The sequence below is a fragment of the Hyperoodon ampullatus genome, assembly GCF_949752795.1.
Source record: "Hyperoodon ampullatus genome assembly, chromosome: 2".
Lineage (NCBI taxonomy): Eukaryota > Metazoa > Chordata > Mammalia > Artiodactyla > Ziphiidae > Hyperoodon > Hyperoodon ampullatus.
The window spans coordinates 158,816,910-158,961,088 of NC_136915.1; the positions used below are offsets into that span (position 1 = coordinate 158,816,910).

The following is a 144,179-nucleotide window of genomic DNA, read 5'->3' on the forward strand; positions in this document are numbered from 1 at the left end:
TCACCAAAAGCTTAAGCCAACTGAACTAGGTAGTATTTAAGTTTCCTTTTACATATTCTTTATTATTACTCAATTGAGGCCTAAAACAGCTTTTAACAAAACGTGTTGCTTTGTCTACAGAATACTCTGATTTGTTCTGTAGAAAATTCAGGCAACTTTATATCATTATTTTAATACTAAACATTATGCCATGTGTTTTTTGGTAATTTGATATTTTTCAGATTTTGCAGTTGCACAAGATAGATTTACTTTATTTCCTAATAAAATTCTGAAGCCATTGGCAGGTATCATTAGAATACTAGGTTAATTTGGAAATGCTTAGAACAACTACTAATGCTCTATAACTTAGAGTTTGTTTAGGTCAGCAGGTTAACCTAAGCCTCTTATGCTTCCTGTTATTTTAAAAAGAGCTAAAATTTTCAATTAATTAAGTTAAAATTACTATAGTATTAAAAATAACCACCAAGTATATATTTCACATTTTTACAGATTAACATGAAAAGTATTATACAGGTTTACCAGTTGAGAAACATTAAAATACTGGATTTGTAGCCAAATCCTTTGTTGCCTTTACCTTAAATTTATTTCTGTTTGAAAGAAATATGCAATTTCAAAGTCTTGAAATTTCTGAAAGACTCCCCCATTAAGGTTAATCTCAGTTGGAGATACAGATTTGAGAGTCTGTAAACTGGACTTAATCAGCTTATCAACAGTAACTGCTAAAGGTGATCTAAAGAACATATGTATAATGAGAAGAGGATTTTGAAAAGGACATTAACACAAAATATAAGTTGCCCAAGATCATTCACATGTCAGCATCATTAAGACATGAGCTCAGTTCTGTCTCATCCAAAAACTTTGTAACCTCTACTATACTGTGCTATTTCTGAAATTAGAAATGTGAAAATTCATTGGAAACTATATAAAGTGTTATAAGCGTATAAACATCTCCACTAAAATAAACTAGCTTAACAAATATCCCTTGAAATACATGTTAATGTAGAGTTACTTGTCAAATATCTAAACTTTATGCACTGGTGAAGCTTCTTTGCCTAAATATAATCTTTATTCAAGGGTTACATAGATTAACTTTTAATTCTTATTAAAATTTTAAAATAATTTTTACACTGGAAACTAAAAAGAAAAGAGAACGCTGACCTTGGTCTTAGATTTTTCAAAGACAAAGCTTGGGAAAAAGTAAAAATGTTCAGCCTTAGGTCAAAAGTTTTATTCAGATACAGAGGCCCACGTCAATTGTGTACTGGCCAGTATTTACTGCAAGAATAACAACTGCATTTCAAGGTTATTTATTCTAACTACTGTAAGTAATAACATCAATTGGTGTACTTGTGAAACGAAGTACAGTTTTTCCTCTGATGTTTAAAACTAACAGATGTAATTAAGTGCCATTGTAAAATTTTTCTAATGTGTAAGATCAACAATTACTACATGGCCAGTATTCAATGTAATATTTTATTTCTATTGTATTAAACTAAAGTCAAGAAAATATCAAGTTAACTTTAAAGGCAAATCTTTACTCCTTAAAGAAAAAATACAAACTGTAGTACTTTTATAATAGAGGATGATATTTTACATAATATAAACAAAATCACTAATATACCTAAATGTTTAGTTTCCTTAAACTACGACAAACCACAGAATGGGTGGAAAATGGGTTTACTTATTGGCAGCACATAAACAACTTGGGAAAATGGGCAGCATGCATTATTTTACCTGTCTGTACACAGGCACTGACACTCGCAAGCTTTAATAGCCACCGCCTCCTCTTCCTTGTCCAAAGTAGCCGCTCCCATAGCCCCCTCTGCCAGCTCCTCGCTGGGACACCCCAGACCCTCTGTAGCCTCCCCCTGGGCCACCTCCATAGCCACCTCGGGAAGCCCCTCTATAGCCTCCCCGGTAGGAGCTGGAGCCTGCCCCATAGCCACTGCCACCGTAGCCTCCACCACCCCCATAGCCTCCACCGCCATAACTTGAACCTCCCCTTCTATATCCACTTCCATTGTCGTATCGTGCCATCTTGGGAGGACGTGGACCATCTCCATACCTAGCAAGAGCACAAAACCACCACTTTAGCAAAGCATCCTTAGTACTTCTCAACTAGTCACAAAATATAAACATTCAGTCACATTCGAAAATTTAATGCATAAAGGGAATGAAGCCAAAGACACAAATACTGAATACATCATAGATAGGTTAAATATTAAAATGAGTTAATATCAGAAAAGCACTTAACACAGTGTGGCACACCCTAAGTACTATGTTCCATTAGTTTAAAGAAGTAGTTAACTCAGTTACAGGCAAAATGGGAAGCCAGAATCCATAAAGCACACAGCACTTCTATACATTAAGATAACAGTTTATAACCAAATGCAGTAAGCAAATCTTGATGGGGAGATTAAAGAATATTTTTGAGTGACTAAAACAAATTTTAATGGTTGTATATTAGATAGTGTTATTGTAACACATTTTGGGGTGTGAACTAGTATTGTTTATGCTATGTTCTCAAAAGATACATGAAGAATACTGATGTAAAATGCAACTTAATCACCAACGATTAAGCAAAAGAAGTGTGTAATATTTATATGAAAGCAAGTGTCACAAAATGCTGACAATCAGTGAAACCTAAGAGACCATATAGGAGTTCACTGTACTGCTGTTCTGCCCTGCAGGCATCAAGTATTTCCAAAGAAAAAGGTGTGGGCAAAGAAACTTTCTGAAGGTGAAAAAAACTGAAGCAGATAAAACATTTTAAGAATTAAGAGAAACTTCATACTCTTTACTTTTAGATATCCATGTTCTTGTATTTCCCTAAGATAAACCCTGATGCTTTTCATTTGAAGAATGAATTTAACACCTCATCATTTTTTCTTTGGAGATGGCAAAGCAGTACTGTGAGAAGAGGACTGTCTGGGGTCTTTCACTTTCCTGTCATGTGACCTATCCTGGGCTCTATATGTACTTTAAAGATCTCTTTCTATCTCTAGCACGCACTGGTGTAACAGATCATTAACACAAAAGTAACACCCTTTTTTCTGAGTGTGCTAACCAGAACTAGACTTCATATTCGGCATTTGTCTAGAGCTGTAACTCAAATAACAAGGCCTCTATTAACTAACTGTGGGAATTTTAGGCCAGTGTAAGATTACTGTACTCTGCTTAGTTCAAAGAGAAGTTACTGTGGTACTCACCGTGTACTGCCAATCATAAGGTTGATACCAGCAGCTGAGGGCCTAGAGATTTGGCGGATTGTGTTTAGCATACGTTCATTAACGGGGTCCAACTGGCTGATGATATCAGGCTGCTTGGTTACTTCAACAACCAGAGCCTCCATGGCTGCCCGGAGAGCAGTGATACAGGCAGCAGCTTCATGAGATATTTGCAGTCTGATCCTAAAATAGAGAAAAATGATTAAAAATGAGAGAGGTGGTACACATAGAAAAAGACTATTATCTTTCAATTTCACACATGGCAAGTGATGGGATAAATTTAACTTCTTTCCAAGTACCAATACTTTCAACTAATGTAATGGCCCCAGAATTAGGCAAACACAGGTAGGAATAATAATCTAAGGTAACTTCTTGAAATTCGCTGCTAGCTATTGGCAGGAGTTGTGAACCATAAAGTCTATCGAGCAAAATACTCTTAACAATACAGATCACTCAGCCTCCAACAAAAGAATGAAATAAGACACTAAGATTGTTAGTTTTGCAAGTATTCAAGAATATGACTGAGCCTACTAACCATTCGTTATATTCTATCAAGTGCTTACTACCCACTCACCACTAGTCTCTAAGTACTATAAAGTATACAGAAAAAAGAGGTACCCAAGCTCCAATCAGACTCTAATTCCTTAGTGTAGTATTCATGGCAGTGGATGCGGCTCCAATGCCTAATGCATCTGCTTCTGCTGGTATAGTCAATTTAAGATTTTACTACCAACTATGAACCATACTCCTAAGATATACAACTCGCCAAGAAAAGACAGTGTTATAAAGCATCTCATTTGTGCCATCAAATTTTGCCATCTTTCACAAATTAAGTTAGATTAGCAGCTGAATCCCATTACATTTTAATTTAAGAATTCAGTTGAGTTCACATATGAAAATCCATACCAGTCATCTACAAGCACAATCTGTCCATCAGATTGGACTTTCTTGGAGGCAAAGAGAAGCAGCTGCAAGGGGGTGACTAAGGTCATGCCTTTAGCAGAGATGGCCCGGGTTCGAATCTGAAGGCAGAGAAAGAGGCAAGAGGAAACAGTTGACATTCCAACTGTCAATCAACTACCATATAATGATAATGAACTATGCTTTGAAAATTAAAACTCATGTTCCCACTGCACATTAATAAGTAAAGATAATTTGGATTTTAAATGTAAACTTTTCTAAAGTAATCTTTTCTTACCTTTTCACCAAAAACAAAGAAGGGAGATGGGTACTTCATGTCTTGGCTGCTAAAAGGACAATTAACAGATGATTTGTGGATAAGCGCATTACGCCCTTCAGTGGTGAGAATCTTTCTCTTTTCCTTATGATAGCACACATTGGGGTACACGCCAAAGGCCAGGAGAGAGATAACAACATCCAGATTATTGTCTGGTCCAGTGTTAGTAAACACTTGTGTCAATAAACACTCTGTTAAAAGGAGATTAAAAAAAAAAATCAGGTATCTGGCTAATCCTCACATTGCATGTATTTACCAGAATTAGATGACAATTAGAAGAATTAACTCATCCTCCACCCTCCTTTTTCAAATAACCTGTCTAATTTCCTCTCTTCTCAGAACTCTTGCACTCAGATTAAGTGCAAGGAGAAATTCTGCTGAGTAGCCACAATAAGAAAATTAAAATGTCTGTATTCTCTTATAGACTCAATAAAATATAAGCTTGGAGTAAGTATTTTTAAAAAATCCCCCAATAACCATCTACTCTCAGAATAAGAGCTAGACTGATATGACCACAGTGTTCCATATGCTCTTTTTAAAAAGCTGTTCCTTCTACAGAAGATGGAATAACAACTTAAGAGGAACCCACGAGAAGGTGGTGGATGTCTTCACCCAAACTATGCTTTAGGCACATGGAAAGTACGATGATAAGAAAGCGGATACACTTTGTTCTAAAAACCTGAATCCTAGTCTTATAAACTTCCTAATTGAGTCTGGACACGTAACTTAAGCTTCTGTGTCAGTTTCCTCATCTTTAAAATGGGGTAGTAATATATGCATCTCAGGACTGTTGTGAAGAGTCTATCACACAAAAATGTTTTTCTCTTTTCCTTTGATTTTGATTAAAAAGCTACGAATTGGGAAATCCCTGGTGGCACAGTGGTTAAGAATCCGCCTGCCTAGGCTTCCCTGGTGGCGCAGTGGTTGAGAATCTGCCTGCCAATGCAGGGGACACAGGTTCGAGCCCTGGTCTGGGAAGATCCCACATGCCGCGGAGCAACTAGGCCCGTGAGCCACAACTACTAGGCCTGCGTATCTGGAGCTTGTGCTCCGCAACAAGAGAGGCCGCGACAGTGAGAGGCCCACGCACTGCGATGAAGAGTGGCCCCCGCCACTCACCGCAACTAGAGAAAGCCCTCACACAGAAACGAAGACCCAACAGAGCCATACATACATACATACATAAATTAAATTAAAAAAAAAAAAAAAAAAAAAGAATCCGCCTGCCAATGCAGGGGATACGGGTTCGATCCTGATCCGGGAAGATCGCACATGCCACGGAGCACCTAAGCCCGTGCGCCACAACTACTGAGCCTCTGCTCTAGAGCCCGCGAGCCACAACTACTGAAGCCCGCACGCCTAGAGCCCGTGCTCCGCAACAAGAGAAGCCACTGCAATGAGAAGCCCATGCACCACAAAGAAGAGTAGCCCCCACTTGCCACAACTAGAGAAAGCCTGCGGGCAGCAACAAAGACGCAAAACAGCTAAAATAAAAAAATTAAAAAAAAAAACTAAAAATTTAGTCAGTTTACAACAGAAGAGAATTACTTTAGTTATCTAGATACTGCCCAACTACCTTCTGTCTCTCAACTAAACAGCTGTTTCTGGTTATGTGTTCCAATTTTCAATGTTTCAGGAAATAACTCTGTCTCTTAATCTAACTGGAGAAAAGTACAATAGTTCAAATTCACACAAGAAATGAACAGCTGGATTACTATTCCTATATCACGTATCAAAGTCCTCTGTAATTGTCCACTAAAACCTTATTTAAAGCCAATTAAAATTTAACACGGTAGAGTTTACTTCACATCTAAAACTGAACAGATGGGCAAATAAATAAATCACCTCACAAACCACTACTTGAGGTATTTCAACAATCTGTTCATTCAAAAGGTGCTAAAAGCTAGACCTGTGTTCTTCACAAGTGGATGGATTTAAAAATTTAAAAATTTAAAAATCCTCCCATCTAGGGCTTCCCTGGTTGAGAGTCCGCCTGCCGATGCAGGGGACACGAGTTCGTGCTCTGGTCCGGGAAGATCCCACATGCCGCGGAGCGGCTGGGCCCGTGAGCCATGGCCACTGAACCTGCGCATCCGGAGCCTGTGCTCCACAACGGGAGAGGCCACAACAGTGAGAGGCCCGCATACTGCAAAAAAAAATCCTCCCATCTAAAAGAGTGGATATGTGTATAACTGATTCACTCTGCTGTACAGCAGAAACTAACACAACATTGTAAATCAACTATACTCCAATAAAAATTAGTAAAAAACAAAAAGTCCTCCCAAAGTAGCACAATTCTCAAAAGGTCTATTAATCATCTCTACTAAATTACAATTTGAACATTATAACCTTTTGCATCCTGTAAAAGACTGAATTAATGTGAAAAACTGATTATCACCAGAGTTCAAAGAACTAAGAAATAGTCAGGAACACAGAAAAAGCAAAGGGTTTAATGTTTGAAGCTAAAATATACTGCACTGTCAATGTGCATGTATTACATTAAGATTACTTCAGATATGTCTTAAGAATGTGAGAATCTTACCTTCTGGAAATCCAGAATTAATCAGAATCTCTTTGAGCTGAACTTTGGCTTCCCAGGTCATTCTAAGTGTAGCCATATTGAGTCTTTTGTGCTCACAAAAACGTATCTCTGCTTCTTCTCCACCCATTCTAAAACAAATAGGTTGTTAAGAGTCATTCCCAAAGCCTAAAGAACTAGATACAGTTCACCCGAATCTTATAACTCTCCTCTTTCAAGCCCATACCTAGCATCATCCCAAGCTTGGAATACTGATAAAAGGGCCACATGATCAGAAAATCTGTTTCCAGCAAAATTTCGATGGATATAACCCAGTCGCTTTCCTTCACTGATGAAAGGCTCCGGAAAGCAGGTGGCAGCAGAGATGGTACAAACAGCATCTCCCACACTGAAACAGACAGGAAAATTCAGTCTAGATCACATTCTTGTTCCAGCAACTTGGGCAGTATTGTCAACTGTGGGTCAGTCTTTATTGGCTATGATATTGCTTTAATAGCACTGAAACTGGCTGAACAAAAAGAATTTTACAGCTGCTCTCCAGAGGTAAAAAGGGAAAAAAATAATGAGTTCTGATATAATGGAAGCATATTTACCATAAACTGACCAAGTATTATATTTTTCCTTTACCGTTCTCCCTCATCTTACAAAATCTCTTAATCTTCAAAACCTTCTAATAACATATACCTGTTTTCCTAATCTTTCTCTTTCAAGGAAAACTACTTAACCTACTTAATAACTGCACTTTTCTTTTGAGAAGTCTGTGCTCTTTCCCCCCAGAAGTTGGGCCCAGGTGTCCATCCATTGGAACTGTTTGTTCTTCTTGTTTCACACTTTTCTCAGTATCTAAAGTATGCCACTTCTCTACTGAAGAACATTTAGTTTTTTCTTCTATTTGAGCCCATCCTGTTTTTATTGGGAGGGGGATAAAATTCTAAAACTGTTTTACCATTTAACTATCAGCAATAAAACAAAGCACTTACTAGAAAATACACCCCATTATCATCATTTTGCCAAAACGAGGCTCAATGGGGAGTTTAGCCAGGATTCGTCCCAGAGGAGTCAACTCATCATTGGTATCTAATGCATCAAGCTCTGTGGGGAGATATTTCTTTGTGAGCAGAAACAGTAATGAACACCCCTTTAACCTAGGCAAAGATGAAACATTTGTTTATAGATTAAGGTTCAGATACTGCACTTAAGTTTTCCTCAACTGTCAAGCCAACTGCCAGCACCATGCTCATAGCCAACAATTCTCTTCACTCAAAAACAGAACAAAACCAAATTCTAGGGCACCTAACATGAAGAAGGTACTAGAATTAGGCCCTGCAGCCTGTAAAGTTGAGTACAGTCCATGAGAAGTCTATAAATACAGTACTAACTGTAATAGCAGCATAAACAGCTATATGCTCTAACAAGTCTGATAGCATCCGTTGATAATTTCTAGAAAGAAATGAAATCTGGAGAATAAAAGTCTGAAGTTCACATAGCAGGTGAGCGCGACATTCAAAATTCAAATTCAGATCCCCCTGGACTCCAACGCCCTTATTTTTTTCCACCATACTACACTGCCTCTGTAAGTGTGATAAGAAAATATAAACAGATGTTCTATGAAATGTACATAAAACACTGTGGGTATCATGAATAATTCACGTTCTGTTCTGATCCTTAACCACTGGTTAAGAGATAACGTGTGCCTTTTCTCCATTTTTTCCCCCAAATAAGACTCACATCATCCCTTTCTTACCTTATGTTGCTCATTTTATATACTAACCACACTAAGTACATTAAGCGACACCGGAAGCCTTGTTATCACAGCCCTGTGGGCTATATCCTCTTCTGGACTCATTGGTTAAGTGTTACTTGCCAGGACAGGACAGATGGTCTAATTAGCATGTGTTCGGCAGGTCTGTATTTGCAGGTACCTCTAAGTGTGTGTTCTGCTTCAATCACAGCGTCCAAAGGCGGAGGTTCAATTGCCTTGGCCAGGAATTGGCCAATTCCTCCCAGACGCAGAAGTTTTATGCTCAAAGCAATTTCATGCAATGGTGTTCGGAACATCTCCGGGGTCATGTGGGTTTCGAGTCTAAGAGAAAATAAGCATAAAATAACCATCTTCTCTTGTGTACACACACGTTTATTTAACAAAAACTTCGCAGAGAGATAATCAGGAATACATAGAGCTGCCCTTCCCTCATCCTTTTACAATTACAAAAGAACGTTTTGTATTTACTACAAAGACTCTCTGGACAAGACCCTCTTAAGTGGTTGAGTAGTGGCTTACGACTTTACCCTTATAGCTTGAAGGCATTTTCAGCTGAGTGAAGGAGGATGAAAAATTATCCCAAATCTCTAATGTTATTACCCCCACCCATGGCTTCTTCAGGTCTGGTTGCTGACAAACATAGGTTAAAAATGGTAGCAAGACCTTCTGTGGGGGATGCAGGCTAATTCTAGTATCTCCCTGCTACCTCTTCCCCCACTTCCTGGTCTGTATAAATTTAGTGCCACTGGAAAGGATCTTACAGATTATCTAACCCTTTAAATTTTCAGTAATAAAAACTATTAATATAAATCAATATTAACAACAATAATAATAGCTAACATTTACTGAGAGTTTACTACGTGCCAAGTATTGTTCTCAGTATTTTCCATTACTGACTCACTTAATTCCGCAAACAAATCCTACGGGATTAGTATTGTATTACCTTCCTTTTTCAACTGAGGAAAGACACAGAAAGGTTAAGTAACTTAATCTCATTTTGTAGAATGGGGAAACAAAGGCCTAAAAGTGTAAATGTTTAAGATTATGTGATACATTAGGCACAAATAGTATTAAAATCCAGGTCTCTACGTTTCCAATTCAGGCTTATTCTATATAAACTATTTATAATGAAGATTCATAGGAACCATTTAGAGGTGAATTCCAACACTGCTGGTAAGACCTAGATCAGCTTTAATCAGGTTTACATAGATGCATATAGCATATCTATTCCTCATCCTACAGAGAAAAGAACAAAAATCCCTTATAGATCTATTCATGCTGTTAACTAATTAGGAGCTGGTTTTACTCTAATATTAGAGTATAGTACTTGTTTATTCAGGTCAAGGGACAAGCCAACCTTTAAAAAGAACTAAGTGTCTTCCAAATGTTGCAGCCAGTCTCCTGCATTAACTTCTGATGCTCAAATAAACCAACATTTGTAATTACTAGGGAGCCATATGTTACCAGTATAAAAGCAAATCAAAGCTTTGACCTTTCTTCAGTGTGCTATATATATCTGGTCACCTAAATTAGTCTGTCCCACAATTCTTCACTGTGGTACACACACAAACACACCTCCTAACTCTACCTTTATTATCAACTGGTTAAAGCTAATGTACACCACACTGATTTCCGGAAACATACAACTAAATACATAACTTAAGCCTATAATTCAGAGAGAAGTATTTTTTATTTTTTAAATTGGGGAGTGAGGTGGGAGGCAAGGAATAACGACTTTATTTGGAAAGCTAGCAAACTGAGAAGATGGTGAGCTCGCACCCCAGAGAAGTATTTTTTAAACCAATTGGTCTCATCCACAAACATTCTCCAAAAGGATCTGTGGTATAAACAGAAACGGACAAGGTATTAACAGACTTGGATTTCAGTCCTGGAGAAGTCAGCTAAGCTTCTTAAGCTTTGGCTTCCTTACCTAAATAATGCCCTCTGTTTCTCAGGCACATAAGGAGGATCATATGACAGAGGTGATGTGCTAATGCGGGGGTAGGGGAGGGTGTCTATAAATACAAAAGTATTGTTATTTTAAAGTTATTTTTCAGAAAAGTTAACCATTCCATAAATATCAGTAATCCCAAAGTGATAAAGATGTGTGGTGTGGAAAATGTATGTTATGCTTTTAAAAGGTTATTAGTAAATAGTAAATCGGTATCAAACATGCCACCATTGATAATTTCTGATTTCATCCTTATCACAATCTCACTATCTAAGCTAAGTTTCCTCCAATTAACTGGAAGCACTTATGTTCTGAGTTAAGTTTATGTCAGGGCAGAGAGGTGTGGGGAGGGGTGTGTGTGTAAAAGGCTAAAAAAAAAAAAAAATCCCCAAAAAACCAACTTCATTCTTTACTCAAGAATTGGTCTTACCTCTCAAAACGAGCTCGGCTACAGAGGTGAAAGCAGAATCCAGGTCGTACACGGCCAGCTCGTCCTTTCCGCTGCTCGAGGTTTGTTTTGGATGCCCAAACTGTAGCATAATTGGTCATATTGTTGTGAGCAGTGAACAGCTTCACTTTTTGCCTAAATAGGAAAGAGCAGTTAATTCTAAAACTCACGTGTACTATCAATACATAACTATTACATTTCCACTAAGTGGCAGACGCTTTCCAGTCATGCCTACTTGCGATGTCTGTCTGTGAACAGCACCGATAAGAATTTGACTCTGCACTCTTTTAGGCTGCCAACCTGCTAGGAGGCAATATAATATACATGTGCCACTTACCAGCTGGATGATCTTGGCCAAGTTACTAATCTTTCTGTGCCTCATTTTCCTCATCTGAAAACGAGTATAATACTATCACCTACCTTGCAGTGTTTTTTATTTATAAACATTATGTGAATTAATGAACATATAGCACTTAAACAGGACCTGGCACGTGCAGGTAAGTGAGTGATAATTATTCAAAGCCAACTCTATTCCGAAGTTCAGTTTAACTTTTAGGCAATCTATGATCTAAAGGCTATGTGCTAAACTGGAACATGTGGCACTTCTGATGACCTCACCAAGTGGTGTTGGCATGGTCCTCTTGAACCCCTAAGCAACCTCAGAATTTGTCAATGTTACACATAGGCAGCTGGCACTAAATGGGATTGGCACAAAGGAGGGGCATGCTATTCACCACTCTCTAAAGTGGGCATTGGCAAATCTTCAATTGCCAGGAAAGGCTTAGGGACTTCACAGAGAAGACATGAGGCACAAACTGGCTAGACAGAACAAAGTTTCAACGTTTCTGTCCTCTCTGTGTATCAATTAGCATGTAATTACTTTACCTATACACAATGCCTCCCTGTGTATTTCCCAGGGTATCTCATACCAAATATGAAGTCTTAATTCTTAAGTAGTGTCCTACAAATAGGACACTGGCCATGAGCTAAATATTGGACATCTTTATACACCAAAGAGCATGCCATTGTATGGCAGTGGTCAATGGAAACACCCAATGGGAAATGAGCAAAACACCAGCAGACAAGAATAAGTGGGAAGCAGTCAGAAGTTAGTGTTAAGCTTCGTCACTTTCTACCATAACTGATATGATGATCAACACCAAGAATCATTAATTACACTATAACTCAGTATATACAGATGCAGCACAGTAATTCTGACAGTAAGAGAACACAAGAGTTTTAAAAATAAGGTGTTTTTGATTCTGTTAACTGATTCTAGACATTACATGGAGTATTCTAAAGGCAATGGGTTCCTTGGGAACTTACTTGCAGGAGTCAATGACATAAACAACATCATTTATGGTAATGCTTGTCTCAGCAATATTTGTGGACAAAATAACCTGTGAAGAAATGGTATTAAGAAAAATTACACTTCAGAAAATATTCTCCTATTATGTACTTAAAAGGAATTGTCTGCTTATGTAACAAATAACAGAATTACAGAAATCTTCAAATAAATCACTCATTCATTGACTGGATAACTGAAAAACCTACTAAGCTCATGAAGAAAGAACCCCTTTTTTCTTCCTCAATTCAGATGGATTACAATTTTTTTGGATAGCTCTTTGAAGGTCTGTAATAGTTGTCTAATATCTACGTTGCTTCCAACCCCGTAACTGTAACGTCTACTACTTACCTTGGTTACTCCACCTGGTACTGGATCAAATACTTTGCGCTGTTCCTCTCGAGGAATCTGAGAATGCAGAGGTAGAATCTGATACCTATGGCTTCCTATAAAAATATGGAAAAGTTAAGGTCTAAAAATAGGAGCCGAGTTTAAAACTTTTCTACATTATGCATGTTTTTAATCAAAAATTGATACAACACTAAATTTTGTTTTCACATATTGGCTAGGGTGCAAGCAAAATAATTCATTTTTCACTCAAATAGTTGAGAATTCAAAGAAGACTCATACCAAAATGTGGATTCATTTCCAAATGCTTCTGCATAGTATAAATCAAATTCCAGCCAGGCAGAAAAACCAACACAGCTCCAGGAACATTGAGGGTCTCGATGTACTTAAGTAGAGCCTCGATGAGTTCAAAAGGAGTTTCTTTCTCATTCAGTTGAGCCATGCTCATCTTTGTTTCTGGACCATATTCATCACCACAGATCAGGTTGCAATTTGCCTGCAAAAAACAGGGAGACATATTTTGGACTGTCTCCATTAGTACAGCTCATGAGTTAAGTCTCCTACATTTGTTCTTAATGTTCACATGACACCTAATATCCTTATTGATTCTAGCTGATTAGTCGTATCTGGCATATAGAAGAAATTTAATTTTCAAAAACCACTGCATGGTGACATACTGAATTTTTCTACTGACCAATACTTCCCATAGGACATGATTAAAATTGAAGCACAAACGCTTAAATTTGACTCTAAAATTTCTAATGGCTCCTTCTACCAAGCTTATTTCTCTTATGACTATAAACTCTTGGTTTTTCAAAAATATTTTCCTTACTGATCAATAAACTGCTCCTATGATCCTCTCTTTGTATCAATTATCATATAATTATATATACACAATATCTTCCTGTGTAATTCCCAGGCTCACTCATACTGGCAGACAGGGTATTTGATCACCTCATCTACATCTGAAATAATGTGGTCTGTATTTTCCAAAAAGCCTGCCTGAGAACCAATGATAAACCAAACCTTCAGTAATGAGAAATGAAGTTGTTAACAATTGATTTTTCCCCCCAAGAAACTTTCTAATTCATCGGATTTGAGGATATAATTCATAATATAATTCATTTATATCCTCAAATCGGATTAAAAATACCCAATCCTAGGTTATGTTTATCATATTCTGCATTGCTGGCTGCCTTGTAGCATTCATTCTGTTCATGTTTCCAGATTCAAGATGCATTTTTAAATATCATTGGTCCAACTCTGAAGCACTACGAAATAAGTGTCACTTTTCTTTCCTGTTTCTTAGGAAATCCCTCATCATCCCCCACTTTAATACTCTCTCCATCTGCTAATGTCATTACCATACAGTCTCTGTAACTTAGGACTGTAGCTGCTGTTGCTTAAACTTTATTGTACATATGGGTCACCCGGAGGTCTTGTTAAAGTGTGAATTCTGATTTAGGAGATCTGGGGTGGGGCACAAGATTCCACCTCTCTACCAGTTTCCCAGGTGCTGTGGCTCATGGAAAACACTCTGAGCAGCAAAGCCTTACAAAATGGGAGTTATTAAATATCTTACTCCTTCCTCTTTTTTTTTAACCTTTATGCCAGAGATGATTTAACTCATGGTATGAAAAGCGCTTTTCACTGAACATGGAATTCTTTGGAGTGAAATGTATCAATTAATTCAAAGACAGACATTACAGTCAATTTTTAGTTTTTTTTGTAATGCTAACTCATTGCATGTTTTTACTAAAATCATTCCCTGCAATAACAATTTTGCCCACAATGAAAATTCTTCATGAAATTCACTTACATCATCATCTTCACCACTATCATCATCCTTATCCTTCTTCTTCTTGTCCTTTGGTGGAGGAATGAAGTGGGTCATCTGAATACAGTCTTCCAAAAAATATTCTGCCAGGACAATCCAGTCAGGTAAGTACTATCAACTTGCAGAATGGAGCAGTCTTTAAAACTCATTTTCTAATTCATAATTCAAAACTACTTCATACCCTTCAATCTGATTCTTCACAACTGCCAAGAAACTTCAGTGTCAATAACCTCCTTTTCCAATCAAACTCAGTGTTTCTATCTCTTGGACCTTGGAGGAGGGTGAGGTATCTCTTATACATGTTCCCACAAAGCCAGTCAGGATGTCCGCTACATACAATATTCAATCAAACATTCATGGAATGCATATTGTGCTCTATGTTGTATACTCCCACAGTGTGGGTGTTATATATGGAAATTACTATCAGTACAATAATATACCATAGTCCATCCTTCCTCTATCAGGATGTACAGATAAAAATAGGTTCCTTTTAAGTTATTATTCTTAAAAAAGGACTTCAATGTGAAGGTTGGAACATCTACTGATCAATTATGCTCCTGAGGTTCTTTGAAGTGTTCAGAAGTGTTTCAGAAGTATCTCATAATCTAAACACTTCCCCTCTATACCCTTAGAGCCCCAAAGTACCATTCTCATCTCATTATATCAAAGGTACATACTATCAACATGACTCATCACTGATGATATTAAACTTGATCAACCTGAGGTAGTGTTTGCCAAGTTAACTCCATCGTTAAGTGACTCATTTCCCCCTTTCCATACTCTACTCTTTGGAAGCAAGTCATTAAGCACAGCACACACTAAAGGAGTTAAGCATCACTTTTCTGAGGTAAGAGAGAGTATCTACATAATTTTTTTCTAGTTCTTCCATATGACAGCTTTATTACCCACTTATTTATTCAACCACCATATAAATTTATGGGTACCTATTTTATGCTTCAGGTTATAATCCAATACTACGTTTTCTACTTTTTTGTTCCAACTATTCCATTTTTGGCCACTCAGAGTTTTCATGTTGACTCCTACGTCCCTTTATCCCCTTCACTGTTTTTTTAAAGCACTTCCTTACTTTCTGTCACTATAAGATGTTTCAGGCTCATCTTGTATATTCCCTGCCTCAGCTTCAGAATCAGTCATTTCTTCAAGGGCATCTGGTTCCCTTAACTGGAGAATGGTATTGGAAACATGATCTGGGTGTTGGGCATGATCCTTGCTACTGGGATGTCATTACTTCTAGGCCCGCTCAGCAGACAGAGCTAGGAAATATATCTATGTATGCTAATCCATGGATCCATACACATGTATATTTAGTTTTGTATCTATCCATTTCTGTCTAAACACGAGTTCTTACTAATGTCTCCAACTGTAATCCAGTACCACAGGGTTCATTCAAGCCTTCCCTCATACTTACCTGTAACCTCCCACTCCAGCAGTAAACCTGGTTCCCACCATCTGTCATCCATTTAATTATTTTTTCAATGCCAGTATGCATGCAAAGCAGTTGCAGGATTATTAACCTGTACCCTCGTGAGATATGAGTGCACTGACTTTTATCTCAGAGCTACCCTCACCTTCTGAATTTCAAGTTAGCATCCTGACATAGCCATTCATCATTTCATATGTACACTGAAAATTTTTTAGCTTATTTTCATGCCTTCAATTAGACTGTGCTGTAATTAATTTTTAAAACCAAGCTACTAAATGACTATTCTAGAAAATGGTGATGACAAAATCTTCTAAATAAACTCTTAACGATCAGAAATACTTGACCTTGAAACACTCATCCTAATCTCATTTCAAAATCTGCCTGCTCTGGTTCTAGGAAAGATTGATCCTCTAGTTAATCTGACCCTGGCTGCTTAAACTTTTAACAGTTATTTCCCATGAACATCTATAGGCATATTAATTAATTTACACTTGGCTATAAAATCTTACAAGTTAACTTTAGCTGTAAGGACAGGAAATTTACTGGATATGCAAACTCCTCAAGTTGTAAATGAAACTCACTACTGCTTGACTAAAACCCCAAGAACGTTATGATGCATTTGATACCCTCATTCGGATTTTATTTTAAATATCCTTTAAACTATTACTCCAATCTCTAGGATTAAGAAAATCCACACATTACAAAAAATGTTCACCCTCCCATCCCACCCCCACGATATTTACCTTGAACTGGGTAAGTCCTCCCATAAACTTCAATGATTGGGCAACTGAAGAAATATTCACAGAACATGCTCGTATCAATAGTAGCAGACATGAGAACAATGCGAACTTCAGGATATGCCTGAACGACATCACGCAACACTACCAAAAGGAAGTCAGTCTATTAAAACACAAACACAAATGGAAAAATAAATGCATTGAAAAGTCCTTGCTCACAACGTACAGCTAAAAGATTTCTTGTGCTAATAAGCCACAAGGTATCAGTGAAATTCAGTTTCTTGGGCGGCTTGTAGAGGTAAGATGAAGGATTACAGTGGGATACGGTAACAGTATTTTTAAGAACAGTTGTAACCTACTCGTTGTGGGAATTAGAAATGAGCGCTACTAGGGTAGGGGAAGGGAAGGGAAGAGAAAAAAAAAAAACATTAACGAGAGGAAATTTTCAGTGAAATTTATATTTTCAGTTGCACAAACTACTAGAGAAAAGGGGAAAGCCATGATGAGCCAAGTATCAGTTTTCCAATCACCTGTAAAGTGAATCTTACAAATGCTGAAAAGGCTATATTTAGTCCATTCAAACAAAATAATGGTCGAGACATTTATTATTTAATAATGTAAAGTTTCCATCAACCCACCAAACAATAACATGAAAGCTAGAACTCTCATAAAACTTTTCTCCAGCTATGGGGTCTTCAAGTCCATCACTCTGCCTCCCCAAATAGAGAAATCCACCATCCTGAATCTTTTATTAGTCCTTTTCATATACCTTTCCTCTGTTCTATATGCATATCTAACTAGACATATATATATATATATATATATATATATATGCATGCATACATATATTTTAAGGTTTACCTATTCTTAACTTTATGAAATCTTTGGGGATTTCCTGTTTCACATCCTATAGCACTCTTAAGACTCACCCACGTGTGAATCACCAGAGTTATTCTTTCTGATGACTATTTAAATATCCCAATGTGTGTATGTACCCATTAATTCACCAGTAGATTTCTGGTAGTAACTACTGCAGGTATCTGGGTTGTTTCTGGGATTTTACTCTTACAAACATTTGCTACTCTGAACATCCTAGTTCATGTCTCCTACGGTACATACGCAAGTTCCTGTGGGTAAGTGTAGGTATGGAACTGCACTCATAGGATGTATAAATGTTGAACTTTTGCAGATAATGCTCAACTATTTTCCTAAGGTATTCCGCCAGTTCATAAACCACTATGAGCAATGGATAAGAGATCCTGCTGATATTTATATTCTCCAATACTTGGCATCATCACTTAAAATTTTATTAATCAAATGGATATAAAGTAGATGTACTTTATTATGGTCTTGGTGTGCACTTTCCTATTCACCAATGAGACTGAACACCCCATCATATGTACTAGCCAAATAATCATTCCTCTTTTGTAAAATGCCTATTTCCTTGTTTTTCTACTGAGTCATCTGTACTTTGCTTACTGATTTGTAGGTGTTTATATTTTCTGTATTAATCCTTTGTTGGCTATATTGGAATCTTCTAGCTTGTGGTTTTCCTTAAAGTATCTTTTGAATGAATACACGATCTTAATCTTAATATAGATGAATACCTCAGTCTTTTGTTTCATGGTTAATGCATTTCATGTTCTAAGAAATTCTTCCAGAAGGTCTAGAACTATGTTGCCCAAAAAAGTTGTGGCTATTGAGCATATAAAATGTGCCTGGTCTAAACTGAGATGTGTTCTAAGTGTAAAATACACAGACAGATTTTGAAGACTTAATATGAAAAAAACCCGCAAAAAAAAGTCAATATATTTTTTATATTGACTACATGATGAAAATATTTTAGATATACTGAGTTAATTTTACCTGTTTCTTTTCACCTTTTAAAATATGATGCTAGAAAATTAAAAACTGCATGTGTAGGCCACATTATATTTCTACTGGATAGTGCTGTCTAGATGTCTACTTATATATTCTACTCAAGAGTTTTAAAACTGCTTTGGCATTTAAGTCCTTATCTATCTGGAGCTGATTTCTGCATCTGGTTGTAAGGTAAGGATCCAAGTTCAAGTATTTCCTTATGGATGACCTACTGTTTCCAGCTCCATTTACTTAACAGTCCATTCCCTTTCCACTGATCTGACATGCCATCTATCACTTACTCTATTATACCAAAGCTGCATGCAACACACTATCTGTTTCTACACTCTGTATTATTGTTGGTCAAACTGTCATCTCATCTACTATACTGTCTAATTATTATAGGTTCAAATTAAGTCCTGAGATCTGTAAAGCAAGACCCTTCATTCTGCTCTTCTACAGGAGTCCTTGTTATTTTGGGCCATAAATCTTCCCTATAGGTATTTATAATCAGCCTATTAACAAAACCTACTGGGAATGGATTAGAATTGCATTCAGATGTGGATCAACTTCAGGCAAACTGACATCTATATTATATTAGCCGTGAACATAATCTGGTCTTTTCTAGTGTTTTGTAATGAAGTTTTGTTTTTCCTGTATAGGTTCTACGTGTCTTTTTGTTGGACTTAGTCTTAGGTGTTTGACATTCTGACTAGTGCAATGGTATCTTTAGTTGTTTTCTAGCTGTTTGTAATGTACACAATGCAACAGACTTTTGTATATTAACTTTTTTTCCCAGCCATACTGCTAAATGTTTCTCTTTTTTTTGGCCGTGTGGCATATGGGATCCTTATTCCCCGACCAGGGATTGAACCCATGCCCCCTGCAGTGGAAGTGCAGAGTCCCAACCACTGGATGCCAGGGAAGTCCCCTATTCTTTCTAATAATTGGTCTTTTAAGTTCTCTTGGGTTTTCCTCATAAAGTGACATTTAGATAAGGTTCATCTGAAAGAAACATGTGTTTCTGCAAAGGTGTTTTTCCATTTTTACTGTGAATAATACATTAATATAGACCTGACAATCTTTCAAGAAAAGTTGACCAAAGCCACTTATTTTCGGGGAAAATAGTAATGATGATCCATGATGTTTCTAGTGTGACCTGGAATAATTTAAACTCTAAGAACATTGGTATGTTACCATGCTAGTAAAGAAAATACTGAAACATTTATTTTGATTAAGTTAATTGGGGGGGGGACGACATTAGTTTTCAAAAAGACAAAAGCAGCAAAAATTTTATCCTGCGGAATAGATTTGATTTAAAAAGATCACCTGAAAGACCATGCAAACTTTCTTACTTGCTTTAGCTCAACCATAAAGATCAAAATTTTGCTAAAACCAAGTATGATGAACAACAATGGCTATGGAATTATTTTCTAAAGAGGAGGAGCTCCAATGAATGTTTTAAGTAACAGTAGCTTGGAAACAGTTTGAATGACATACTGTCCACCCACTAATACCTTTGTGTGGATATGTAAAACAGTGCCATAAAAACAAGTCACTGATTTATGGTATCAATCTTTGAATTATACAATTGTATAATAAGTTAATTCTATACAAGTTTTGCCAAGGACCAAAAGAGGATAGGGTGTGAAAAAAATTCTAGTTTTTTCTTAATTCTGGCATGATTATCATTAATGTTGGGAAAGACTAAAGCTGCAAACATCCGAAAACACACCATTAACCATATTAAATTTAAAATTGTGGAAATTCCCTGGCTGTCCAGTGGTTAGGACTTGGCGCTTTCACTGCCATGGGCCCGGGTTTGATCCTTGGTCAGGGAACTAAGATCCCGTAAGCCAGGCGGCGGGGGGAAAACAATGTAAAGTTTATCACAGATAAATTTTCAATTCAAAGAAAAACTATTAAAATTCCATCAGCTATTCAGTGATAAATCATTAGTTCAGTTGCTGAATTATGCTAACTTAATGATCACTGCAATAATACTTACTTTACAATAAGGTCTTTACTTTTAGAACTCTGTGCTTTAACAAAGGGAAAAAAAAGGGTTTAATGGCTTTGCTAAAAAGGGTGTCCAATATCTTAGTGACTGAAGTTCATAACTTTGATAGAAGTTGTAAGCTATGGGAAAATGGAAATAAAAGAAAGACATTCTACTTCATTTCTCTTTATTCAGAATTTTAGCACTGGTACCTTACCATCACTCTCAAGTTACTTACATTTATGTCTCTTTCATGTATTTCATCTACAATTACATGACTGATTCCTCGAATGCCTGCTTCTAATTTTCTTAGGAGTACACCTTGGAAAGAAAATCAGAGTGAACACTGGAGATGAGTTTCTATGTTAAAGTAGGGAGGTAAGGAAAAGTGCAAAGAAACCAATTTCTAGACAATCAACTATGCTTCAACTACTATAACCCCAGCGCTTTAGGAAAGATATAATCATTGGTATATTTAAATTATTAAAGAAGTGATCATGTAGTCTGTAAGACATTTGTCTAATGAAAACATATTTAACAGTTCCAGCAACCTAAGCTGATTTCATTTGCTCTGCACTACAATAGCCAGCAGGTACATAACACCCTCCATGAAGAAAAAAACTGCCAAAAGTTCTATTTAAATAAGAATTCTGAAACTGGGTTCTTGATTTATTATTTCCAGTCATTCTGTGCTATTATCAAGTTTTCTTCACAAACACAATGTAAACCCCAAGTGAAAGGCCAAAATAAAACAGATTACTGACCCACAGTACAAAACATTATACTGGCATGAGGGCGGGGAAGTATAGACTCAAATCGAACACTATAGCCACAACTTTTTCCAGGCTCTTCTCCTCTCTCATATGCAACTCGCTCTGCCACAGAAACTGCACTGATTCTCCTGGGCTGAGACAAGACAAAAAAAAAAAGTGATTTAAAAGATACAAAAATTAGTTACACTTGTTTATTAGGGTTATTAAATCAACGTAGTAAATCTGACCCACTGCCAGCTCAGTAATCAACAGAAACAATAATAGTAGTGAGAACATTTAGGAAGCTCCAAAGTTTATTAAAAAAACAAAAAAAATTACCACTTAATTCTATTGTAAACAGTTAAAAATGCTGTTTTTCATTCTGTATATAAAGTGATTCCAAGGTTTTTATAGAAAATAAAATTTCTTCACCATTGGCCCTAACTCTTAAATGGCATCAAGTGATTTTCCAGTAGGGAAGCAGACAGATCACACATGGAGAGCTTGTTCTTATAACTTCCTACCACAGTGCAGGCACATGTTTATAAAGAACTATTTAACTGAGATGTATGGGTTATTAGGAAGGTGAACAACCTCCTTTGCCATATCTACGATTCATTCACTTATTAACTCATAAAGTAAGTAGTCATAGCTTATCTGTATTGATATCAGGTGCCACAAAAGGTGCTAGAGATAAAAAAAACAAAAAACAAAAAAACACCTCAATGAAATCACTCCTGGTTTTGATGAGCTTATGTAGCTGGGAAAACTGAGTGTATATTACCTTCTCCACCAATATACATGCTGTTAGCAATAAATATGCTGAACCCTAAGGACAATTATGGGTTAAAATTTTAAGTGTTGGACCTTAACTTTTATGAAAACTTCCAAAGTGTCCCCTGTCTTCTAAGTACACAAAACAGCATTTACTTGGTGGATACCATGGCTATTATGATATCCTGAATGTATAGCTATGGAGGTACATGCAGATTTAGACTATATGCTTCCAGGTTGCCTTGTATTTGACTTTGTCAAAAAGTTCCTGATGATAGATTGTATTTTAGTTCCTAGACTGAGAAAGTTTTTTCCGAGTTCCACATTTAGTTAAGTACCTATGTGATTATACCCCAGGTTATATGACATGACCATTTAGGAAATCAGAGGCTAATACAATCTTAATTTAAAACAAAAACCAACCAAACCAAAAAAAAACCCCAAACCAAAAAACCAGTAGCTTCACTAGAGCTATCAACATCCTTTGAATTAATATAAAACACAATATATTAATTTCTATATCCCAACACAGGAGTCCCTTACGGTATGGTATATGGCTAGTAACACATACAGGTGAAGTGTACAATCACCTAGTTCATATTTATCCTGTCCAGCAAGGTAAGGGATTAAAAGATGCCATCTTGAACATACTATACATTTTCCTGAGCTTATATTCTTTCTGGTTTATGTGCCTTGTTTCGCTGAACAATGCTAGCTTTTAATGACCATTGCTGACCAGTTCTCTGCACCTCACTAACTCTGAATAAAAGTATTACATGAAGGACTGAGTTATGCATTTGTCCATAAAGAGAAGCATTCTGCTATATACTTATGTCAGGGAATGTGAAGATGATATTCCACTAAAGGTATAAAATACGAAGTTTTTTGGGCATTTTCAAGAAGTTCTTTGCATTCTACAAAGAACAGGTAAATGCTCAACACTATTATGGCTCTTCTCTCCTTTTGTCTTTCCTACAGTTTTCAACATTTCTACTAAATAGCTGGCTTCTAGAAAAACTTCAACTCAATTAGGATATTTGACTCTTCTGAGGTGTATTTCTATGCTACTGGATACTCAAGGATTGCTTTTACCAGCTTGAGGCTACTTTCAGGTCAATCACCTTTGTAGTTTCCAGCCTTTTAAAGTGAATATGGGTACAGCCCTCACCTCCCAAGCCATCCACGACATAGGCTGTTACAAATTAACACAAGAAGTGCTAAAACCACCATCTTCAGAAGCCCTACTGGCCAAATTTCCTTGAGTAAAAGCAGAAAACATCAATATCAAGATGACTATTCAAACAGCAAAGAAACAAATGACCCTACAATCTCCTTTCCATGTTTTGTATGCTTCTCTAACTTATCGCCTTCCAATTTCAATAGCCCTGACTTCAAAATAAACACTTAAAATACATATTAAAAAGAGAAGTGCTTCTCTTATTCATAGCTGATCCAATTGGAAATCAGTATGATTCTTCCTGAGGGGAGTGTGGCAAAATGCGTAAAACTTAAAATATGCATACCCTTTGACCCAACAATTCCATGTCTAGGAATTTATTCCAATGAAATAATCCAATTAGAGTATAAAATGTATGTACAACTATATTCATCCCAGCATACATAAATACCAAAATATTAGAAACAATCTTAAAGTATCTCCATCATTTAAGAATAAAATAAACGTATATGCATAAAATGGAAAATTATGAAGTCATTAGAAAATTATTCCGTTGCTTTAATAGCAGGTGAGCTGTTACATAAAGGGGACAGGTTAGGATGGTGTACATACAGTATATGTACATGAAGTCTGAAAGGATAAAGGCCAAAAGTAAAAATGATTACTTCTGGATGGTGGCATTCTGTGTGGGCTTTGGTTTCTTTTAAAATTTACTTTATTTTCTAATTTTTTCCCCAATGGGTATATAATACTTTTAGAGTCAGAAAAAAGCAACTAAAGATAAAATCTTATTCTCAGTATAATTCTTAGCTCATTATAAATATCCACAGGATAGGCATTTTGTGTGGGAGAACAATGCTTAATGTAAAAGACTATTAATGTTTAAACACTTCTCAGACTGCATGCTACCTGATAACCTATAAATGGGTTGCTCTATTTATCCCCTGAATAATTTCTCTCTTTTCCCTTGGATATTCAATAACTGTTTTACATACTGCCCTACAATGAATAAATACAAAGCAAGGTTCACCTTCTTTCTACAACTGCAGAACTACCTTTCCACATATGGTTTAACTTATCCTCTCTTAAATATTCTATAGCATATAGAAATATTCTATATTCTATAAATAAATATAAAGATTCAAGACTATAGAGACCCCCAGAACAATCATAATTAACATCTGTGTAACAATAGTAAAAACCATGACTGCATGTACTATTTTATTTGTGCTTCAGAATATAAGTGAGATTTTTCTTCCATAGATAAAAACACAAGTTCACAGGTAAAGGTATTTTGCCTAAATTCATATACATGACTTTAGATGTAATACAAATTTTCTTTACTCCCAACTAAGCCTTTTCCCAATTATTCTGCCTCTTGTTATAATTTTATGTTGTATTTAGATTAAATAACAGAATAACCCATTTAAGTGAGACTAGTTAAAAAGTAGTGGTGATGAAAGCAAGGGATAATGTTAAGTCATTCCAACAGAATACTTCAAATTATCCTCCAGCATATGAGCTTTTCTTTACATTTTCACTGCATATTTATCTGCTCTCATTTGCTCTGTACAATCTTATTACTCTTGCCTGGAGACCAGCCATAGTAGTAGTTAGTTCTAAGGGATTACCTCTTCTTCACAATTCTATGTTCACTTTAATTAATTAAAACAGCTAATATTACCGGTAAAACTTTCCATACCACAAGCAGCTAAAGACCTGTCTCAAAGTGTTCTTTTGCAGTATTCAAAATCTGCATCCTTTATACCCCTCTTGACATTTATCCAGAACTGTAATTTCTCTTCTTAGCGATCTATAACTGAAAGAGTACCGCTTTCAGAACTTTGCACCCCTATTTCTCATCTGGGTATTTAAATACATGGTAATAGAACTAGGCTGCAATAAAATACAAGATTTTTAAGGCATCAGATATCACAAAACATACCAGACTCCACTTTCTCTATTTTCTAAGTTCTGAGTTTATTTTACATGACAGACAGCTGTATCCTGAAATGATGGTACCTTGGGGTACATGCAGGATTGCCAAAATATTCAGATGTTAATTTAACATACTTGATTTGCATCCTAGCAATTTTAATTCACCTCTCTCAACATCTTTAAGGTCAGAAAATAACTATTTCCTATTTTCAATTGTTGCACACTCACACCCTAAGTTTTAAGTGGCTTGAGTATGAATAGCCTGAAGGCACAAAAAGGATACAGTGAGTTTGGTACAGAATTTACACTAAAGCTGGTGGTAAGGTTACGAGTTAAGGTTTGAGCTACTCATTCTATTTTATTCTAGTTCACAATAACTCTCAACTTGTGCTCCATGACTTGAAATAACACATTTAACCAAGCACATAAAAAACTTAGGTAATGACTTCATGTGGTTTCTTATATATGACTGCAAGTGGAGGAAAAAGGAAAAATGAGGGCTTCCCTGGTGGTGCAGTGGTTAAGAATCTGCCTGCCAATGCAGGAGACATGGGTTCGAGCTCTGGTCCCACATGCTGCGGAGCAACTAAGCCTGTGTGCCACAACTACTGAGCCTGTACTCTAGAGCCCGCAAGCCACGACTGACTCCGTGTGCCACAACTAGTGAAGCCCACGCACCTAGAGCCCACGCTCCACAATAAGAAAAGACACCACAATAAGAAGACCGCACATTGCAATGAAGAGTAGCCCCCGCTCGCCGCAACTAGAGAAAGCCCACACGCAGCAACAAAGACCCAACGCAGCCATAAATGAATGAATGAATCGAAAGATGATATAACAGTGATATACAAAAATTATTAACACTGTCTCAGACTGCCTTAACAGAAGTACTATATAATACCACAATTATTAAGAACTGTATTCTAGGGCTCCCCTGGTGGTGCAGTGGTTGAGAGTCCGCCTGCCGATGCAGGGGACACGGGTTCGAGCCCTGGTCTGGGAAGATCCCACATGCCGCAGAGCAACTGGGCCCATGAGCCACAATTACTGAGCCTGCGCTCCGCAACAAGAGAGGCCGCGACAGTGAGAGGCCCGCGCACTGCGATGAAGAGTGGCCCCCGCTTGCCGCAACTAGAGAAAGCCCTTGCACAGAAACGAAGACCCAACACAGTCAAAAATAAATAAATAAATACATAAATAAATAAATTAAAAAAAAAAAAAAAAGAACTGTATTCTACAATGACCAATCAGTATGTTCAGGCCTACCTTCTCAGGTAGGATGCTGATGCTTCGAATGTGCTTAACAACCATAGACTCTGTCTTCATGGCTGAACTATAGTTGTTTATAAAACAAAGGAGATATACTAGGACACTATACAAACTTTTGAAGACTTATAGGTACGAGAAATCAGAGACTGATTCGGGGACAAGCACTAGGACAAAAACATGGAAGCCACAGAATGTCGATTTCATATGACAGGTCAGTCATTTGTCCAAAATCAGAAGACACAGGCTACATCTCCACACAACTGGAAAATTTCAAGCAGAAGTTAGGTGACCATCTATAATAAACATTCCACCCTGAGTAGAAAGATGGAATAATTCTCTGAAGTATCTTTCAATTTCATGAATCTATCACTTTATGAAGCAATATAAATAAAGAACTAGTGGATAAGTGAAAGCTGTTTTATACACAAAAGAAGTAGAATAACATTTGATCCACACTTCCACACTGTAGCTTCACTGCTCTTACGTTTGTTACAGCCTACATATAGAAATCTGTTCATTTTACAGATGAAACCACCAAAAATGTCCAAATTATTTGGGAAGGGACACAAGTTAGTAAGCAAATTATACAAAGTTGAAGGCCACAGTACAAAAACTATTTTTGTCTGGAACAATTTGGATTTGATAAGTCAGACAGCAGGTGAAAAAAAAATCACTTCTCACTTGGGTGGGAGTTAGTTTTTTTCATACTCATGACATGCAAACAACTTCTGAGTGAGACAATAGGTGTTCAGCTCATTTGGTGAATTCAGCCATTTCTGCCTATATGGCTGAACTGTTTTGAATTTAAAAATGGAGAGTGGTAGTAAGGAAGGAGGGCAGAGCAGAGCTCAAAGTTCTTCTGTAAAATGGCGCCCTCCTGAACAATACACCTCCTGAAAAATCAGATAAGCATTAAGAGCAAGTATATTTTATTGATGTACTTGAGGTTGGAACTTCTGCTGTGAGGCAAAGAAATCATAACCAGTTTTGGGAGTGAGAAGGGCAATCAAAGAACATTCTGAGAAGAAGAAAGCTAAGGGTCCTATCCCAGAAAAATGGAGACCTATCATATTTTTTTCAAGCTTAAAATATCATCTATTTTAAATGCATTCCTTCAGTCATTTTTTTAAGGCCCCCCCAAACCCAACTCTCCTATAAAATATAGAGGCCAATTTTAAGACATACTTCATTTCAGACATGTTAAAAAAAATATGGTTTGCACATGTCCACATAAATGCATGTGTATAAACATCTTTTGCTATTTCAAGATTCATGACTCTCCCCTGAGTATCAATTAAGCTTCCCAGGTTAAGAATCCCTAAGTCAAGGTCTGAGCCAGCCTGAGAGGTAGTATCTGGCTACTTGCAATGCTCTCCTTTCAAGTGCCAGAAGTACAGGGTTAGAGCTGACAGGAACTGCTTTAACCTAAGAAGACTGCTCTTCCCTAAGCACTGCGACAAACTTGCAGGCACTGCTTACTGCTAGCAAGGTAACAACAGAATGTAGCAGTCAAAAGGGGGAATACTGAAGGCCAACTGTATGGTTATGAATCCTAGTTTCAACAACTTCCTGTGTTAACCTTGGACAATTTTAAATCTCTTTGTGCCTTGTTATTAAAAGAGAAATATTAAATAATATAGTATTTGTATCTTAGCATCATAAACTTTAAATGAGTTAAAAAAAAATCAACTGTTTAAAACAGAAGCTGGATAGAACTACCATACGACCCAGCAATCCCATTACTTGGCATATACCCTGAGAAAACCATAATTCAAAAAGTCATGTACCACAATGTTCACTGCAGCTCTATTTACAATAACCAGGGCATGGAAGCAACCTAAGTGTCCATCAACAGATGAATGGATAAAGAAGATGTGGCACATATATACAATGGAATATTACTCAGCCATAAAAAGAAACGAAATTGAGTTATTTGTAGTGAGGTGGATGGACCTAGAGTCTGTCATACAGAGTGAGATAAGTCAGAAAGAGAAAAACAAATACCGTATGCTAACACATATATATGGAATCTAAGAAAAAAAAAAAAGTCATGAAGATCCTAGGGGTAAGACAGGAATAAAGACACAGACCTACTAGAGCATGGACTTGAGGATATGGGGAGGGGGAAGGGTAAGCTGTGACACAGTGAGAGAGTGGCATGGACATATATACACTACCAAACGTAAAGTAGCTAGCTAGTGGGAAGCAGCCGCATAGCACAGGGAGATCAGCACAGAGAGATCAGCTCAGTGCTTTGTGACCACCTAGAGGGGTGGGATAGGGAGGGTGGAAGGAAGGGAGATGCAAGAGGGAAGAGATATGGGAACATATATATATGTATATGTATAACTGATTCACTTTGTTATAAAGCAGAAACTAACACACCACTGTAAAGCAATTATACTCCAATGAAGATGTTAAAACAAACAAACAAACAAACAAAACAGAAGCTGGTGTATAGTATGCATTCAGCTAAAGTCAACCATTTATCTGTTTTTCTATCTTTTTCTGTCTTGTCTACTCTTGCTCTGACTGGTTTTTATTGAACATTAAGGTGATAAGATAAAGAGAACCAAGGTTTGGATGTAAACTTAAGGAGAAAGTACTCTGTTTTGTTCAATTCTAGGCCCAAAGACTCCCTCTAGCCCAGATAAAAAGAATCCTCCACATGGTTCAGTTTAGCTTATCTGTGAGTTATACTGGATTAACACAGACTTAAATTCCTTTCATGCCTTTCTTTTTCTTAATTTAAGAGGGCCTAACACTCTACCACTTTCAGAATTCTATGTCACTACAAAGGGGAGCTGATCAAAGAATTAGGAATGGTCAGGCTTCTAGGTGTTTCCACCTCTCAAACCCTATCCACACCAGGCACACACCTCGTAAGCTGGCTTGCTACTTACCTGAGTTACTACAATATTACACTCTGCTGCTCGGTCATTCTGGATAAAGTCATCCAGAATAAACTGGGGAACTTGTGTGGTTTTACCACATCCAGTAGCGCCTCGGATAATAACAACTGGATTTTGACTAATTTCTTCCAGGATTTCACTTTCAAATTTCTTCACAGGCAGTAACTCTCTCTCCTGTAAGATCTGTATTAGAAAAGTTACACCTCAAATTTCTACCAACATACGTATTAGAAACAACTATCTTAATTCTAAAAAAAATTTGCCATCTCTATAAAAAGTTATTCCTTTCCACTGGCTGCATATTCAAAATATACTTTTTTATAAAAGAATGTATATATTTATACCTCTAGTTGAACGGTCTCTTTCCATTAAATTTCTGAAGAATCTATCTTTTGGCCTTATCCACACCCTTATTTTCCTCCTTTTCTCCCTAGACATTACATATACATTTCCTTTAACATTTTAAGTTGTTTCATTCAGAAAATACCAAAAAACTACCAAAAAAAAAAGTTATTATCCCACATCTTCCACTTTAAGAATCACAGGCCCTTAACTCACAACAACTACCCTCAGAGGTAACTAGGATTAGCAGTTAGGTTAGTATCTTTGATCTACCTTACTAGAAACAGCAAAAACATATTATTCGCTGTCCTTCTGCCCATACCTAGAAAGTTCTGAGACTGTGAGCACCTTATGTCTAAATACTTCACAGACTTACTGCTTGCAAATCATGATCCTGTTCAAGCTGATACATTAATTCACTCTTGAGGTCCATGCTTATTTGTTCTGGAGTAGCCTGTAAAATGAGAAGGCAACAATCACACAAAAGCATAATTCAGCTTCAAAATGAATCATTTTTTATCTAGATATCCTAATGAAATATATTCAAAAGTAAAACACGAGAGTCTGATCTCAAAAACAATGTTGCACTCACGTAAGCCAGGGGCCCCTCATCAATGTTGCTACTAGTCCAAGGATTCCAGTTGGATTGTGGAGGTGACCAAGGAACCACGCCCACTTGGTTCTGCCGCTGAGATGGCTCAAAGTGAGCCAATTTGCCAAGGTTGAGTACAACAGGCACAGAAGGATCATCAGGCTATTAAAAATAACAGAAAACAAAACAAAACAAAAAAACAATACTAGTTGCTTGTCTGACTAGAGAAGTACAATACAAAGGTAAACTAAATAGCTGTATGCTTACTAGGGGCACGATCTCAAGATTTAGCTCTTGAATGATGTTCTGCAGCTGATGCTCCAAATCTTGAGAAAGGTTAACTTTGTAAGGCTCCACCTATAGAAAAGGGATGGCCATGAAAATCATGTAACATACACACAAACACTACTCAAATCTACTACAGTAGGGTTAAGAGTATGCAGTCGACATTAGGTCTACAATAGTCCTAAAGCCAACAAGTCAGTTCCCTTGTGAAAGAATTACTTAATGATGATTAGTAGGGCCATTTCCATTTCTTGAGGCGAGAGTCCTAGAACTATCAAACTTCTTTAGCCAAATATTAAACAGAAGCTAAACTGAATCTTACACTATCTCTTTGGGCAACTAAGTCTAAAGACTCACTGTCTCTCCTTCTTTCTTCTTTGTAAGTCCAGAGTAAGCTTCAATCACTCCAAGGTGGTAGAGTTGTCTGACAAGTGACAGTGCACAGGACTGTGCTGCCAATTTTTTATTTGATCCATGTTCGCGTGCAAAAATCCCTATAATTTAAGGTCAGGATTACCAACGACAGAAGGATAAATCGTCTAAGTAAAGAAAACATCTCAACATAAGCAACTAGGAGGTAAGGTACAAAAGCTGCCCTAAAATACAGAGTATGTTATGAGTTCTAAGTTCCTTTTCATTCTAACTGCTAACTTTAACAGCTTATCAACTAAATAGCCAACCATCTTGATTATAGGCACACGCTAAGACACATACAAATCATTATAAAAGCAAATAACCTATTTCAACAAAGTTGTTATTAACGTCATTTGGCATTAAAACAGGGGAAGAAAAGAGAGTTTAATCAAAAAGCAAATCAAAGGAAAGAAAATGGGCCCAAAGTGCCTAGACCAGGAGACACCAATCTTCTTCTATCAAGGGTCAGATAATAAATATTTTAGGCTTTGCAGGCCACATCGTCTCTGTCACAATTACTCAGCTCTGTCTCTCAAGTGTGAAAGCATTCACTGACAATACTTAAACCAGGGTTTGACAAACCTATGGGCCCAGGAACTAAAAATGTTGTAAAATTTTTAGAGTCATAAATATAAGACAGAAATAATGTGTGATATATGTGACCCACTAAGCTTAAAATATTTATCTGGACTTTTACAGAAGTTTGCTCTTCCCTGACATAAACAAATGACTGTAGCTGTGTTCCAATAAGTTTAAAATAAACTCCCATTCACAGAGAGTAACTGATCTTTAACGTCTAGGATAAAAAAATTCAACATCATCTCCTCGTGATTCATTCAAAGGCTTGATTCTATTAGAAGTCTTTGATATACTAAATTTAAGTCACCAGAGTTAGTTGCAGAATTCTCAAGCTGGAAAGAATCTTTAGCCATTTCTCCCAATTTTTAGTCAAGTAAACTGAGTCCCAGCAATGTAGGTGTGATTTATTCAAAGTCACAATACTCGCTAGTAACAAAACCAGGTACACAGGGCTATTCCGTACTTTCAAGCATGACACACCGCTTGCTTTAAACTTACTAAGAATAAAGGCAATATATCTTTGCGTTTCTACTTCCTTTATGAATAACCCCAACCTATTCCTTAAGTGCTTCCTCAGGGTAACCTTCTCACCTTTTCTTCTTGACTCTGTGACTCTTAAATGCTCACATTCACTTTTAGGCCTCCAATCCTGTCATCTGATTAACTCCTTTCTAAATGTCACCTAGCTAGCCTTACCCAAAGGAATTATATCTTTTATGTAGAAAGATAAAAAAACATTTAAAAATTCTTTGACAGTGGCAGATTCTTCAGTAGCCTACCACCTCTTACCCTTTGAAATGTAAACTAACACAATCTTTCTTTTCACATGCAAAAATGGGAAACTGGGCCTTCTAATATTCTAAAATACCCTAAATGCTACCTTGTATCATGGACTCTGTCAAATTAATAAAGCTTATATATATGTGGCTCAAGACTTTAAAGCGAATACTACACCACTATACAAGGCTCAGAGTATCAGGGAAGCACTTACTTCTGCCCAGCTGCTTGATATAAATGGTCATTTCTGCAATAAAGCTCCTGTAAGAACATATATAAACAAGGTTAGAAATTTCGCTCTTAGAAATTATTAAATCCAGGACTCCCGAATCAGGCAGGCTTTCCAACTGCTTAGGCAAATCAAAGCAAAAAACCACTGTAAACACTTATGCCTGTTCAATCCTAGAACAAATGAAGTACATAAACTTCAAATAATGCACAACATGGCACGAGACAGCTGTAATCAAAGTTGATGAACCAACTGTTCACGAAAAGAAAATGTTAGGGTTCTTGGTTCTATATTTACTTACTTTTAACTCTTATTTCACAGGTTGCAGTCTGAATAGCTAGAATACATTCAGTGAAAAGGAATTTTCCACTCAGCTTGAGGCCGAGAAATAAAATAGGCCTAAAACTCCTTAAATTATAGTTCTGATTGTTTTAAGATTCCTTTGCATGGGCCACCCACTAATGATTTCAATCTGCTAAGATAAGATAAATATACGCAAGTATGCACACATACACATGGGTGTACAAACACTGTGCACATGTCAGTGGTCCCTGAGGCAGGGGTCTGATATCTGCCTGCAGTTGGAAGCAGCCCTTGATAACAAAAAATTTAGCTTACTTATATCACACTTTATTTAAATCAGGTCCTGGAGGACGAAATATTTTTGAAAATTATAGCTAAAATTGCTAGCAGATTCTAGGGAATAAATTTAGGTTTTAACAAGGGCAAAAATGCCCTTTGAAAACTATGCTTTCTGATCCTTCCACTACTCATGTACATTCTAACCTTGAGTTTGTGCTGTGAATAAAAGGTTAGGTGAGACTTTAGAAAAAAAATAAATGTTAGATTCCTTCCTATACCTCACGTGAACTGACCTTCAGGCACAGCGGCTTCAGGGGTCAAAGGCCACTGGCTTTCAAGGGAACAACATCCACCCTTTCATTAATGACACCGATGCCAGTATGTTTCTCAGCCAGGCTTAAAGTCAGCACTCAATCTCATTCTCCTCCACCTAGGGGGAACAGCAACACCAGAAATCAGTTTACAATAGTTTCCCATGTGATTGCTTAGTTCAGCCTAAGCAGCAGCACATGTGTGTATGAACACAGACCTCTGGTGTTGCTGTCTGTTATGCCTTTAAATAAAGGACATATAAGGAGCAATGCTGTCCTAGCTCCCCCAACTGTCTTCTGCCTTCCTCATCATAGCCTGAATTCTTCAACTTTGTATCAGAAGCCAATAAGACACTTAAAAAAAAAAGTTTATAATAAGCTTGAGGCATACTTAAATTATTTAACCGTTCTTAAAGTCACCAAGTGCTACTAAGCCCAATCAGTGCAGAAAAACAAAATATTTTTAAAAAATCATCAACAAATTAATCTTTCCTTTATGACCTTTGAGGGTTTTAAAAAAGTCTGACGTTAAAATTAAGTATTTGAGAATTCAGGATTGAACAAAACAGTGGGAAGCAGGGGGAACCATGCTCTGAACATCATTTTGACCAGTGTCCAAGTTTTTTGTTAGTTATAATTATTTTAGGGCTGCTAGATGCAACCAAAGAACCCCTTGATTTTCAAGGGAAAAACTTTTGATGTATTTTGAATAATTTATTTCATAGAAGGACAGCAAATTAAATCATCCAGATTTCCATTATAACATTCCCTCCCTTCCAATAAAATATCGTGCCCCCAGAAGAGTCTAATCCATATGAGCCTTCCTGGGAGTAATAATTACTACACCCTGGAATGCTCTCAGGAAGAACAGCAAGCAGGCTGAGAAACATACTGTCACTGTTAGAACAACCTCCTCCCTTTATGTTGTTTTATAAATTTAACAGAATAAAAGTGTGCTAATTTAACTCACATACAAAGATTGAGGCTCTCCTTCAGCTTTACAATAAGCCCTTAAAACTAGGACTGAAGAGCTGGCAACTTTCCAAGCTGATGGGAACTTTGGATCTAGACGCAATGCCATCTACCTCTGAACACTCTAAACTTAAGTGTCTAACTTGATGCATTGAAGAAATAAACATTATAACTGCCTCTTATACCACAGTGAACAATAAACTCACTACCTCTGGCTGATTTTTAAGTCAATTATGGACAAACCACTACTTGTGGCTACGAGTTTTGCCTCTCAGATTCGTAAGACAACCTAAAAGTCTAGCAACACAAACAGCAGATTTTTGCAGAACTTCTTACACAGCTAAAATCACACTCCTAAGTGAAAACCATGGTAAACTGCACATTACAAATCAATAACAATTTTTCTTGGGTAAAGTAACGTATCTTTTCACAATTTGCTGCTAATCCACAAACTGAACCAGATAGCACGTACAAAAATTGAACAATGACTATACAAAACCCTAACTTACTACAGAAGGCAAAGAGTGAAACAAGCAAACCTGTTGTGATCAGGACCCACTTGGGTGTACTTATATTCTCCTTGGATCTTTTCTTTTTGGAAATATTGGTTCAGACGAGCCTTAGCATTTTCCAAGGTCCAGTTTCCATGTAGCCCAGCATTTAAATCCACTTCTTCGGATTCAAGGGTCTGTTGAATCAATGATAATTAAATTTGGCTGCACTAAGTTTAGTTATGTACACTTAAGGCACAAAAATTTATAACTTTTTTGTACCATGCTTTATAATGCAAAAGTTGTTTTTTTTTAAGTTTCTAATCCTAGTCAAAATTGAGCCAGAATTTAGTTTTTACTCCATGTGATGGCCCTATTGTATGAACAAGCTATCAGTTAATGTACTGTATTTAAACTGTTCCAAAGAAACCTTTGACAAAATTTTTTACGCTGGTTTTAACACTTTACATATATTAAGTGGAAAAGTAAGTGTTCTGTCTTATCAAAACGCTTTTACTATGAGTGCTCATGAAAGGTTTACTGAGGCAACTACATTTCCTACAAAGCAGATGAAGAGATCTTTTATTAACACCATGAAAAATTGTTTTATTTCACAGGCAATTCTAATGAACAGATTTAACAGGCAGCTTAGGTTTATGGTGTTTTGGGTGAACAATCAGTCTCAAATAACTATTTAAAACAATCACCAACTTATTAAGTTGCAAATATCTTAAACCTTGCCATGAACCAAGTCCTAAATCACATTCCAGGAGGTGTAACACAGGGTTACAGCCTTACCGCTTGTACTTCTTGCTCTTCTTTTCTTGAGTAATAATCCTTCAAGTTGGCTCCTCGATCCCAGGTGGGCCCAGGAGCACCATAGCCAGAGGCCCCAATTCCAGAATTATTTTCTATTACGGGAAGAAAATGATTGTTCCCTTGATAAACTGTACGAAGATCCTAAATATTTTTTAAAAATACTCCTAATTTAGATCTTAGCACTCCATTATTAGAAATCCAACGTTTCAGTTATTTGGAAATGGGCCTGAAACCTCTATGACTTACCTGAAAAGTGTTACGTGACCGAATACAGGTCTAAATTGCTAATTCCAAAGATGGTATACAGGGGGGTGCTACAAGTAATGATCATAAGTGACTGATAACCCAGCATACATTATCAATGTAGCTTTAAGTTGCTGCGTATGTATTGGGTTGGCCAAAAGGTTCGTTCAGGTTTTTCCTGTAAGATGGCTCTAGTAGCATTTGTCTTTAACTTCATTTAAAACAATTTTGTTAGACTGTATGTGACAGCTGTCATATCAGCGAGCATTTAATAAAAGACTTATCAAAATTGGTGAATTTTTGTGTAGCCATTTTAATACTGAAGATGGAAGGAAGAAAAGCAACATGTTCGGCATATTATGCTTTATTATTTTAAGAAAGGTGAAAACGCTACCGAAATGCAAAAAAAGATTTGTGCAGTGTATGGAGAAGGTGCTGTGACTGATCGAACGTGTCAGAAGTGGTTTGTGAAATTTCGTGCTGGAGACTTCTCCACGGTCAGGTAGACCAGTTGAAGTTGACAGCGATCAAATCGAGACATTAATTGAGAACATTCAATGTTATACCACATGGGAAATAGCTGACATGCTCAAAATATCCAAATCAACTGCTGAAAATCATTTGCACCAGCTTGGTTATGTTAATCACTTTGATGTTTGGGTTCCACGTAAGTTAAGCAGAAAAAGCCTTCTTGACCGTACTTTCCGCATGTGATTCTCTACTTAAACATAATGAAAATGTTCCGTTTTTATTTATTTATTTTTAATTATTACTTTAAAATTTATTTTATTTATTTACTTTTGGCTGCACTGGGTCTTCGTTGCTGCGCGCAGGCTTTCTCTAGTTGTGGTGAGCAGGGGCTACTCTTAGTTGTAGTGTGCGGGCTCTAGGCGCACGGGCTTCACTAGTTGTGACTCGTGGGCTCTGAAGTGCAGGCTTAGTAGTTGTGGTGCACAGGCTTAGTTGCTCCATGGCATGTTGGATCTTCCTGGACCAGGGCTCAAACCCATGTCCCCTGCACTGGCAGGCGGATTCTTAACCACTGTACCACCAGGGAAGTCCCAAACGTTCTGTTTTCAAAACAAATTGTGACAGGTGATGAAAAGTGGGTACTGTACAATGATGTGGAACGGAAGAGATCACAGGGCAAGCGAAATGAACCACTACCAACTACAACAAAGGCCTGTCTTTATCCAAAGAAGGTGATGTTGTGTATATGGTGGGATTGGAAGGGAGTCCTCTATTATGAGCTCCTTCCAGAAAACCAAACCATTAACTCCGACAAGTACTGCTCCCAATTAGACCAAATGAAAGCAGCACTCGACGAAAAGCATCTGGAATTAGTCAACAGAAAACACATAACCTTCCACCAGGATAATGCAAGACCACATGTTTCTTGGATGACCAGGCAAAAACTGCTACAGCTTGGCTGGGAAGTTCTGATTCATCCACTGTATTCACTAGACATTGCACCTTCAGATTTCCATTTATTTAGCTCTTTACAAAATTCTCTTAATGGAAAAAATTTCAATTCCCTGGAAGACTGTAAAAGGCACCTAGAACAGTTTTTTGCTCAAAAAGCTAAAAAGTTTTGGGAAGATGGAATTATGAAGTTGCTTAAAAAATGGCAGAAGGTAGTGGAACAAAAGGGTGGATACGTTGTTCAATAAAGTTCTTGGTGAAAATGAAAAATGTGTCTTTTATTTTTACTTAAAAACCAAAGGCACTTTTTGGCCAACCCAATAATAGCTGATTAAATGATAAAATGGTTTCTTTGCTAAGTATGATCCTGAAAGAAAGCTAACTACTAGTGCTAGAGACGGAAATAAGGAGAAGCTTAAAAGGTGTTGATAAGTGATGAATCTTGATGAGAAAGCAGAATAACTAAAAATAGTAGTTAATATTAACTGAAACTCTACCAAGTTTTTTATATGCTTTTTAAAAGTTTACTCTTCATAATAATCTTATAAGTAAATACTACTGCTATTCTTCTTTCATAAACACTGGATCTGAGACTCAGGTAATTTGACAAATATTCCACTTAATCTACCCTACAGTGAACACACTAATAAAGTTTTGGTATATATAGAATTCAGCAATGACTGGGATCCATAAAGCAAACAAACAAGCCTACAATATATTTGGTAGAAAAGAAAGGGCAGTAAATAAGACCCCTTTAACCAAATGTTCTAGCCTGTGCAAAATCTATCCAGAGATCAAAAACTAGTAAAAGCTAATGACAGCAAGGAATTGAGCTGTACCAATTTATAAAAGAGATTAAATAATCTGGTGGTATTCGCAAGCTTATGTAGTTCTTGGGTTCTCTGAAAATTATGAGTTTACTATAGTTATTTCTATCTATCCAAGTGAGAAAGAAAGATGATGACCATGCAAGATGGTGTATCTTATTCTCTCAGTCATGTGCACACATTCAAGTCCCTTACCTGCCTTGAGAGCCAGATGTGGAGGAAGAGGTCCTCCCATGGTTGTTGGTAAACCTCCACCAGTATCTGCTGTGCTGTCAGGTGCATCAGTAATTGGGGGCGCAGGGGGTGCTACCTGCAAGAGGAAAAGTCAAGGCAGTGTCAGTAATTTTGCCTTCAGAGACTATTAAATTCTTTTATTCTTAGAGGAGGTCCACGTGTCACCTCTCCTTTCCTCATAATATTAACATCTTTGTTTTTTCAGTATTATAAAACTATTATGCTCTCATTTCAGGCAGAAAAGGATAGGGTAGTAAAAATGGTCATAATTTTCCATCTGGAGATTATATAATTATGTAGATGAATACAGTTTTTCCACAAAAAGTGGGATCTTTTTTCCACAAAAAGTTTATGCTGTATAGTTAACTTACCTTTTCTTTTTTTTAAAAAAAATATTTATCTATTTATTTATTTGGCTGTGTCAGGTCTCAGTTGTGGCACATGGGCTTCTCTCTAGTTGGGGTGCTCGGGCTCTAGAGTACGCAGGCTCAGTAGTTGTGGAATGCATGGGCTTAGCTGCCCCGCAGCACGGGGGATCTTAGTTCCCCGACCAGGGATCGAACCCGCATCCCCTGCACTGGAAGGCAGATTCTGAACCACTGGACCACCAGGGAAGTCCCTCCACTTAATATCTTTATAAATATGTTCAACTTCCAAAAAGCATCTGTTAAGAGACGTCTACGTGGTAAACATTATTATGGGTACTGAGGATAAAATAATGAACCAACCAGATGTTCTGTAGTTTCAGAGCTATATTCAAACAGCTACATTCTAATTCTGTATTCTTACAGAGCTAAATAAACAACAAATAAATACACAGTATGTCAAGTATAATACAATACTACCAGAAAAGAAAAATAGGGACTGTGGGAGATCACAGTCTCCATGTTAACAGACATTCAGATTGTAGCCAATCTTAAACCATAAAACAGCATTGCCATAAATTCTTTGTACTTTGGCTTATTTCTTTTGGGAAAAATTCACGAAAGGGAACTTCCTGGGTTAAAAGGCATCAAGATTTAAAAAAGCACCATAGCACTCTACAGAAAGGCTGACTTCCAAGCTTGCACTCTATATGAGAACCTTCTTCCCCACAGCCTCACCAATCCTCGGAATTACAGCATACATCTTACATCTTTACCAGTATTAGTTTTGTTTTGTTGTTATGGCGACCGGTTATTTTCATTTACCTTTTCTTTGCCCATTACTCTATCTGGATAATTCATCATTCCCACTAATTTCTAAGAATTTAATATTTCAGTGCTATTCACTGTGTCATACAAGTTGCAAAATAATTTGTCCTTTTCCTTTTAACTTCGTTAAACGCTGCTTAACGTTATTTTGTTTTTGTTTCCGCAGTCAAATCTAGTTTCTGCTGTGACACCTCAGTAAAATGGCCTTTCCTATCCTGAGACCTGTTCTACGTTATTTGCATATACACATAGGCACATGTATGCATATACCATTCCTCCCCATCTTGAAACTAGTATCATGCAAATTTAGTTACTGCAAACTAAAAATAATTAAAAATCTTTATTAATATATAGCAGGAATGACTAATACTTTTAACTTCTTCAAATTCTTCAGCAATAATTTTTCCTAATTACCCTTTTCATCTAATTTACCAAATATTATGTTAAATTTATAGAACTTACTCAGGGAGAATGGACTTCCTGACAATGAGCTGGCTGCTGTCTTACAATAACACCCCCACCGGCTAACATCTTCCAGTAACACGTGCGCCCAAATATGTGGCTCTACATTTCATCACTCTTCTATCTGCTGAGACAAATATCTCATGCTTCTTCAAGTTTTATTTAAACATTTTTTCAAGGATGCTTGGAGAGCAAATAAACTTGCAAGATGAAGACAATATCTTCCTCCAGGGTAGGAGGCAAGAGGAAGACAATATCTTCCTCCAGGGTAGGAGGCAGGTTTGTTTCCTAACAAGTATGATAAGGATAGCCGGCAGGTTTGCCAGCAGCCCCCCAACACTGGGGGCTTTCCTAAGCTCAGGTGCCTCAGCTGTGATACAGACCCACTGTGTCCTCAGCATCCACCTGGACCTACTCCACACCATCCCCCAAGGGGTTCAGGGACAAGGGGGAACTGAGGCAAACATGAAGAGTATGGTGCCTACTATCCCATGAGTAACAACATCCTTTGTCTCTGACTCAAAAGTCTTGTGTCTTCTGCCAGTATCTATGAAACTGTGGCAATCTGAATTGTTAGCTTGCAAGTATGGTAAAATCTCAGACTCTTAAGAGTTCTTGATGCTATCCTTCAGTGAAAGTCCATTGCACTGTTCTTACAGGTCCTACAAACTACATATGCACAAGTTCTTTATAATTTTTACTATTATAGTAAGATATTTGTCCAATTAAATTCTTGATAATATTTACACCTCATTTCTTTCTACATATTCCTTTTATTCCTTTATATTTACTGCATTACACTGAGTAATGGTGGTGACAGTGGACACCTTGGTCTTGTTTTTTTTGTGTGTGTGTGGTACGTGGGCCTCTCACTGTTGTGGCCTCTCCCGTTGCGGAGCACAGGCTCGGGACGCGCAGGCTCAGCGGCCATGGCTCACGGGCCCAGCCACTCCGTGGCATATGGGATCTTCCCGGACCGGGGCACGAACCCGCGTTCTCTGCATCGGCAGGCGGACTCTCAACCACTGCGCCACCAGGGAAGCCCCCTTGGTCTTGTTTTAACTTTACAGAAGTTCCCCTAGCACAGGGCATCTCCAACTATCCGCGATGAAGAACTGGCTTTGAGTTTTTTCCCCTAATCCACTGGGAACAATATTTTTGTAAAATATACCAAAAAAAAATTCCTAGAAATATGAAATACTAAAACATAAAATACAAGCCCAAGTTTTCTAATTATTAGATTCAACAAATACAAGTTTACTGTCAAAACATCATTAAGTATTTCTAAATTCTTACTCATTTCTGTATTTACCTCCTCACAAACTGTAACAAACACTTTGAGCAGCACTTTTTTAGTACAGTGTTCACTATTATTTTTAGATGATACCTTTTAGCATGTCTAGGAAGTATTTTTCTACTCCATTTCCTAAGTACCTTATTGGTAATAAGCATTAATCCTGTCAAATGTGTTTTTTAAAACCTCTATTAAGTTGATCACCAAGTAGATATTTCTTCTAGACTCATCAATGTGATACAGTAAAAAAGTCGGATTACAGGGTTCTGACTCCGATCTGTTAGAGGTGTCATAAGATATGGTATGTGCACCAAATTACTTTTCTCAAATACGAAACATGCTGCATTCTCAAACCCCTCTAACCACGTGAGTTTCTGATAAAGGACTGTGAATCTAGTTATTTTCTTAATTAGACTTGGGATGGACTATTTATCTTTTACAAAGAACATCAAAAATTTTTACTTATCACTTTTATTGATACTTTTTTCCTTTCTAATTCAGCAATTTCTGATTTTGCCTTTATTAATTTCTTCCTGTTGTATCTGGTGTATCTTCCTGAATTGAAACTTAGTAGCCCATTCATTTAGAAAACTATTCCTTGTATAAAAATAAAAGCATTCGATGATGTTCCTTTGAATAGAACATTCCTCTGGCACTCCAGAGTTTTGACAGACAATGTTATCTAAACAGTCTGTAATTGTAATTTTAAATTTTCACTTAGAACTAAGAATTCAAATTTCCAAGTGTTTGGAATTTTTTGGTCCCTTTGCCACTGTCTCCCATTACCATCTTGGTTTTACCAATACATACATTAGTATTTCTAATGCTAGACAGACTGATACACTGTGAATTGATGTTTGTCTTTGTTGTCTTTGCTGCTTCCTTCCTTAAAGTTTGCTCTGATATTAATATTGCTACTCCTACTTTATTTTGCACTTCATTTGCCTGGTACAGCTTTATTTATGTCTTTATTTTCAACCTTTTTGACTGAAAGATTTCTTTATACAGATAACATAGGGCTTGAGGCAAAGTACAGCCTACTCCTGGGACACCGTTAATAGCCAGGTCCCAGCAAAATACCAGTGAGCAGCACTGGTGCCACAATGTTTACTTGTCTTTCCTCTTTCCACCACCTTGCCCACTCCAGGGCCACAATTCCATTCTACCTCACTCTCTATCTACATCAACTTAAGAAAAAATTTCTTCAAGATTGAGGTTTCTTTAGTGGGACAACTTCCTACTTTCCAGTGATGGGGAGTATTATGGATTAAATGCCTGTGTCTCCCCAAAATTCATATATTGAAATCCTAAGCTCCAATGTGATAGTACCAGGAGTCAGGGCCTATGGGAGGCGATAAGGCCATGAGAGTGGAGCCCTCCTGAAAGGGTACAGTGTCCTTATTAAAAAAAAAAAAAAACAACAAAGCAGAGAGCTCTTTCACCAGACACTGAATCAGACAGAACCTTTATCTTAACACTTATGTAAGTGTGATAAGTAAGCCGCTCAGTCTATGGTACTTTGTTATAGCAGCACTAAGACAGGAAGGATTTCCTTTTTTACATTTACTGATCTATTAAGATTAAGATGCAGAAAAGGGCATTAAAAGGCGTGTCATCATGCATAAACTTGGCTCTGCCCTAAGGAAGGTTTAATGACATGAGAAAATGTTTATTATATTAAGATAAGCAAAAAAACGAGGTTATAAAATAGTATACGCAATTTGTATTCTATCATGTTAAAATACACATTTAAATATCTAAATAAAAATACAGATTTTAGCGACACTGGCAATACTATAGTTTATTTATGTTGTCTTTTTTATAATCTTTATGTTTTCTAAAATTTCTGCAATGAACATGTATTAAACACTGTAAAAAATGTTATTTTTTTAATTCTAAAACTAATAGTAAAACATGAACTACCAATAGATAAGCAAATAGACAATTCAAAGAAGTTAGAAATAATTAACATTTAGAACAAATGGTCTACTTATTAATAACGAAAGAAACACAAAACACTATCATTTTTTTCTCTTAAATTAAATAATTTTTAAAAAGACTACCAAAACTACTAAATCTGTTGATATAGGTGATACAGTGAAATGTACAATGGTTCAAGCATTCTGATAATCTTGCAATATTACATTAAGAATTCAACACAGTATTCAACATAGACTCACCTACAGATTGATGTGACCAACCCCCCACCCAACACAGGTGACAAAATAGGTTCATTATTTCAGAGGGCATACTGTTCCTATGAATAAATCAAACAAAATCCCCATCAAACCCCAAAAGATTTTCATCTAATAGAAGGAAGCAAGGCCAGAAAAACTGTTCACTGTACATAATTTAAAAATTCAAGTTTAGGAAAAGAGACAAGTTGTACAGGGAAGTTTCATAAATTCTCACTGCAGTCACTTTTTTGGGGAATGCCTGTTTGTTTAAAGTTGATCTACTGAGGTGAATGGTTTTGTTCAAGATGAAGAAATATACAGCTCCATGTCAAGTGATATCAAAAGATTAATTATGGTTTAGTCTAAGTAAAAGTTAAGGATTGATGCATTCATTACAAAAAAGATTCAAGTACCAATACCTGATAGAATGCAAAGCTTACAGTAATATGAACAAAGGATGGGATAACTATGGTATGGAATACTTAAGGGTACAGGACCATACCCTACTAAGTGAGGGAATCATAGAACACAAAATTAAGGAGCAGTCGGAGAGACAGGAAGAAAATCACAAAGACTGGGTAACAGAGAAGACAAAGGAAGAGTGTGTTGAGACGGAGGATGTGAAAAATAAAGCTGAACACCGATTAGGTAAAAAAAGGGAGGGGTGGGGGAGTATTCAGTTTACATTAAGAACATCTTTTTTAGTATGGCAGAAAATGCCACACGCAAGAACAAAGATATAAAGGACAAACTGGAAAAAAAAATATTTGTAACATATCACAGATAAAGGATTACTATTGCTAATATGCAAATAACTTAAAATACAACAGAAAAATGAGTAAACTATATGAACAACTTCATTGAAAAAGAAATGCAAATGGCCCTTAAATGCCAAAAGATCTTCAACTTCACTCAAAATAAAAGGCAAATTAAAGGTATACTGAGATATCTACCACAGACTGACAAAAATAGAGCAGTGGTGAGCTGGTAGACTGAGGTTTTTCTACCCTGACACTACTGACATTTTGGACAGTTAATTCTTTGTTGTGGGGGACTGTCCCTGGCCTCTACCCACTAGATGCCAGTAGCAGCCCACCCCTGCCCCCTTGGTCAAAAATGTTATCTATATATTGCCAATGACACCCCACCCCGGTGGGGGGAAGCTGCCCCTGTTGAGAACCACTGGAAATGACTGAAATGGTGAAAACTGCAAAATAATACAATTCCTATCCTATGGGGAGAGAAAACTGTAATAGCTTGCAAAATCACATGGGTATATATCCTTTGACGCAGCAATTCCATTTCAAGGAATCTCTCCCACAGACAGATCAGCAAAAATACAAAAATTCATATGCATACATATGCATAATACATAGGCTATTCATGTCAGCATTATAAGTAACAGTAAAAAAGATAGTACAAAATTCCATCAATAGAGGCTAGTTGAATAAACTATGGTACTATGGAAGTGAAAAACAGGTAGGTAAAGAAAAAGAAAAGTGTACACAATAAGATAGTGTTAATTTAAGAGTTATTAATATATATACTTTTTTTTTTTTTTTTGCTTATAGTTAGAAAAAGGTTGACCAAAAACTATATAACAAAAACAAAAAACTGGAAGACAGGAAAAAGGATGGAGGAGGCAGGAACAGAAACCAGACTTTCCTAAATATACTTCTTTTGTTAATTTAACATCAAAACTATGTAACTATTTAATTCAGTTCTCCAATTTTAAAAAGGTGATCCCTAAAAATCAAAAGCAAAATGAAACAGATGAACCTGAGTATAGAGATGACAGTATGATCACAAACAGGATTTCAAACTTTAAAGTGCAGTAATTTGTATGTCTATAGTAGGATACACCCTAAATATGAAAAGAACTGCAAAAAATGTTAAACTTTTCAGTAATCGTATTATTGGTGGTAGCAGTGGAATTTACAGTGGAGACTGTTGTACATGTATACTGAATAAATTTAGCAACAGAGTAATTATGTTGGGGAACTGCAAGGAACCATGGTTTTTGGACTGAGGGAAAACGGACATACAGATGTACACTGAAGTTAAGCAAAAGCCCTGCAATTCTGAATTTAAACTGGAAGCATCAGGTTGAACTCAAAAATATATTGTCTTGGAAAATTTTTTCCCAAGCTGTGTACACTGAAAAAGCTAAAACAATGACCAATTTAGTGGTAACTTCTGGCACTCAGTTTGTGGCCTCTAAAAATCGACCCCCAGTGAAAAGAACCAGGGATCTTAAGAAATGGCTGATTCCAGATCTGAGATAGGAAAATTCAAGTTGAGCCAAACATATAGTATGTCACAAAGCATGAAAGTGATCAAAGACTAAGGTTAAATGAACTCAGAAATCAATGTGAAGAGGGTCCTACTGGTCCAAAATGGGACAACTTAAAATAAACATCAACATGGGCTTCCCTGGTGGCACAGTGGTTGAGAATCTGCCTGCTAATGCAGGGGACACGGGTTCGAGCCCTGGTCTAGGAGGATCCCACATGCCGCGGAGCAACTAGGCCCGTGAGCCACAACTACTGAGCCTGCGCGCCTGGAGACTGTGCTCCGCAACAAGAGAGGCTGCGACAGTGAGAGGCCCGCGCAGCGCGATGAAGAATGGCCCCTGCTTGCCACAACTAGAGAAAGCCCTTGCACAGAAACGAAGACCCAACACAGCAAAAATAAATAAATTAATTAATAAACTACTACCCCAACATCTTCTTAAATAAATAAGTAAACATCAACAATAAAAATAATGGATTAAAATATGTTATACATTTGCATCAATGAGTTCATAATTATTTTGGGAAAAAACCTAGCTGGTAACCTTTGGAAGATGCTAGGGACAAACTTATTTCTTTTAATTGTTAAAGGGAAAGAATCAAAACATTTATCTTGCTTTTTCTGTATAAATTATACCTCAGAGTGACTAAATTATTGATAAGGAGAGGTTCTGTTTTTGGTTTTTTTAAGGCGGTTTCTTGTTATCCTCTACCCCAATCAAACCTGAATCTGATCAAGTCTCTAATCTAACCACCAAATATGGGAAATAGAGGAACAGAGAAACATGTTTTATGATACCAGAGGGATATAGCTGCAAAATCTAAACTGTGGCAAACTAAAGAATAAGTAACATGCTTTCTTCAACAACAAATTCCAAAGAAAAATTAGAGACAAAGGAAGAGGGAGAGAGAATCTAATGATTAAAAGACTAGATATCAATCAACTGTAGTATATGGACATCATTTGGAGCATGATTTAAATAACCTATTAAAAATGGATTTATGAAACAATAGGAAAATCTGAATACTGAGGGTATTTGGGAATATTAAGAAACTATTCTTCAAATTTTTTTTTTTAGGTTTGATAATGGAATTGCTATGTTTTTTAAAGGATTATCTTTTAGGGATACAAACTGCAACAGTAACAGATGAATCACAGGATGTCTGGGATTTGCTACAAAATAATCCATAAGGAAGACTATTGATAGAGATTATAGAGATGAATCATGACTGGCCATGCTGAAAAGGGTTGCAACTGGATTATGGGAACATATGGGTTCATATCATTCCTATACTTGCTTTGATACACATTTGACATTTTCCACAATAAAAAATTTAAGTAGGGCTTCCCTGGTGGCGCAGTGGTTCAGAGTCCGCCTGCCGATGCAGGGGACGCAGGTTCATGCCCCGGTCCGGGAAGATCCCACATGCCGCGGAGCTGGGCCCGTGAGCCATGGCCCCTGAGCCTGCGCGTCCGGAGCCTGTGCTCCGCAACGGGAGAGGCCACAGCAGTGAGAGGCCCACGTACCGCCAAAAAAAAAAAAAAAATTTAAGTAGCCTTTGCGTTTAGAAACAGATCATTTTTGGCAAGTGCATTCTGTTGAGTGAAAAGGCAAGTGAAGTGACACAAACAGGGTTTGGCAGGGATGGGGAGGTGAAATAAAGATGGTATCTAAAAGTAAAGACTGGCTTGTGATATAATATTTTTCCAAATTCATCCATTCATCATTCATTCATTCATCTAACCAAAAAATATTAAATGCCTGCTATATGGGCCAGGAACTATTCTAGATGCTAGAGACACAGCAATGAACTAAAAACAGACAAAAAAATCCTCTGCTCTCATGAATTTAATTCTAATATGAGGATCTAGGGGGAAAGATTAGGTTAGAAGTGGGTTTTTCAATCTCAGTATAACTGACATTTTGGGCTGGATAATTCTTTGTTGTAGGATGCTCTCCTGTGCATTGTAGGATATTTGGCAGCACCCCTGGCCTCTACCTACTAGATGTCAGTGTCACCACCACTCCCTTCCAGTTGTAACAACAAAAATGTCTCCACAAATTGCCAAACATCCCTGTGGGACAAGATGACTTCCAGTTGAGAAGCAGCGGGCTAGAAGTTAGTAAGTGCTATGAAGAAAAATGCAACAGTGAAAGGAAATAAGAAGTACCAGGATAACAGCAGATTTGCAATTTTAAACAGGATGGCTGGGGAAGAGCACTACAGGCAGAAAGAAAAGTCAAGTACAAAAGTCTTGAGGTGGAAAAGATGCCAGCATATTTGAGGAACTGCAAGGCGGCCAGTGTAGCTGGAAGAAGTGAGGGAGAAAGCAGAAAATGCATATTCAGAGCATTTAATGGGAAAAATCTGAATGTGTTAAAATGCTAACAAGAAAAAACTGAAAGTAGGATATTGTTCATGGTATGACCAAATAAGCTCCTACTAGACTGACTCCTGTAGATAACATGAGCTCTAGGAAAATAAAAACAAGAACTAAAACACCCCTAAAACCCCCTCGACTATACACAGGCACTAAAAAGTAAACAAAAGCTGGCAGATTCTGGAAGGAACTTGAAATGAGAAAGCAAGAAATAGCAAGGGTATAATTCCTGTTTATTATGCCTTTTAGCTCTAGGGAAGACCATGTGAGGCAGCTAAAACTCAACAGAAAACCCAGTCTTCCTGGCCTGACATATCAGAGGATAAGAATTTGGGGAAACCAAAGCTGCTGAAAAGTGGGAAAGGAATCCTGGAAAGGAAAAGAGCAATCTCAAATTCTGTGTATAAACTCTCCCGAAATCTCTGGCTAACCCCTGAACTACATATATACAGGAAAGACTCCAAGCCTCCTAGCGTAGGATCAGAAAACTGAAGTGAGATTTGAGCTATCACTCAAAAGGTAGTGTTTGCAGTTTGAGTCCAACTAAATTAATTGCTTAACAACACAATAACAAAATAAATACTCTTTGGAGGAATAACATTATTTAGAGTCTCCACAGCATAATATTCACAATGCCCAGGATATAATCCAAAATTACTTGACATACAAAGAGGAGAAATCTCAAGAGAAAGCACAATCAACAGAGCCCAAGCTGAGATGGCCCGATGTTAGAATTAGCAGTCAAGGATTTTAAAGCAGCTATTATAACTATGACTATTATATTATAACTATTATAACTATTATAACTATAACTATTGTAACGATGACATAAAGGAAATTCACAGTCATATTATAAGCATATGCTTATAATGAATGAAAAGGTAAGAAATGCTACCAGAAAAATGAAATCTGTTAAAAAAAAAAGTGATAATTCTAGAAATGAAAAAAATATCTGAAAAAAAAATCACTGATGGACTTAACAGCAAAATGGAACTGAGAAAGCAATCAGTGAACCTGAATACACTGATTATCTTCAACATATACTGAACATACATATATATATATATATATATATATATATATATATATATGAAATCATCTAATCTGAAGAGTAGAGAGAAAGGAGAAAAAGAAGAGAGCCTCCAGAAACTTTGGGATAATAGCGGAAGTTTAACATACACGTTAACATAAGAGTCCCAAAAAAATGAGGCAGAAAAAATTTTTTTTTAATAATAGCCCAAAGCTTCCCAAACTGGGTGAAAGACATAAATTTACAGATTCAAGAATTTCAGCAAACCCCAAACAGGATAAGTACAAAGAAAACCATGCCTAGTTATATCACAGTGAAACTGCTAGAAACTAAGATAAAAAAATGAAAGCAACCAAAGAAAACATTACATATAGGGGGAAATGATTTGATTACTGCTGACTTCTCATCAGACAACAGAACGTTATCTTTAAAGTGCTGAAAGAAAAGAAAACTGGCACCTCAGGAATTGTATATCCAGTGAAAATATTCAAGAAAGAAGGTAAAATAAAAATATTTTTACATAAAAGAATTAAAGACAATTTGTCACAGGCAGACCTACATTACAAGAGGAAGGAAGAGGCTAAAAGAAACAGAATAGGTCATAACAGATGGAGCAAAGGCCAATAGCTTCAAACATTTGAAAGATATTTGCAACATTCTTCTCATAGCCAGAAAGAGTCTTCAAGGTCATCTTGTCCAACCCCTTCATTTTACAGATGGCTCAACCAATCTAATTAAAAATCCTGTAATTATCTAGTGGTACAGTAGACTAGAAAGTAAGACTCAATTTCTGGGTAAAAGCAATGGAAGGAAAAAAACCATGTATTTTTACCTTTATAAGCAAGTCAGAGTACAAAAACTCAGTGAAAAGTGTTAAAATTGATAATTATTCCTAAAGGTTTTATAAAAACTGGATCTTTCATGTACTACCTAAGGCATCTACTTAAAACATAATGTGAATCTTTTTATAATATCAACAATACCTGAATTTTTGTGAAAATTCAAGTTTTCATTTTTTAATTAAATGACAAACTTTATTTCTTAAAAACAGTACTAGATGGGCTTCCCTGGTGGCACAGTGGTTGAGAGTCCGCCTGCCAATGCAGGGGACACAGGTTCATGCCCCGTCCCAGGAAGATCCCACATGCCGCGGAGTGGCTAGGCCCGTGAGCCATGGCCGCTGAGCCTGCGCGTCCGGAGCCTGTGCTACACAACGGGAGAGGCCGGCCACAACAGTGAGAGGCCCGCGTACCACAAAAAAAAAAAAAAAAAAAAAAAACCAGTACTAGAAAGCGGTTTTTGCTGCATACTCCCAATATAATTAAAATGATCATGGTATCAGAAACACAAGAATGATATTCCATTGCACCAAACACTATTTTGTCTCTACTATCTAAGGAAATGTCAATGGGAGGAAACGTATCTTAAAATGTTACTGACTTTGGGACTTCCCTGGTGGTCCAGTGGTTAAGACTCCAAGATCCCAATGCAGGGGGCCCGGGTTCGATCTCTGGTCAGGGAACTAGATCCTGCATGTCCAACTAAGGATCCTGCATGTTGCAACTAAAGATCCCACGTGCTGCAACTAAGACCCGCACAGCCAATTAATAAATATTTTTTTTAAAGTTACTGATTTTTATATTCTGTTTAAAATGTTATCTTTGTAAGTACACAGAATACAACAGGCTCTGAAAAATCAGTTTTGAATGAATGAAATATATAAAACCTTAAGACATATAGATTAAAGGGATCTCCCAAGCCCACAAGTCAGGTACATAATGAGAATAAAATCCAAATCTTCAGGAAATCATCCTAGTTCTCTGAGAAAACAAAATGCCAAGGTTCACTCTGGAACACATTAATATACTATTTGAAAACAACACTGAAAAATTATCACCCTGGGCCTCCATACATACTGGATTAGCGTAACCTTATAACATATGTCTCAAGTGTTCGGCCATACTTACCCCAATAGCTGGGACTTCTTCACTCTTTACTTCATTTATTCGAACCAAATAGTTAACAAAGTCTCTGGCGGCATTGCTCTGTGCGTCCTTTTTATTGGTGGAATTACCCATGCCAGTGTAATTATATCCTTCCACTCGAACCTTTAACAGTCAAGAAAAAAATACCTTGAGAGACTGACCTGCGTAATTCTGATATTTAAAAAATTCATAATTCACTAGTCCATTAAGAGACTACAGTTAACTGTTGGAAATATACTCTATAAACACACTGAAAATAACACACTTAAGAGAATTCACCAGTTGTCTTATTAAAAAAAGCTTAATTCGTGTTGTCTAGTAATAAAGTAATCCAAAAACAAGAATGTTAACTTATGTGGCTCAGATATTCTCTTCTCACATAACAGAATGTTCCAGTTTATGGCCATTACCACCCTGAATGCGCCCAATCTCGTCTCATGTAACAGAATGTTCCACATTAAAATCTGACTTTATAAGACCCAAGAACAAACTCTCTACTTGTATTTATTTTAAAGTACTCTGACTTGAAGCAATCAAGAATTGATCTACTTTCCATGGAAGCAACCTAAATGCCCACTGACAGACGAATGGATAAAGAAGATGTGGTACATATATACAATGGAATGTTACTCAGCCATAAAAAGGAATGAAATTGGGTCATTTGTAGAGACGTGGATGGACCTAGAGACTGATACAGAGTGAAGTAAGTCGGAAAGAGAAAAACAAATATCACATATTAACACATATATTCAGAACCTAGAAAAATGGTACAGATGAACTGGTGTGCCGGGCAGAAACAGAGACTCAGATGTAGAGAACAAACGTATGGACACCAAGGGGGGAAAGTGGGGAGGGGCATGGTGGTGGTGGGATGAATTGGGAGATTGGGACTGACATGTATACACTGACGTGTATAAAATGGATAACTAATAAGAACCTGCTGTATAAAAAAATAAATAAAATAAAATTCAAAAAAAAAAGAATTGATATACTTTCTACTGGAACTAGTAAAACTACAAACAGTTGGTCCAACTTTTCTAATCTGCACTACCGGTACTGTGGAAGCTGTGGAAGATTCACGTTCTAATTAGAATAATTTACCTATCAGATTGTTTTAAAAGTAATGCTCAGGGAATTCTCTGGAGGTCCAGTGGTTAGGACTCTATCACTGCCAGGGGGCCCAGGTTTAATCCCTGGTTGGGGAACTAAGATCCCACAAACTGCACGGTGCAGCCACAAAAAACCCCAAAAAACAGTAATGCTCACTTGAAAATGATTCATAATGAAGTAGACATAACAGGCAAGTCACAGTAAAGAAGATTCCCCAACGTACAACACATTAACATTTTCAAACAGAAAACATTGTTTTTTTAATAATAAAATAAGCCTCAAAAGTCACATAAATGTAAACTGTATTTTTTTAGTACCTCACACATGAATTTCTGCCTGTTTTTGTTCCCCACTGCTCTAATTTCATAGGTTGGGGTCATCTTCCTTTTGCCACACCAGGCATACAGAAAATTTTTAACATCACCCATGATTCAAGTGTCTTCTTCAGACCTAAGAAACAAGTTAGTTAAAAACAGCATTATTTATAAGAACAAACACTGGAAATTACCAACCTGGAATTTACTGAAAATCTAGGTTAAGTACAGGATATTCTATCATGCTGCTATTAACACTGCCTATGAAGAAATTTTAATGACATAATTGGAAAGTCTATGACATGTTATAACAAAAAGCAGAATACTAAAGTATGATCTGAACTACACAAAAAGTATGCATAGGTAAATCAAGACTGGAAAAGACATATCCCCCCAAGCGTTATCTTCAGGTAACTACAAGTGGTTTTTATCTTTTCTTGAAAGACATTTTATGTAACGTCCTACTTTTTACAGGAGGAACTTTATGTGTTTTAACTAATTTAATCCTTACAACAATGGTAGATAACATTATACACAGGAGATCCTACTATATCATCTTTTGACAGAGGAAGAAACTAGGGCATAGAAAGTTTTAGTAACTTTTCTAAGTTATCCACTGTGGAGGTCTAAATTCAAACCCAAACTACTATATTAAGAAATGGTCATCAATCATTTTGTATATAAATCCAATAGTTTATCCTCATTTTGATTATGTCTCGTAACAGACTGCTCTCAAAGTTGTAGGCAATATATTATGTTAGTAAGTCCAAATACAGCACTTAAACTGGAAACTTAATGTTTCAATGAACTTAAGTTCCAATGAACTTAAATATTCCGTGCCAAATCTCTCCTTTAGGCCTTGTTATTCATTAAAATTTGAGATTATGTCTTCTTGAAGTGCAACATACCATACTTGTTGGCATTCTCCCTCTACTCCAGATTATAAGATAGCAAAAGATATGGAGCCTGAGTCTAAAATCTGAGTCTGAGTTACAAGCAAGGTATCTGAGAGTAAATTAAGAACCAGAGAAAACATGCTACGAATTTAGTTTGCTGTGATGTGAGAAGAAACCCCACTGATAGCATTGTCTGTCTTCTGTTAATGTTTAGTGCATTTTATTAGCATCTAAGCCTTGTGTCATCCAACCTGACCCTAGTATAAAAAATTTATTCTGTAGTCATAAGTTAACCCTGGGGACATTCTATTAATGAAAAGCTGTGGAACGCTGATGATGTCTATCTACAAATTCCAACCATGAATAATTAAAAAACAAGCCCTCAGCGTGAATGAGTAGCATGAAATATGAAGGACTACACTATCAAATTCCTTCCTCCCTCGGTAGTCTCAACTAACTCCATAATATTAAATATCAACTATATGCTAATGATGCCCAAATATATATTGAAAGTTCAGTCTTTTCTCTTTAAGCTCCAAAATGAAGCTCATCCAACTGCAGCACTAACGGACCCATCTGAATGCTAACTTGGGATCTCAAACAGAATTTTAAATTTCCTCCCAAACCTGTTTCTCTTCCCGCCAATCCCAGTGTTCCCATCTCCCTAAATGGCACCGCCATCCACCAAGTTACTCACATCACCATTTGGGAACTTCCCAGTCCCTCAAGATCCTCCATAGCTATCCCTTGTAGAGCCCTTATTATGTGCCAGTCGGTATCCTTAAAGGAGCACCTATGTGAACTATTTTACTTAACCCTAACAACACTGTATAGATAAACATTACTATTATTCCTTTTTACAGGTGAGTAAACTGAGCCAAAGAATAACCTGCCCCGGGAGACAGAGCTCCTAACTGGGGGACCCAGAATTCCAAGCCAGGTAGTCCTGATCTACTACTGATTTACCGCGCACTTCTGCCTCCAAAACATGTCTCCAATCCATTCGCTTCTCTCCCTTCTCCCTGCTGCCACTACTGCCCACCTGGAGTACGGCAAGAACGTCCTAAATGATTCCCATTCCCACTCTGGCTACCCCTAAATCCATTCTTCCCTTAAATTCTCACCACACTCCAGTCACACGGCCTTCTTTCAGTTTCTTTCCAATCCCTGCCAGTAAACACTAACTAATCCCTTCTGCCTCTGCAGTTCTGCTTTTCCTCCGCATCTTCATAGCTGACGCATTCTCCGCCCGATGGCCGAGATATCGGCTCAGAGGTCGACCTCTTCCGAAAAGCCTGCCCTTGCCACCCTATCTAAAGTAGCTCCCTCCCTTTACACTAATTTCCTCATGATCTTTTTACCGAAACCTGCAGACATTTGTTTCCCTACTGCCACCGCCGCGCCACGACCCCAACCTCTGGGAGGGAAGGGCAAGGACTGTGCCTAACCTGTTTACTCTGTCCACAGCACCCGCAGGACAGCACCCAGTATTTGTAGCATGGGCCCTAGGCATGGGTGGCGCCTCGACGGGCTCACCCTCAGACGATTCACCCCCTTTCACTCTGTGGCGACGGCGACAGCGCCACCGCCGCGAGCAAGGCGGAGGAGGAAGTTGGGTCTGGCTGCTCCGGAGACGGGACCGTGACCAGCTGCGCGGAGAACCGGGGCCACCTCGCGGCCCCGAACAGCGAAAGCGCGGCAACGCGCAATCCGGGAACCCACCGGGGCGGCTCCCCCTCCCCCTCCCCGCCCCCGCCGCCCGCGCCTGGCAACAAAGCCCGGCGGCAGAGCCGCGGGGCCCACGCGGGGCCCAACGGGTGAGAAGGACGTCTTTCCCTTACCGGCGTCCGCTTCCTGGTACCCGAGAGCACAGCCCCCTTAGGACCGTCCGTGGCTTCGGCCTTAGCGACGGACACACAGCGAACGCAAAGCCACTCGCACCGACTCTGAGGCAGCAGCGACAGCAAAATGGCTCCGATCGCGGCGCCAAGGAGGGCGGGGTCAGTGCGCTAAGCATGCGCAGAAAGCGAGCTTGGGACAAAGGGCGCCCAGAGGGAGGGGCGGGGCTGCAGCTACCTAGCGGCGGTTAGAGTCTCGTCGCCTGGGAGATCCGCTGCGCCTGGCCCCGGGCGCCCCAGCCCTGCTTCCTACTGTAGTGCAATACCTACTTTTCAAAGTTTTTTGCGAGTTGGGGACCTGTAGCATTTTAATGCAGCAAAATGTTTTGCAGCTTCTGTCATAGGGACCTGTGGTAGACGAGGTGCCCTTCGAAGACAGAACTGGAAATCTCAGGTGCTAACTTTATAGGGTTGCTGAGGCAATTAAACAGGATGGCATGTGAAGGGAGCTTATCATGTGTATGTGGCACACAATTGGTGTTCAGTAGGTGGTGGTGTAGTGAGTCAGATACTTTAACGTGAACGTCTCCTGAAAGACATAAGCTCAGTGAAGGCAGGAACCCTGCCTGGCTAGCTCGCTGCAGTGCTTAGTACATCCAGTGCTCAGTAAAAACTAGTTTAATGAATAGACAAAAACTGCAAGGTTGATTTTGCTCACATTGGATAGCCTCTTGTCTTCAGAGTCTTTGGAATAATTTGGATTCTTAACTATTGTAGTAGTCACTGCTATGTTTTTGAACTCTAGTGCTTCCCACGGAGGCAACAATACAAAATATTTCACCTGGGGTTGTTCCACAGAATCCAGACTAATCAGTTATCTGGCCCCATCATACCTATCATCTTTATATTTCACCACGTTTTTTTCCCAACTCTTCTAGCTTACTGTGATTAATCCCTTTAAAACTCTGTTGCTCCTATGAACAGAATAACACAGCATTCTTGAGCATTACTCATTCTTTTATTTTCTCCATGTGTTTGCTCTCTTCAAATAGGAACAAAATCATTCGGGGAAACACGTTAATCTTTTGTTTCTTTGTCCCCTTCCAGGGTGCTTAAAGCAGCAGGTTTTTTTTTATGATAAGTGAAACCCAACTAGCATAAGTGAATTGCAAGTGTTATGTAGCAGATAATGAACACAGCATTTTTACTACCAACTTTTTGAATTCATTGTCTGGTAGACTGGTTATATGTTTCATTATTTTTTCTGGGGTTTTCTCTTGCTCTTTCAATTGAGAGTAGTTCCTCCATCTTTTCATTTTACTTAACTTTCTCTGTCTTTATGAATTTAGGTGAAAACAGTTAACTGTTGTAGTCTTGAATAGGTGTTTTTATGTGGGAGCATCCCTATGTAGACTGTCCAGTGTCTTTGGTGTGAGGACTGGATTTCATGTGGACACCAGCCACATCTTTTCTCAGGGTGTGCTGGCCACTATCACCTTGATAGGGGGTGTGACTGGTGCTGGAGGAGCTAGAGCCTGTGCACGGTGTGAGGTGGGACTTCCTCTCTGTTCAGTGGCTGTCACTACACTGTCAGGGGTGGGGTCTGTTCCGAGTTGCTGGAGCGGAAGCCCTGAGGGTCGGACTCAGGCTGGCTTTGTTCTCCTTAAGTGTATGTTTTTACTCCTCCCTGCACTGAAGCCTTTGCCTCAACGGAGGGGAGTGGTGAAGTAAATGGGGCTCGTGTGCTTACAGATGTTCAATGTGCTGCCTTTGTAGGCATCTACAGCTCTGCTCAGAAGCAGCCCAAAGTCATGTCTTTTCCCCAGTTGTGGCCATCCCACATCTAATGCAAAGTTACGGTATGGAGTGGTTGGGGCCAGCACATTCGCCAGGCTGGGACTGAGGGTCATAGTGGTTTAAGTGGCTGGGCTGCCATGAGAAGTCTGGACTGCTTCTGTGGTGCTGTTTGAGTGAGTGCCAACAATGGCCACTGCTGCCCCTCCTGGACCACACCCCAGGCCCCTGGGTTACCTATGCATCCCTAGATCAAGTCTTTTCCCAGGTCCTGGCTGCCCTAGGTCCACTGCCAAGCTGTGGTGTGGAGTAAGTGGGGCCAGGGTGTTCTCTTAGCTCAGACTGGGGAACATAGCAAGGAGGCAGCCGCTAGGGCAGACCTCTCTCCACCATGTCTGATGGCAAACCAGCACCTGTGCACTCCTCACGAGTGGAGTCTAGGCTCCTCCAGCCTTTTTATCTGTCCCTGTGGTCCTCCAAGGAGCCAAAGGGGCTTATCCTTCTGCGTAGGACCCCAGGACTCGAATGCCCAGTGTGTGGCTCGACCTGATCACTCCTCAGGGCTAGTGTCCACCTGTGCGATCTCCCTTTTCCTTAGTCCCCTCCCAAAGTCACAGGTCCCCACCCGATGCCTTTCTTCCCATCCTACTGTAACAGGGAAGAGCCAACCGTGACTCCATGTTGGATCTGCTTCTGACTCCATGTTGGATCTGCTTCTTTACTTTAACCTTTGCTTTTTGTTGCTAATTGTTCACTAAAAGGATACTGTCTATACATAATGGCCTGCCTCAGGGAACCCTGCCCCTCTGCCTGAATGTTAAACCAAAGTGCCTTTGTTCAGGGAAACAGCCGGACCCTGTCCGCCTGTGAATGGCTGCTAGAAAGAAGAAATTAACGCATCCCCTCCCCGAGGCTGGCCATTCCAGGAGATATTTGCAAAACCTATGGCCTTTTTACTTTACTTCCTCACCTCCTCCCCCTCTCTGTTCTATAAAAGAAACTGGCATCCAGACCCCAATAAGATGGCTTTTTGAGACACTAGTCTGCCATCTTCTCGGTCTGCTGGCTTTCCGAATAAAGTCATATTCCTTGCCTCAGCACCTCATCTCCCGATTTATTGCCATGTCATGCGACAAGCAGAGCGAGCTTGGACTCAGTAACACTACCTGATTACATGGGAATCTTTCTTGCAGCCTTAGTTGCACAGGAGTTCTTCTGCCAGTTTCCGGTTAGTTTTCTGTGAGACTTGTTCCACATGTAGATGGTTTTTGATGTATTTGTAGGGGAAGGTAAGCTCCACATCCTCTTACTCTGCCATCTTGATCCTCATTCCATGGTGGGAATATCTAACCATAGAAATAGGCAAATGCTACAAGTCTGGGCCCTTTCCCCGGCATCCTCTGCCAGAGCCAGTTGTTAACCATATACCAGCTCACCACTGGCCTTGGTCTGGGCAGGTCCTTCAGCTGCCCTGGGTTTAGTCTTCCCTTCCCTTGAGCCAGGGGTGGGGTGGATGCTGGTCTTCCAGCTCCAGCCTCCTGCCCTGCCGCTTGGGAAGTCGATGGTGAGTTGTGCTGCTTCTGAGCTGCCCTAGAGTCTGTGTCCTGAGCAACAAGGTGGTTGAGAATGGAACCTACATAGTACCCAACTGCTAAGGCTCCAGGGCTTTCCACACTTCAAAGAGGACTTCAGCGGTGGCTGGGAGACCCCGGTCCTTTGGGGCTGGTGACATTTGCCAGCTGCCCATTTTCCTCTGAGCTTTGCATTCTCCTCTAAGGATAAGACTCCTGAAGCAAATCTCCTCTGAGCATCACCACCCCTCACATTTGAGGACTTTGGAGTTCCTCCGAGCACAGCTCTGCTCTCTTGTCTCTGATCAGTCCATCTCAGACTCCTATGCAACTTCCTCTATAAGCACACCAAATGCCAGTCATGCCCAGGTTCTGTTCTTAGCACTCTATATATGCTCTGCCTGGACAATCTTATTCTTCCCATGGTTTCAACTACCATCTATGTGTTGATACCCTCTAAACCTCTATCTCCTATCCAAACTTTTTGAACTTCAGATCAATATATATAAACGCTTGGTGGGCCTCTCTACATGATGTCCCACAGGCTTTGACTCCTGGGTGTCAATTCTGATTCTTTTATTATTGTGGTAGGCAACCTTCAACATGGCCAACAATGATCCTCTCCTCCTGGAATTCATTCCCTGTGTAGTCCCACCCTACATTGTCCTAGGGTTGTCCTTTTTGACTAATAGCATGCAGAAGGGGATGGTAGGCTACTTCTGAGGTTGCTTTAAAAGACTGTGGCTTCTATTTTGAGCTCTGGCTCACTTGTGTGCTATCTCTCTTGCGCACACGGATCTCTCTCTCAGATCTCCCTTTCTGGGCGAAGAAAGCTGCCATAATGTTGTGAGAAACTGAAGCCTCTGGCCAAGAGCCAGCAAGGAACAGAGGCCTGCCCACAACTACAGGTAAGTGAATCTAGAAGCAGATTCTCCAGCTCCAACTGAACCTTGAGATGAGTAAAGCTCTAGCCGGCAGCTTGACTGCAACCTTGTGACAAACTCTGTGCCACCACCACCCAGTTAAGCTGCTCCTCGTTCCCAACCCTCAGAAATTGTGTGAATTCATAAATGTTTCCAGGTTTAAGCTGCTAAGTTTAGGGGTGATTTGTTACATGAAATAAAGAACAAATGCAAGTACAATCGTCCCTCAGTGTCCACAGGGGATTGGTCCCAGGACCCTTGCAGACACCAAAATACGTAGATGCTCAAGTCCCTTAAATAAGATGGCATAGTGTTTGCATATAACCTATAGGATATCCTTCTGTATACTTTAAATCATCTCTAGATTTCTTATAATACCTACAATGTAAATGTTATGTAAATAGCTACCAGTATGTGGCATATTCAAGTTTTGCTTTTTGGAACCTTTTGGAATTTTTTTTTTTTTTTTTTTTTAGTATTTTCCTTCTGTAGTTGGTTGAATCCTTGGATGTGGAACCCGCGCATACAGAGGGCCAACTGTATCTTCCATATCTAGGTTCTGTTGATTCTTTCTAAATATTTTTCGTTCCATTCCCTCCCCTCCATCCCTGCTGCCACTTCCTTAGTGGCTCCACCACTGGTTACCTATCACAATAGGCCACCTAACGGTTTACCTGTTCCCAGTCTGTCTTCCAATCTACTCATCACACTGCTTCAAGAGTGACATTTTTAAAACAAAAAGTCATGTCACATACCTTCCTATCCCATACACACATAAATACTTCAGATCTTTCAATGATGATGACTTGTTTCACCTATGCCTCTTTGACCTGCTTGTTCCTCTGAAATCACTTAGCAAAAGTCATTCTCTCATTTTGTTTGTTCCAAATAGTGATACATGGATCATTCAAGAACCCACAGATATTTTCCATTCCCCATCCTCTGCTGTTAGAAGCACAGTCAGAAATTCCCAACCTACGAAAAAATCTGAGGGTGGCACTATGATCTGGACTCCAGTAATAATAAATGCAAATTTCAATTCTTGGGTTTCATATCATTTTTGACTTTATTTTGGCACCTATTGAGTTAAAAGCTTTAGCAGCAATGTAATGCTTCTCTCTGTTGTATAAAGAACATACACCGAATGCCTTGGATAGCTATAAAAACTAACAATAACTAACACTTCACTGTGCCTAAGATGTGCCAGACACTATTCTAAGACCTTCTTCATATGTGTAATCCTTATAATAACCCCAGAAGATAGATATTATAATTCTCATGCTATCAATGAGATAAATGAATGGCTGAGAAGTTAAATAACATGTTGTAGGGACTTCCCTGGTGGCACAGTGGTTAAGAATCCGCCTGCCAATGCAGGGAACACGGGTTCGAGCCCTGGTCCGGGAAGATCCCATGTGCTGCGGAGCAACTAAGCCTGTGAGCCACGACTACTGAGCCCGTGTGCCACAACTACTGAGCCTGTGTGCCTAGAGCCTGTGCTCCACAACAAGAGCAGCCACCGCACTGAGAAGCCCATGCACCGCAACGAAGAGTAGCCCCCGCTCAACACAACTAGAGAAAGCCCGCAAGCAGCAACAAAGACCCAACTCAGCCAAAAGTAAATGAAATAAAATAATTAAATAAATAAATTTATATTAAAAAAATAATGCTGTAGTCACACAAATAGTAAGTGGTGGAGCTGGGACTTGAACCCACACAGCCTGAGGTCAGACATAGAAGCATAAGGCCAACCCTGCCTCCCACAAAACCATGTTATACTGTTTGCTATTTCATACTATATTGAACCCAACTCTCTACTACTCCTTGGACTGGAATCTTATGGATAACACTGGTTAAGAGGTGCCGTTGGACTCAGTAACAAAACCAGTCCCTGAAATCACTTTGACCTTCCAACCATCTCCAATGAACTAATCTCAGATTTCCACTTTGGAAAAGATGTTAAAAATCAGCTTTTAGTACTGTGATAAATAAGATATTTCACGTCATTACTTTAGTTTTAACATTAAACACTAAATTCAAAGATAACAGTAAATTCATAATATTCCAAAATTTTACTTTTGTTTAAAGGCATTATTAGCAACCCACTGCTGTATAACATTCATTTGGTTTTTTTTGTTTTTTTTTTTTGCGGTACGCGGGCCGCCTCTCACTGTTGTGGCCCCTCCCGCTGCGGAGCACAGGCTCTGGACGCGCAGGCTCAGCGGCCATGGCTCACGGGCCCAGCCGATCCATGGCATGTGGGATCTTGCCGGACCGGGGCACGAACCCATGTCCCCTGCATCGGCAGGCGGACTCTCAACCACTGTGCCACCAGGGAAGCCCCTCTTTTTTTTTTTTTTTAAACGTGAAAAGTTTTCTAATGGTTTTCCTTCCTCTAGAAGGCCAACACAAACAAATTAGTGTGATGTGACTTGCATTTAGGTGCACTCTGCACAGGCTTCCCAGTGATGTTGCTAAACACCTTTCCCTATTTTCCATTTATACCTTCTTCAAGATGTGTTAAAATGTTGTTTAATAAGGGACCCTAAACAGAGGGTATCCACTCCTGAGCTCCTGGCACATCCATATATTCAGATTCAAACTCATCCAGGTAACCAGATGGCTAAGGGAACCACTGAAGAAATGAAATATGTTCTGGGCCAACTTGTTGGCCTGAATTCTCCTAACTCCATTTTGAAAGCTGCTAAAACTTTATATGAGCACTATAGTGGTGGTGAAAGTCATGATTCCTGTTCATCATCCAAGACTTTGGAAAAAAATGGGGAAAAAAATGATTTGCAGCTACTCATAAACTGTCAGGTATCACCTGTAAAATATATTGGACTGTTATACTCTTGATTCTCTGTGGAAATCTACTCCTGAAGACAACTTCACTCTGAAATGTCATTGGCAGAAAAATTCAGTAGATTATCCTCAAAAGAAAACTGTAAAAAACCACTAATGACACTGTATGTATTAAATTGTAGAATGGTTTTCTCTTTTGTGCTTCCCTGGTTGGTTGCACTGGGTCTTAGTTGCAGCAGGCCAGCTCCTTATTTGCGGCTCACAGGCTCCTTAGTTGCGGCATGCATGTGGGATCTAGTTCCCAGACCAGGGATTGAACCCAGGCCCCCCACACTAGGAGCACGGAGTCCCAAACGCTGAGCCACCAGAGAAGTCCCTTGTTTCTACGGAGTTGGATGTTAAAATACATAGAGCTAAACTCAGCCCTTGGTCATTTTGTTTAACTATCTTTGTGTTCACAAGATCTCATTAATCATGTTAAAAGCTCTCCAAGCACTAATTTCAGAAGAGCAAAAAAAGAAAAGCAGAGTTCATTGCTTAGTGGATATCCAATATTTATCTTCACTGAAAAATTAATTTGGCTTTAGTATCATTAAGTAGGGATATGACATCCTCAGAACCAAAGACTAACAAAAACCTCACTTTTCTTCTTTCAGGAAATTAACGGCTATAGAGAAAAGTTTCAGTGAGGTAGAATATAAGCTCACATAAGTCACTGTGGTTCAATTTCTAATTCAGATACCTTACTCCTAAAGGTGAGAGAAATATGAGAAAACAGTGTGTGTTATTCCTGGGTAAAAAAGGAGTGAGGAGATATAAAGAGAAGGGTAGCAAAGATAATTAAATCCACTGATCATTTCAAATTCTCATTTTGCAAACATTTTCTTTTTAATTTTTAAAAATTAAAAAATAGAGTAAACTGATATGAATTTCAAATACTTTTCCTCTGCCAATGAGCAGACTAATTAGATAAGAAACAAAATAAAATCTTAGGTAGTTATTAAACTGGATAGTCCAGTTTAAAATCACTAAGGATTGACCATCAGTACACTTTGTTACTGGAAGGCATGTACCAGGGTTTGCTAGAGAGGAGACTGAGCAGCCAGTTATATAGTCCAGAGAAAGAAAAAAGTAAAGAAGGTGTGAAGAGAAAGTTAAAGTTAAATCTTTAGGTCCTCCCTAAATCTCTTATCACTGAAAAGTGACTGTGTGAAAATGTGACTGGGAAATAACAGTAAGTAGCCCCTGGGCTCACGGCAGAAGGGATGCTGGCTTTCACTTCCAATAATTCAGGGCACTGTTGAGGGACACTTTCTTCTCAGTGAGGAAAGGGGAAGTTTGTGGTGCCCAGAGCAGAGAGCTCTTTGGTTCTTTGAAACTTTGAGAAGTTCTCTATAGCAACAATTAGAGACTTGAATTCATCTTTGGGGAAGGCCTTTCCTTTGTTATGTGAAAACCACCCTAATGGCCCTTTAGTTATAGTAACTGAAGCAAGTCTTCACCTAACCCAATGTTTTTTGGGAAAACTGCGACATCGCAGTTAATCCGAAAGCAGATATTATAGAGTTAGACTGAGCAGCCAAGTGAACTGGTTTGTTAACAGTTGTGCATAGTTGAGTGACACTGTAATTTGGCATTAAAGTTAGTATGTCTGCCTAAATGCAATAGCTCAGAGTTGTCCTAGATTCCAAATGAATATTTATTAAAATGAAAGTACACTATGGTGGTTTAAAAGTAGAAAACTTTAAAATAGGATTAACAACCAGAAATCAAGATAACGGGAGCTCTCAAAGGCAGATGGAATTTAATCAATTACAATTTTCCTCTTGATTCCGTATTATCCATTTATGCAAAAATTTCTCCAACCAAAATTCTGTGAAATATTGAATGACTTTGGGCTCATAACTCCTTTTAGAGTTTTTGCCCCTTCACAAATTAAAACTCTTAAAAGATCATAGTAGGTATTTAAATACTTGTTGATTGATGCAAGATTTCATTTACTAGGAAAGTTTAGTTCAAACTCATCTAAAAAGTTTTTGAGAAATGAATTCAAAGTGGATTATATCTCAACGTACACACCCTGATTTGATAGAGAGGCACTAGCTACAAGCTTCCAAGTTTCCATCCTTTAAATCAGTGAAAGAAAGGAAATCTAGGCTTTTCAGTTTAGCTTCTGCATTATCAGTAAACTCCCTGGAGGCTTTCTGTAGTGGAAGCCGAGGTGGGCCCATTGGAATCCCAGAGACAAGAGTCATGATGGCTTTGGTCTGTGACACTCCAAAACCTAGACAGGAAAAAATAAATGAGGAAACATGGCTGGCACTGTCCACTTTGCCACAAACACTCGAAAGAAGAGATCATTTTCTTACAGTGATTACTATAACAGGATAAAGTGGAACTAAAAGATGGGAACATTTCTTGTCAATATGGCAGACTGAGAAGATGTAGGAAATCCCTATTCCTGCTTTAAACATCTAGAAATGCTGGAAACTTTTTAACAAATTGACAAACTGTAAAACAAAACAAAGTGAGACTCAAAGTCAACCTCAGAAGGAGAAGGAGGAACGAGACGTATCATGAATAAAGAGGTCAGAGCAGTAAGAAGGAGCTGAAGCCAGTGGTCCATGAGGATAATCTGATTCAGGGATACACTGTTGTGGGTTGAATGATGTAGGACTTGGTCACTAGGTCGCAATTTAGTTCAAACAAATCTAAGAAGTCCCTGAGAAATGCACTATTTAAGGTAGTTTATGACTCAATGCTGCTGTTTTAGACTAGGGCAGGAATGCAGGATGAAGCCTTGAGTCTGTACACAGCAAAGAGCTGGAATTAAACTCCCCACATAAAATTGGTAGCCAGGGCTTCCCTGGTGGCACAGTGATTGAGAGTCCGCCTACCGACGCAGGGGACACGGGTTCGTGCCCCGGTCCGGGAAGATCCCACATGCCGCAGAGCGGCTGGGCCCGTGAGCCATGGCCGCTGGGCCTGTGCGTCTGGAGCCTGTGCTCCGCAACGGGAGAGGCCACAACAGTGAGAGGCCCGCGTACTGCAAAAAAAAAAAAAAAAAAAAAAAAAAAAAAAAGCCAGCCTTCTCTGAAAAGCAATAGAAAAAAAACTGGCCCACTGGCCTGAGAGGCAAGGAAGCATGTTCTGCCAGGGTGTGGAAGGAAAAAGATCATATAAATGAAATCCCAAGCCTGTGCCATATATGAATGCTGGATCCATATTTGCATTATGTGCTTGGTACAGGAACCATACTAAGAAATATACATAAAGACTGGTTAGAACTGATGAAACTATAGTGTCCTAGCAGAGGCAAATGTAAAATCATTTGATGGGACAACTCACAACCTAGAGTACAATGGATTCTCCAGAAAACAGCTGTCTCTGAAGATGAAATTGGCCCTCCTAGGTTTATTATGAATGGTGGAAGACTGAGAGCTACCTTCATGATAAGGCTTTATCATGTTCATTAAGATTAAGTCTCTCTTATATACAATGGAATATTACTCAGCCATAAAAAAATGAAATCTTGCTGTTTGTGACAACACAGATGGACCTAGAGGGTATTATGCTAAGTGAAATAAGTCAGACAGAAAAAGACAAATATTGTATGATTTCACTTATATGTGGAATCTAAAAAACAAAAAATGAACAAACATGATAAAACAGAAACAGAGTTATACAGTGCTGCGTGTCAATTTTATCTCAAAAAAACTGAAAGAAAAAAAAAGTCTTTCTTTGACTAAACCATGAAAACTCCAACCCCCAAGGAAGTCTGAAATGAGCTGTTTAAGGATATGTTCTTTTAGATCATAAAAACTGTCTTCAAGAGGCCTCTTTTAAAATGCCAAAAATCTGGCAAAAGAGTAAATCCTTTCAGCTAATACCTTACAGCTATACTTTACAAAACTACTGCAGAATCACTGCTGGTATGCAAAGTGATCTTACATGTACAGGTAAACTTTTAGTTCTTCAAAAAACTATAGAACTAGCAGTAGTTCAAAATCTACTTTAATGCACTTTAGGAACATATGCTAAACCCACGATTTTGTGAGACGTATTGCTTAGGACGAGGGAATGATATTAGGTAATAATAGTACTGGTGGTACACAAATATGACAAAAATCATCAAAGTGGAAAAGCAAATGGGAAGCATTATCTTTGAAGGATAAAGAGCTGGCTGAAAACCCTGCGAGAATGAGGGGCATAGTACATAATAGGTGCTTAGGGCTTGGGAGGAGTTGCCAGGAAGAGGCAGAAAGGCTCTGAAAGGAAGGTAGGAGGTCTGCCAAGAATAAACCTAAAACTCTTCCTGGACTTGACCCAGGTCCTCGGGAAGGGCCAATCTCTTGCAGAAGTGGAGTGAATAGTGGCATTTATCATTTGTTATGGGATAAGACTTAGGAGACTGTGGAGAGGTTTCTCTATTCAAATTCACTGTATTTCCCTCAAACTTTACATTGTCATATTATTCAAACCTCCATCCATTTAAGCTTACTTGTGTTAATAAACTCTTTTAAAATTGCAGATACTCTGGGGAGAGCTGTCAGTCATTCACAGTTTAGTAAGATCTGTATTCAAACTGCCTTCCTCTAAACACTTAGGCTTAAATCAGTTATAGTGTGGTAGTAGAATTTTAATGAGCAGAGGCAAGTAAAGGGAGGGAGTGTTGATGGTGTAGGAGAGAAGGGGTTAAAAAAAATGGTGTGTGAGCAGAGTGGGGAGGTGAACAAAGTGCTAAGATGGAGGAGAGAGATTTGTAGAAGGTTGCCAAGACCTTCCAACTAGGTTTACTTCACCACTTTATAGGATTGGCCCTGAAAGTTAGTATTAGGAATAAACCTTTGCTTGCAGCTGATTAAAAGGTGTTCTTGTTGAACCCTCAGAGAAAGTGATGAAAGTCCCTCATCACCTTCTCTGAAACCCTCAAAGAAAGTCTATTTCCTTTACACTCTCCAGTAGGAGACAAAGCGGGAAACTTACCTAGTTTGACCACAAAGTTGATAAATCTCTGAATACAAAACTGGAAAGGAACAAACAAATCTATAGTCAGTATTGCTAAACTGTGATAATTTAAAGAATTTAGAGGTCAAATTGCAGAAACCCCAAACTAAAAAGTCCACACACCTTAGTTTTCTGAGGGTCCGTTGGAGTGGAGAAGAACAGCCAAGTGAGGATGACTGAGATCTACCCAGGATAAGGTAGGATCTTTTCATATATATAAGCTTTTATGAAATGAGCCCATGAAGAAAAGAAGCTCCAATGAAGGAATTGTACAATAGAGAGTTAGGATGGGGAAGGTAACCTTTACCCACCTAGGTTACAGAGGTAAACTTATCAGCTAGTGCAGTTTCCAAACTGGGGTACTCTAACCTCTAGGGTACTTTCCAAGATACCTCAGGGGCACTTGGTCAAGGCTAAGATTTATGGCAATTTCTAGACCCTCAACTTCCATAAGTGCTATTTCTAAAATTGATCAAAATAAGAAGTTGCACATAATGGAGGTGTGGCTTATCCTTTTATATTTCCCTTTTCACAGTCCTTCTCCTACTTTTGAAAAAACAAAGACATACCTCTTATATCACTGCCTTGGGACACCTCTGGGAACCAAATAAAGGAGCAAATCAAAATGTTGGTATTGGCATCCACAAAGAGAGCTGACAGAGTGATTCCTTTAATTAATGGATAACAAGTCCTCTAAAGAATCATAGGGTTTTCAATTTTTTCCTTTCAACTTTGCTTTTAATGTGATTCAGGTTGTCAGTTGAAAATCATTAAATGATCAAGCATATGACTCAAAAACTGCTCAAAGAGGGCCTCCCTGGTGGCGCAGTGGTTGAGAGTCCGCCTGCCGATGCGGGGGATACGGGTTCGTGCCCCGGTCTGGGAGGATCCCATGTGCCGCGGAGCGGCTGGGCCCGTGAGCCATGGCTGCTGAGCCTGCGCGTCCGGAGCCTGTGCTCCGCAACGGGAGAGGCCACAACAGTGAGAGGCCCGCGTACCACAAAAAAAAAAAAAAAAAAAAAAAAAAAAAAAAAAAAAAAAACTGCTCAAAGAACTGAGTGACATTGCTATACCAAAGTTTCTTCCATTCTTATCTACTAATATATATAAACAGGGTATCACAGCACTTATTTCTATAAAAGCAAAAAACAGAAATAGTATTGATGCTGAACTTTAACTCATCCTAGCATTAAAGGATATTCATCTACAAATTCATGAAGCAATTCTTAAAAAAAGATTCCCATTCATCTCATCAAGAGATGCATTTTCAATAACATTTTACTTTTATGTTATTTTAATCAATTGTATACTAGTAATAAAAAAGTCAATGCAGAATAAAATTTTGATATCAAGCCTTACAAACAGATATGCACATGTTCTTTTTTTCCCTAACACACAAAGTATGGCACATTACATTCAGAAGTCTCTACTTTGTTGCTTTTTTTACACTTAATATATCATGGAGATCTCTCCAGATGTGTGCATATAAAAGTATCTCATCCGGGCCTCCCTGGTGGCGCAGTGGTTGAGAGTCCGCCTGCCGATGCAGGGGATACGGGTTCGTGCCCCGGTCCGGGAGGATCCCATATGCCGCGGAGCGGCTGGGCCCGTGAGCCATGGCCGCTGAGCCTGCGCATCCGGAGCCTGTGCTCCGCAACGGGAGAGGCCACAACAGTGAGAGGCCCGCGTACCGCAAAAAAAAAAAAAAAAAAAAAAAAAAGTATCTCATCCTTCTAAAGGGCTGTATATAATTCCATTAAATAACTCAAACATAATGTATTTAACCATTTCCTTATGGGTGGATATTTGGGCTGTTTCTATCTTTTGCTAGTAAAAACAATGCTATAAGGAATATCTCTGTACATGTGTCATTTCACTTTGTAAATATAACAGATGGCATTTAAGTCCATGAGAATGATGGACTTCTCTGGTGGCACAGTGGTTAAGAATCTGCCTGTCAATGAAGGGGACATAGGTTCGAGCCCTGGTCTGGGAAGATCCCACATGCCACGGAGCAACTAAGCCCGTGCACCACAACTACTGAGCCCATGCGCCACAACTACTGAAGCCTGCACACCTAGAGCCTGTGCTCCGCAACAAGAGAAGCCACTGCAATGAGAAGCCCACGCACCGCAACGAAGAGTAGCTCCCGCTCGCCGCCACAACGAAGACCAACACAGCCAAAAATAAAGTCCATGAGAATGAGTAAGTTTAGTCCTAACTTTTTACTTATCTGTTTCTTCACTTGACTGCAAACTCCTTTAGGGCAGAGACCAGTTTTATTGAAATTATACATTCAGTTCAGCCCATGGTATATTAATAAGTGAGTAAATGAGACCTGCTCACACTTGCTTTCTGTAAGAAAAACCAGAATGTGGTAAACTAAACTGCTTACCAATACTACTTTGGGTGGGATGATTTATTTGAGTAGGACTAAAAGAAAAAAAAGAAAAAGAGATGGAAATTGAATCAGCCAATAAAAGAAACAACTAAGTGGAAAGGTTCCGTATCACACCTGTTTCACAGTTTACTCCATCCTACGATTTTCACATCATTCAGCTCAGAACAGGTTGAAATTTTCAGAAATAATTTTTTCTGGGAAACTTAGGAAAAAGAAAATTGTATATGAAAAGAGATGGCAGGGACTTCCCTGGTGGCGCAGAGGTTAAGAATACACCTGCCAATGCAGGGGACACGGACTCAAGCCCTGGTCCAGGAAGATCCCACGTGCCGCAGAGCAACTAAGTCCGTGCACCACAACTACTGAGCCTGCGCTCTAGAGCCCGCGAGCCACAACTACTGAACCCGTGTGCCACAGCTACTGAAGCCCGCATGCCTAGAGCCTGTGCTCCGCAACAAGAGAAGCCACCACGATGAGAAGCCCGCACACCACAACAAAGAGTAGCCCCTGCTTGTCACAACTAGAGAAAGCCCGCACACAGCAACGAAAACCCAAGGCAGCCAAAAATAAATAAATAAGTAAATAAATTAACTAATTAAAAAAAAGAAAAGAGATGGCAGAGTCAACACAATTCAAATTTCATATCTTAATTTAAACCAAAGTCTTGCCAATGTTTAATGTAGTTGACATAGCTTCCTATGTCCTTATGCTGTTCCTGCTTCCAGCTTCACCTGGTCTGGGGCTGAATAAAGGTGAATATTAAACAAGCTATTTAAACTTTAAGTTAAGTAGGAAGTAGATTTAGGCTTGCTCAGTGTTCAGGGCTAAAGGGTAGGGATGTATTTAATCACTGCTGGCAACTGCTTCCTCCTGTTCTCTTCTTGGTTGGAGCTCAGGTCACTCCCTCAAACCTCCAGGATGCTTTGTGGCTTCTGCTCTGTAATTCCTGATTGCCCTGATGGTGGCCTGTCCTGTTCAAAAGATCCCTTATCTAAACTTACTGGGACTGACCACCTGCTCTGATCTTGCTTATGCCTTTCATTGTCACTCATTTTCTTGGGACACTCCTCTCAGTCACTTTTATGATCCTGAAAGTTCCTGGGCCTCTCGGCCTCTAGAAGTCTCTCTGTAGTGCCCACCCTATCTCTTTCCACCTTATTCTGTTTACCTAACGTATACACACTACCAGCTGTGGGACTGGTTCTACCCTTCGGTGAGGCTCTTCCTTCTCTGGACAGCTAGGCTGTCCTCCCTGTAACATTGACAGCAGCCACCGTTTCCCCCAGGGGTCTTCCCTGGAACACTTCAGATCCTGCTGCTTTTCTCTTCCTGTTTCAAAGCCAGTGTCTCCCTTTGGATCACCTATTCGGCTCTTGTTTCCTGCCTGGTGAATGTTTTCAGTTCTCAGCACATTTCCAGGGCAAAGAGGACTGACCTGCTCTGACTTTGGATTAAGTCTCCCCTTTTTAGATCACCAGCCTCATAGCTTCCTTATATACTCTGGTGACTCAGGTGTGAAGTTCTCAAGGGGATGGCATGTGGTCATTTCCCCAAAAATCTACCACCATTATTTCACAGTCATAAAAATACTTTGAATGTAGACTAAAAATAAGATCATTTCTAGGAGGAACAGAAAGGAGTCATTCCTGTGTGGGGCCTGTCCTGATGAGACATGCAGGAAACATGGATAATGGGCACAGGTTTGGTTTTAAACAAGAAAAAGAAGGAAAATACAGAAAGCAGCAGCTAGGCAATCTTAAGGAGGGCAGGTGTGGTAGGAATGCTGATGAGAGAAAATAAGAATTCTCAAGTGGGAAAGAAAAAAGGCTGTGACTTATATGAAGGGAAAAGAAAGCTAACCTGATGGTTCAGGGCCGAGGAGAAGTCCTTCCGTTCAAAAGCCTCCAACATCTGATTTGTCTTTTTTCCCAGGTAGTTATAGGTACTGGAAAGAAAACAGCACATCTGCAGGATCAATAACTTAGCGAGAAGGTCCAGCTCTTCAAACCCCTCTAATGCTCAAAAGGGAAAAATCTACCAAGCCTTCCAGAAGTCTATTTTTAGGCCCTAATCTATTAAAGGATCAGGTGTCTTCAGTTCTGAGTTTTCCAGCAACACTAAGCAGTGCAGAGGATGCAGAGAACACCAAAAGGAATAAAGAAAAGGGAGAAAAATAGAAAAAGGGTAAAGTTAGAAAAAAGAAAAAAAGTGAAAGACAAAGGTGTATTTGGCAAGGAGTGATTGAAGGCAACACCTGGCCCAGGGCACACACAGAGGTGCAACGCTAGGTAAGAACGGTGGATAAAATGTAGTATCTGAGGGCTTCCCTGGTGGCGCAGTGGTTGAGAGTCTGCCTGCCGATGCAGGGGACACGGGTTCATGCCCTGGTCTGGGAAGATCCCACATGCCACGGAGCAGCTAGGCCCGTGAGCCACAACTGCTGAGTGTGTGCGTCTGGAGCTTGTGCTCCGCAACAAGAGAGGCTGCGATAGTGAGAGGCCTGCGCACCGCGATGAAGAGTGGCCCCCGCTCGCTGCAATTAGAGAAAGCCCTCGCACAGCAACGAAGACCCAACACAGCCAAAAATAAGTAAATAAAAAATTTTTTTAAAAATGTAGTATCTGAGGTGGGTCCTAAAAACCCTATGCTGAGGAACTGGGTGAATGTAGCACCACAGTAAAAGGGGCAAATACTAGCAGATTACCTAAATGCTTTGCCAAGTTATATGTTACCCAGAGACTAGCTTCTAATAATAATATTAATATGGATAATAATAATACGAGGACCATTTATTGACTATTGTATTCCGGGTGCCTGACATAAACCATGTCTAATCCTCTCAAAGCCCTGTGAGGTAGGTGTGGTTTCCATTTTGCTGTGAAGAAACTATGTCTCAAAGAAGGGCTACACAGTTGTCGAGAAGCTTTCCATCCCTTCATACTGCTTATTCTATTACATTTCAGAAAAAATGGAGATGAGAATGTTATTTGATATCATAAAATGTTCTTGCTGACTTAAAAAAGAATCTCTAACTCCACCAATAAAGACAAATATCTTAGACTAATCACTGAATTCTTAGAGAAACCAGCAAGGTAGAAGGTTCTAGAAATTCAGAACAAAGATGTTTCCCCAGTTTCTAATGACTTCTCCTACAGTAACTCATGATCAGAAAAGGGTTTCATCTTGGTGTACCAGGAACAGAATATTGTTGGTACTTCATAAATGTAGTCCCTGGAGTCAATACAAGGCATTCCGAGAACGTGAAGTTCACATTATCTTCTTGTAAAAATGTAGGGAAGAATAAAATATAATCATTGAGATAAGTTACCTGCAGATGTGAAACACCCAAAGTCACAATATGTGCATGAATGTCTAAGGGGTTTCAGAATATTCTAATTTGAATCCCAGGGGTCTCAGATGTATCCTCATTTAGAGAGGAATGTGATCATAATTAAGGAGAAATGAAGTGTAATCAAATGTACTTTGCTTTCAGATTCTGTTGACAGAATAAAAATGCCTAGTATGGAGGCCAGAAAAAAAAAAAAAGTCTAAAAAGTTAAGAATTTCCAAGGTCAGCAGATCCAGGCATTCAGGTTACCTTGGAGGAAATGGCCTGCAGTGATGATGGATGTTGCAGGCATCCTGGCTCAGTGAACAAACCATTACTTACCATTACATCCAACCCAACTACTCTTCATCAAAGCCATGCTCACCAAGATATGCTATGAGTATTACTTTGCTTCCCCTGTACTTTTCCCACAGGGAGGAAATACACTTTCAGTTAATGTAAATAGTTCAGTCAATCTGCTTGCAGGCACACTGCTACTGAACTAGGTTAACGTGTGCAGTGGACATGCCAAATTAAACGTCCCTAGGACTTCTGCTGAGCAGACATCAGGCCACATGATTCTACCTTCCTAGCTGCAGCTGACTGGACCTTACATGGACACCTGACTTGGCAGTGCTATCCAGTGATATCCTGAGATGCCCCATTTGGGCCCCATGACTGGCCACATGCATGCTGAAGCAGGGAAAGCCCATCTGGAGAGAAAGGCAAATAAAGGGATGTCCAAAGGACCACAGGTGGAGAACGATCTGCCTTGGCTGTTGAGAGCTTTGCAGTTTTAGGTTCTCATCTTCTCTGAGACCTCACTGCACTTCCTCCCCTTGGGTTTTATGAAATTTCCCAGTATTTTATAATAACTTACCCTCTTTCACATAAGCTGGTTTGAATGGCTTTCTGTTATTTGTAACCAAATAATTTCTGATAAAGAAGTTCTGTGCATGCTCTCAGCTTCTGTGCCTCACCCCCTAACTGCAACAGATGCTTCTTCTAAGAGTGACTGAGTCGCTAACAAAGTGCTAAGCCCTAGTTCATTCCTTTTCACTAAGAGAATGTGGCAAAGAAAGGCAATTTCTATTAGAAAAGGTGAACTTGCAAGAAATACAACTGCGCAGGTGATGACTGCCTCTGTGGGGGATTTTACACTAATAAGCGTTGGGAAAAATGAGTCCAGCTTACCTGCCCACTGCTCCAGTTGCTCCCATCACCAGAGCACTCAACAGTTGCTGATCAGAAACAGACAAAGAGTTATTAACTTTGATGAAAAAGAGAAAAGATGCTACTATTTAAGCAGCTACATCAATTGTTGCAGAGGGAAACTAACCTGCTGGGATATGCCAGGGGGAAACTTACCTCATCCACCCCAAAAAGGAAAGCAAACTGTTGCTGGCGATTCTGATCAACACATTGCCCGAAGTCCAAGAGATCTGTGTCACTGAATTTCAGCCCTTGGAAGGTGGGGATCTTCTCCTGAATTCCATCCAACAACTCCTCAGCACGAACTGTTCAAAACAATAAATGTCTCATTCACCGGTACACCCCCAGAAAATCACAGAGAACATCTCATCTAGCGCCACACATCTGCACTGAGCTGCCGGGGGCTGCTCTCAGCTGCAACTGGCTGCAGATTGAACATACTGAACATCATAATCACTTGCCCTTGCCTCCTAGTTCCTCTGTACTTATCAAATTGTAACCCTAAATCTTCTGTTCCTTGAAGACAATAGATGGATATTTATGAAGCACAACTTCTATTTTTTCTTCTAAGGAAGTTAGAAAGGAATGGCATTTTAAAAATAACCTCCTAATAAATTTCATCTAACTGTAACGATCTTCTTGCTGGAGAAGTACGATAATGATAAAAGAAAACCTAAAGGAAAAGTGAGAAGAGATCGGAGTACTTTCCTGTACGCCAGGTGCTGAGAACACAGTAGGGTACAAGGTAGACCCAATCCCTGTCTTAGTGGGGCTTACAGGCTATGTCTTCCCACATAAGACGGAGGGGTATGTGTGACAGACACAAGTTGTCTGCTACAAGTACGCAGGGGTCAACTCATCTTTCATATCTAAAAATCTTCCATTATAAGGTGGTGTCAATGATTGATAAGGGCTGACTTATTTTTGATAAGAGTGACTTATTTTGGAGCTGTTGGAACCATCTAGTCAACAGTCTTATGCTTTCGTGATACAGGGTGAGGTGGGGTGGAGTCGGGGTTTCTTAGTGAAATAGGGTACGATGTGAGAGGTGAAGGTGAAGAAACATGAAAAGAAGCAGTACTTACTCTTTACCCCTGTCAAGGCAGGAATGTGATAGTAGTAAAACGGCAGTGCAGGGGCAGCAGCGGCCACCTCCTTTAGGAAGTTAATCAGGACATCTGAAAGAACAGCAGGAAAAGTCATGGTGTGAACAAGTGTAAAACACTGGCTTTCCCCAGTAAAAACTGAACCTCGGGACTTCCCTGGCGGTCCAGTAGTTAAGACTCCACGCTTCCAATGTAGGGGGCATGGGTTTGATCCCTGGTCGGGGAACTAAGATCCCACAGGCCGCACAGCCAAAAAAAAAAAAGAACCATCTAATGAAATGCAACCATCCTTTTTGGAAGCCAAAAATTCTTGACCACTCTTACCATCTCTGAGACTGCTACTGCAATGTCTTTGCAATTCACTTTATTCAAAGTTTTATTTTCTTCTCTGTAGAAAGGCCAAAATAAGAGGATCAGTTTCCTACCATACTAAAGAACTATTAAAAAACGGGTGCAAATCTTCCCACATATTAAGAGAAGCTCATGAAATACTCTTACAAAAATCAGAAGCCCATCAGGCAGAATCCTTTTCCTCTTACCCAGAAGGGTAAGTGTGGTCAGTGAACAGCAAAGACTTTGCATTAAGATCAGAATAAAGTTGTAACAGTAAATCCTACAACAAAAAGATAAACAACATTTGCTCAAAATGGGAAGTCATAAAGGTAGTGGCACATCTCAACCAGAGTTTGGTACCTTTCCCTTTTGGAGAGAAATTCAGATATATCAGAAGACAGTTCACTCTGGTTTACTGAGGAATTGGGATTTTCTACATCATCCAATTTGAGCTTCAGCAGCAACATTACTACAGATGATAAATAAATCCAGCAGAATTGCTTACATCTGGATGCCACTGAATAGTGGGAGAGAAGCTTATGAACACATTTGAATACTGTGATAATAAATATTTGACAAAATTATTGCGTATTATTTGTTATTTTTCATTTGTCTTATGCAAAACGTATTTATGCAAAATTTTTAAAAACCATCTGAAAAAAACTTTAAAAATGTTCATTCTAAATTTCCCAAATAGCAGTATTTAAATTATTTACCAATATTAATGACTATTTTACTGATAACAGGTAATATTTCATGATTTTGACCTGTTATACATTTAGCTTTGGATTTATTTAATCATGCATGTGAATAACATCGTCTGTTTTTTTTTTTTTTTTTTTTTTTTTTTTATATAATAGTGTTTATTTTTACTTGTTGACAGTTTGCTTTATTTATTTATTTATTTATTTTTGGCTGTGTTGGGTCTTCGTTTCTGTGCGAGGGCTTTCTCTAGTTGTGGAGAGCGGGGGCCACTCTTCATCGCGGTGCACGGGCCTCTCACTATCGCGGCCTCTCCTGTTGCGGAGCACAGGCTCCAGACGCACAGGCTCAGTAATTTTGGCTCACGGGCCCAGTTGCTCCGCGGCATGTGGGATCTTCCCAGACCGGGGCACGAACCCGTGTCCCCTGCATCGGCAGGCAGACTCTCAACCACTGCGCCACCAGGGAAGCCCCATCTTGTCTGTTTTTAATCCTTTTAAAATTTGTACTGCATTTTTGCTAATCAAAAGGATTAAAAAGACACAGTATACCTGGAAACCACAAATAGTTTCCATAGAGAAAACAATGATTTGATATTTTGGAAGACAATGGATATTTCTGTGAAATCTCTTTTCAAATTCATCACTTACTCAAATTTGAATAGTACATGTAGTCTCAAAATGCCCATTACTTATATTCCTCTTTTGTTGAGAAAAATGGTCTCATGCTTTGCCATGTGACTCTGACACTATATGCAACTGATTGGCCAAAAGTGGACACCTGACCCAAACACAGGCACCTGTAGGTTGACCCAGGGCTTGGTGGATGACCTACTCAGATTACTTGACAAAAGAGCTGAAGTCCTTTAATGGAGTCTTTTCGTCTCTTTTATGGGTCCAGGGAGGCTGAATATTCCGGAGAACTACTGTACCATTGCAACTTCATGCCTCCAGTCCATAAGACTTTACTTTCATGAGTTATATACAACCATTTGGAATGAAGGCATAAAGAAGTGGACCATGTACAGCACTGTGCGTTTTGACCTATCTACCTACCTTTGTTCCATGGCTTGAGAAAGAAAGGTGCAATGACAGCGATGCCATCGGCTCCTATTTTTGCTGCATGTTGGGCCTTTAAAAGAAGAAAGAAGACCATTGGTCCCAATTCTGATGTGTGTGAATGTGGGGTTTTCTCCACCTTAAAAGGCAATTCTCAAACACCAGCTGGGTTTCCTACAATTCAACTCAACTCTGACACTATCTATCTGGAGATACAGGTTAAGGGCTCAGTCCTACAAGACTAGCTCCCTACCCCCATTTCAAATGCCAGGTTATCACCTGTGCTCCTGACCCATGGGCTATAAATTAGAGGTTCCAACAACCCCCTCCTTGGGTCAATTAATGTGTTGGGGAGGCTCACAGAACTCAGGGAAACATTTTACATACGAGATCACTGGCTTTTTTTTTTTTTTTTTTTTTTTTTTGCGGTACGTGGGCCTCTCACTGTTGTGGCCTCTCCCGTTGCGGAGCACAGGCTCCGGACATGGAGGCTTAGCAGCCATGGCTCACGGGCCCAGCCGCTCCGCGGCATGTGGGATCTTCCTGGACCGGGGCACGAACCCGTGTCCCCTGCATCGGCAGGCGGACTCTCAACCACTGCGCCACCAGGGAAGCCCGATCACTGGCTTTTTATAAAAGGATATGACTCAGGAACAGCCAGATAGAAGAGATGCATACAGCAAGGCATGGGGAAAGGGCACAACACTTCCATGTCTTCTCTCAGTGCGAGTGCACCACCCTCCCCAAATCTCCACACGTTCACAAAACTGGAAGCTCTTTGAAATCTGTCCTTTGCCGTTTTCATGGAGGCTTTACTACATAGGCATGACTGATTATATCACTGGCCATTGGGGATTGGTTCACATAGGGTTGATTATATCAACCCTAACTGAAAGTTCCACCTCCCTAATTTTCATGCCTGATACTCTTGGCAACCAGCCCCCATCCTTAGGTGCTTTCTAAAGGTCACCTCATAACAAGAGACACCTTTATTGTTCTCATCTCCGGGAATTCCAAGGGTTTTGGAGCTCTGTGCCAGAAATGGGACAAAGACCAAATATCTATTTCTTGTTATAGATCACAATTTCACAACCATCCTGGAGTAAACGATTTGTTATATTCACCTACAGCTTAGATACTAGAGGTTAACAACAAACTCTTCAAATTTGCCAACTGATGTACCACTAGAGAGTGGAAAATTACCACATTTAATGATAAATGTCATGACCAGGAAAATCCCAGGTTGCAAAGTAGAGACCCCTGGTGGAGGTGAGCTGTGTATTTAATCTTATTCTTCTGCAGACTTTGTCAGTACAAAAAAAAAACTTGCTAAGGAGACATGAGCAGTTCATTTTGATAAACTATAACTGTTAATTATAGAGAAACTTGCAGATGTCATTTCTCTTCTAGTTTTCAGCCCACTGGATGATACTGTCTTTCCTCTTCAAAGATATAATAATCATATTTTAAAATTTATATTACAGATTGGAAATGCAGTTGAGAAAGGCTGAGAAGAAAAAGATTATACATATCACAGAAGATACATTGCACTATTCTTCTGATATTTACTCACATTCCTTCAGAAAAAATGAACATTTCCTCCCACTGGGCCCTCATAATATTTTTTATCTATTTCAAGTAGAGTACTTAAACCTAACACATTGTGAGGTAGTTGTGTATCGTTACTGGTCTCCAACTAGAGTGACTTCCCTGAGGGCAGAGGTCAGATCTTATTGACTCTTGTGTTCAGGTCAGTCGCGGTGCTGAGCACATAGCAGGACTCAGTAGATGCTGTTGATTGCTTTAAAACATGCCCCACTACCTAAAAGGGAAAAACGGCTTTCCTCTGAGACTTAAGCTAGTGATATCTATATCTAATAGAGGTGATTAACTTTCTGCAGAAGTAAAGTAGGAGAGTCAAAAAGAGATTGGGATATAGTCCAAAGAACAATCAAGACATTGGATAGGATTTTATTGACACAGGATTGGAATGTGATATATTTGAATCATTTATTTAGCACCTTGTTTAGGACAAGAGTAGTAGGGTAACCTTAGCTGAAAGGAAGGAAAAGAAACCACTTCAGAGACAGTTGATGGCAGTGCTCATTCAAGCATCATCCAATGGAGAGTTATGTCTAAGCAGGTGCCAATATTACTGTCTCCTTGGCAAGATTATCCCACAGCAGGGGTTTATCCCTTTAGCAGGGGATTATCTCTATACTAAGAATATCTTTATACTATTCTAGTGTTGAACCCCATGGTTGACACCGTCTGTCATGTCATGACACGACAATATTTTAAAACTCACATTACGCATAGAAGAAAGCAATTGAAAAGAGAAGGAAAAAAAGAGATTCCCTCCATTACACTACCACAGTTGAAAGATCTACTGTTAAGAACAAATCAAGTGTAAAAAGGATAAATCAAGTTTCCAAGTTCTGATTCTAGGCTTACTAAGCAATCACGTCTTCCCTAGTGGCTTGCCTAAGAGTGTTGAATTGCAGTTTTGCAAGTATACAGTATACATTCCATTTCTAAATTCAATTAATAGGAAACAGAATCAAACAAAACCCACAAGAAGATGTTGGGGTTAGATCAAGTCACTGCGCTCTTTGGAATTAGAATATCTAAATTCTGAGGACATGGTTATGTGGACAAAGAATGTCCCTGCAATTTCAGTAAACAGAGGATGCTTCGGCCAAACAGCCATCAGCCACCGTAGGCACCAGGTCGGTGCGACCTAAAGGGAACTCAGGATGGAGAAAAACATGCATATCAAAGGAATGGTTTCAATAAGCCCGATCTCTTGCACCTTCCCATACAAGAAAAAACTAAAATCATTAACTTGAGATGCGTGTTTTTGTAATTAGCAATAATCTTTTGATGTTCAACTACATTTTTTTTTTTCAGCCAAAAACTCCTATACATCCAGGCTCCTCCCTTACCTCTTTAGAACAGTCCCTCAGAGCTTGCTGAGTGGCTGTATCCCAGGCTTAAGTCCTCAGTAAGTCTGCTGAATAAAACATAATTCTCATCTTTTAGGTTGTACATTTTTTTTCAGTCAACAGTCCAAGCTACAACATCTTTGTGCTTTCTTTTCTTACTTGATTCACAAAGACCTCAAAACCACCAAATGGTTTACTTTTCTGCTAGCAACTTTAACTCCTTCCTCCCTCGCCACAACATTACTCCACCTAACCTGCTCATCTCTAAATCCAGAGCAATCCAGTCTTTGCGTTCCTGTTCCTATGTTCTGGTTGAAGAGTGTACCCAGGAGAAAATCTCCACACCTGTGTGGAGTGGTGGTATGACAAATTTATGACTTACAACTTTGGTTGGTTTTTAGCACCACTGGGGCAATCCTTTTAAAAAAATTAATTACTTTTAAATTTATTTTTCAAAATTGTGACCAAGAAAAACACAACACTGGGAGTTCCCTGGTGGCCTAGTGGTTAGGATTCCGGGCTTTCACTGCCGTGGCGTGGGTTCAGTCCCTGGTCGGGGAACTGAGATCCCGCAAGCCACGCGGTGCGGCCAAAAAATAAAAATAAAAAAAAATTCACCATCTTAGCCATTTTTAAGTGTACAGTTCACTGCTGTTAAGTATATTCACATTGTTGTGAAACAGAACTCTAGAACTTTTTCATCTTGCAGATCTGAAAGTTTTGGAAGGAGCTGTCAGCAGGAACTCCATTTTATACTTTAGGGCTCCATCCTGTTCAACTGTGAACTGTGCTGACCCTGCTGACTTAAAAAAAAAAAAAAAAAAAAAGAAGAAGCTCTCTGTTGAGAAAGGCATCCTGCGGAACTGTGCAGAAGTGTGCCTTTACTGATAACAAGTGAAACACACTTGATGAGTCAATAAATTGTAACAGGAAAAAAAAAATACATACCTTCCAGTCACAACTCTTCACAAAAAACTTTTGGAAACTAAGTGTGCTTCTCTGTTTTCCTTTAAAAACTCCTGCCTTTTGTTTCCCAGAGGGGACACTGTTCTGGTGGTTGCTGGAATCTGTGCTCCCTGAATTGTAATTCTAAGACTCCAAATAACCATAAATTTGTTTTCTATGTCTGTGAGTCTGTTTCTGCTTTGTAAATAAGTTCATCTGTATCATTTTTTTTTAGATTCCACATATAAGTGATATCATATGGTAGTTGTCTTTCTCTGCCTCACTTACTTCACTTAGTATGATATTCTCTAGGTCCATCCATGCTGAATTAACAGATACACACTACTTTATATAAAATAAACAACAAAGACTTACTATATAGCACAGAGAACTATATTCAATATCTTATAATAACCTATAATGGAAAAGAATCTGAAAACGAATATATTTATATATATATATATATATATATATATATATATATATATATATATATCTGATCCTGCAAAAGAGAAAACACTGTTGCATCACTTGAAGTTTATAGTAACACGAAGGGCTGCACTATTGTGGTTTATGCTGGTTTTAATAGTTAGCTAATATCTAATCTCAATCTCGGCGACTTCCCTGGTGGCGCAGTGGTTAAGAATCCGCCTGCCAATGCAGGGGACACGGCTTTGATCCCTTGTCTGGGAAGATCCCACACGCCGCGGAGCAGCTAAGCCCATGCGCCACAACTCCTGAGCCTGCGCTCTAGAGTCCACAAGCACAACTACTGAAGCCCGCACGCCTAGAGCCCATGCTCTGCAACAAGAGAAGCCACCGCAATAAGAAGCCCGTGCACCGCAACGAAAAGTAGCCCCGGCTCGCCACAACTAGAGAAAAGCCCACGAAGCAATGAAGACCCAACACAGCCAAAAAAAAAAAAAAAAAATCTCAATCTCACTAAATTCTACAGTGGCTTACTAAAAATTAATCTAATCAGGGATTTAAAAAAATGTCCAGGGAATAAAATTTAAGGTTCAACCAAGCAATAGAATTTTGAAGGCAATAACTGCTTAATCTATATATCTATATATCTATATCTATATACATATATATAAATATAACTGAATCACTGCTGTACACCAGAAACTAACACTGTACATCAACTATACTTCAATTTTTAAAAAAAGACCCCTAATAAATGCATTTCTTTGTTTTACAGTCTGCTTCTTTTTCTCAGATGACCAACTCTATACCCCTTAAACAACTCTTCTTTCCCACTCCCCCTAGTCCCTAGTGGGACTAACTCTAATTCTGTTTTTATGAATTTGACTACTTTAGATACCTCATAGTATAAAAAGAATAATATAGTATTTGTCTTTTAGTGACTGGCTTACTTCCCCTATTGTAGCATGTGACAAGACGGATTTGCTTCCTTTTTAAGGCTGAATAACATTCCATTGTATGTATATACCACCTTTTCTTTATCCATTCATCTGTCCATGGGTATTTGGGTTGCTTCGACCTCATGAACATTGCTGCTATAAACATGGGTGAGGATAATCTTTTTCTGTTTAAGTTTTCTCTTCCATTCTCCAGGCAGCAATTCTCAGTTTTTACCACTTCTCATTTCTGAACCCCATTTCCATCTCCTTTATGCCCAGCAGATGGCCTTGCCTTTTACTTCCTAGAGAAAACTTAGGTTGGCTCAAGTTCTGTTCCTTACCCGCAAACTAGGTAACTCTATACCCATCCTTACTTTGCCCAAAAGAAGGGGTGCCTCTGTCTCCTATTCAACGCTCTGCTACAGCAGTTATCACCTTGGGCTACTCTCTTTATGGCTCTGTGTCGGCTTCCCTGCAGTCCTACACCTTATACTCTCCAGCATCTAATATTTAGCAAAAATGATATTGATTTTAATTCCAGCATAAAGATGGAGGCCCCTCAAGTGGTCTGTCCCAGACGGACCCACATACATACCAGTTCTTGTGACTCCTTCAAGCTCAGTGCTCCCACATGAATTACTATCTGATCCAATCTGCAAAAGAGAAAACACTGTTGCATCACTTGAAGTTTATAGTAACACGGAAGAGCTGTGCTACCTTGGTTTGTGCTGGTTTTAGCAATTAGCTGATATCTGACTAATCTCAATCTCAAGACTACAGAATTCTACAGTGGTATACTTAAAATTAATCTAATCAGGGATTTAAAAAAAATGTCCAGGGAATAAAATTTAAGGTTCAACTAAGCAATAGGATTTTTAACATATTTATTGGAGTATAATTGCTTTACAATGTTGTGTTAGTTTCTGCTATATATAAGCAATAGGATTTTGAAAGCAATAACTGATTAATCAATACTCAAGTACCATATTTTGACTATGCATTGTTAGAGATGTTGCATTTTATGGTGACAATGTGCATGGAAATAGGTGTAAAGCTGAGATATTTTTGGTTGGAGATAAAAATAAAGAGGTTCCTCAAAGAGTACAACCAGGAACCAGCCATACGAGAAAGGAATTCACTGTGAAAAGTTTTGCCCCATCTTGTATGTCCTCAGAATTTGGCCATGAGTGAGGTTTTTCTCTGAGACCTCAGTGTTCATCTTTGGAGGTGCTCCATGGGGCCCCATGGGAAGAGGCCACACTTAGACTGGTCTTCTGAGGGTAGGATCAATAAAACTCAGCTGTGAATGCAGTCATGCTGGCAAGTCTTCCAGGGACTCGGAGTGACACACATGCTGCCCTCATGGGATGGAGACACCACATCCCTGTTAAGGCCCAAGCATTGAGTCCTCCTGTGATTCTTGACTTGTTCTGTCTTTGGTAAAATGGGACCTAGCTGGGAAGTGCTATGATCAGGTCTGCATTTGTTAAGGATAACAGAAGACTTCTGAAAGGAGAAAAGATGGCTGGCTGGTCTGCTTTACCCTCACCAGCAGCTTTATTGCATGACCTCCTTAAACCTTTCTCTACCCTTATCTCCTGGCTTAGGTTAAAACAATCATGCATTCCCTCCTCCTCTCCACCCAGCTGCTGGGTCTGTGGCTTTAGCACAAACTTGTGATTTCCCAATTCAGGAGGACGAGGCTCCCAAAAGCCTTCTGGTCCCCATGACTTACTTCCCTTTCTAAGTCACTGCAGCGGCTGCTCCAAATCTTGACTTTTCTCCTCAAGCTCTAAATTCCACCCAAACCCTTGTTCTTGGCGGATGTCCTCGCTTCCAAGACACCAAAGATAAAGATTCTTCCACACACAGACTCCCTCCCTTCTCCTCCTCCTCACCTCTGCGTTTAGCTGTGTTACCGTCTATGCGTTCCTCCCAGCTTCTTAGCTGTCTCCTAAAGCTACTCTGCTTACATTTGGGTTTATTTCAAGCCCCCGTGGAGACCTGCCATCAAAGGCATCAGTTCTCCACTCTCTTTAATCTCTTCTCCAATGGCACTGTCCTTTCAGCATGGAAACGTGCTCATTACTTCCCTGCTTTAAGAGAAAAAAAACTAGCCTTCTTTTAATCTTGCTTCCTCTGCTTTAATCCATGATTCTTTCTCTTTCTCCTCAGCAGCAAATTTTTTTGTGTGAGAATAAGCTACCCTCACTGGTTCCCCTGCCATGTGTCTGCAGCATTCTAACCTCACTGCAGCTGCTTCTGTGACAATGACCCGACTGGCTCTGCTCTCTCTGAGGTTAGCTGGTCATTTCCTGCTTTCTCAGTCCTACTGACTCTCACAGCATCTAATAATTATTATAACAAATGTTATAATGAACACAGCATCCACTGCAAATAGTTACAGTGAATTCTTATATAATACTTAGTACTATATGTGTGGCACTGCTTGAATCCTCACCAGCGCCTCATAAGATAGGTACTATTAGTATTCCAGTTTTACAGACAAAGCACAGGGCATTTAAGAGCTGCCTGAGTTCACAGAGTTACTTTGAGGCAGACTCAGGACCCAACTCAGGCAGTCTGGCTCTGCAGGCCCTGCTCTTAATCTCCACGCTCCCCCGATGCTCTCTGAAGCACCCTTCCTTCCACCACAGGATCTGCTCTTCACCTCCCTCTGACCCTTCTGAGGGTTTTCTGTCTGCGCCCACTTCACTATCCCTCCCGATTCTGGTGCTTTTCTTTTTCTTTTTCCTTTTTTTTTTTTTTTTGCGGTACGCGGGCCTCTCACTGTTGTGGCCTCTCCCGTTGCGGAGCACAGGCTCCGGACGCGCAGGCTCAGCGGCCATGGCTCACGGGCCCAGCTGCTCCGCGGCATGTGGGATCCACCCGGACCGGGGCACGAATCCGTGTCCCCTGTATCGGCAGGCAGACTCCCAACCACTGCGCCACCAGGGAAGCCCTTCTGGTGCTTTTCTTGACGTTTACCCTTATCCTTCTTCTTTCCTCACTCTTGTCTGTGGTCTTTAAACCTTTGGGGCCCAGAATCTGACTGAAAATGAGCTGAAAACTGAAGATCACCAGAAAGTGCATACGTGGACTCACATTCACATTTGACATATAATTTCAGAGTATCCAAGTTGCTCTAAAGCCATTTAAGGGTCCCCAAAGTGGGCAGGGGCTTTGCACTGACAACCTCTGCTCCAGGCTCACTTGAGACTTACCTCCAATCTTTGCCTCCACCTAAGGCACCGTCAGTCACCCTTCTCTGATCCCTGTTTACACTATTTATCAGAAGGATCAGTGCTAGTTTTCATGGTCTGACATCTCCATTGGATGGTAAGCAACCTGAGGGCAGAGATCCTGTTTTATATCTCCAGTGCCAGCACAGTGCATAACACACAATGCATAACAGTGCAGAACAGGCCACAAATCAAGCTTGGTTAATTGCCATGCTTATTGAATTGATGCTGTCCTATTTGTTTCACCGTGGCACAAATTGAGTGTTATAACCAAATACATTAACTCACTGAAGTTTAGAGGATGCAGAAAGCTCCCTAAGACTACAAGAGGAAGCACCACAGAAAGCACGCTGAGTCACATGCAGAGAGAACTGAAAGGAAGCAACAGGCTGATATAACCACCAGGACCCACCCTGAGAAGGGAAGGAGTATGAGCTGCTCAGCGGAAGGTCTAAGAGCTCAGCAGCCAGTCACCAGGGCCCTGCTCCACACCCCTTCAGGCCAAGGACAGGGAACCGGAGGGCCTGGCCTGGTAGATAAAACAAGAGGCAGTTTCCAGTTTCCCGATGGGATCTCTGAGAGCCGGGTGTGTCTGGCTGCCCTTCCACATGGAAAGGAAGGGCCCTCCTCTGCCTCAGCTCCTCTTCCCACAAGCTGACCTCAGGCCTGATTTTTGGTCGGAGAGCAGGGAGTCTGTGTCATCTGGGGTATAGCTGTGGTCTACGCAGCTCTTGCAGATGCATGTGTTTATCTTGATGGAGCCACTCACTTGTTCCTCCCTTCTGTCACCCACTCCTCCGCGACCTGGCAGCGCTCTGAGATGCTCAGGGACAGGCCTTCTCCTGTCGTGCCATTCACTGTTCCAAACAGAGAGTCAGTCAGTGGGACCAACCGATACCTTTTGTTCTTCCAGCACCAACGCTGGCAGTGCAGGGGCAGAAATCCCTGCTCAAGAGGAAGGGACACGGAGAAACACCAGAGGACGGAATCTGGGTGGGTGGGGTGATGCCATGTTTCCATTTCCACCTCAGACTCAGCCTTTTTTCCATCCTCACCTTGTCAAAAGGAGTGGGAAGGTTAAGTATGACTTGTAATTTACAAATATCATTGGTCTCAGGGATAGAGAGTATTTTAAATGGAGACAGAGGTAACTGCCCGTGTTTCGGGCAAATCTCCGAGCACGCCAGGCAGTTCTATATTTGGGCTTCAATGGCAGGAAAACCAATACCATTCAGTACTGGGATGTCAAGGTGGTCATAGGTGGCAGTTACTTATGAAGACAATGGTGTGTACTACAGATCTAAAACGACCTCTATAGACCTGGGTCCCTGGACTCTTTAATCAATAGAAATTGATAAGAGGCCAGATGAGAATTCAGGCAAGGCTTTACTGAGGCCCCTGCTGCAGCATGAGGGAGGGAGAACAAGAAAGAGGTGTCCTTGCTCGCTCCCCAAGGTGGCGAGCTGGTTCCTTAAAAGGTGTAACGACAGGGGCGGGTCTGTGGGTTGGGCAGGAGGCATAGCTTAGGTTGTCTACCCACCCCCTCGGTGCTGCTGAGTGCAGGGATCGTGCGCGGTACCCTGCATGCTCCCAGTGCCTTAGAAGAGGCAGTTGGCTTGTGGCCTTTTTGAATCTTATTGTTCATAACTGCCCCCACTGCTCATGTGTGTAGTGATTTTTACTCTCTAATAGTTTCTTTGTAGTCTGTTGCTCTCAGAGATGTTTGTCCAGGTGTAAGCACTCCGGTAAAGGGTCCCAGGTCCCAGCCTATCTCAGGTACACTACCAAATTATACAATCTCTTGATCATCTTTTAGGTCCAAAATTGATGAGACTAAAAATCCACAAATTTTACATGGCTTAGCCAGGCTCAACCATAACCTGTGACACAATAACACTGTGACCTCCTAGCTAGTAATCTGGTGACAGCTACTTCCTAAGGACTGAGCTAGAGATATGTAGGGAGACATATATCTCTAAAGATGACTTACCAAAGATATTCTTCACTCCCTGTTCTTCTACAAGATAATCCACATACCGACCAATGACTGAGAAGTTGATTTCTCTGAAAGACATAAAGAAAAAAAATTAGAAAAAGAATGTGTATTTATTCTTTTCTAGATTATTCATCCCCACAATTATAAACTGCTATCTCTTGTTAATAGTTATTCAAATCCATCTAACCAGTCTGAAATTCTTAGCCTGCTCTGAATAATGCTTGGGCTTTTTTCTTCCCTTGAGTCTGGTGGTTTCTCTACTCAGCCATATGTGCCTCACTTACGTGAGAAAAGCACTATTAGTTATCCACAAAGGTTTTATGTTTAAACTTCATCACAAGTAATACTTAAAAAGTAGTTAATAATCTTTTGCCCTTTGGGGGTGGAGTGATGGTTGGGGGCATGGTTAAACGAGAACTTAACATTTTCCATGTGGCGAGAAGCAATCATTTCTTAGGCTTACAAAGTAAGAAAATTCAAACAGTAATTTAAGAGTTTTAGCACTTAATATTTGTCACAATAAATGAAGGCTTAAAGCCATTTATATGTGTTAGTGTTAAACTGAAGAGGGATAATAGTTGAAAAGGAACTTTGTCATCACTTTGCCTTTCAAAGTGTTATCTGCGGAACAGCAGTATCAGCAACTGGGGGAATTTGTTGGAAATGAAGAGTCCCAGGCTGCACACAGTTCTCCTGGTCAGAATCTGCACTGTAACAAGATATCCACGTGATCTGCATGCACTGTGCCGTTTGAAGAGTACTGACCTTGCAAAAACCTGATGCTTAAAATCTTAAAAATCTAGAAACTGACTCACAGACAGATCAGATAAAGTGACCTGTTCTCAATCAAAATACAGGTGGGGGGACTTCCCTGGTGACGCTGTGGTTAAGAATCCGCCTGCCAATGCAGGGGACACAGGTTCGATCCCTGGTCCAGGAAGATCCCACATGCCGCGAAGCCACTAAGTCCGTGTGCCGCAACTACTGAGCCTGCGCTCTAGAGCCCGCAAGCCACAACTACTGAAACCCGCGAGCCACAACTACTGAAGCCCGTGTGCCTAGAGCCCGTGCTCTACAAGAGAAGCCACCGCAATGAGAAGCCCGCGCACTGCAACGAAGAGCAGCCCCCGCTCGCCGCAACTAGAGAAAGCCCGTGCGCAGCAATGAAGACTCAATGCAGCCAAAAATAAATAAATTTTTTAAAAAATTTATAAAAAAAAATACAGGTGGGGAGGATGGAGGATGGAGAAGGAAAATACAAAGGAAAATGGTGGGGCAAGTGTGTGTTAAATGTTGCAGAATGCATGGTTGCCAAGAACACTCAGTACTAGTTGGCTAGTACTTTTGCATTTTAGTCAGCGGGGCCAGAGAATCCTAATGTAATTTTAACCTTAATAACATTCTTTTCATCTTAACTTACTGTATTCCTTAAAAAACAAAATGGAACCAAAATATCTGATGCATATAGAAAACAAAGACATCAAAGTGTATATGTCAAAGGGAATAGGAACAACAGAGATAAAAACAAAGAATGGATAGGCAACCACTGCCCACAACACTCAAAAGACAACTAGTCCAAGCTGCCACTTGGGAAAAGGTAGGTTTTAATGTAGTTAAAAGGCCTGCAAGGGGCTTCCTTGGTGGCGCAGTGGTTGAGAGTCCGCCTGCTGATGCAGGGGACGCGGGTTCGTGCCCCGTTCTGGGAAGATCCCACATGCCGCGGAGCGGCTGGGCCCGTGAGCCATGGCCGCTGAGCCTGCGCGTCCGGAGCCTGTGCTCCGCAACGGGAGAGGCCACAACAGTGAGAGGCCCGCGTACCGCCAAAAAAAAAAAAAAAAAAAGGCCTGCAAGGGGAACAAACTCTCTCCATAATGGCTCATGCCTGAAATATCATAACACTGCCCCTCCCTGTCCCACTTGCTCAAATGCCAAATCTTTGCTTATCAGTCTCACTGAGCAAGACTCCAAGATGGGGGAGTTAGCTGCCTAGACAATCCATCTCAGGACCTTCCTTTAGGTCAGCTTGAGCCACTCAACTTCTTGAAATCTCTCTGCCTCAGATATTTCTGACCACTTGGAACCACACCTTCACACCACACTAGCCCCTTGCTGCTTCCATCCGCTCTTCCCCACTTGGGACAAGCCCTGACATGCAGGAACAATTAGCTGGGGCTTTGTTTGTGTGACACTAACTTTGGTTTTGACCAGTGATGTCCATCTACTCATGCAAGTAACTTCCCAATCACAGATTGGAAACTGGAAATAAAGCCTCTGGGCAATAGCTTGTGTTGGAGTCACAGATTCAAACACAGTGGCTCCTGCACACTTTCACTGAAGTCTTGACACCTCCCCAGTCCCACCCTGGCCACATACTCAGACACTGAGAGCAGGCCTGGCCTCTTCAGCAAGGAGGAGCCTGCAGAGCTCCAGATGATTAAGGCCTGGTAGGCACTGTACTCACTTTGATGTGCTTTCTTTTGGTTTAATCTAATGTTTTCTTATTTGGAAAGGGAAGCTAGAGAGATTGTTTCCATCTCCAGAAGTCCTTAAGGAAGAAATTTAGTCTTTTAGGGTGCATGTGTGTATCCCCAAAGTGGACTCTAAACTCAGCAAGGACCCCCACTACCAAGTGGCCCTCTATCGGCCAGTCCAGCACAAGTGCTCAGCACTGCACCTGGCTTCAGTTAAAGGCTCAATCATTATTGCTGTTATTATTCCTCAGTGACAAATTCCTCACACCCTCAGCAAAGTTCCTATCTCTGTTATCATGAACAACACTTTGTAAATTGTTTATGCCCACCCTCCAGTCTGGAGTAAGAACTTCCTGAAGGCAAGAACTGTGCCTTTTATACCTTACAATCTCTCATCTGCACCTGGCACAGCACAGACACTCAACAAAGGCTAGTGAAGGAGCTGTGATGCAGGAATTTACAATGATGATGAAACACCCATAATCTCTGCTTTAAAAGCAGGTTATCTCCTCACTTGCAGGATGTGTTTACATTTCACTACCATATTAACTGAGCAAAGAAAATAGCATATATAAATAACTAAAATATTGAGAAAAATACAACAAAGGCTGTGATTGGTTAGAAAGTATAGAGGTTTCAGCAGGGGACTGATAATTCCACTTAGGGAGGCTGGGAAGGAGATTTCAAGGACAAAGTGGATTTGGAATAAATAGGGTGAAATCCTATGATCCTCTTTCCCTCTGACTGTATTGAGAGCTGCTATTTGTCTGGCCCTACTCTGGTGTCCTCCTTCTAGAGAGCTGGCCACACCCTCAGGCAGATCTAGGCCAGCACGTGAACCCTCCAGCTCCTTCTCCTTCCTCAGAGAACTCCACGCTATTTTAAGGCATCAGTGTAGCAGTGCTTTTGTCTACACTCACCCCCTCCCCCACTCCTTTAGGCCTTGCTGATGACAGCTATGATAATTCCACTCAGGTTAGGGGTGCTAATGGGTGATACATCATCTATTCCTTCAAGAAAGCAGTTTGCTTTTTCTTATAAAATGTCCCTAGCCTATAGGAGTGACACTAATGGTGGAATTCTGGGGCAGTGGCAGAGCCCCCCACAAGGTCCTTGGACTTATGGCCTTTTGGAACTACCAAATCTCCTTAGAGAGATCAGAGGTTGAAAAGGGATGGCTCCTAAATGTGTTTTGTTTGACTTTCACAACAGTAACATTTCTTTTCATGTTAAAAAAAAAAAACCTTTGTTTGAAAAGCCAGACAAGGGAAATGCAAATCAAAACCACAATGAGATATCGCCTCACACCTGTCAGAATGACTATCATCAATAAGAACACAAATGTTGGCAAGGATATGGAGAAAAATCCAGTGTACCCTTGTACACTGTTGGTGGGAATGTAAATTTGTGCATCCACTATGGAAAACAGTATGGGGGTTTCTCAAAAAAACGAAAAATAGAACTACCATATGACCTAGCAATTCCACTCCTGGGTATATACCTGAAAAAGACAAAAACTAATTTGAAAACATACATGCCCCGCAATGTTCATAGCAGCATTATTTACAATTGCCAAGATACGGAAGCAACCTGTGTCCATTAACAGATGAATGGATAAAGAAGATGTGGTATATATACAATGGAATACCACTCAGCCATAAAAAAGAACGAAATGTTGCCATTTGCAGCAACACAGATGGACTTGGAGGGCATTACGCTAAGTGAAATAAGTCAGGCAGAGAAAGACAAATACTGTATGATAGCACTTACACGTGGAATCTAAAATATATAACAAACTAGTGAATATAACCAAAAAAAAAAAAGAATACTCGCAGATACAGAAAACAAACTAGTGGTTACCGGTTGGAAGAGGGAAGGGGAGAGGGACAATTTAGGGTTAGGGGGTTAAGAGGTACAAACTATTAGGTATAAAATAAGCTATAAGGATACCTTGTACAACAAGGGGAAGATAGCCAATATTTTATAATAACCATAAATGGAGTATACCCTTTAAAAACGGAATCACAGAAGATTGTGAAGATTCCCATGGTGAAGTCGAGGGCATTTGAGGGAGAAAACACAACTTTTTTCTAGACATTTCGGCCAATCTGAAATGGACTTTCTGTTCTAACGACTGTGAATGTACTCAAAGGAAAGTGATTTCTTGAAACAACTAAGGAAAGCGAAAGTCTTTCACTCTAGTGTAGAAAAAGATGTGAGTTGGGATGGGTAGAGATAGACCTTCCTTTCCAGCTATGTGTTAGTCTTTAGGGTCTTGGTTTCATCAACTGCAAAAATAGAGATAACAGCTCTCTCTCACTGAGTTGCTGTCAAGATTTAAGTGGAATATGTCCACTGAAATGCCCAGCATGAAGACTGACACAGTCTTTAGCCAGTCAGTATTAGCTTCCTTTCCTCATGAAATAACAAAATTATTCACTCATGAAATAACCAAATTTACCACAAACTGTGCTAGATGCTGAAGATACAAAGATAAATAAGATACGTGCTCAGTCCCCGTGTATGGTCTGGTACCCAATAAATATCTGCATAAGATTAAGCAGCTCATAGCCTGTTGGGAGAGACAGGCATGTAACAAACAGTTATTGTAACAACTATCATAAATAATTGTGATGTAATGTGAAAAGGTAGGCACAGGATGCTATGGGACCACAGAGGAAGGACTCTATAATGCTTTCTATGGAAAATGGGGAAGAATCACCGGAGGATGGTTTTGATGGATGAATAGATGTATTCAATTGGAGCAGAGAATGGAGAGGGTGACGGTAGAAAAAGGCAGAGGAAACAATGTGTAAAGGCACAGAGGGAAGAAAGGGGATGAGGTGTTTGGGGAAATAGAAACGTAGCAGGAAAGGTAGACTGTAAAGGACTTCCTATGTCAGCCCAGGCTCCTGGGCTTTAACCTTCAGACCAGTTCATCCCAGACTTTTATGTGCTAAAGAATCATCCAGGGACACCGTTAAAATGCAGGTTCTGGTTCAGTGGTATGCAGCAGTGCCTGAGTTTCTGCATTTCTAGCAAGTTCCTACGTGATGCTGGAGCTAATGGTCCATGGTCTGTACGAGTAGCAAGGCTTGGACAAAAGGGAATTCAGATTCTTAAAGTGTAAATCTAACAAATGATTAGATTTATTTATGAGGACTGGACTACAGTGCGGAGGATAGATTGGAGTTGCAGGTACTCAGGCACTCTCACTTAATGGAGATCACCACAATATCCCTAATAATATTTAACATCAGAGGACTTCAGACTCTTAGCATTTCAATGGGCCTTAGAGATAATGTGGTTGAACTCTGTCTCTTCATAAAATACGAGAGGAATTTACAAGGTGACAAGAGCTCCCCAGGGTCAGACAGCTGGTGGTATCAAAGCTGGGGGTCAAGAACCCAGATACTCTAAAATCTGTTTAACCATGTTTTTGCTGACAACTTCCCCACTCTAGGACATCAACTTATATTAAGAGTTGAATCATTAGAATTATGAAGAAAAAATGTTCGGCCATTCTGAATTACGGAGGCCATGGTTTACTCTAAGAGCCAGGTTAGGAAAACTCCTATGATGGCTGGTCACCAGGCAGAATTTCCAGGTGTTAGATTCCATGTGGCTCTTCTTTCTGTCCTGTCTCTTAGAAACATGTCAGAAATGCAGATTCCCTTGTGGGCAAGTGGGTTAATGGCCACCTGCTATTGGTGGGTGCTCCAAACGTGCTTCATACCTATTAGGAATGTTTGGATGGAGCAGAAAGATGGAGAGAAAAGGAAACTAACAAAACTCACATGTCTACTATGTGCCATGTACTGACACACATTTTGATTTAATTTAAATTCTTACAAGGCCCTTATTAAAAAATGCATTTTTATTTTTATTTCACACCTTAGGAAAGTGAGGGTCCTAGAAGAGAAAAGAATTCATGAAGAAAGAGGAAATTGTGTAATGGAGGCAACAGGGCCAGAGGTATTTGGGAAACAGAGAAGGATCCAGAAAAGCAGAGTCATTTTAATTATATCTAATATGCGTGGGTCCTGGTGTCCCAGGAAAATGGCAGGATAGAGAAAGCACAGTGACACTCCGCAGGTCCCAGATGAACAAACAAGACTTAGGAGAAGCCACTTCTAGGCTAAGAGGGGTCTGATTAAAACGGTTAAAGTAGCATCAACCAGATGTAGTGTTTTGAGCTTGCAAACAGGATCTTACTCCATAACAGGAAGTAAATCCTGTCTGCTCAATCACATGCCTTCTGTTTTATCTGCCCAATAAGTGGCTGACACATTGAGGAGGAGCTGACTTTAGTCTTTCTTAGGGCTTGTGGAAATGGAGAAGCAACAGAAAAAAGAAATTGCTATTAACCATTGAATAATTTACATGCCATCTCAGCAAGAATTTTATTTAGACCGAGTAAAGATGTGATTTTTCAAGAATCTTAGAAGCCAGAAGTCTTGAACTCCAGTGATCTCAGGGAAAACTGTGATATGGTCAACTTTGAATGAGAATGGTAAAAGTCATAAGAAATTTCATTTACTTTAAAGGGGTAGGGTTAAGGTTTACAAAATTCAGTAACAGAAAACCAAAAATGTAAAAGCCTTACTTAGATACCTTAAACACCTCATCTTCCGTTTACTTCGTATGCCACAATAGCAATTCAAACTTATTGACCTAAGCACATATTGACCCCGTGCTAAACACTATTATATGGATTATCTCATTTTAATACTCATAACTCCATGATGTAGGTAAGACTACATTTAAGTTTTATAGAGGAAGAAAGGAGAAGCTTAAAGAAGCCAGAATTCTTTTTTGGCAAGCTGACTCCTCTAACAGGTTAAAACACTTAGATCCAGATAGTGGATGAATCCCCAACTTATTAATGGCAATGTCCAGGGGGGAAGTTATATATTGCTCATGGACGCCCGGGGCACATGACCACTAACTGCTAGTACCAGCAAAGGGACCGCCATAATATTCACTGGAAAATGCTTGCTTGGGTAACAATTTCTCAGCAATCATCTGTTGTTACCTCCCTCTTGCAAGCTCCCAAACATTTAACCAATGTTGAAATGTGACTGTAAGACATGCCTAAGGGGGCCGTCTGGCAGCTACCTTCCCCACTTTCCTCACGGTAGGACATTTTCATCACGTCCACGGACAGTCTAGAGACAGGATCTAGAGGCCAGAACTTGGTATCAAATCCTGTTAAAATGAGATTCTCCTCACCCAACTCCACTGGCCTTATTTGGGAAGGCCGGGGCTCTGCTGAAATGTAAGAATTTGCTCTGTGGGGCTACAGACACTGGGAGGAAGGCAAGCTGCCATTATCTTACCTCGTCTCCTTCTGCACTGTTTGTGATACAGAGACCTCTTCTCTGACTTGGGGTCAGAGACAGTGCAGGGGCAGAAGCTGCAGAGTCTAATCGACCGCTGCTATAGAGACCTTCTGACCATTGGGGTGAAGGGAGATCCCTTTAGTCCCAAACCATAGTTACCCATGCTCAGTCATTGGCGTGATGGTCGCAGCAACAAGACCTTGAAGTTTCTTCTTCGGGGAGGCCATTGAGCTGCTGAAAAAGTCCGGAAAACATACAGCGTAATTGCTCTCCTTCTTCTAGGAATGTCAATTAATGATAAAACTCCGGGGCAAAGTCTGTTCCCACAAAGTTTAGAACTGTGAAAAATGCTTACAAGTATACAAACACACAGAGCAAATGAGAAGAATGTAAAACGTGACAGCTTCATTTTATAGAGGAGGAAACTATATTTTAAAGACAGGAGATTTGGAGACAAGAAGAGAGCAATGTTCTGGGAAAATACCATTGGAAAGGCCTCCTGTTTTATCTATATGGATGACTGAGGCAATCTGAAACCTCAGAGAGCAGGGGTGAATAACAGCAGAAGAAAGAATATGAACCTAACTCAGCGAGGTCAAATATATAAAAAACTACTGATTGCTCAAGTTGAAATATGGTCAGGAGAAAAGAGACATTCTTATCTCTTTCTATATCTTCATACTGTTAAGCAAGAATCTCCCCTAAAATCAGTACTTAAGTCTTAAGGCTTCAGTGTGATCTACAAGACTGTCTTCAGATTTACCTAACTATCCTTTCATATGCTGGTTTTGACCAGTTTTTCCCTGTTTTCCTAGCTCTAGTAAATCGCATCACAAACATTTATTCACCTCTCCCCCACTAGACCAAGCTCCCCCAGGACAGGAAACAGATTTCATTTGCCTTTGTTTTCTCTGCACTGAGTGCTTTGCTGGCAATCTCGTGCACCATTAAAAAGTGGTGAATATATGGGTGATTGAATGAGGTGTTCAGATTGTAGCTTGATGATGACTTCCACAGATGGGGAGATCGCTTCTGAGGATGAACCTGGCAACACTCATTTGAGGCAAAAGCATCCCTCACCAGCTGGCAGAGAGTGTACCTGTCCACAACCAGCGTAAAAAAAGCCAAGAAGTTGCCCAAAACAGGCAATGAGAGGCAACAGAGCATCCTGGTTAATAGCCTGCATTCCATAGGTAGACTGCCTGGTTCAACCCACAGCTCTGCCACTTAACTAGTTATAGAAGAATTGTTATTTTTTGAGCTGTAGGACATGAAAATTCGAAGCCACAAATGCAAAGTCTAACAATTGAAGAAGAAAATAAAATATAATCAGACAGTATTTGGTGACAATTGTACAAAAGATGTTTGGCTTAGAGAAAATACAAGAGAGGGTATATTATAGTTCTGAGGTCACTGGCACATTTAAAAACACAAATGCCCACTAGCAACTTACATCTTACCCACATAATGTAATAATTATGAACTATCTCATTTTGTTTGCTCTTTATAACTGTTAATCTCATCTCCCCAAATAGGAGTATAAACTTCCAGAGTACAGAGATCATTCCTTCTACTTTTTCTGTATCTCCCAAGAGTCCTGGCTCAGGTGAGCCCTTGAAGCTAGAAACAGAGCAGAACAAGGACAAAAACATGAAAGGGTACAGTGTGGCAAAACTTACTGCTTTTGTGAAAGGCCAACGATGATACCTCACCTTATAAACAGATACAGCCCTGGTGAGGCTTGCTCCTGAAATTAAGCCTAAATCCTTCAAGTAGCTTTGCTCTGTACTGAAGGGCAATAAAGGGGAACCTTAACAGATATATAGGATACTAGGGTTTCTCTGACTTTTCCTCGTTTGAAGACGAGACTAACTCCTGTTGGAAGTTTTGGAAGAGAAAGGTAATCACCTGGCCCATGGGGAAAATGCAAAGCCCATAACACAGGCCCAGTCTACCCCAGAGGAAGGTCTGAGCATCAAATGAGGTTGATGTTGTGCCCGCTGCACATCTTCACTTGGCCTTCCTGCATGCATCTCAACTCGAGAGCCCAAAGCGAACCTGCCACCTGGTCTTCTAAACAATTTCTTCCTTTGCTCCTTACAGTAGAGGGGTTAGAGCACCAGCTCTGGAGTCAGACTTCCTGGGCCTATATCCTGGCTCCATCACTTACCAGCTGGGTGACTTTAGGACTGTTATTTAACCTCTCTGTGCTTCAGTTTCCCCTTCTGTAAATGGGGATAACAAGCATCATATTTCACAGGGTTGTTGAGAGAATTAAATTACTTAATTCTTGTAGAGTGATTAACAGCAGTGCCAGGCACATAATAAGTACAGGTTCAGTCCCCTCCATGAAGTCTTGTCTGCTGACCATAGGACATGAGCAAGTAGTAGCATTCCTGTATCACCACACTCTTTCCTGTCATCTCAGCTCCACTGGTACCCCCCTCCCCAACCCTGGCTACTCTTTTCTATTCAGAGTCTAAGTCATTTCAGTTCCAACTGTTATCTTCTTTCCCTGCGATCCTTCTCTCCCGCCTTACTGCCCCTCTCCTAACTTACCCTTTGTTACCTCTTATCTAGACCAATGGGCACAACTCCATGTCCAAGGGGCCCGTAGGGACTCAAGAAGGTTCAAGTGATAAGAGCCCAGAGAGCTAGGTTCCACATTAAAAGTCTCCTAAATTGAAAAGTACTAGGCTGTACACCCTAGATTTCCATATTCATGTGCTTTTGGCTGCATTTATTTCATATTTAGAGCAGTTACAAGGATATTCTTAGGATGGTCAACAGCTTGGACTGGCAGATAGATAGATAGATAGAGATATCCATATACCTCAAATTAAGTGCACTTAAATACAGTTTGATTGGTTAAAGATATGGGGCCTGGGAATCACTGTCCTAATCCCAACTCTCTTCTTCAACATAGTCAGGACGCCAGAGTAACCTCCCAGTAGCTCAGACATTTCTGATCTTGCTTTTGCCCTGCCGGAAAAAGGCCAATTAACTTCTTCCTGGCTTCCCCAGGACAAATACCAAATTCCATGGTCTGGGTCTCTGTACAGATGTCTTCACACCTGAAGTGCACTAGCCCAGTTGGTCCCCACTGCTACCTACCTTGTGCTGGCTTGTCCGGCTCTCCCACCCGGAATGGCAACATCTCCCACTTCAGCTCCTTCAGTACAACCAACTTTCAGAACTCACTTTAAAAACTAGAGAACATTCTCTGATGCCCTAAATGAAAATAACTTCTTACTCTTCAGAATTCCCTCAAACATTTGCTTTTCATTAAAAACTTTACGTCAGAGATATTAGCAAGGTAGTTTTGGCTCGTCTAGAGTGTAAGCCATCAGGGGGCAAGAACAGCTTCAAAAATCTGTCTTTGCACAGAGCAATACACTAAGTAAACGAGCAAAGACTGCTGGCTTTGTAAACTGTGAAACTGCTACAGGAAGAGATGGGTTAAAAAATCACAACCATAACTGAGAATGATCCAGATTTTGTAAATTCGAGTTTTAAATAAAAACTGGGTAACGTTATGCTTTCAAATTCTTCATAGTTTGTATCAAAAACAAATAGAAGGCTTCCCTGGTGGCGCAGTGGTTGAGAGTCCGCCTTCCTATGCAGGGGAGACGGGTTCGTGCCCCGGTCCGGGAAGATCCCACATGCCGCGGAGCGGCTGAGCCCGTGGGCCATGGCCGCTGAGCCTGCGCGTCCGGAGCCTGTGCTCCGCAATGGGAGAGGCCACAATAGTGAGAGGCCCGCGTACCGCAAAAAACAAACAAACAAACAAACACAAATAGAATGTTCTCCAGCCTAAGGCTTAATGTGAGTTTAGAATGTTACTACTGAAACACTTGGGCAGGGCCTATTACTCTCGAAATCTTACACCTTTATCCACAGACAAGAACCCTTAGTGCAAAGAATTCAGATTGCCTAAGTCAAATTCTCTTAAAAGGGAAAAGTTTTTTTTTTAAAAATCTCTGGGGAAGGTGGAAGAGGAGGATGCAGCTCTGGGCATGAGGAATCACTCGAGAGAGAGAAATATTAATACTTGGAAAGGAAGAAACAAATAGAGAACCTAAACAAACAAACAAAAATGAAGAAATACAATTTCCCATCAAATGAAGGGACTGTATCACACTTAATCACTAAACTCTCTTCCCCCCAGTGGGTGCCTCTGATCATTTTGAAAAAAGGATCCTTAGGGCCCGGCTCTGTAGTCTGGACAGAATCCAGGGCAGTGGGTCCCTCCACCCCGTCCGTACAGACACTCGCCCGGGCCGGGAAGGTGTCGCGTTCACACTTCCTCAGGCTCCATTTCCCAGCTCCCCTGCCTGGCCCTTTGTGTCCGGCCGTCAGCGCCTCGCCCACCGCCGAGTCCAGTGCCCCGGCCGTCTACCCCCGTTCCCTGACTGTCAGTCAGTCTCCATCCGTCCGTCCCTCCGTCCGTCCGTCCGTCAGTCCACGCCTGCGCGTCCGCGCTCACCCACACGCCGCCGGCCCACCTCCACCGCTCCGCGCCGCGCTCCCAAGCGCGCTCTTTATCGCCGGGGCCGCGCACCACGTGCCCGCCCCGCCCCGGGGCCTCTGTGCTGTAGCGCCGCCCCGCGCCGCGCCCAAAGCGTTAGGCAAAGGTGGGAGTTCCTTCTTTCTGCGGGGCGGGGGGCCCGAACGCCGGGGCTTTGAATAATGAACATGGGCGCGCAGTCCCAGCTTCCTGACAGTTGCGAGCATCTGAACTTGCACTTGGGTGCCCGCAGCGCGTGCTCACCCGTGGCTCGGCTCTGCTGCAGCCCCCCTTCTTCTGCTAGGCCTTTCCTAGCACTTCCGCGTCCTGGGCTCCTTTCCGTATTAACTTTTCTTCTGTCCAGGGCCCTGCAACAATAGGTATTTTGTGGTCCACTTGCAGGAACGTCAAGAGTTTATTTTCTAATATCAAGTTCTGTGTTAATCAGAAACACAGCCATAAACAAGTCCTCAGCTTTCTCTTGCTGATGTGAATTAACCTCAATTTTCCATAAAAGGCAATGGCTGATGCTTGTTTCATTTAGAGAAAAATGAATTTCTCAAAGTGCTTTCTGGTTTGCAAAGTGCTTTTATATCCATTAGGATAATTCTTTCATTGCACACACCACCAGAAATTAATTCATTAATGAATTCATAAAACAGTTCTGTGTGGTGGGTACTATTTTTTTTAATTCATATTTTACAAATGAGGAAGCATTACCGATGTTTAGAGAGTTAAGTGATTTGCCAAAGGCCATAGAGCCAGTGAGTGGTTGAACCGTAGTTTGATTTCAAGTAGTCTGGGAGCTGTTACTATGAACTGCTATTCTGTTATCCTGCAAAAAAGGAAGGAAGGAAGAAAGAGTCCTAGTTACATCTGTTTGTTTTGTAGTGTTAAAAAGAATATTATATTCCAATGGGACAATGTTAGTATTTTTTTTCAGTCACACTTTAATATATGCAAAATTAAGTGTTTCAACACCCAAAAGATATAAGCCATTAGGGTTAATATTGTCAGCCAATAAGCCAGTATTCTGAATATATTTTATATAATATTTTATAAATAAATACATGTTTATATAAATACATAAATGTATATATAAATTTGGTAGTACACAGTAGTTCCTTATTATAATGTGTTAGGATTTGCTAAGAAGCAGATGCTAAAATGGGAGTTGATGTGCAGGAGGTTTTTGGGGAGAGGGAGCAGGAAAAGGCAGGGAGAGCCTTTAGGTTGTCATAGAGGGCTGACACCCGTGGAAGGAGAAACGGAAAGAAAGAGGGGAGGGTAGAAAGAGTCTCATTAGAATGGGGGGCGGTGCACATCCCAGTATCCACTATCTGCCCTGAAGAAACTCACAGCCTCTACTGTGAATTGTGGGAAAGTCATTTATTTAAAATATATATATATAAAAATATATATATAGACCTGTGCAAAGATGCTAAGAAACCCTGAGGGGAGACTCTCAGTGGGCTAGTTGAGTGGGTGTGTGTTTATGTGTAAGTGTGTGCATGATGAGGCAAGAGAGTGTTTCAGGAAAGTCTTCCTGGGAGGGAGGTGACACCTGTCTTAGACAATTGAGTAGGCCTTAGAAGGGAGAGACAATAAAAGGCTCACTGCTGGCCTAAAGTCCTCTGACACTTTTCTGATGAGTGGCAAGGGCTCTATGACATTTCATCTCTTGTTATCCAGTATTATTTAATCACCTTTATCAACTTTTCATGCTTTTGTTTCTTGCCCCCTAACACCCCTGTGAGGTGCTCCAAGCAGGCACCGGGTCCTATTTCTTTGTTTTTCCCACAGTGCAGAGAGCACAGCGTCTGTCCACCTGCAGGCCAGGAGTGTGGGGTTTGGAGGCATTGACTCCCTTCAACTCTCCTTTGTTTTTTTAAAAAATATTGGTGTTCCACATCATATTTTGTTCACTATAACTCAGGTTTGAAACTCAGTGATGTAGAGGAAAGAGCTTGGGGGATATAGAGCACTGTAATTGATCAGATTGGCCCCATGTTCCATCCTTGGAGCAGGATGTGGAGCCCCATCACAAGGCTCCTGGACTGAGGTAAAGGGTGGTTTCCCAGAAAGGTTGCCCTCACCTTCTTGTGAGGTTGCTGAAAGGTTCTAGAACCAACTTGAATGTATATGTGTCAGGGAGGGGGTTTTCTCACACTAACAAGGAGCAGTTCCCTGACACCAGCTGGGTATCCTGTAATTTAACTCAATTCTTACACTGTTTACCCAGAGCATCAGATTCCACAAGGGTTCAGTCCTCCCCTCCACTTCAGCTGCCACTTTAGACCCGGTTGTTACCTGTGCTTCTCACCAACTGGCTGTAAATCAGAGGTTCCCATGACCCCCTCCTTGGGTTGGATTAATTTGCTAGAGGGGCTCATAGAACTCAGAGAAACATTTTCCTTACTAAATCACCACTTTATTAAAGCATACAACTCAGGCACAGCCAGATGGAAGAGATGCATAGGGCAAGGCATGGGGAAAGGTTTAGGAGCTTCCATGCCTCCCCAGCTGACCACTCTCTGAGTGAAACCGAGCAGGGCCCTGTGGGCCTCCAGGGCACAGAGGCCTCTTTTTGTCCCCCATTTCTTATAGGCCAGAGTCCAGCCTCCATGACCTTCCCTGAATTCCAAAGGGCAGATTTGAACAGTTGCTAATCAAGGGAGAAGCAGACAAGAAACCACCTGAGGCAAGATTAAAGGGACCAGAGAAACTCATCAAGATTAGGAGACCTGACCACCTGAGGCCCTGCACATACCCTAATCTTGTCAGCCACCCCACCCTTGGGAAGTATTGTTACAAAACTCCTCATCAAATCCTCCTGGGTGGGGACACATAGTTTTTCGAGGCAGGAGTCCCCTGTGTCCCCCTTTGCCTGGCAAAGTAATAAAGCTGTTCTTTTTTACTCCTCCAGAGCTGTCTCCGCATTTCTATTTGGCACTGGTAAACAGAGGCCAGGTTTTCAGCAACACCAGCACCTCCGTGTGTTCACCAACACAGAAGGTCTCCAAACCCTGTCCTTTGGGGTTTTTATGGAAGCTTCATTACACTGGCAAGAATGATTAAATCATGGCTATTGGTGATTTGAGTCAACCTCCAGCCCCTCTCCTCTCCCTGAAGATCAGGGGGTTGAGACTGAAAGATCCAACCCTGGAATCAAAGGTTGGATCTCCTGATAAGAAGCCCACATCCTTAGGTGCTTTTCAAAAGCCACCTCATTAACATAACAAAAGACACCTTGATTGCTCTCAACACTTAGGAAATTACAAGGTTTTAGTCACTCCATGCCAGGAACTGGATGAAGACCAAATATATATTTCTTATTATAAATCACAATATCACAGTTGCCCTTATCAGAAAAGAAGAAATGGATTTCAGGCAGCTAAAATACTGCTACATTAGGGCACATTCATGAAGGAAGGAGAGAGTAAGTTGGATCTTGAAGTGTTGCTATCCATTGTGGACCAGAACAGGTCTGTCCTTAGGTGAGCCAGAGTTGTTTTCATTCAGTGTAAAGAACGTATAACCAGGTTATAGTTATGAGAATTTCTCTTGGAAATTCTGGCCATGCAGGTATGTCAGAGGGGCTGGTAGAAAAGCGGGAGTTCATTTTGCATCTTGTCAGATGCTTGTTCTGCATCTATTGAGATGATCATATGGTTTTTATCCTTCATTTTATTAATGTAGTATATCACATTGATTTGTGGATGTTGAACCATCCTTGTGTCCTTAGAATGAATCCCACTTGATCATGGTGTATGATCCTTTTGATATTTTGTTGAATTTGGTTTGCTAATATTTTGTTGAGGATTTTTGCATCCATGTTCATCAGAGACACTGGCCTGTAATCTTCTTTTCTTGTGTTGTGTTTGTCTGGTTTTGATATCAGGGTGATGTTGGCCTCAAAAAATGAGTTAGGAAGTGTTCCCTTCTCTTCATATTTTTGGAATAGTTTGAGAAGGATAGATATTAAATCTTTGAATATTTGGTAGAATTTACTTGTGAAGCTGTTTGGTCCTGGACTTTTGTTTTCTTGGGAGCTTTTTGATTACTGTTTCAATCTCTGAACTAGTGATCAGTCTATTCAGATTTTCTATTTCTGATTCATTCTTGGAAATTTGTGTGATTCTAAGAATTTGACCATTTCTTCTAGGTTGTCCAATTTGTTGGTGTATAGCTGTTCATAATATTCTCTTATAATCCTTTGCATTTCTATAGTATCTGTTATTTCTCCTCTTTCATTTCTGATTTTATTTATCAAGTCCTTCTCTTTTTTTCTTAGTGAGTCTAGCTAATAGTTTGTCAGTTTTGTTTATTTTTATGAAGAACCAGCTGTTAGTTTCATTGATCTTTTCTATTGTCTTTTTAGTCTCTATTTCATTTATTTCTGCTCTGATATTTATTATTTTCTTCCTTCTACTAACTTTGGGCTTCGTTTGTTCTTCTTCTTCTAGTTCCTTTAGGTGTAAAGTTAGATTGTTCGAGGTTTTTCTTATTTCTTGAGGTAGGCCTGTATTACTATAAAATTCCCTCATAGTACTTACTACTTTTGCTGCATCCCATAGATTTTGGAATGTTGTATTTTCATTTGTCTTCAGGTATTCTTTGATTTCTTCATTGACCCAATGATTGTTTTGTAGCATGTTGTCCAGTCTCCACATTTTTGTGATTTTTTCAGCTTTCTTCTTGTAGTTGATTTCTAGTTTTATACCTTTGTGGTTGGAAAAGATGCTTGATATGATTTCAATCATCTTAAATTTGAGACTTGTTTTGTGTCTCAACTTATGGTCTATCATTGAGAAAGTTCCATGTGCACTTGAAAAGAATGTGTATTCTGCTGCATTTAGATGGAATCTTCTGTAGAAATCTATCAAATTCATCTGGTTTAATGTTTCATTTAAGGCCAGAATTTCCATGTGGACTTTCTGTCTGGATGATCTATTCATTGATATAAGTGAGGTGTTAAAATCTCCTACTATTATTGTGTTGCTGTCAGTTTCTTCCTTTAGGTCTGTTGATAATTGTTTTATGTATTTTGGTGCTCCTATGTTAGGTGCATATATAATCATTGTTACATCTTCTTGATGAATTGTCCTCTTTATTATCATATACTGTCCATTTTTGTCTCTTGCTACTTTTTTTGGCTTGAGGTCTATTTTGTCTGATATAAGTATGGATACACCTGCTTTCTTTTGGCTGCTATTTGCTTGGCATATCTTCCATCCCTTAACTTTTAGCCTGTGTTTATCTTTAGGACTGAGGTGAGCCTCATGGAGGTAGCATATAGTTTAGTCTTGTTTTTTATTCCATTCAGCCACTCTATGTTTTTTGATTGGTGAATTCAATCCATTTACATTTAGAGTGTTTTTTTTTTAACATCATTTGGAAGCTTTTTTTTCCCTTAATAAATTTATTTATTTAGTTATTTATTTATTTATGGCTGTGTTGGGTCTTTGTTGCTGCACGCGGGCTTTCTCTAGTTGTGGCAAGTGGGGACTACTCTTAGTTGCAGTGTGCGGGCTTCTCATTGTAGTGGCTTCTCTTGTTGTGGAGCACGGGCTCTAGGTGCGCAGGCTTCAGTAGTTGTGGTACGTGGGCTCAGTAGTTGTGGCTTGTGGGCTGTAGAGCGTGGGCTCAGTAGTTGTGGCGCATGGGCTTAGTTGCTCCTCAGCATGTGGGATCTTCCCAGACCAGGGCTCAAACCCGTGTCCTCTGCATTGGCAGGTGGATTCTTAACCACTGAACCACCAGGGAAGCCCTGGGGTGATTACTGATAGATGAGGAATTAGTACCGCCATTGTATCTTTTGTTTTCTGATTGCTGTATACTTCCATGTGTTTTTGTCTGTCATTTTGGTTTGGTGGTTTTCTGTGATATTTTTCTCAGTTTCTAGACGGACATCTCTTGAAGGGAGAAAAGTCCTGTGCATAAACTTGGTTTCAGAGAACCCTCTGGGGTCACAGGAAGGGAAGGTGCTGAGAGCAGTCATGCTCAATGTCTCCTGGCTCAGTCCTTTGAAGAACATCTACTGGGTTCCTAGGGAGAAGGAGCTTGAAGGAGAAAAATCAATTGAACAGAAGAGATGTACTTCCATACTTGTCCTTCTTAAGTGGGGATCTGTGATTCCAGTTTTTTAAAATAAGAGTTTTATTGAGATGTAATTTAATAGTATTCCTTTCACCTATTTTAAGCATACAGTAGTTCAGTTGTCTTTACTATATTCAGAGAATTGTGCAACCATCACTACAGTCAATTTTAGAACATTTCCAACACCCCACAACAACCTGTACCCATTAGTAGTCACTCCCTGTTCCCTCCCTCCTCCCTGCCCCCAGCCCTAAGCAACAACTAATATTTCTATTTCTACAGATATGTCTGTTTGGGACATTTCATATAAATAGAATCATTACAGTATGTGGTCTTTTATGTCTGGCTTCTTTCCCTTAGTGTAAGTTTTTAAGTTTTCTCCATTTTGCAGCATGGTTCAATTCTTTGTTCCTTTTTATGGCCAAATAATATTTCATTGCATGGATATACCACATTTTATTTATCCATTCATCAGCTGATGGAAATTTGAATTGTTTCCACGTTCTGGCTATTAGGAATAATGCTACTACTGTGACTTCAAATTTTCAACCTCCTCGAATTTTGTGGTGTCCTTTTCCCAGTAGAGTTAGTTTACAGTTTATGGTCAGTGTATAACTGGCCTCTGTTTAGTTCCTTGGAAGCCCCAAGTTCTTACCAAGATCAAGGCTTTTACAGGTGCCCAGGATGCTCTTCATCTGGCTGATTCCTACTCACCTTCAGATCATGGCTCCAATGTAACTTTCCTAAGAGTTAGCTCATGCAGGCCCTCCCCATCTAGGTGATGTCTTCCTCCTCATAACCTCCAGTGCTTTCCCTTCCCATCACAACTTATTAGTATGTTTAGTTCTCCCTATTAGTCTGTAAGTTTCTTGAAGACAGTAGTCTGTCTGTTCTATTCCCTGGGACACACATAGTTCTACACATAGTGCTACATGGCAGACACTCAACAAATAGTTGAAATACTATGGAATGCAGAATGGATGTTGATAACCAAGAGCAGTATGCTACTAGCTCTATGCCCTGAACACAGACTTCAGCACTGATGGGAAGGGGCTGCCTCCTTGTTGTCTGGTGTTGATTCAATAGTCGGGACCCTTGTAGCTAAGAGGGATGGTGTCAGCACAGAAGATGTGAAACTAGGGAACACCAAGGACACAGGAGCTGGATGAAGAGGACAGTAATGCCTCTCTGAGAGCAAGAAGGAAGGGATTCCTGGCATGGATTAAACCAGGGGAACATTGCCTTGTTGCTGACTTGGAAACCCTCTTTGTGTTCTGTCTCTGGATTGATGTGCTAGTGGGTTTTACACATCGTTTTGTCACCACCTAATAATAGGAAAACCCTTTGAAAATTTGGGCCTCGTTTGACTACTAGCAAAGGTGAATCATGAGAGTGCTATAGCTTGAAAACAGAAGAGAAAGTTAATAATATTAATTTTACTTGGCTGGGCTTCTTCGACAATATTCAAATAATTACAGAGGCAAGACTTCCTTTTGAAGGACATTCAGCCTGCGTTCGCTGTTCCCTACATGAACCTTAGGCCTTTGGGAAACATACAAGTGAGTCTATTTTACTTGTGACAATAGTCTGTGAGGTTCCCCAAAGGTCTCCAAGAGAAATAAGCATGTCTTCGGAAGCATCCCAAAGCCCAGTAGCAGCTTATATTATGAGTAAAGTAAAAACTCACCACTAGGTGACAGTCCATCAGCAGAAATTGCTTTCTCTTTTAATGAATACTTTCTGGACTGAAAGTTTCTGGGAATATCAGTAAACAGTAAAAATATTAGCTAATCTTTTCTTTCTCCCATTTCCCCATCCTCCTTTCCCCCAAATCTATGCAGATTACATCTTTAATTTTAAATGTCTTTAATCCTTGTTTCTCTCATTAATATAAAAATAACGAGAAAAAAAAGATGTATAGAAACACAGAAACTAGACGTGGAAAATTATGTTTCCCCACCCCACATACTAGCCCTTTGGGTTTTGAAGATGAAGGTGACTATAAGAAGAGGTATGTTCAGTGGTCTTGACCTTTTGATATGTAGAGGATACTTAAAAATCTGGTTCAAGTCTATAAGTATTTTCTCTCTCATGGAAAAAAAAATTCTATGCTTCCTTTCAACATTTGAGGTGAAGATGGAGCAATTAGGAGAAATACATTTCGGCTCTTTTATGAAGAAAATTTATTATATGTACCTTTTGAATGAAAGGAAACTCCCTGGAAGGAATTCATTGAGGTAAGTGAAGTTGGAAATTTTTTACCCTAGGCTGGTTTGATTCTGGGTAACATCTGAATTTAGGTGCTAATAGTTCAGGTTCAGGAAAGCTTAGGCCCCCTCTGTCAGCTGGTAGCAGTGGCAGGAGCCCAGATGGCCTCTGGAGGGGGACTTGGGGAGGTTTTACTGGTCCTGTCCCTCCTTATTCTTTCTATCCAAGCCGTCAGGGCATCATTATCTTGGTCCAGCACTCTCAGATTCCAGCTTTCAGTGGTATTACCACTGTCCCCATTGGTCAAGTTCTTCTGGGTCTACTGGAAAGCTCCCGTAAGTTATTCCAAAGTGTTACTCTTTATTCCTGTGCCTCATTTCTCAGGTTAGGTATCTTAGTTATAGCTAAATCATGTTAGCTCTGAAAGTAATACATACAGTGTGTATTTGGTCATGTGTGTAAAGGTGACCAAAGTAGGTAAAAAAAGCAAAACACAGAACTGTATTCAATTCTTCCATCTGTATTAAAAGAAGTAAAGGTGTTTGTAGGGATATACCTGTATATGCAAGTAAGTTATCTAGAAGGATAACAGTGATGTTCAGAATACTTAACAACTGGTTCAGCATTGGCAACCAGGGATGGCTGCTGGCCTTCGAGCTGGAGGGATGCTGGAGACCCCCTAGTATCTAAGCTTTAACTCTTTAATGATTGATTGAAATTCTGGGTGGGCAGCACTCCACGGGCTCAAAACAGTGGCTATTTACCAACCTGAAGGGAAATATTTAAATATTTTAACAACCTGTGGATTATACTAGTGTATGCCAGCAGCTATCAACTGTTTCTCCTAGGAAAGGGGATTGAGGGAGGGAGGGACTTAATTTTCAACATGGCTTTTAGTACTGTTTGAAATTTTTGTTTGTTCTTTCAATTGAACCATGTACTTGTGGATAGAATTTCATTTTGTTCAGCTCAGAAGGTAAGTAACTCTTTTCTTAGAATTTGGTTCTGGACATTTCTTTTTCTTTTTTTTCTTTTTTTTTTTGTGGTATGCGGGCCTCTCACTGTTGTGGCCTCTCCCGTTGCGGAGCACAGGCTCAGGACGCGCAGGCTCAGCGGCCATGGCTCACGGGCCCGGCCGCTCCGCGGCATGTGGGATCTTCCCAGACCGGGGCATGAACCCGTGCCCCCTGCATCGGCAGGCGGACTCTCAACCACTGCGCCACCAGGGAAGCCCGGTTCTGGACATTTCTGTCTAGTCATCTGACTCCAGTCTGTCTACAGCCTCGGGGCCATCTTCTTTAGTTCCATCTTGCTGGAAACTCGTCCAACCCAGAGCTTTGCATAAGACCCTCTGCCTGCCTGGCTGAACTCCCACCCCCATCCCCAAAGTTGGTGTCTGAATACCCTTTTGTTACTTTTCTTGGACCTCCTATCTCTCCACCTACCAGACCTCAGTCCCATTACTAACTAGTGTAGGTATCACTCTGCTTAATCTTGTGACCAGGAAATAAGCACTTTTTTGTGTTCATACAACTTTTGTGTATGTAGAACCTGTGTTTTCTGAAGTTTTACCTATGCATCAGCACTGCTGGTAATAGTTATTATCTTAGTGGTGATAACTCACATTGCATTGGCTGTGCCTCCACCTGCCTGTGGAGTGGACACCCCTCCCTCCAGGTCTCCCCCAGTGTTCCTGGGAGGCATGTGGTACCTCTGTTGTGCTCCCTCCCATCTTTCCCTGTTAGAATTGTAGCTCCTTGTTAGTGTCCCCTGCCATGAAACCATTGGGGGGCAGTGTCTCATCTCAGCCACTGTCACAGCCACTCTCAGCCAAAGTTGCTCTCTCCTGGGGCCTAAAGACATGGAGAGAAGCCCCTTTTCTTCCATTTTACCACAGTTTTTCACCCAGGTCCCAAAGTGGCATGACTTGTACCCAGTGTCTCACTGAGCCCCTTCCCTCTCTACCTACAGGCTCTCCATCCACAGGCTCAGACATGAGTCTATGGAGCTTAGGCAGGGAACCAAAGTCGGAGAGAAGATGTTTGTTTGTTTTTTTTTTCCCACACCCCTTTCCGCACCCCAGGACTATTCCTTCCTATCCTTTCTCCACCCGCAAGTCTGTCACAAAAGCATCTTCAAGCCGTCCCTTCCCTTTAGTCTAATCAGCTCCTAACCAGGTCCACTGCTCCCTTAGATTTATCAGACAGAGCTGACTCTTAGTGGCGGGCACCCCTGGGCTCAAGCTGACAGCCTGACCACACACATTGTATTCACACTTATCTCCCTGTGTGGTAGTTAACTGTTGGCCACGTCAGACTGTGGGTTCCTCAAGTATGAGTTTCTAACTGTGTGGTAGTCACCTTTGTTTCCCTGGCACCCAGGCCCTGCCTGTTTACACGGCAGACCTTGAAAAATTGAACACAGTCATTTAGCACAGATACCCAAAAGAAAACAGCTCATCTTTACCAAAGGGAGACTCAGGCAACCCACCCAAATGGAGAAAGCCTATTCTTAAAGGGTGTCCTCTATCCTACAAAAGTAGCCCTTCAAAGCTCTTTAGGCTCCTTGCGTTCTCAGGTGGAGAAGATCCAGGGTTAGAGCAGCACTTTCAGAGAGGCTTAAGTTGATCTTTTTTTTCCTTTTTATTTTTTGGCTGTGCCCTGCAGCATGTGGGCTCTTACTTCCTCGACTGGACTGCTGGGGAAGTCCTAAACTGATCTTGTTTTAAGAGAATAACATGTTGAACAACTATTTGACTAGTTACATTTTATTGTGTACTTGCCAATCGAGAAAACAAAGACAAAAACAGGAAAGGGCACAGTATGGCAAAACATATTGATCAGAAGGGGAAAAGCAGATGATACACAGGGACAGAACATTTTATTTGTATCATTCCTAGTTCAGAGAAATAAGGTTAACTCAATGCTCCTTCACCTACATGTTTATAGCGGGAGGTGAAAGTGACACACTGAGGCATGGATTTGTTAATGCTGGGTATCAGGTGTTTCTTCGCTTATTATTTAGTTGAATAAGTCTGATGTCATGTGATAGACCACTAAGCATAAGCGATCCTTCAACCAAGAAAGAGAAAGAAATTGTATAACTATATGACTTTGTTCTCTGAGAAGCAAACCCATGATTCACCGCAAAGGCAGACACTCTTCAACTGGTGTGTGAGACAAACGGAGGTATTCATTATATTTATTAAGATAATAATAATTCTTAACACTTCCTTCAGGGTGTAGCATTTGAAGAAATTGGAAAAAATAAGAATATTCCAGCAGGCTTATGGACACTCAGTGATAATATCACAAATAATTACAGTCACTGAAATAATTTCAGAGATGAGAATGAGAGTTTAGTTTGAGAGAGAGAAAGAGAGAGAGAGAGAGACAGAGAGAGAGAGAGAGAGAGAGGGAGATTTATTTAACAATCTGTTAACGATCCCACAGCTCGTAAGAAGTCTCTCTAATTCCAAAGCATGACCTCTTTCCTCTACACGGCAATGCCTGCCCAATGGGAGAATACTATCATGTAAAATCTTCAGATGAAAAACATCATGTGATTTTAAAAATGGTATTGTTTAGTGACATGTTTTGGTTTCCCTGTTCTATATACATAGAAAAACTTAGGTAGAGAGAAACGAAATGACTTGCTAGATGATGAGGCAGGTTGGACTGAAGGATAGTGGCTGGAATGACCACAGTGCCAAGTGTTCTGTTACGCAGCACCTTCTCTGTTCTCTACTCCATGTTCTAGATAACTCAGATGCTGGCTTAAAGCCCATCAGAAGATCAACCAGTCTCCCAACCCACCCACCAACCAATAAACCAGCCAGCATCTGTCAAAGGCTCACTTTGTTGTTCTTGGAACATTGTTTGTTTGGTGCTGTGGGAAATGCTGAAGCAAGACCAGACAGGGTCCCTGCCACCCTGGTGCTTGTAATCTACATGGAGAGACAAGACAAAGCTACACGACACAATTACAGAATCTGACAGAATATAATAAAGTGCTAAATTGTGTGGTGTAGGCAATTAGAGAACAAGACAGTATATAATAAAGTGCTAATTGTGTGGTACAGACAATAAGTATAATAGGAGTTCAGTGAAGGGATGGATGAGTGTGGGCTGTAGTCTTCAGGAAAGGCTTCTCATCATGTCAGGCTGCTGTGTTTATCTAGTGCATGATGGGAAACTGAATATGAAATAGAAGATAGATTAAGAGCAGAATAACTGTGCTGTACCATGGCATCTCCTCTCAGTCTGGGCGAGACAGAAAGAGAAGGAGATCTTTTTTTTTTTTTTTTTTTTTTTTTTGCGGTACGCGGGCCTCTCACTGTTGTGGCCTCTCCCGTTGTGGAGCACAGGCTCTGGACGTGCAGGCTCAGCAGCCATGGCTCACGGGCCCAGCCGCTCCGCAGCATGTGGGATCCTCCCGGACCGGGGCACGAACCCGTGTCCCCCGCATCGGCAGGCGGACTCTCAACCACTGCACCACCAGGGAAGCCCCAAGAAGGAGATCTTTGACAGGTGGCATTCTCCATTAAAAAAAAAAAAATCAGATCGAGAAAGGCCTTATTTTCTTTATTAATTGTGTTACAGAAAATTTCCTCTGAAACTTATTTTAAATGGAATGTGTTACATACAGTAGGAGAGTTCAGTGTTTAAAGAAACTATGTTGTAAGTCCTTTTCATTACTGAAGAATACTTTTGCATAATAGATAATCACTTCCTAGTTTACACAAGATTCCTTAAAGCAAGTAAATAAATACTCTTGAATACTACTGGTGGGACTGACGAACCTATTGCAAGGTAATTTGGCAATGTGTACCTCAAATCTTGAAAATGTGCATATTTTTCAGCTTGTCAATTTCAGTTCTGGGAATTTATCCTAAGGAAGTAATCAGGACCGACTGCAAGAATAACTTTTCTGCAAGGATAATTATCACAGAGTTGAGAGAAACTGGGGACAACCTGAACAGCCTCATATAAAGGACTGATGAAATAAATTAATACACATTTAGAAAATGGCATGTGTAATTACTAAAATACTGTAGAAAAATATTTAATATAGTGGAAAATATTTACAAAATGTGGGTAAGTGAAAAAAGCAAATTCTAAAACTTGTAGAGTATGATTTCATTTTTGATAAAAATATGTTTTATGCAGAAAAACTTACCTGAGTGGTGAAGATATATGGAATTTCCATTTCTTTATGCTTTTGTGTAATTTCCAAATGTTTCCCAAGCTACACGGTTTGCTCTGTAGTAAGACATGTATTAAAATCCCACGGTCCTCTGATTTGGTTTGTTTTGAGAGTTTGAGTAGTCATACTCTGGACTGTCATACAGTGAGTTTTCTTAGAGTGGGGCAGTCCTATCCTATGATTCCTACAGACCTAGCAGCTGGAGGTGGAAGTGGAGGTGGTTGGAACTGAAGAACTCATGCAACAGAGGAGTTCCGGGCTAAGAGACAAGCATCAGAAGCACTGTTCCATTCTCCTTTGAATTAGAAACAATTCCTATTTAGCAGAATATACACCTTATTTCTTGAACTCATATCAGGTAGGAGATGTTTTAGAGGTATGCACATTTTTTAAGGCTCACACAACATGAAGTTTTAATAGCAAAGCCTTTCAGAGGGGGGCAGAAAGCCCAGGACATGAATCAATTTTTAAGACGTCTGGAATGCTAAAAAAAAAAAAAAGCACCGAAACAGAGTTTGAGAAGTTGTATTTTAAATGTTTATCTTGAACACAAGAACAGAAAGTAAAACTTCATTTGGAGGTTAGGTCAGAAGCCTAAACTTGAGATCTTTGGTGAATGTGGGCTCAAAGACAAATCAGGCACTGCCTTGAAACCACATGAGGATGTGGAATCACTGAACAAAAACAACCAATGTCTGGAAAGGATTTTGGAATTTTTGGTCCACGGGATTTTCCATGTCTAAAATGAAAACAAAATACTCTTTTTCTATTCTAAGGACTTGATTTGGAACTATTTTGAAAGGAGCCTTTCTCTGAAACATTTCAATACAAAAGTACTTTATTTTCTCATCTTATGACTCAGTGTCTTACATTTTTTTAGGTTTTGACTAAGGTCTTCAAATATATTTGTTTGAACCCCTTTTCATTAGGAATTTTCTATTTTTACCTCACCATCTAGCTTCTCATCTTCAGTTGCCCTAGTGAAAACAAAACACAGCAAAGTCAGAATTTTACTTCCTTTTTTATGCTTCCCAAATATAGAGGAAATTCTTGGATACCCAGGTTTGGGGGAAGTCAAACCTTAGCTAAAACTGGGGCATGTCTGCCTCCCTTTTGAACAATCCATCCTATAGGAAAAATTCTGCGGGCAGCATCCCTGGAGTACAAATGAGGACTTGTCCCTGCACACTCCCTTGTCTTCCCATTACTTTGGGTTAATTAACCCTCTGTGCTCCAGGCTTTCCATTGGGTAGCATTGCACAGTGCTCAGCTGGAGGATGAGTGGCGTATAGCAAGTAATTAAAGCATTTCTGACAAATGACAGACAGCTGACATGGACAAGCCTTCTCTCCCACTACCTGTATGTAGAAGGCTGGATAAAACATGGCAGCAATTGAAAAGATATACAACCAGTATTGAAAAAAGTAAGGGAAATAGTCTAGTTCTCAGTATGAAAAAGGAACTCAGAACCAGTGTGATAACTGTAGCTAAATGTTGCTGGATCTGAATGTGGGTCCGAGAATCTGGGGGCTGGAGTGTTGAGGCCCAAGCATAGACAGGATATGTGGCCTCAGGCCAGGTTTAGGCGGGGCACTGTGACTAAGCTTGTCAGATTTAGCAAATAAAAATACAGAATGTCCAGTTACAGTTGAGTTACATGTAAAGAAATGAATATTTTTTTAGCATAAGTATGTCCCAAAAGTTGAATGGTGCATATGTAAAGCAAAAGATGTTTACCTGAAATTCAAATTTAACTGAGTGTCCTGCCTAGAAATTGTCATACTGAGTGAAGTAAGTCAGACAGAGAAAATCAAATATTGTATGAGATCACTAATATGCAGAATCTAAAAAACAATGATACAAATGAACTTATTTACAAAACAGAAACAGACTCACAGACTTAGAGAAAGAACTTACGGTTACCAGAGGGGAAGAGTGGGGGGGAGGGATAGTTAGGGAGTTTGGGATTGACATGTGCCCCCTGCTGTATTTAAAATGGATAAAGAACAAGGACCTACTCTATAGCACAGGGAACTCTGCTCAATATTATGCAACAATCTAAATGGGAAAAGAATTTGAAAAAGAGTAGATACATGTATATGTATAACTGAATCAATTTACACCTGAAACTAACACAACATTGTTAATGAACTATACTCCAATATAAAATAAAAAGTGAAAAAAATAACTGAGTGTACAGTATTTTGTCCAATAAACCTGTGACAGAGTTCTGTCAATAAATCCTGGAGTCTACACAGGGTGCCTCATCCGTGAAGGAAGGACTAGAGAAAACATTGACCACTGTTGTGAAGAAGCAGGAAGCTTGTAGTTAGTCTGGGGCTGTGGGTGGGAAAATGTAAATGACTCCCAGGCCTTACCATGAATAAACATAGAATTTAAATTTATACAACCTAAGGGACGTTGAAATGTCAACCTGAGAAATTACCATAAAAACTGGTCCAGAACCTTTGAACCCTCAGAATTTCACCAGAAACAAACTAATGTGTTGGGGATATTTCTTCAACTTAAACACACAGGGATCCATTAGGATAAACAGCCCTGCTGAAGGTGAAGTCTTAATAAAAAATGACAAACCAAATGAATCACCCTGAAGGGAAACCCGAAGTTAAACAGGAAAATTAGCAATTTAAGAATTGAGCTAAGTTTGAAAAATTGTGAAATAGGTTTCTTTTAAATGCCAGAGACATAAAGGAAAGAAGAGAATGAAAGAATAGTTTATTATGAAAAAAAGAATAGGTTTGTTTGAAAAAAAAACAAATGGAAAGTATAGAAATTAAAAATGTACTTGTTGACATTAGAAACTCAAAGGGACATGTTACATAGCACATTAGACACCTGAAGAGAACAAGTGAACTGGAAGAAAGAACTAAGGCAGTCACCCCGAATGAAGCACAGAGAAATAATGAGGCAGAAAAATATGAACGTGAACAGCAGAATTGGAGGTTAGAATGAGAAGGTGATGCATCACAACATTGTAAATCAGCTATACTTCAATAAAAATTAAAAAAAGAAGGTGATGCGTGCGTGGACACACACACGCACACACACACACACACGGAAGACATAAGGAAAGGGGAGGGTGGAGAGAACAGAGGTACAATTGTTAAGACATAATAGAAGTTGCTTTTAAAAAAGACACCCTAAAACACAGATAGAAACTTATTTCTCTCCCATATAAGATGTCAAGGACCGGTAGAGTGGCTCTGCTATTTTCAATCTGTGGCTTCTATTTCAGGATCCCACATGGCTTCTTTAGCCTTGGCCCTCAGGTCTGTATCCTAGGCAGGGGTGGTGGTGGGGCGGGGAGTTTGCAAGGAAGGGAGAAGGGGCATGCATGCCCATTTCCTTAAAAGCACTGTCCAGAAAATACACACATCACGTATATCAGAAAGCCATTAGGGAGGCAGGGAGAGGTTCTATCCATACCCACCCTTTTTTTTGATGAAAAATAATGTTCAACCTAGAAATCTATATCCAACTGAATTATCATTCGAGAATGAGGGGAAAATATTGACATTTAATGATAAATAATTTTAAAACTAGACTCTTGCTAAAGAACTACCAAAACATATACTGTGGTAAGAAGGACATTGGATAGAGAAGGAAGGTGTGGGATACAAGAAACAATGATAATAGCCTCCCTGTATGCCTTGAACTCAACTACACTTAAATATTCGTCTTGAAAGGTATAAAGCAAAAATATGACAGAATTGTGAAGATGAGAGGTACCTTGGAAAACACATCAGATCAGAAGATTTGGGTTGTGATCTCTGCTTTTACACTTTATTTCTCAGAACTTCAGGTTAGAACTAGGTATTCCTATAATTTATTCTAACTTTAAAAAACAACAGTAACTCTGGTTCATCAGTTTTACGTGCTTGTGGTGTAACTTTTCTGGTGTACAATGTGGGTTTTGGATTATGACAATCCTGGTTCAAATCTTTGCTCTGTCGTTGATTAACTTTGTGATCTTGAGCAGTTTAACCTCTTAAAGCCTCAGTTTCCACATCTGAGAAATAGAAAAATAATTGTTCTTGTGTTAGAGTTCTCTAAGCAGTAGAAGCTGACTCTTGCTGAATAAGTGGAAAAGCATTTTATTTAAAAAATATTGGATGAATCACAGAAGAGTTGAGTGGACTGTAAAACTGGGCTTGAAGATAAGCCTGGTGGAACAACGCCACAAACCAAGCCACAGATCTAATGGAAAATTGCTGCTGCTCCACAGCTGCTACTTCTGCATCAGAAAATCACCATCGCAATCCCTGGGAAATAGCCACTGCTGCTGCCACCATGAAAAACCAGACAACTCTGCCTCCCCCTCACCAGTGAAGATGCAAAGATGGAATGTCCATGCAGAACTTCTTTCCCTGTTGCTTATTTCTGAATCAAAATCTTATGATGGCATCCCCAATTGGCAGTAACTAAAGCAGGTGCCTGAATCCTAGCTGCAAGGGAGGCAGGAAATTTGCATTCTGACTTCTTTTTAAAATTTTTTTTAAATTTATGTATTTATTTGACTGCACCAGGTCTTAGTTGTGGCATGTGGGATCTTTGTTGTGGCATGCGGTATCTTTAGTTGCGGCATGCAAACTCTTAGTTGTGGCATGTGAGATCTAGTTCCCTGACCAGGGATCGAACCCAAGCCCCCTGCATTGGGAGTGGGGAGTCTTAGCCACTGGACCACTAGGGAAGTCCCACATTCTGTTGGAGTGATAATGACTCCGAATTTGGATATTTCCCCAAATATAAGAAGGAGACTCAAAAGATGATAGGCTGTCGTGAATAGGATAGATGCCCACGATAATCATTATATTTACTGTCCTGAATTTGAACTCCCTCCTATGTTTGGGGAACTTACCTTTTTGTAATTCTTGCTAGGTGGAAGATCTTCACCTACAGCAGAAGCCAAAAAAAGACCAGATACTGGTTTGCTTGAAATTTTGACATGAGACTTAAGCTCTTGTCTTATGCTTTGTGACTGTAAGGGTGATGCAGAGAAGCAGGGGCAGTTTGGTAGTGTCAGGGAAGAAGAAATTTTCCTCTACCCTTCTAGGTTCTTCTCGCTGGTCTAAAAAATCAAATTGACAGGAGACAGATTAATAGGAGACAATCAAACAAAAGTTTAATAACATGTATACATGGAAGAGACCCAGGAAAACTCAATAACTCGCCAAAATGGCAAAAGCCCTCATCTTAAATACCATCTTTAGCTAAAGACAAAAGAGGATGTTGGGGGTAGTGGTTTGGACCTACAAAGGGGAGGAAGGCAATATACATGGAGTTGGAAAAGCAAATGTTTGGGACTTCCCTGGTGGCACAGTGGTTAAGACTCCATGCTCCCAACGCAGGGGGCCTGTGTTCGATCCCCGGTCAGGGAACTAGATCCCACACGCATGCCACAACTAAGGGTTCGCATGTCACAACCAAGGAGCTGGTGAGCTGCGACTAAGGAACCTGCATGCTGCAACTAAGACCCAGTGTGACTAAATAAATAAAAATATTTTTTAAAAAAGAAAAGCAAATGTTTGATAAATAAATGTTTGCTTGGCCATGCAGAGACAATGGGATAAAGAGAGGAATTTGTATGAACAGAATTTCCCAGGTTCCTCCCTAGTTCATACTATAGGTGTCTATGGTGATAACTCCTTACTGGAACAGGTCCTCTGTCTACTTCCCTTTAGGCAGTTAGCGAGAAGGTCAGTGGTTCTTCCTGTCTTTTGGGCTTCAAAAATAATCAGCCTAAATTAATCTTCATGCCAAAGAGACACAATTTGGGGTGGCAAATTTTGCTCCCCTACAGTAGTCATTCTAGTGGCAGAGTGTTGATGGCTATGACAGTGAGTGTCCAATAGCCAGTAGCAGTAATGACAATAGGGTGCAGAGTCCACAGCTCTTATGATCATGAAGAACATCCTTTTCCTCATCTGAAAATGGGTACACCTTATTTTAGAGGGTGCATGTAAGAATTCATTGAGAATTGCATGTGAGAAAGGCCTCTAAAAGCATCAAGGGCCTTCCTTATACATGCAAGGCATTATTCTCTTCCCCTGTCACAGCCTTGGGAACATAGCATAAAGTTTGGAGTTCTAGCAGAAAAGGAACAATCTATTTAAACTTTAAGAGAACAGATAAAACATGTAAGAGAAAACAAAGACTATTCATTTATTTGACCATTATGTTTTGAAAGGTTATAAATGCAACACTACATAATTTGTTAACTGGAATAAATAACAGACCACCTATTTTGAAAAGCTGGCTACTCCATCATTATATTATACTCAATGTGCAATTGAGGTGTTTGAATTCCAGCTATAATATGTCTTTTGAGTATATTCATTTGAAGCTCCAGATAAGGCTGATTCAAAATTCTCTGGCATATTACAGTTACCTCTCAGTTAAAAAAAAACTCAAGACATCTCATTGCCAGAATCTCATGTGATAAGAATGTACAGTTGATATAGCAGGGGGGTTTCATTTTGCTTTTGTTTTTCAATCCTCACTGTGTGGTGTCCCTGTCTAATATTTGTGTGTGCGGTTGCAGTTTCCTTTTTGGAGCATTTGGAGTGGAGAGTGACAGCTGGGGGAGTCTTGAGTCCTTCAGTCAGTGGTTTGCTGATCAGCCAACTTTTGGAGAGAAAAAAAGCCCAACAACTAATTTATAGCATTTGTCAACTGCCAGGGTTAAATACATCCACCATGGCTAATTTCAGGTTACCAACGTGGTGTCACAAAACACGAATTTGGGAAGAGATGTGCAAGATAAGTTCTTGTTAACTAGAGGCAGCCAGCTCCCAATGCACTCCCCTGGCAGTTTGCATCTTAAATGTTTGCTCTTAAGGTAAAAAAACTTCATAGGCCATAAATCATACCATATAGTTTCATATATTTCAAAGCTATACTAGCCAAAAAAGGGGATTCCTAATAAAAAGTTTTATCCCAAGATAAACCCTTTAAAAGCTTTAACCCTCTTGTCCCTCTAAACTTTTTAAAAAGTTGCTAATTTAAGTAAAACGGAGGCAAAGACAAGTCTTTCAACCCTAGAGTGGTGAAGGGGTTTCTGTTCAGGGTGGGAGCCCTTTCCATGAGTTTCTGTGTGAAGGGGCCTTTTCCAACGATATTGAATCGTTTCTTACATTTATCCAGCACTTCGCAGTTTTCTTCATTTGAGTCTCCATTTTGAAGAGGAGAAAGTTCGCTCACGCAATGGAAGAATGGAGATTTGATTCTTTTCAAATCTGGTGCTTTCCCGGCTGCTCCGCACTGCCGTCCCAAGATGGCCAGAAAATTCCCCGGTTGCTCTCTTGACATCCAACTCAGACAGGATGTTTTCTGTTCAACTGCTCGGAAAGTTATTTCCTCACCCCCTTCTCACTTTCATAGGAGGAAATTCCCTTGGCCTTCGATGGGCTTGCTATTTTCTGTGTCCCCTTGGGTCACATTCGTGCCAAGGTCCTGCTCCACTTGCAGATTGTCTGTGACTAGCCACTCCCACATCTCCACTGGGGACTGCGACTGGTCCCATGTCCCAGCAACGCCGTAGGGATGCAGTGCTTGAGAGCTTCCCGAGGAAACTTTAAGGCTCATCTCTAGAGGTAGTGTGCTAGGCCGAGTCATTCTGCCGTCTCAGTAATAACATTAATCCACCATTATTAATGGTGCTGAGAATGAATTTTTATCATTATCATACAAACTCAAAACCGTACCTCATTTGACTTTCCAAGCAGCCCCAGAAACAGCAGTCCGTCAACAGTTTCATGCAAGGAGGGGAAAATAATGACTGCATAGGAAGCCTGAAAAGCTTAAATAGCATTTAACTAATGCATTCATATGTTAACCAAATATTTATTGTGCATCTCTCATGTTCATGGCTCTGTTGAAAGTCCTGAAGACTTTCAGGGTCAAATGATGGCGTTTGTATTCCTCATGTTTTTGCAGAGTGGCAAGGCAGACATATGCATTGGCAGTTGTAATTGAAGGTGATAGATACTACGGTAGAGAAAAGTGCAAGCATGGAGGAGGAGGTGTGTTACTTTGCCCAGGGGAATGAAAGAACCTTCACAAGAGTTCCAAGCTGGAGCAAGGATTTGAAGAACAAGAATGACACCAATTATGTAGTGCTTACTATGTTCCATGAACTGTCCTGTTCTAAGCATTTGCCATATATTAACCTATTTAATTTTCCAAAAGCCCTTACAAGGTTGGTATGATTATCATCCCCATAGGAACCTGAGAAATAAAGAAGTTAAATAACATGTTCAGTGTCACCTACCTAGGGAGGTGTGGAGCTGGGATTTGTAAATTTATTTATTTAATTTATTTATTTTTGGCTGTGTTGGGTCTTCGTTGCTGCGCGTGGGCTTTCTCTAGTTGCGGCGAGTGGGGGCTACTCTTTGTTGCGGTGCCCAGGCTTCTCATTGCGGTGGCTTCTCTTGTTGTGGAGCATGGGTTCGAGGAGCATGGGCTTCAGTAGTTGTGGCTCGCGGGCTCCAGAGCACAGGCTCTGTAGTTGTGGCGCACGGGCTTAGTTGCTCCGCGGCATGTGGGACCTTCCTGGATCAGGGCTTGAACCCATATCCCCTGAATTGGCAGGCAGATTCTTAACCACTGCGCCACCAGGGAAGCCCTGGAGCTGGAATTTGAATCCATGCTGTTAACCCCTGATTTGCTGGGATTATGGGGGTGAGTGGGGAAGGGGTGTGTGTGGAGGACATTCCAGGCTGAGGGAACAGCATGGGCAATGAATGGCCCAGACACATGAGAGAACATCCCATGATTTTTTTTTTTTTTGCGCGGTACGCGGGCCTCTCACTGTTGTGGCCTCTCCCATTGCGGAGCACAGGCTCCAGACGCGCAGGCTCAGTGGCCATGGCTCATGGGCCCAGCCGCTCTGCGGCATGTGGGGTCTTCCCGGACCGGGGCACGAACCCGTGCCCCCTGCATCAGCAGGCGGACTCTCAACCACTGCGCCACCAGGGAAGCCCCATTCCATTATTTTGTTTTGGGTTTTGGTGGGAAAGCAACACAGAGCCATTGATCATACATGCATCATTTTTCTTTCATCACAGAGGTTTTTCCAGAGGATACTAGGAAAGGAATTTGTCAACACCATTTCTCAAAATCTGAATGTTTTTAAATGGCTGCTACCCAGCTGTTCACCCTGCTGAGTTGTTGGCTGAGGGTTCTAAATACATCCCCAGGAGAAGGATACAAATTTCTTGATTTCCCATTATTCTTGAAATTGATTTATTCTAATGCTACTTGAGGTTAAAATTGCAAGATTTATTCCCATGGAAAATAGCATTTCTGGGAGAAAAATATTGGGGACAACCAGGAAGTATATTCCTGATCATGGCTGAAGTTCTTGCCAGTGTTGGCTGTTGATCACCAGTGACACTGTGTGTCCCATGCAGTATCTCACCGTCACCTCAGGATAGATGACAAGCACCGAATGTGCGTGTTTTAGCAGAAACACTAAATGTAGCAGTATTTGGCCTAGAACAGCCCTGAATGGAGGATAATCTGGCCAATTCCATATTTCTTGGGCAATTTTCTGTTCTTAATACACTGGAGGGTAGGTCATTCATTCATTCATTCATTTATTCACTCAGCCTTTTCCAAGTGCCTACTATAGTAAAAGCTAGTAGTAACAGTTATCATTTAATAGAACTTACCATGTGACAGGCACTGTGCTAAGCAGCTTAAAACTATTATCACATTTAATCCTCACAGTAATCCCACGAAGTAAGAACATTATTATCCCCCCATGAGGAAACAGAGGGATTAGGAAACCCGCTCCACATCACATAGTTTATTGGGCTGGCAGAGCTTGATTTCCATCCCAGATAGTCTTAGTCCAAAACCTGCCGTGCCATGTCATCTCCTTCTGTCCGAGGTTATGTAGTAAGCCTGGTTAGGGATGCAAACAACAAACTGTAATCAAGTCAGAATGAGACAGGTATACATAGAGCACCGGATCTCAGCCTTTTGCCCACTGAAACATATGCCAGCTAATGTGCATGCAGGAGGTGCGTTCTCTGGGACAGCACCAGCATTCTGCCTAATCTCCCCCCTCCAACCCCCGAACCCTTTTACTCCACCCTCTTGCTCCAGGAAAGCATATTAGAATGCACATGAGTAAGAGTGGCATTATTGTAGTAATAACATTGAATCAGAGCTAATTACGAAGGTGATAAATCCTTTGCACTTTTTCGTGTAAGAAGATAGTGGGTATAAATCTCTGGACACAAATAAAGCTATTCAAGAAATATGACATTTCTTTTGTTTCCATAAATCAACTTAATTTTGACTCTGGACACCCAACCTCTTGGACTGACAGAAAATTTCATTCTGGGCTAACCTCTCTCACTTTGCATGAGTGTGTCAATGTTCTGAGGTCTTATGCAGGGCCAACAAATTGCATTGGACAATTCTCTGTACTGGTTCCATTGAGACTACTGCTGCCTTGAACCCACAGGATCCCTTTGGCTCTTGGGACCCTGAAACCCATGAGGCATCTGGGAGCCTTGTGTGAGAACACAGTCTCCCAGCTTCCCCCAGGCTTCACATGGCCTTTTTCTCCAAGGTCCTTAGATCTGTCTCTCTTCCCCCTAACCCAGGGCTGTTTCTTTTTTCTTTTTCTTTATTTAGGCCATGCCATGCGGCATGTGGGATCTTAGTTCCCTGACCAGGGATCAAACCTACGCCCCCTGCATTGGAAGTGCAGAATCTTAACCACTGGACCACCAGGGAAGCCCCTGTTTCTTTTTCTTGGGGGGAAATCCCCTCCCCAGTTTCCCTCTGAGACTTTTATTCTTTCATCCAACTCTATTCTCCTCAATGGGTTTTGCTCTTTGGGAGGAAGGGAAAGCTGGGAAGTTAAAAATCTTTTCTGTTTTCTATCTTGCTGCTAACCTCTTGTAAGGCAAGTAAGCTAGAATCTGCTTGAATTAGAGGGGGAAAATAGTAATTCCAAGAATAATGGAATTATTGGTCAGTAGAGTGGAATTTACCACTCTAAGATAACTGGAAAAAGTTATCTTTCACTTCTTTTTCTCCTTCTCCTCCTCTCCCTCTCCTCTTTCTTCTTTACAAAATGTAAATAAGTTTGTTTTCAATTATGAAGGATGCCATTGAGCAAATTAAGAGTAAAGATAACTACAGTTTGGCATGTGTTTTTCAGACCTTTTTAAAAAAAAAAATTAATTAATTGGCTGCTTTGGGTCTTTGTTGCTGTGCGTGGGCTCTTTGTTGCTGTGCGTGGGCTTTCTCTAGTTGCGGTGAGTGGGGGCTATTCTTTGTTGCGGTGCGTGGGCTTCTCATTGTCGTGGCTTCTCTCGTTGCGGAGCATGGGCTCTAGGCACGCAGGCTTCAGTAGTTGTGGCACGTGTGCTCAGTAGTTGTGGCATGTGGGCTCTAGAGCGCAGGCTCAGTAGTTGTGGTGCACGGACTTAGTTGCTCCATGGCATGTGGGATCTTCCTGGACCAGGGCTCGAACCCATGTCTCCTGCATTGGCAAGTGGATTCTTAACCACTGCGTCACCAAGGAAGCCCAACCTTTTTTTTTTTTTTTTTTACTATACATACATTCAACAATATTTAAGAGATATTCATTGAGTTCTTACTATGCCTTGTAAGCTTGGATAAGGAGGCTGGATTTTATATGACGTATCAACCCATTGGAGAGTTTGAAGGGCAGTCACGTAGTCTATAAAAGTTTTAAAGATCACACTGGTTGGGGGCTTCCGTGGTGGCACAGTGGTTGAGAGTCCGCCTGCCGATGCAGGGGACACGGGTTCGTGCCCCGGTCCGGGAAGATCCCACATGCTGCGGAGTGTCTGGGCCCGTGAGCCATGGCCACTGAGCCTGTGCGTCCGGAGCCTGTGCTCCGCAATGGGAGAGGCCACAGCAGTGAGAGGCCTGCGTACCGCAAAAAAAAAAAAAAAAAAAAAAAAGACCACACTGGCTGTCCCATGAAGGGTGGATTTTGAGGACAAGAGATTATTATAGAGTCCAGATAAGAGATGATAGTGCCTGGGGTAGGGTTGGAGTCATGGAGGTGGAGAAATGAGTGGGGATTCTGGATCTGGTTGGGAGGGTGAGTGAGCAGGACCAGCTGGGGACTGGATATGGAGGGAAAGGGCAGTGAAGAATTGAAGATGACATCTAGATTTGGGGCTTGAGCAGCTGTGTGAGTGGTGCCATCTACAAAAATGGGAAAGACTAGGGGAGGGTGATGTCTTTCATTTCCTAAAGCTCTCCTCTAGAAGAATGCTTCCTAACTTCCAGGACTGCCTAGAGTCTTGAGCAATAAATCTAGGGGGTGAATCCTGACCAGGGGAGACATAGAATAACCCAATGGGCTGCAGGAAGAACATTCAAAATTTCTATTTAAACTTTTCTTCTCATCCTTTTTAATGTACTTTTCTGTGTATGCTTTACAGTATACATATTAGTACAGTGCTTTATACATATATACACATATGTATACCATTTATAAATAAATAAGAGTGACTGAATAAAGGAAAGAATAAACAGAGTTATGGCAGACAGCTAGCTGTTCACCAAAATCTGTCCTTCCTTCTAGAATATACAGAAGCTGGGAAGCTGCTGCCCAGCCAGAGGCAACTTGCCCAAACCCCTTGTAAGTAGCTGTTCCCAGTTCTCCCCAACGGGAGGTAAGTTGAAGGGCTATATATCAATTACGGACCAAGGATTTTGAGAAGCAGGCATGCCTCCTTTGCACTCTTTCCCCTTCTGCTGGCTTAGATGCAGAAAATGGCCCGGTCCTGGGGATGTTGGAAGACAAGATGGAAGGAACCTGCATCCCGGAAACATTGCTGGGAGGGTAGCCACTCACTCACAAGGAACATCCACCTCAGGCTATTATCAGACGAAGAAAGAAACTTTTGTGTATTTGAGCCATTGTACATATTTGGGTCTCTTTGTTATTACAGACTAGCGTACAGGGAACATGCTTAACATTGGGGGGGGTGCCTGTGAAAAATATTTGGAGGCCACTAGTTTAAGGACTTGCTAAATGCAAATGAAATAGGGTTGTTTTGTCCTGTCAGACGCAGGGTACAGCAGCTCACCATTTCTAAGCCATCCCCTCGCACAATCAAAAGCTGTAATTATCACGGAATGATGTTTAAGTCAGCTGAGTTTTATTTTTGAAGAACTGAAAGTAGTTTTTTTTGTTTTTTGTTTTTTGTTTTTTGTGGTACGCGGGCCTCTCACTGTTATGGCCTCTCCCGTTGCGGAGCACAGGCTCCGGACGCGCAGGCTCAGCGGCCATGGCTCACGGGCCCAGCCGCTCCGCGGCATGTGGGATCTTCCCGGACTGGGGCACGAACCCGTGTCCCCTGCATCGGCAGGCGGACTCTCAACCACTGCGCCACCAGGGAAGCCCATGAAAGTAGTTTTTGAAGAACTGAAATTTTTAGGAAGACTTCACAAACTCAGATTGCCATTAATGATAAAAAGCGACTAGCCTTATTGGTAATCCAAGGGTCATGTTAGAAAATGTGGAAATACTCAATGAACATTATCAGAAGAAATCAGTGAAATTCAGCAACATAGAACATTTGTTTGGTACAGATTTTGTTAACATTTGCAAATACTTTCATGTCCTCAGATTTTAGCTTAAATTGTCTTCTTTCAAGGTCCATGGACTTTTAAGACCCAAGTGTTTTCCACTTACCTTAGCAAATGAAATAAGAGTTCTCTGCATTCCTTCCAGAATCTACAGTTGTCAGTGGGATTTAGTCATAGTTTTCCTCTTTCCTGGGGTTTAGATGATGAGACTCAGAATACCTTCCTTAGAGCATTTAGCATAGAGGAGGAATAGAAGGTGGCATCCAGGTGATATTCCTGAAAGCTGAGATCCACAGATAGTGGTTAAAGTCAGCGTGCAGTTATATTGGCTGAGAATGCTGCTTCTAAATCCCACAAGATGATGGATGTCTTACTGCTATCCCTAATGCTCTCCAGAATTTATCAGCACAAAAGAAAAATGGGGAAATGTTAGAACTCCCAGAGAGAATTCCGAAATTCTTTTTCCAACAGTGAGCAATGAAGGCTTGGGTGTCAGTTATGAATGAATCACCGGGCATTTGCGTGGCGGCAGGAGGGAGTATCGAAACCTTGGTATTGTAATCAAGAGCAGCAGGAATGCCTGGACAAGTGAGGGGCCAGTGAGGTGGTCAGAGGGCTCGCATGGCCGAGCACTGTCATTCTCACCTGTGAATTTTTGCCAGGTGCCATCGAGGTAAAATGCATTGTTAATATTAGGGACACAAAATCTTACGGCCCTCTCACTGTGCAGGAATAAATGGTTCTAGGGTATGGACATCCTGCACGGATTCAAGAGTGAGTTGCCGAAGTTCTGGTGCCATGGAACTGGTCAAGGGCTGTGTGGGTGGGAATCCAGGGGCAGCTAAAGATGGGTTTGAATCAGTCATCTTGGGTTTGGACTCTAGTTTCCTTCCTTTCCCCTTCCTTCTCCTTTCTCCTAGTAAGGGAGCTAAGAATAAAAATGCTGGAACCTGCTGTTTTATTTTTCACTCAAGAAACTGATTAATGAGGGCTGCTGGGTTTAATCAATGGTTGTCTATTTCAGCTTAGAAAACAACACTATTTTGGGGAGTGGAAAAAATATTGGCAATCATTCACCTTATGGAGAGCTGTTTTATGTGGCAAATGGTTAAAGAAATAGACCTTGGAGAAGCCTGGGCTGAGATACTCGTTCCTCCAGTTGGTTAAGATATTCAATAGCTGTGTGACCTTGAGTGGTTCCTTCACATCACCTGAGCCTGAGTCCCTTCACCCAGGAAATGGTGTTAATAATATTACTCACCTCTTAAATTTGTTCTGAAAATTGAGTAAGAGCCTGATATGTTGGATAAATGTTAACCCCCTTCATTATCTACCTATCCTCCTTTCATCTTTTCAGAAGTAAAATAGAGGCTGCATTTGTTTATGGGTGCTTGGGTTTTGAGCCCCTGCTCCTGGTTAAATTTCCTGCTGAGTGTTTTCTGAATTCCTGCTCATCATGATGGAATCCGGAGAGTTAACATCACCCCTATTCATTTCTATCTGGAGCCCTCTCCTCTCTTTCTTGCCTTAGGAAGTGAAAAATGAACAGATAACGAAGGAAAGTTTGCTTTAATTTCCTGAAGAAAAGCTGTAGAATAATAATTTGAGTACTTACTACTTGTTGAGCCTGGTCAACGTTGGGCACCCTCGCATAGTTTGTGCAGACATGGTTTCATCGTACTTCACTGGTAATTCAGTGAGAATCCAATCAAATGGGAAGTCATGTGAAAGTATGCTGTAAACTGTAAAGTCCTGTATAATATCAGGTGTTATTGTCCTACATAGTGCCTTACATGTAATAGACACTTTTAATATTTTGCCAAATTTGTTTTTATCATTGTCTCTCTCTCTCTGTATCTTTCTCTCTCTCTCTCTGTATATATATTTCATATATATATTATTTATATAGTATATCTTCTTATATTTATGTATTACATATATTTATATTTTTTCTAAACCTCTTGGCAACTTTCAGAAACCATGCCCCTTTGTCCCTAAATACTTCAGCATATATTTTCTAAGAAGAATATTCACTCAGGATATTTAACAATGAATACTATTATCTAATTACAGGTCTCATATTTTGCAAGTTGTTTCCATAATTTTTTTATACAATTTTTTTCACAGTGATGCTTTTTTATCTGGTCCAGAATCTAATACAAAATCATACATCTGGAATGGTGTTCTGGCCTTTTTTTGATTTTCATGACATTGACATTTTTGAAGAATTTAGGCCAGTTATTTTTTAGAGGTCTCAAACTGGGTTTTGTCTGATGCTCCCTCATGGCTAGAGTCAGATTACGCAGTTTTGGCAGGAATATTAAATAAGTGGTTAATGTTTCTTGAGCTAAATAGAAGACACGATCTGACATAGATTCTCTAAGTGTGAATTGTCAATCACTGGATGGTTTGAAGATTACTGGACAGGGAGTCAGCCCAGTGTGGAATCCAAAACCCAGTGTGGAAGCCAAGTTCTGCTATTAACCAGGTGATATTGAGTTATAATAATAAAAATGATGATGGTGGTAACAGTCATAATAACAACTTTACTTAGCAATATACAAAGTGATGTATATTGACTTATGGATGAGGAAACTGAGGCTTGGGAAGATTAAGTTCCTTGCCCAAGGTCACACAAGTAGAGAAGGGCAGAGGCAGGGGTCAAACCCAAGTCTCAAAACTAGACTCTAAATCGTATGCTTCTAAACCCACGTGCTGGCGCAGAAGTCACATTGCTTGTTGGGAGCTCATCTCTAAAAGGAGAAGAGTGAACTAAGCAGAATGCATAAGATACTGCTTTCCAGCCTTGTGGATTTCAAGAACGATAAACATAGTTTTAAAAATTGGAGAACAGACACTGGGCTTTACAATACTTTATTCTACCAAATAAGAATATTAAAATATAAAACAAAGTGTTATCTAATATCCGTACTGATTGATAAAAAGGACATTTTAATATAAAAATATAGAAAAGCCATAATTTCAGAACAAAGAACATTCTTTGAAATTGGATATGTGAGTTTTGTAACATACTCAGTACCTTGTCGTTAATTTTCCCAGTTCACTGGGACCTTGTGAAAGCTCTGCCCAGAACAGCCACATCTGTGGCTGGAATCTGGGGAGTACTGTATGATGCTGTCTTCTTGCTCTGTCTTCCAGTGGCTTTTTTCTATTTGGGCAGGGAAGTGAACAGTGCACAGTGAGATGGAGCAGGGCTGGAAAGGGGCAGGGAGATACAGCATTCGGGAGTGTGGATGTTGTCAGCTCCTGGGATTTATGGGTTGCCTTTGATTCTCCTTCCTCCTTCCTCCAAAGTTCCTTGTTCACTACTCCCTGCCCTTAGCCCTCACTTTCAAGAAATAAGAAAGAGTTGTCAGGAGACCAAATATAACGTTACCATTTGGGTAGCGTAGGAACAGAATATCGCCTGTCTCATGTCTGAGGGCTCAGGATGGAAGGTCTAGAAGGAAGCTTCTGTCAGTTAAATTAGACACTTATCCTGGCACAGAGTGTATTTATTTTATATTTTATTTTTTCATTCTATTATATGTTTTTTATTAATATATTAAATAACCAAAGCTTGAAGTGGGTCTAATGACTCCTGTAATGTCAAAGTAGTAGTGATGACTGTAAACAACATTTTGCAACATTATATCAACTGTAATGTGGTATTAAAATAGCTTTGTCGTAGGTGACAAAGTAATAGGCACTGCTGTTACTACCATCTAAGTATGACACCTACAATCATAATCTAAGGAAAGGCTAAATTTCAGTTAAAGGTGAGTGAAAATCAAGATGCAATTTTTTTTCCATTTCAAGTTCATGGATTCCCTGAATTCTATTCATGGATCCCTTGGTGGGAAGAATCTGTGGACCCCAGATTAAAACCCCTGGTTTAAGGTCTATACTCCCTGCCCGCTTCCTCATCTTCCATTCATCTGTCAAGTTTATGATTCCTCAGATATCTGTTGAGTGCCGACTGTGTATAGGGTAAGCAATGTTTTGTAATCTGGCTTTTACTCCCATGGTCCACGGTCCTTCTTCTCACCAAAGTCACAAATGTCCCCTCCAATTCAAAGGATGTTTTTCCATCTTCATTATTACTGCATCTCTGTGCAGCCTCAGAAGCCAAACCATTCTCTCCTTGGAACTTTCTCCTTCCTGGGCTTCTGCAGTATTCCTCATGTCTGTGACACAGTGGTTTTAAACCCTCATAATGGCAGAACTCACACAGGGAGCCTTTTCAAAATGTGGGTCTGGGGCTCTGTTCTCTGGATATTCTGAGAATGTTTGCAGGAGGATCCAGGCTACACAAATAATTCCATTTTGTATCAATGGTTGAGAATCACTTCCTAAGTGACTGATGAGTGCTTAATGTATGTTTTACACCCACAGCTTTAAAAATAATCATCATAAACATAGCTATCATCTTAGACACATATTTTTCTTTCTCCCACTGAGTTTCAAAGCACAGGTCTCAATCGTTTCTTGGCTTCATTTCCCACTTTAAAAGTGAAAACAAAGCAAAACTCCACCTCCTTCAACAAAATGATTTATGTATAAATGAGGAAATATCTGCAAAATGCTTCTGGAATCAAATGTATTTTGTAAAAATAAAAATCATACTTTATTTTGTAAGCAAACTGGGAGAAGGTAGAGATAGATGATAAATTCCAGGGGTGGCTTGTAAAATGCTAATTCATTGGCAATGGTAAGTAAGCAATGTTAGTCTCTATGTGAGAATGTGGGACAGGCAGGAAGTGAACTTTTGCTGGTGTGAGTTTTGTGACTAGCAGACCTAGTGCAAGGTCATAGAATTTTAAAGAAATATTGACTCTTAAAGTTGGAAGGAACCTTATGGTTCCATTCTTTATCTCATGCTTGAATCCTTGTGAAAACATCCAGTCAGGGCCACATTATCACTTTCATGAGTCCCAGGAATATTTGCTTTGTAGGCCTTCTGCTTCATAAAAAATATTTAAAATTGTATTTTATGATTCCACTGGAATAAAACCAACTATAATCCAGGCTGGATTCATTATTATATATTTATTATTATCACACACATTTTTCTTATGATTTTAAAAGAAATCAAAATTAAAACATTTTTGTGGGCCCCTAAAAGAATCACGGGCCTTTGACACTTGCCTTCTGTACTTTGGAGAAGTCCGCCCTGCTTCCAGAGAGGGGACTCATTCTTACAAAGCAGCCTATATATTCCATTTAAGGATGATTTTATTTGATAGAAAGTTCTTTTTTATTTTGAGCTGAAGTTTGCTTTTTTTCGTTAAAGACTTTTATTCTAGTTCTTTTCCCTAGAAATAGTCTCTTCCTTCTTCCTCGTGTCCTGGGTACAAGAGCTTGACTATTTGAAGTGTGAGCCATAGACCAGGAGCATTGACATCACCTGGAGGCTGATTAGACATGCAGAATCTCAGGTCTCACCCTGTATCTACTGAATCAGAATCTGCATTTTAAAAGCTCTTCGGGTATTCACATTATGGAGAAGCACTATACTGGCAAGAAAAACAATAGCAAATATTTATTGAGTGCTACTCTATGCTGGACACTATTTTAAGTGCTTCATGTGGATTGCCTAATTAATACTTTCAATAACCTTATTTATTTTTCCATTTTACAGATGGGCAAACTGAGGCACAGAGATGAGTGACTTGCTCAAGGTTTATCCAGTAAGGAAGTGATGTGCAGGAATTCAAACCAAGCAGTATGACTCCAGGACCTATTCTCGTTTTTTTTCAAATTGAAGTATAGTTGAAATACAGTAATATTATATAAGTTACAGGTATACAATATGGTGATTCACAATTTTTAAAGGTTATACTTAATTTATAGTTATTATAAAATATTGACTATATTCTCCAAGTTGTACAATATATCCTTGTAGCTTATTTTATACCTAATAGTTTGTACCTCTTATATGCTCATTACCTCCATGCTAGTTTGCCCATCCTTCTGTGCTTCTTTCTAGAAAAACTTGTTGCTGCCTTGCTCATAGCCCAGATTGCCAGGGCAGGGCAATTTTTTTAATACCACTTAACCCTACCCTCTTGCTATAGCTGATTGGAGGAGAGATGAATCCCTGATTCATAGCCAGGCAATCTATAACTAGACTATAACTTACCACTTGGGTGGTCTGCTAAAAAACAGTAATTGATAAGCTGGGCTTTGTCAAAATTAAAAAATTCTGCTCTGTGAAGACAATGTCACAAGAATGAGTAGACAAGCCACAGACTGGGAGAAAATATTTGCAAAAGACACATCTGGTAAAGGATTGTTTTCCAAAATATACAAAGAACTCTAAAACTCAAGGATAAGAAAACAAACAATTTAATTTAAAAATGGGGGCTTCCCTGGTGGTGCAGTGGTTAAGAACCTGCCTGCCAGTGCAGGGGACACGGGTTTGAGCCCTGGTCCGGGAAGATCCCACGTGCCGCGGAGCAACTAAGTCCGTGCGCCACAACTACTGAGCCTGCCCTCTAGAGCCCGCGAGCCACAACTACTGAGCCCATGTGCCATAACTACTGAAGCCCATGAGTCTAGAGCCTGTACTCCTCAACAAGAGAAGCCACTGCAATGAGAAGCCCGCACACCACAACAAAGAGTAGCCCCTGCTCGCTGCAACTAGAGAAAGCCCGCACGCAGCAACAAAGACCCAACGCAGCCAAAAATAAATAAATAAAAAAATTTTTAAAAAGGGGCCAAAAACATTAACAGATACCTCACCAAAGAAGATATACAGATGGCAAATAAACATACAAAAAGATGCTTACATCATATATCATCAGAGAAATGTAAATTAAATACATCTATTAAAATCACCAAAATCTGGAACACTGAGAACATAAAATGCTGGTGAGGATGTGGAGCGACAAGAACTCTAATTCACTGCTGGTGGAAATGCCAAATGGTACAGCCACTTTGGGAAACAGTCTGTGGTTTCTTACAAAATTAAATGCACTCTTACCATATGATTCAGAAATCTTGCTCCTTGGTGTTTATCCAAAGGAGTCTAAAACGTATGTCCACCCAAAAATATGCACATGGATGTTTATAGCAGCTTTATTCATAATTGCCAAAACTTGGAAGCAACCAAGGTGTCCTTCGGTAGATGAGTGGATAAATTAACCGTGGTACTTCCGGACAATGGAATATTACTCAGCGCTAAAAAGAAGTGAGTTACTAGGCTATGAAGACACGGAGGAAGCTTAAAATCACATTATTTAGTAAAAGAAGTCAACTGAAAGAGCTACACACTTGGAATTATATAGTATGACTCCAACTATATGACATTCTGGAAAAGGCAAAACTATGAAAGCAGTAAAAAGATCAGTGGTTGCCAGGGGTTGGAGGTGGGAGAGGAGAAATGAATAGGCAGAACGCAGAGGATTTTTAAGGCAGAGAAAATACTCTGTATGATACAGTAATGATGGATCCGTGTCATTATACATTTGTCCAAACCTATAGAATGCGCAAAACCGAGAGTGAACTCTAATGTAAACTATGGACTTAGGGTGATTATGATGTGTCAATGTAGGTTCATCAGTTGTAACAAATGTACTGCTCTGGTGAGGGATGTTGATGATGGGGGAGGCTATGCATGGGTGGGGACGGGGGTGTATGGGGAATCTCTGTATTTTCCTCTCAATTTTGCTGTGAACCTAAAACTGCTCTAGAAAACGTCTTTTTAAAAAAGTCAGTCAAGCCACTGAGTTTCTCACTCAATGGTATTTAAATGCAGCAACTTGGAAAGCATTTGTTAGCTATTAGAGGAAGAAGCAGATGGGGCCAGATGAGTCATGTGAAAGGTGACTTTTCTATAAAAAGGCACTTGAGCTTCTGCTCCTGTAGTGTCTAGACCACCTTAAGTTCAAACCCACTCTCTCACCATTTTTCTAGGAGGCCCAAGCCTATTATGGTTCCATCTCTTGGAGATCCCTAGGAGTCTCCTTAGAAGCTCTGTACTAATCCTGTTGTACCTGAGCTAGCTTGAATGAGTTTCTGTTGTTTATTATCATAAAAACCAAACTGCAATGACATGCATTCACATACTTGAAAACACCCATGCATCTCCCTGAGAGATCCCTCTTAAGCAAAACACCCCCAATTCAATCAGTTAATCTTCATCCCTTGTGTCTACTCCCTCTCTTGGTCCTTCCTCTCTGGACCATACAGTTGTAGCCTTTAAAAATGGACTATCATGAAGGTTGGAACTGGCAGCTACTTTTATGGAGCAATTCGAAGGGAAAAAGTAGGTCTGCTAGCCTACAAAGTTCTTCTTTAGCCCCTAGCAAGACTCTTTTCCAGAGCGTTAAAATTGGTTCTGTTTACAAGAGGGTCTTTAAAGGGGCTACGGTATAACTTGCTGAGAGGGAAGCCCTGTGCCAATGAGTAGGAGTAGGTCCTTTGAAGAAAAGCAGTGAAAATCAAGGGTGGGGAGAAGGGCCAGAGAGCAGTTTTTCCTAAGCCTGCTTTGGCTTGAAGGTATTTCAAAGGAGAAATCCTGGTGGAAGACTGTGTCCCCCAAACTCTGGGGGAAGGAACAAGTGTGTGCACTGGCAGGTGACTGGTTTGCAGCAGTAGAGAGAAACTGTGGTCTCTTCCCCCTTGTGGTTGTTATGTTCAGGTCAGTACTAACTTTAGCCCTGCAGTCCTCAAATGGGGACAGTCCACTAGTGGATTAAATCCTCTTTAAATGACTGAGAAGCTTTTAGCCAGAGATCAGAATAAGGAAAGGAAATTATTTCATCTATTCTCTGCCTGGTGTGTGATGATTTCTGGGGAAGCTGGTTCTCCAGTGTTTAGCATAATAATAATAAAACTGTCTATTCATGTAGCATTGATCTACCAGGAGCTTGAAGTCCTCTATAAGCATTTTATCAGTTACTCTCACGGGGGTACCTGGGAAGGGGGAGGAAGCAGGACCTCAGAAGGAGAGGGTGGGGGGGGAAGCAAACCCAAGGACTTCTTCATTGTATAAATGGGTTCACAGTATTGCCCCTCTACTGGCTTCATGCTGGCTGGGTGTCCAGCCCACTTAATAATTACCCACTACTGTGTAATTATCCTCATTCCATCATTTATTTGCCTTATTTCAACGTGGGGTAAATATCCTCATTCTTGATTGGGGAAACCGATGCACAGAGAAGCTGTGCAGGATGATTGAGTTCTCATGCCAGGCCATTGACAATTCTGGAGCAAATTTTATCAGATGTTCAGCTACTGACCTGTCTCTCCACCTTCTTCCTGCCTGTAGTGAGCAGGGGGCGATTCCAGAGCTGAGGTGGGCTGGTTTGTCCTGAAACAAGTCTGAGGAGAAAAGGCAAGTATCACTCGAGCTGGGAAGGCATGACCCCAAGGTGGTTGGTTGACCTTCAGACATGTGGTCCTTAGACCCACATCCAACACTGTTCTCATCAGATCAGGCTGCCTCTGTGGGGCTCGAACATTTCAAAAAAGATCTGAAGGGTGTTTCAAATGGTGCTGGGACATAAATAGCTATTGCAGAAGAAGGTTGCCTCAGTGATATGATGACTGAATCAGCACCACGTTGAATTAGCAGCAATCTGGTTTTCAGGGTAATAGCGTGATGGTAAATGAACATTATTACATTTTTACCCTGTGAATGAGTCCTTAGGAAAAAGACAAATAGCTTCCAGGTGTCTTGCCACAAGATTTAAACAACCAAGTCACTAGAACTTGACGGGGGAACAAGTGGCAGCATAGAATCTCCTCATGATTCAGCGGCTGCCAACTTGGACTGTCCCCAGTTCCAACTTTAGCATCTTACTTTAGTCACTCTGCCATATAGTCAGTTCTCTTCTGTAGATGCACAATAGGAGGAAATTCTAATAAAGGAGACAAAGCTGACATTGTCCCGTCTGACCAAACATCCCCCGAGACAACAGGCCACCCAAGGCCAGGAAAGGCAGTTCCTGAGAGGAACCACCTGGGGATATTCTGTGTCAGGGTCTTGAATCATTGGCCATCCCTGAGCAGGCCTGATTGATGTGCCGCCTCCTCTGGTTGCCAAGGAAGCAAGGTAATCCCTCAAGAATGTCCAATCAGGGACTTCCCTGGCTGTCCAGTGATTAAGACTTTGCCTTCTAGTGCAGGGGGTGCAGGTTCAATCCCTGGTCAAGGAGCTAAGATCCCACATGTTTTGCGGACAAAAAAACCAAAAAACATAACACAGAAGCAATATTGTAACAAATTCAATAAAGACTAAAAAAATGGTCCACATCAAAAAAAAAAATCTTTGGAAAAAAAAAAAAAAAAAGAGTGTCTGATCAGGTGGCTCAGCCCAGACTCTGTTGTGAGGGCAAGAGTTGGGGCAAAATGGAGGGAGTATTGTCCTGGAAGTCTTGTCTCTATGTTAGCTAGACTTTAGCCTAACAGATGACATTAGGTGGGTTGGAACTCTCTGGGTCTTAGTTTTCTCATCTGTGGGGTTAATGACCTAGAATGGCTGGGCAGGAATTAGAGGATAAACTCACTTAAAAGCATGGACTATATGGCCTATTTCATTAGCATAAAGGCATCCAGAGTGCATTTGTGTTGACTGATAAAACTGAGAGTCTATAAACTTATGGTTACTGGGTGGGGAGGGACAGATTGGGAGTTTGGAATTGACATGTACACGCTTCTATATTTAAAATAGATAACCGACAAGAACCTACTGTATAGCACAGGGAACTCTGCTCAATATTCTGTAATAACCTAAATGGGAAAAGAACTTGAAAAAGAATAGATAACATGTATATGTATCTTTGCAGTACACCTGAAACTAACACAACATTGTTAATCAACTATACTCCAATATAAAGTAAAAATTTTTTAAAAACTGAGAATCTACATTTATTTACTGATGGTGGATTTCCAGGGGGCCATCAGTCCACAGAGAAGTCCCCAAAGAGATGAATTTGGTGAAAGAACAGGATATTCCAAGGAAAAAATTTTACCTCTTGTGACTGAATTTTAAAAAATATACCTAGAAAACCTTTGGAAGCAATTAAGCCTATTATATAAAGAATGCTTTGCCAGTGGGCTTAAGTATCATCCCATTGATTATAAAGAAAGAAAAATCCTCTGTAAAGTCAGGGGTCTGAAACTACTGTTGATGTCAAGATGGTAGTGTTACCATGACAAGTACTAGAGAAGGGTGTTGGTCTTCACAGAGCTTAAAAATAGAAAATTTGGTAAGTGTCACTATGTCTTCTTTTTTTGTCCAGGAAAGAGGGCAGGCCATTCTAGCTGACTGGTTCCAGTTCTTTAGACAGAGTGGAAAGGGGACAATTCATTAAGCTCTTTCTTATAGCCCAAGAAAAAGAGCCGTTAAACATATTCCACATCCTCTGTTGTAATTCTACTTTCAGCAAACAACTTTGTGATCTGTAATTTGTTTATTAATCACTCTTAATGAGCACCTACTATATGCCTGGCCCTGCTTACTACATACATTTCATGTGCATTCTCATACATGGCTCCTCACAGCAACCTTTTAAGGTAAGTATTGAGAACCCCAGTTTTAGAGGAAGAAGCAGACTAAGGGTGGTTAAGTCACTTCCTCAGAGTTACTCATCAGCAATGGTAGAGCTGTGATTTAATACTGCTTGGACTAACTTTCAACGCCTTCTTTCTTTTCCGCATGCTGCTGCCTATTGGAAGGAAACTGCGTGATGCTTCTGGTTTTCTAATCTTGCACCAGAGTTGTCTCCCTGGCTGGAAATGAAAGAGTGGCCACAGTTGGTGAGACTCAAGCCTCCCAAACTGGTTATTTGTGGGTGAACTTCTTATTGTGTTTGAATGGATAGGATGGGACCAGATCAGACCTTGAACTGCGGTACTCTCATCAAGATAGTGTCTCTGTGGCCCTGACAAAAATAGGTTGTCAGTTCTTCCCCTTATATTTTGGCACTGATTTGGACTTGTGAAGACACAAAACATTCTCTGTGTGGCATCCTTAAATGGGAAGCATACTGAAATTTACTTTTTCTCCTCAGGAAATCTCCAAATTAAATGGATACAAGTAGCTTGGTATTATTGCGTTTGTTTTCACAGCTGCTGAAATAGCTCTGGCTTTCCTGGTTTGATTCATGATAACTTTGGTTGAAATTACATGTGCCTAAAGATAGGACATTCAGGTCAGAGCTCCTGAATGGATATTGTCCTTTGTTTAAATGGGATCTGCTCATTTTAGCTCAAAGAAGTCCTTGACCCACAAATGAATATGAAAAGCCCATAGAAGTCCCTCAGTATGGATAATTTTATCTGTATGGTCTCAGCAATTCATATATATGGTGTTTGCATATAAGAGGGTATTTCAGCAATGAACATGAGGCATGTCTGACCCCCTTTTCATTGGGAAGGTTCATAGGTGCCTATATTGCATATTTGTACTGACACACAGCAATGAATTGCTTCAATGGTGGGTGATCAGAAAGGTGAGGGTGGTGGGAGGTGGCAGTAGACAGGGGTCTAAAAACCACGTTGTAAGATGGCCTGGGGGTTTTTAGCTCAGGGAAGAATTCTGAAGGAGGCAAGCTGTCTTCAGGTACTCAGGGGACTCACTTCCCTGGGCAGAAAGAAGTAGGCTTCCCCTCTTTTACCCTAGGGGGCAGAACTTGGACTAAAAGAAGGTAGATGAAGGAGGACAGTCATGTGGGGAAAATCTTTAAATCAGGATGCATGGGGAGTTTACTCTAAGGAGCAATGCTTGGGCATTAAAGTCGTTTGGAGTGATGGAGGGGGATACCTCCATACCTAATGATGTGCTCCGTATCACTGGAATGCATTCAAACCAGGGAAGCTATGGCTTGGATTCCAGCATTGGGTGAGAGGTTATACCCAATGACCTTAAGTTCCCTTCCAGTTCTAATTCACGGTTTGATTGAGACACTGATGTCAGTTACTCTTACGTGAATCAAATATGAGAAATCATTTAACAGTGCACGTTGGAGAAGAGCATATTTATGCACTAAAACTTCACTAATTTAAAATAATTGAAGGGGAAAGCCAGTTTGGTTGGTGAAGTTGATTATGAAATGCTTGTAAATAATAAAAGGCTATTATACGACTTTCAGGTCCATGGATGTGTGGAATTATGTCTACCGAAGTTGCCTGATAAAGGTCCTGCTTTAGGGAATAGAGAATGATTTGTAATCAACGTATCAGAGCACCAGACTTGCTGGCCTCTGCTTAGATTAGAATCAAATCATTTGTAATTCAGAATGTTTGAAAACAGTTGGTCTCTTAAGTAAATAAAGAGGCCCCTCAGATTTTCATTTCAAGTATTTATTTGCTGTCAGCCTTTCCTTTTTTTCTGTTGATAGTGCAAAGGGAAGCTTATATCAAAACATCACAATTAAAAAACAAACAAAAAGTGCACTATGAATAAATGAGGTTTTTTGCTATATTTTTGCCAGACGAATTCTGTTTCTTAGGTTGGATAATAGATTGCTCAAAACTCATGAAAGGAAACTTTCTGAGGAGCTACTGATATCCAGAGGGTGTGGCAAAAATTGGATTTAACATTTTTTAAATTCACTCATCAAACTTTAATATTCAAAAGATCACATATTATATGATTCTATTTACATGAAATGTCCAGAAATAGGCAAATACATAGAAACAGAAAGTGGATGAGTAGTGCTTGGGGATGGAGTGTGGACTTTGAGGGGAGGAACAGAGTGACTTCTGATGGATATGGGGTTCCTTTTTGAGGAGATGAAAATGTTCTAAAATCCATTGTGGTGATGGTCACACAACTCTGTGAATACACTAAAAACCACTGAATTTTATACTTTACACAGGTGAATTGTATGGTATGTGAATTATATCTCAAAAATTATGGAGCTGTGTTATGAGTCAGAAACTGCTCTGGGCACTAGAAATAGAATGTTAACAAGACTAAGTCCCTGCCCTCAGAGAGCTTACATTCCAATGGGAGAATCAGGTAATAAATGTGTGAGCAAACCTGTAAAAACATAACTTTAGGAAGAGATAGCATGCTGAAGAAAACTAAAGCAGGATAAGGAAATAGAGAGTGATGTGTGTGCATGCATCTGTGTATGTGTGTTTGTGTGTGTGTGTCTGAGTGTATATAGCTATAGCATACCTGTCTGTATGTGTGCATGTGTGTATGCACGTGTATATATGCACATTGTGTATATGTGTGTGTCTATGTGTGCACACATGTTCTCTATTTTAGATAGGGTGAATAGGGAGGACCTCTCTGGATCCTCCCAGAATGAGCCATCCAGATGACTGGGGGAAGTACACCTCAGGTAGTGCACACCCTAAGGCAGGAATATTTTTGGCCTGTGCAGCCAAGAAGCAGAACAAGGCACTTGTGGGAAATAAAGTTGGAGAGGTTGGCAGGAGTCAGGTCATGCAGGGTAATAACCATGATAATGATATCTGTGAATTATTTTAAGAGCTCAGTCTTAGCATTGATAATCACTACTAACTTTGCATGCCTTTTTTGTAGTCCATTAAGTCCTTCTCACAACCATTATCTTGTCTGATGCTCACAACAAAAGAAGTTGCAATTAGTCTTCCAGTCTAGAGATAAGGAAAATGTGAGAAATTGTCCACAATTCTTCCTGCTCCATGAGACTGTGACCCCACTTCAGACAATGACCCATGTCTGGGAATTCCTGTTTTCTCAGGCCCTATGTCAGCACTTGGTGCAAGACATAGGCCCAGTGAATGTTTATGGAATTTACTTCTCTGAGGTCACAAAGTGAGTGGACAACCAAGCCAAGACTGAAGTTCTGGTCATCTCATTCCATACCCTATCCTGTTTGCGCTGACTCATGTGGCCATGTTACTTTTCCCATCGAATCACAGAATGATGAGGATGACAGAGTCCTCAGGGGTTATCTTCCCCATAGGTTGATGTTTACATGTTCTGAGGCCTGTGGGAGTTTACGTAGTAGTTTCACAGGACTCTGCTAAAAGGGGTTGATCAGCCTCTCTTATAATTACACAATCCCACTTTAACTGAAGGGAAAGTTTTGATCAGTATATTCTATTAGGTGAATTGAGCATAATTAATTTTTATCCCTGACTTTTACAGTTTAGTAATTTTTATCTCTGCCTTACCATCCAGCCAGGCTCCCTCTTAGCAAATCCTACAGTCTCTCACCTTTTAGCTACATAACAAGGTGATGAAGGACATGAGTTCAAACACTGAATCGAGTTCAAATCCTAGCCTTGCTCTTAATAGATGTATGACATTTGACAATTAGTCATTCTGAGCTCCAGTTTCTCCATCAGTAAAATGGAGATAATGATATTATTGATCTCATAGGACCGTTTTGAAAGTTAAAGGTGCTCAGAGCAGCACCTAGAACAGAGTAAGCATTCAGTAAATGTTAGCTATTGTTAGCTAGTATGCTTATCCACTTGCACCTCCCCCCGCCCCACCCAGTACCACTCACTGTAGAGTTGTGGCTAAGGAGGCGAGACATGAGATAATTGCTTGTCTGTGCTTCTCAGTATGCAGAATTTAGGATGCTATCATGGAAGGACAATTAGGTGGTTCCAGTCCTTGGATTGGAACACAGCATGTGCACAGATAGAAACTAGGTTGATTAACTCCTGAGCATTCTACAGGGGGTTAAGGGAGGGTGTGATTACTGAGTCTACCCAAGTACAATCGTCCATATGAATGTCTGCGGCTGTTATTAAACTCTCCAATTGGAGGCTATTTTTACCAGGTGATGATAGAAATTGGGAGTTGGGGATTCAGGAGAACAGCATGGGCGGGGATAAAAAGCCATTGATAAAAAGAGCCATTTGCCTCCCTTCTCTTTTCCTCTTTTAGATTCTGGAAGGAACTGCTCTTTCTGGTGTCCGCTGCTGTTTTGTCTCCTGTTCAAAGATTGTCGCTGTTGCCAGGTAACTGCTGGCTCCTGCAAAGGCTTCTGGGGGAGTGGCCAGCGCTTGGCTGCCCACTGGCTGGGTGACTGAGAGGGAGCTGTCAAGGCTGACAGGAAAGGAAAACCAGGGCTGCTGAGATGGCCTCTAGGCTTATGGAAGAAGGGGAGGCCTGAAAAACGGAGATAACAAGGAAATCCTCAGCACCTCCTTTTCCCATGCATATTCATCTCTGGCACAAATAAGAAGCTAGTAAATATAAAATACTTTGGAAAAGGAATAAACAATTTGACTTATTCTTTTCTTTCTCCTTTAAAAATAAGTCCCCCCAAATTCCAGAAAACATGTGTGTATGGATGTGACTGTTGGTGCTATCACACCCCCATCCAAAGCACATCAGTCCTCCATCTCAGTACTCAAGGTCCGCTGTCCCAGTGACTCTTACTGTCA

At 40.3% G+C, this 144,179-nt stretch overlaps 2 protein-coding genes across 3 annotated transcripts; both read right to left on the reverse strand.

Annotated features, from left to right (window-relative positions):
• Positions 1-1,661: 1,661 nt before the first annotated feature.
• DHX9 (DExH-box helicase 9) lies at positions 1,662-53,028 on the reverse strand (the record flags this gene model as incomplete). The annotated part of the gene is made up of 27 exons (XM_079696839.1): positions 1,662-2,065; positions 3,210-3,410; positions 4,134-4,249; positions 4,426-4,655; positions 7,007-7,134; positions 7,230-7,391; positions 7,984-8,095; positions 8,926-9,086; positions 11,147-11,299; positions 12,491-12,564; positions 12,861-12,955; positions 13,140-13,353; positions 14,677-14,777; positions 16,882-17,038; positions 20,973-21,055; positions 21,499-21,640; positions 29,548-29,739; positions 30,275-30,352; positions 30,491-30,652; positions 30,758-30,847; positions 31,133-31,269; positions 32,760-32,806; positions 35,179-35,327; positions 35,929-36,041; positions 38,637-38,751; positions 51,473-51,613; positions 52,918-53,028. The coding sequence occupies 27 exons, from the start codon at positions 53,026-53,028 to the stop codon at positions 1,768-1,770; spliced, it is 3,762 nt and encodes a 1,253-aa protein (XP_079552965.1). The 3' UTR covers positions 1,662-1,767.
• An 11,510-nt stretch (positions 53,029-64,538) lies between these two features.
• On the reverse strand, positions 64,539-96,423 carry NPL (N-acetylneuraminate pyruvate lyase; the record flags this gene model as incomplete). Of its 2 annotated transcripts, XM_079697071.1 has the most annotated exons (11): positions 64,539-65,025; positions 67,728-67,767; positions 72,010-72,094; positions 74,672-74,718; positions 74,846-74,994; positions 75,775-75,867; positions 77,886-77,961; positions 83,741-83,798; positions 87,157-87,244; positions 88,378-88,451; positions 96,356-96,423. In XM_079697071.1, 11 exons carry the CDS (start codon positions 96,421-96,423, stop codon positions 64,841-64,843), a joined length of 963 nt encoding a protein of 320 aa, XP_079553197.1. The 2 variants fall into 2 exon arrangements, with proteins under 2 accessions (XP_079553197.1, XP_079553198.1); XM_079697072.1 differs by lacking the exons at positions 64,539-65,025; positions 72,010-72,094.
• Positions 96,424-144,179: the final 47,756 nt, after the last annotated feature.